The sequence below is a fragment of the Ovis canadensis genome, chromosome 18, assembly GCF_042477335.2.
Source record: "Ovis canadensis isolate MfBH-ARS-UI-01 breed Bighorn chromosome 18, ARS-UI_OviCan_v2, whole genome shotgun sequence".
In the NCBI taxonomy this organism is placed as follows: domain Eukaryota; kingdom Metazoa; phylum Chordata; class Mammalia; order Artiodactyla; family Bovidae; genus Ovis; species Ovis canadensis.
Window position 1 is genome coordinate 73727055 of NC_091262.1, and position 117708 is coordinate 73844762.

Here is a 117708-nt window from a genome sequence, read left to right on the forward strand (position 1 = left end):
ACCCTGATGCTGGGAAAGATTGAGGGGAGGAAGAGAAGGGGATGACAGAAAAAGCAATGGTTGGATGGCATCACTGATTCAATGGACATGAATCTGAGCAAACTTCGGGAGATGGTGAAGGACTGGAAGCCTGGCGTGCTGTCATCCAAGGGGTCACAAAGAGTTGGACACAAGGAGTGAGTGAATAGCAATAACAATGCCACGGGGCAGTTCCTGGGTGAGTGCCCAGGCCTGCAGGCTTTGCCCACTGCCTTGTTTGGTCACTGAGCCAAATACATGTGGTTCACACCCCAGGGCACCTTCCCCTGCTACACAGCCCCCTTCCCCTCAACCCACTCCCCCATGGCCTCACCTGGAGGCTCCTATGACCAATTGTCTTAGGAGGAAAGGATTTGGTCTTGGAATATATTGTTCTGTAGGATCATAACCCTGTGGAAAGCTGATGATGAAAGACAGTGGGGGAGGGAGATTCCCACGTACATCTTTGAGCTGAATTTTTTTGTGAAGTCACTGGGAGTACAAATCTACATGGATTAATGCAACAGCCAGCACCAGAAAGTGTGCTCTAGGAGGGCAGGAGGTTAGTGTTTTGTTCACCATTTTATTCATACCTGACCTTAGGTATTCTTTACTTAAATATTCTTTCCTTAATTTTTTTTATTTATTCATTTATTTAGCTGTGCCTGGTCTTAGTTGTGGCATGTGGGATCTTTAGTTGTGGCCCTGACCAGGGATGGAACTGGGCGCCCTGCTTTGGGAGCAGGAATCTTAGCCACTGGGCCACCTGGGAAGTCTGTGCATGCATGCTGAGTCATTTCAGTTGAGTCCAGCTCTTTTTGATTCTTTGCGGCAGCAGACTGTAGCCCGCCAGTCTCCTCCGTCCATCGGATTCTCCAGGCATGAATATTGGAGTAGGTTGCCATTTCCTTCTCCAGGGGATCTTCCTGACTCAGGAATCGAACCTGTGTCTTGTGGGTCTCCTTCATTGGCAGGCAAGTTCTTTACCACTAGCGCCACCTGGGAAGCCCACAAGGGAAGTCTTCTTAACTTACCGATGATCAAGGGCTTGAAAAGAGTTTAAGACTGAGGATTGATAACAAAGAGGAGGGAGGAAGAGACTTGTGGGTAGCCCTTTTGGAATCGATATTGAGTGTAAAGGTGTGGGTGGGGTCTACAAATGTTCACCAAAAGTCTGTCTATGCCAAAGAGGTTCCCGATAGCCAGGTGGACAAGGTGGTCCATCCCGTGGACATCACGCAGCCTCCTCCTGCAGCTACCCCAGTGCCCGCTCATGAACCGCTTGGGCATGGTGGCAGGAAGTGGGGTGGTTAACCTTCTAATTTAATTTTCAGCCTCCAGGACATCAAATCAAGATTATGAAAAATGATAGAGCATAGAAATTAACAACAACAAAAAAAGCTGACTAGTGACATGTTGCTAAGCATGCCCCTGTGCATAAAGAGGTAACTGCATTAGATGGAGTGTGATCTTATTATTTCTGCTATGGCTTCTGCTTGGAAGTTTGGATATGGAAATGGGAGCGTGCAGACATGAAGTCTCCAGAGGTGTGGACTGCGGGGCACCAAATGGATTTTGGATGCCCTTCATCACTCATTAGACTCCTTTGCAGGATGCCTTCCTGTAAGGCAGAGAGGAGAAAGCTAAAATGACATTTCCCAACTCCTTTGCTGCCAGGTTCTAGGTGTGACCTAGGTTTTTGTTCATTCAGATTCTCCTGCACAACTCTCAGTATGGAAGGGGAGCACGGAGGAGACCATCTGACGTCGGGTATCTGTTTTGCCACTAAGGATGGCATGGAAACCATGAGACTTCACTCAGTAGCTTCCTGGTTTGGCAGCTTCTTACCATCTTGAGCGCTTCTTTCTTCCTCGTGGAAAAGACAGAGAGGTTCCAGGGCCAAAACTATTCCTGGATTCTCAGACTACAGCCCACTACTTCAATTTTTTCCAACAATTTTGCAAACCACCTAATTTTGTTGTTATTCAGTCTCCAAGTCCTGTCTGACTCTTTGAGCCCCATCAGCCTAATATCTCATAATGAATGCTTTCTCATACTAATTAGAGTGGATTCTATTGTCTGCAACTGAATCCTGATTCCAGAGTCCCCCCAACATGTGTCTCTAGGACACTTGCAAGTGCACAGCGGACACCCCAAACCCCTAATAGTTGTTACAGGGAAGTACTTTGGAATCAGGCTAAGTATCCTAGAAACTCCAAGTTCAGATGGCTAAAACATGACACCTCTTCTGAACCTGCCTAGCATGACTGAGGAAGCCGCTAGGAAGGGAGTTGAATAAATAGCTCCCAATGTTAAGTGTTTATTCTGTGCCAAGCCCTGTACAAGCTCTTCAGTATAGCCTCATTCATCCCCACAACCACATCCCTTTGAATCACTCAAGAAGATTGAAGAACTTTCTCAAGTTCGATTGAGATTGTGATGCAGTTGCTAAGAGCCAAGCAGATCAGGTTGCCTCCAATCCTGCTCCGAGAACAGTCATCCCCATTCTAAGCATTCACATTAAGGGCAAAAAAGTATGCTCATATGTTTTCCCAAGGCCATAAAAATCTATATTTTAAAAACATTTATTTTGGAATAATTTTAGAAAAGTTGCAAAAAGAGCACAAAGTTCCCATATATCCTTCACCTGATCTCATCTAACGCTCACGTCTTATGTCACATGGGAAATTTTTCAAAACCAAGACACTAACACTGGGCAGTATTGTTAACAGGGCTACAGACTTCATTTGCATTTCATCAGGTGTTCGGCCAGTGTCCTCTGATTATTCCAGGATGCAATCCAGGCTACCACCTTCCATTTGGCTTCCTTTTTAAAATTCTGCTTTTCTTTTTGTCATCTCGTCAGCTTATTCCAAAGCAAAAGGGCCTCAATTATTTGCACATGCTCAAGGATGGGGAAAATGTACCCTCCACGTGAGAGAGGCCATGCGGCAGGACAATTTGGAACAATTACCCTTGATGTCCACTGGTATAGGAGCCCTCCTGTTAGAAATTGGCAGCAGAAGCCGCAATGAAGACCAAGTGGGAGCCGGGAGCAGGTACTAGGATGCACGAGAAAGGGCAACGGCCGTACCAGTGATGGAGGCTTCAAGCCAGTGGCCCATCTCAATGTGTAATTGGGGGAAGCAGAGTGGAGAAAGGTCATGGCAGGAGCTGTTGGAGCCAGGGTTGGCGAGACGGTGACGGAAGGGGCCAAGGCCAAGTAGTGAATAATGTCCTCACCAAGGGGTTTCTACGAAAGATGATGAATCTCTCCAATTAAACATGTCACGGCTGGGCTTGGAAGCCACAGATGAAAACAGAGGTAAGATAATTACTTCCATAGCATGCCTGGTTGTGGGAAAAAGAAAAAAAAGCACAGTCATAAAAATGAGTTAATCACCCAGCCAGGAGTAGGAGAGAGTTCTGTAAAGGTTTAGAAACCATGTGTGTGTTTAATGTAACTTTCACAGTGGGTTAGATTCCCCCAAAGGTGTGAAATTAAAACAAAAGAGACTGAATCTAGTTTTCCCACCGAATCAGTGTTTTAACGCTGAAGCTTCTGACCCAAGATGGGAAGCCGCTGTTGTAGAAATAAACATGTATAGCATGCTTAATTACCATATATGAGGCCCGGCATAATATTCCATTATGCAAATTAAAGCTTCTTAAAATCAGGAACACCATGACCAATTCTATATTCACCTAAGGGGCAAATATATATATATTCTTCTATATGCTTTATCTTTCTGAGAACTAATTAGGAGATTAGGAGAGCGAGGCTTCCATATCTCTGGCCCCATGACTGTAAGGGTTTGTTCAAGGGTATGTGGCCGGGGCTTCCCTGGTGGTTCAGTGGTAAAGAATCTGCCTGCCAGTGCAGGAGACATGAGTTCGATCCCTGGCCCAGGGAGATGCCTCAGGGTAACAAAGCCCGTGTGCCACAGCTACTGAGCCTGCATTCTAGAGGCCAGACGCTGCAACTACTGAAGCCAGGGCTCTGTGAGAAGCCCATGCACCGCAGCCAGAGAGTAGCCTGTGCAGCTGCGAACACTCGGCACAACCAAAAACAGGGAAAAGAGGTCAATGGCCTTACCCTGAGACTTTAGCCAGTGGGGCCTGAGATGCCTGGTGGATTCGCTTCTTCCAGTTCGAAGTTCCTTGTAGCAAACAAATCTTGTTCTTGTCAGAATCTGATGGTGAAAAGTCATCCTGTCTTTTGTCACTAGTCGCCATTCAACAAGGGTGACCTGTGGCCACCAAGGACCCCTTCCAAACAGGACAGAAAGTTCCATTCTTTGATCTTTGTCTGCAGAGCTGCTCTACCAAGTCAAAACCTCAGATGCAGAGTGCAGGGAACTAGACCCAATGTCTTGTAATAACCTATCATATGGGAAAGAGCCTAAGAAAGAATATATATATATATGTATGTATATAAAGAATCACTGCTGTACACTTGAAACTAACACAGCATTATAATGCAACTATATTTCAGTAAACATTTTTTAAAAACAAGAAAATAAATTTAAAGTATAGCATGTTAAGATCGGAGTGGGGGGAACCTCAGAGAGTGATTTCAACGAACTCTAGGGCATGTGCTATGGAACCCAGTCTTCAATTAGAAGGTTCCAGGTCTTTCTCATTCACTGTCTGGATGCTGCTTAGGTTAAGAAGAGTCTAGAACGTGGTTCTACCTTTTTCCAGCACTTTAGGAATGAGGGATTACAGACACATCACTTCTCTCTCTCCTCCCAAAAGGTGAGGGAGATTTCTTAAGATAACAAATTAGAAAAACTATTACATGCATTATTAAAACAATGGCAGATTTTTAAATGTGGGGAATAAATTATGCAAGGGGCAGAGACTTTCTGTTTTTTTCGGGGTGGTGGGGGGGTGTTGTCTTTCGGCTGTGCTGGGTCTTCATTGTGTGGACCTAGTTGCCCCGCAACACGCGGGGTCAGAACTTGTGTTCTCGGCATTGGAAGGCAGATTCTTCACCACTGGACCACCAGGGAAGCCCTAGCCTTTCTGTTTTAAATCTTTCTCCTGGAACGTGTTCTTGATTGAAGTACACACATCTCTGCCTTTGTCAGCAGATTCTGAACGTAACTTTCCCTTTTCTTGGCAAGCTGGGGCCCTAAATTAGGAGCCTTCATCAACTGGGTTTCCTTGCCGGTTTCTTAAGACTTTTCCTGGAAATGGGCTCGAGATTGCCCTTTTCCTGATTCTAAAAATGTGTCCTCTGCTTGCAGCTTCCAATGCACTGTGGGTTAGGAAACCAGATCCCGGAGCCTAAAAACTGTTTGTTAAACAAACCGTCACAATGGGGCTCTGATCCAGAGCATTGGGAGCAGTGTTAGAAGAAGCCGTCTGTTAGCTCCTTGTGCCTGGATCTGTGTGGGGCCACTTCTCTAGTCAGCGTGCATTTTGGAATTTCTAAAATTTGCTTGGCCTGTCCCCATCCCTGACCCTGTGACCCAGGAGGTCTGGGGAGATGCAGGCAGGGCTTTAGAAGATGCTTCCCAGCTGATGCGATGCTCACACTGGACTGAGATGCTATTGCCTTGACCCCGACCCCTGCATAAACCGGGCCCTCGTTCTGCCCAGAAATCAGGGTTCATCCCTCAGTCAGCCTTGACCGCACAGCATCTTTCTCCTTATAACCTCTTCAGACACACCCCTTAATCTCAGAAAAAGAAACCACATAAGGCTTCATAGGCCAAAATAGAGATTTTTATTTCCAAATATAAGGCAGATACATTGTAGGAAACATAAAGCAACTGCCAAAATGTCGAGCCATCTTTGAGAACACGGCCATTTCCAGCTTGAACAACAGGAAGGGGACGGAAGCTTCACGCAACTTTAAAACAGAACACAGAGGAGGAATTCCAAGGGCCCTGGAGTCCCTCTTGGTCCCCAGCAGGGAAGGCAGGGGAGGCTCTTGGCTGCTTTTGGACTTGATATGAACCGAGATAAGACACACATGTTCCAAGGCAGTCACTGGGCTCCCCCTCTGCTTGCCTTCCCAGAAAGCTTAATTTGTTACAAATGCGTGTTTCACCAGCACAAATAATATGACAGGAGTGAATATGGTCCCTGTGCCTACTGTTTACATAGTAGGACACTGTAAACAATGATAAAAAATTAGTTTGCTTTTGACAACAAAACCCACAGACGCAGCATCTACACACACACACACACACACACACATCTGGCCGTGCCCTCACCTGGCTCGCCCAGCCTAAACCAGACCAGTCCGGCCACATGAATAGCTGGTCGGCACTACGCTACTGTCACCGGATTTCAAAGGCAAGGATGGGCTGATTTTTGCCTCTGTGGATTTGACTGATGGTAGACAGACAGCAGGAAGGTGGCGATGCCTCCACATGGGGTTCTGGGGAAGTGTGGGACCCTCTGGTTACCGAGCCCTGACTTGGGAGAGGGGGACAAGAGAAACTAACAAATCTATCAGGCTCAAGTGTTTTGGGATGAGAGGGTTGGTCTTCTGGACTTGAAGTGGGTGGGTGGGGGATAGTGATACCTCCAAAGCTCATACTAAAAACTTGCCATCTTTCCTGCTTCTGTCATCTTAGGTGCTCAACATATTCTATGAACAGCCACTCGTTTCTTCCTTCCTTCCTTTGGATCCCAGATACATTTTTTTAAAAAAATTAGCCAGTCCATTTATTGGTTAAAAATAGATTGTATGCTCAATAAACAGGTTATTTCTAGCCCTACAATGACCATGTTAACCATGTATACACTCAAATCTTGCCTTAAACCTTTCCCGGAAGAAAACATGGAATGAATATACATAAACAAATGAAAAGAATCAAAGCTGATCCTTCCTCAGAGGAGCCCTGCAAAATCAAACATAACTGAAAAATGAACGCAGAGATAGTCACTCCTCATCTACATACACTGAGATCATAAATGCTTTAAGAAATAGTGGTTGGGAGCAGAAAAATGGACAGAAGCCAGCATTCATGAGCTCTTCGATGATTATCTCCTGTTGTTCTTTTTTAGCCTCTTTGAACATCACGGGTTTCTAATAGACACAGAGACCCACAGAGTAAGATAGAAATGGGCAAACTAGGACCCCGTGAATGGAGTCCTCCTCTCCCAGCAGGTTGTGTGCCAGCCCAGTAAAAAGAGGATGCGTGTTTCCAAACCAGCCTCAGGGAGCTTTTCAGAAGGCAGAGACCTCGGGGGTCAGCTGCCCTCCCCTTTGTGTGGAGACAGCCGATGGCTCCCCTCAATAGGCATAAAATGCTGGAATCAGGGGACAGGTCCTGGGTCCAGCGTGGTCGCCCTGAGGGTCCCGGAAACCACGGGCTGGTGGGTCCGTTGTCCACAAGCCCAGGGAAGGAAACAGGGGCTGCGCCTCTGTGCTTCTGGGTGGAGAGGAGTGTGCAGAACACACCCATTCCCGCCTCCCACACACACGTGTACGCACACACACCACGTTCACACAAAACTTCTCTGTCCATTTCTTCCTCACCCATGAAACTTCTAGAACATGCAAGACCACTGTTTCCGCAGAGAAAACGCCTCTTTCTTCCCTCCAGTAGAAGGAATCGGAACAGCCCTACAGGCAGCCGCAGCCCAAAGCCGACCCTGCCCTCCAGCTGCCCTGCAGAGGTGGTCTGTTTCTATTTTTCCAGGGGAGGGAAGCACCCTGCCTCCGTCTCCCGGCACGTCACCCTGGTGTTGCCAGCTCCCTGGGGGAGTGGGCATCGGAAAGAAGTCCTGCTCTGGGACATTGCCTTCAACTAGCCACCGTGAACACATGCTCAGTCGCATCCGACTCTTTGCGACCCCATGGACTGTAGCCCACCAAGCTCCTCCATCCACGGGAATTCCCAGGCAAGAATACTGAAGTGGGTTGCCATTGTCTTCTCAGGGGATCTTCCCAACCCAGGGATTGAACCTGCGTCTCCTGCATTGGCAGAGGGGTTCATTACCATTGAGCCACCTGGGAAGCCCTTCAACTAGCTAAGCAGCTGCCAAAGCAGCAGCAACCCAGGCCTGCCAAGGAAAGAAAGGCAGCTGAGACTGAAGAGGAGACGCCTGGAGCCCTTCATCCATGGTGCAAATCCCAACTCGACCACTCACCCACTAGCTGGTTGCTTCTGGGCAGGCTGCTAACCCTCTCTGTGCTCTGGTTTCATCATCTAAGACCAAGACCAGGACTTCATGCCATGGGCTTTTGGAAGAAGTCAGGGTTCACTTGCAGATCCTGTTTGTTTCTTCCCTCTCATTTCCATCAGAACAGGAAGAAGGGCTGCCTCCCTGAGCTCTGGCTGCCGAGCTTCGAAGTAAACTTTCCTGAAGGGAAGCCTAGGGCCTTTTGGGAAAACTTAGGTTCCTCTGGAGGATTCCTGGCCCCCGTCTGGACAAGGTGCTTGGGTACCGACCTGTAAGCAGCTGTCCTGTTACCATGACAACCAAAAAGGCAGGCACTGAAGGATGCTGAATAGGTTGACTATTCTCAAAGGCTCTGGGTGCTCTGCCTGAAGATGTGTTTTTAGATGGTGAGCTTTTGTCTTTTTAATTTCTTTTAAAAAAAAAATGTTTTCCACTTTTTCTCACTCTGACAAACAGGAGGCCTTTCTCTTATAATTGAAACTGAGAAGTGATGGTCTAAGTCTTTTGAATCTGCCCCTCCGCTGGAGGCGCCGTGGACTCCATCAGGTGGAAGTTGGGAGCCACCTACGCTATGCGTCCTCCCAAGTTCTCTTTTGGGGGCTTAGCTGGAAAATGGGTGGGGGGAAGCCTGGAAAAGCTCAGAAAGCTTCTCTTTCCAGGATCTGTGTCCAGGGGTAACTCATGTACCAGGAGAAATTAAAGCAACTATAAATTTCCTGGGCTGAATTCAAACACAAAAGTGTTAAAAAGCTTATCCCTGGGTCTATACAGACCCAGGGATTGGGGGTAGGGGGATTGCCTTTGCACACACTCTGGTCAAGAAGGGCACTTTATTTATTTGCAAGAAAGTGGGTCTAGAAGTGTCCTGAGTATGGAGGGAAAAGCTATGATGCCTTGCAAAGGGGGAGGGACTCGAAGGACTCAGGGTCCCCCGTCACCTGGGGAGGCAGGTGGGGGGCAGTGTTGGTAAGGTCATTCTCACCCCTCAATGATGAATGCCTCTGAGTTCTGCTGACAGAGGATGAAACCAAGACATAGAGGGTCAAGATGACTAGGGCAGAAACACCTAAGTGATACCCCAATCCACTCAACCCCTCGTTCTTGCTAAGAGATGCCCATTTTGTTGGAGGGATATATTTCCAGACTCCTTGCAGATGTTAAGGAACCATGTCACATGGTTCTGACCTCTGAGATATAACAGTAGTGTCTGGATGGGGCTTCTGGGAAAGCTCCTGAAAATTTTCTAGCCAGCTCATTCCCCTTCTTCCAACTGGGATCCAGATGAAAAATCTGGAGATAGAGCAAGCATCTTGGGCCATGAGGTAATCATAAGGGAAAGAAAAGAGAGCCACAGAACCTTGTTTCTGACATCCCTGAAGTGAGGAAATGATGCCAACAGCTGCCCACCTCTTGACTTATCAGGACGAAGGATGAGCAATATCCCCTGATTTAAGTCCAAGTTGGTAGAAGAGGAGGTTTTGACATTTGTGGCTGACTCTAGAGATTCTGCCTCAAGACCGAAGCCCACCATCATCTTCCCAGAATATCTAACATTTCAAGTAGGGATGGGATGTTCCAGGGTTAATTTCCCTTTTTACCAGGGGCTGCTGGGAGGTGGCAGGTGACTCACTGAAGGTCACAAGCTCTTAACACCAGAGCTCTAGCTCCACCTTGCTCAGCACTGGGAAGGGTCACTCTGTCACCCAGTGGGTGCAGAGATCTACCCCCACCTCCTGAACGAATTCTCTGAATTCACTGGGTGAGGAGGAGCTGTCAGGACCTCAGTTTTCTCATTTGTAAAATGGGCAAAAAGTTGGACCAAGACAGTCTATACAAACACTGGCAATTTAGCATTTCCTACTCCATCTCCTTTTCTGAAAAGTCCTGTGTGATAATTCAGCCCATTACCTGCCTTCTGGGGTTAGTTTGTCTCCCCTAGGGGCTAGACTAAAGGGAAGTGATTGGAGACACCCTAGTTTTAAAATTAAAAAGGAGGCCCGAATTGAGAGTTTTCTGAGGGGACTAGGATCGGGTACAAGGATGTCAAATGGGTTTTTCTCACATGACAAATGTGAGTGAGTGGCAGCAGCAGCCTGGACTGGTTTTGAGAAGGACTGTGAAGTCCTTTGAGGTCTCTAGGGAGAGGAAGGGCTTGGTGGTTGATTATTGATGTCTGCCGTGGATGCAGCCATGGGGGTATATGCCCACGTATTTCATGCTGATCCTGCGCCCACCGCCCAAAACCTCATCCCCTCTCCTCTGTTGCGGACCCAGACGGGTGACAATCCTATTGGAGTGAGAGGAACAGGCGGAGCCCTGACTCCAGTAGCTGAGTTCCCACGAGAGAAGGAATTAGGCCGCAGTCCTGACTGGGCCAGGGATGCGAGAGGCTTGCTGGAGGTCACTGCGCTGCCCCTAGTGGGACACGCAGATAATAGACCCTCAGGGAAGCCACAGATTCATAGAGCAAGCAGGGACCCCTCCCCACCCCACCCGCACCACCCAAATAAGGCCACCCTGGGGGCAGGGAGCCCCGCATCAGGGGGTAGAGAGACAGCTAAGGAGGGTAGCAGCTTTGATCAGGCTCCGCTGTGTTTCTGTCTTCCTTCCCCTCCCCTTCCCTCCCCACTTCTTCTTCATCTTCCTTGTCTCTCTCTCCCCCTCTCTATCTCTCGCCATCATTTTGTCTCTCTCTCCCTCTTTCTCTCTTTCTCCCTTCTCTCCGTCTCTTGTCTTACACACATTGGACGCGTGCACACACACACACACACACACAGACACACACCGCTGGGCTGGGCAGTGAACTTGACACGTCTTACCACCTCTCACCCTCCAGGGAACAGACAAAAATAAATGCACGAAGGTCCCACCGCGACACCCTTCTCAAAAGGCACGTGAAAGCTCTTCGAGGTTGGTCCTCAGGAAGCTAGAACGTCATAAAATTCATAATTATCTGCACCTACTTTTAAGCAAAAGAGATGACACTTGAGAAGCACCAGTACACAATGGTTATGTGATATCACAACTGTCTTTATATGAAAGTAATGAAAATATCAATTCTCTTTTTTTAAAAAAAAAGTTATGCAAACAAGCTCTATGGTATCAAAGTTTAAAAAATATACGTTCATTTCCTCCCGCCAGCCCACACATTACAGATTCTCCCTCCCTGACACGTAGGACACGTGACCCAACTGAATTCATGTCACTCAAGCCTGTTTGAAGTTACAGATTTGGTGGGGCGCGACAGCGGGTTGGGTACCACCCAGAGGCAGCAGCGACCGGGATCAGCTCTGGCCTTAGCCACCGCCGCTGTGTGACTCTGGGTAAGTTACTTCCCCTCTCTGGGCCTCCGCCTGCCTGGAGATGTTCAAAGGTCCCGCCACAGCGCTGACCTTCTCAGGCTCGACCAACTCAACCCAGTGAGCATCTGGGCTCAGCCGCCTGGGCCTGAGGTCTTGGTTCATGCAGCCCCAGATTTTCCAGGAAAGCTGCCACCTGTGGAGAATGGCCTTGTGGCTTGGTCTCTGAATATCTAGAGGAAAGCTCGCTTTCTACGTTGGCCTGGAGGTCTCCTCTCTGCAACCCTACTTTCCTGCCCCGTGAGTGTCCAGCTCTTCCCAGTTATACAGAGCCTGAGTCACTGGGCCGAGAGCCCTGAGCAGGCTGGGCCTGCGAGGCCCAGAGGGCAGTGTGGGGGAGGGGAGCACAGTGATGGGGGCCTGGACCCTTGGGGTCTTCAGCTTCCCCTCTGTTTAAAGGCCTTTCTGGGTCTGTGACACTGATTTCAAAGGCCTGAGGACCCTCTTGGTCTCTGATGCATAGCTGAACAGACAAAATCAATCAGTGAAGAGTAGGCACTAAGCATTTTTTAAAAAAGGAAACTTTAGTGTTGATTTGGGGAAAATAGGATCCAGTGATGAAACACTTAGGAACCGTTCCAGAACTCCCTGGGGGAGGAAGGGATGTACTGGGTTGGCCCAAAAGTTCATTCGGGTTTTTCCATTAGCTGGTACAGACAACCCGAATGAACTTTTTGGCCAATTCAATATTTCCAGCCTCAAGGCCCAGGTGGCTCATGGGCCCAACTGCCAAGCTCTTGCAGAGAGGGCCTGGTTTGGGGCACCTGGACCCTGGGTCCCTTGTGGGGACCTGTGCGGGACATTCGTGGCCCAGAGGACCCAGCTTTCTCCAAAGTCCCTTCTGGGAGAAGGAGAGAGCCCTCCAGGCTGGCTGAGCTCTGCAGATGACCCCTCCTCTCTGTCTTGGACCCCCGAGCTCTGGTCCCTGGTGGGTCAGATGCTTCCCTCTGTCCCTTCAGCCGGAGCCATAGATGATGCAAAACTCAGCCTCGGTGCAACAGAGGTAACACATCTTTCTGGCACTGTCAGGCACCTGGGCCCTACAGACAGTGTGCTTATCCTTCCACATGGGAATCTTAACAACAGGCTCCTTCTCCTTCATTTTATTCCCAAGCAGAGCAGAGAACATGGGCAGCGTGACCTAACCACTCCCTGAAGACTCAGACCATGGACCTTCCTCACTGTCTGGGCTATTCACGCTCCCCAAGGTCCCCCTGCTGTGCTTTTCTTGGCTCTGGGTGCGCTCCTTGGAGTTCTTCTTTCCTCCATTAATTTCACTCTGTCACTTGCCATTTTTCACTGCTGCGTCTGGGCCAGCCCAGAATCAGCCCTTTTCCTGCTTCTCACCCACAGCATCTAGTCTGCGGTCACTCTGAAGTCCAGATGAGCACGGCTGTTCTGACTGTGCCTAGACCGAGAGTCCCTGGGCTCTGAGCGAGCGCCAGCGCTGTTCTGTGTCGACGGCTCAGAGTCCTCTTCACGAACATCTGGACGTGGGGCTTGGTTTCTGGATAGGAGATGGCCATACAAGCGACACGTTCTTGTCCCTGCTTTCCAGGGCTGACTGCAGACCAAGGCCAAAATGCTACAAGGTCCCACTGGACAAAAACACTGTTGGGAATTTTCCCAATGACAGAGGTCATATGTGAAATGATAGATACTGAGTATTTACATACAGAGTATATTAAAAAAATGGCTATGCATTATCCCCTAAGTCACACGTAGTACACATTTAGTATAAATAGACTGAGACAATGCTGTATAAAAAAGTAATTTTGTTCTAAGAATATCGATATAGTATTTACATGGATGCAGCCCAGCGGGCTCTGGCCTGCCTCTGTTTCCAGGTCCCCCAGCATCCTCCAGAGGAGGCTGGGGCGGCTGGAAGTTTGGAGAAGAGCATCCCCCGAATGCCCCCAGTGGGGAAAGGGGGCTAGGTGGGCGGAGGGCCGTCGTAGCGGAGCATGAGCGTGAGGGAGCGGGCGAAGTTGTTGGCCAGGAAGCAGCTGCGGTTCTCTTCCCCGACCGGGAGCAGGAAGAGCAGCAGCAGGAAGAGCAGGAGCAGCAGCTGTAGGGGGAGCGCCACACGGCACACCTTCCAGCAGAGAGAGCCGAGCCCTTGCCACCGCGCGGCCTGCAAAACCAGAGTGGAAGACGTGAGTGGGCTCGGGGCTGGGGGCTTGGGGCTTGGCACGGGGGGCGAAGGGAGGGGAAGGCCCCCAGGCGACATGAGGAGCCTCACTGGCTCCAGACTGACTCTCCAACTGCACCCAGCCTCAGTGTTCCCATCTGTGAAGTGGGGCTAACGTCCGTTCTCCCAGAAACAAAGCTCTCTAGTTTTCTCAAACCACTCAAGGCAAGAGAGGAAGAGGATAAAAGAGTTACAGGCTTTCTCCGTTGTCACATTAGTCTTTGCCTGGTTTATAAGAATCCTGGGTGTGAATCTGAAGAAGGTCATTCAACTTCACTAAACTTCAGATTTCTCCTCTATAAATAATGGTACCTACCTGACAGAGTTGTGGTGAGGATTCAATGAAACCGAGCCTGGCACATAGTAGGGACTCCAAGCTGCTGCCATTATTATTATGCATCATTACTATAGTCACCATCTTTGCTGTATGTGTTTGGCCAATGAGGTGAAGCTACCATCTGTGGGGTTACGACTAAAGACCTCTACATCAGAATCCCTCCCAGGCAAGACCATACAGCAGCCCTGCAGGGCCCCCGTTGGCCTCGGATAGCCAGTGTCCCTCTGAGCTCACCATGTGCCCCGTGCAGAGCCCCTCTCTTCCCAGGAAAAAGGGGTTGCTGGTGAAAGGAGGCTGTCTCCTCATCTGTTACACAAGACACATTCAAGGGGGCAAAAGTCAGCTCTTAACACAAAAGTTCGAAAAAATAACAATAAAAAAACACAAAAATTATTGCCACTATCTAAGTCACGGACCACCAGCACCGCCAGGCTCATCATTACGATCAGCACCATCACCCCGACCACCACCAGCACCGCCAGGGTCATCATTACGATCAGCACCATCACCCCGACCACCACCAGCACTGCCAGGCTCACCATTACGGTCAGCACCATCACCCCGACCACCACCAGCACCGCCAGGCTCACCATTACGATCAGCACCATCATCCCGACCACCACCAGCACCGCCAGGCTCACCATTACGATCAGCACCATCACCCCGACCACCACCAGCACCGCCAGGCTCACCATTACGATCAGCACCATCACCCCGACCACCATCAGCACCGCCAGGCTCACCATTACAATCAGCACCATCACCCCGACCACCATCAGCACCGCCAGGCTCACCATTACGATCAGCACCATCACCCTGACCACCACCAGCACCGTCGTCGCCACCAGGCTCATCATCGGGTTCTCCATCACCACTTTCTTCATCTTGTCTTCCTCTCCCTCTTTCGTCTTCTTTTCCTCCCTCTCCTTGCTCCTCATCGCCATCCTCCTCATCAACACCCGCACTTGTCCAAACACCTAACGGGCTTCTTTGCACAAATATCCATGAAAGCAGCCACAGGATATTACCCAAATTCTCGAGGGGCTGGCTGAGTTGCAGCTTCATGGGCATGCAGGGCCAACAGCTGACCACTCAATAAAGTGGAGGCCCCACCGTCAAGGAACAGCATGGTGCAGGGCAGGGGCCCAGCTCTCAGGACCTCGGCCATCTAGGCTCCAGTGCAGACTGTCCCACAATAGCTATGTGTCTTTGGGCAAATCAGGAATGTCTCTGAGCCTCAGCTTCCTTCTCTGCAAAATGGGGACTAAACACGTACCTCTATTTTCTAGGTTTTGGCGAGGACGCAAAGTATAATTATACACCAATTAAAAAGTATATTTGATCTTATGACTAGTACAATTATTATAGAATATATCTACTAGCTCCAAGAGGAACCAAAGAGTCATTTTCCAGGGTACCGAGTCTAGTGATGATAATGGTGCTGATGATGGTCATGAGGAGGATGAGGGTGAGGATGTTGGTAGCGGTGAGGAGGGGACGACAGTGACGATGAGGGTGATGATGCTGACGGGAACGATGCTGATGGTAGTGATGGGGATTCTGGTGAGGATGATGGCAGTGATGATGGTGGTGGTGGTGGTGGGCATGATGGTAATAGAATACGCAGGTGTTCCTGGGATGTTCTGACCTGAGCACTTCTGTCTCTCTCCCTCATGCCTGAATGATCTCACCCACTCTCCTGTCCCAGCTATCTCGTCCAGGTTGATCACACTTGACCCTATGCCTCCAGCTTCGGGTGTTCTCACTCACCAAAGATCCCAGGCACTGATTTTGTAAAAAACAGACTTCCTATAACCCACACAATGGAGAAGCACTCCTGGCTGGGTTTATCTCAGCAGTGAATTCAGGAGTGTGTGTGTATGTGTGTGTGTAATAAGTCATTTAAATAGCTGAATGATGTCCACAGAGGGGACAGACTTTCCCATAGCTGCCAGGCGGGGTCAGATCTGGCTGCCAAGTGCACTTGACCTTCCCCCCGACAGTGCTCACCTACTGATGCCTGAGTCTACGAGTGCTCTAACTTGACGGCTTGACACTTCATGCTGACTTTTCCCGACTCCAAATCTCTGACCCACCCAGGAGAGCGAAAGAGGGTGAGACGCAGGTACACCCTAAACTAGGTTCACACTACAATTGAAAACCTGTAATTAATGGTCTCCCCAGTAGAGGTGGACTTCCCAGGTGGTGCTAGTGGTAAAGAACCCACCTGCCAACGCAGGAGATGTAAGAGACATGGGTTTAATCCCTGGGATGGAAAGATTCCCTGGAAAAGGAAATGGCAACCCAATCCAGTATTCTTGCCTGGAGAATCCCATGGACAGAGAGGAGCCTGGCGGGCTACAGCCCACGGGGTCACAAAGAGTCGGACATGACTGAAGTGACTTAGCAGTCAGTGGAGATCTGTGTCTAAGGGTCCTATTTCTGTTCGCCTCGCCATGCTCAGAGCTGCTACTCTGCTCATGTAAGTGAGGAGTTGCACCTTGGCCACAATCCTCTGGGGCAAATCTCTCTGAAGGCCCAAAGTTCTCTTGCATTCACAAGTGCTGACACGGAGTCGTCTTTTTCAAGGACTCCTGCTGCCCGCCAACTGTCTATTCACTTAGACCTCACATCTTCACTTTGAGGGACCTGGATTCTAAAAACCCCTCTAAAATAGAAGGCACATTTTAATAGCATTATTACATGCTTAGAAAACACATATCTGTGTGCACACACACATAAATAGGCATGAACTACTGTCTAAGAAGCCAACAAAGAAATCGACAATCTCAGCTCTTCTCAGATCTGGGAGATTCTCTGTGCCTGAGTTTCCCCATAGAAAGTACTATGTGTATTCTGTGCAGTTACAACTATCCACAGAGAGAAGGGGCTGAAACTTCCCTGGAGATCCAGTGGTTAGAATCTACCTTCTAACACAGCGGGATGTGGTTCAATCGCTGGTCAGGGAACTAGGATCTCACATACAACCAAGCCCATGTGCCGGAACGGCTGAGCCCGTGTGCTCTGGAGCCCGCGGGCCACAACTAGAGAGAAGCCCACGTGCTCCAACAAAGGATCCTGAAGGCTGCAACTAAGACCCGACGCAGCCAAAGATAAATAAAGGAAATCAGCCCTGAATATTCACTGGAAAGACTGATGCTGAGGCTGCAATACTTTGGCCACCTGATGCGACGAGCCAACTCATTGGAAAAGACCCTGGTGCTGGGAAAGATTGAAGGCGGGAGGAGAAAGATTGAAGACAGAGCATGAGATGGTTGGATTGGAGATGGTGAAGGACAGGGAAGCCTGACATGCTGCAATCCAGGGGGTCACAAAAAGACGGACACGACCGAGCAGCTGAACCACAACAAAACAAAGAGAGAAGGGGCTTCCTCAGGACGTTCCCCACCGCTTAGGGGCGGAGGTAGAGGGTCGACAGCACGTGGTGGTGGGGAGGGAACAGGTCATATTACAGAGGTTGATTAAATGCTTGAGTCCTTTAATACATCCCATGAACCTGGGGCTCTAGAGTTTTGAGGAATCCTGGCAGGAAGAATTTATCACAGTAAGGGTGATTGAATCTTCTGCCATCGATGAAAAAGGATGTGGGGGAAAGAAATGATTTGGCCCTGGCCCTGTCACTTCCTAGCTGTGCGACCTAGGACAAGTCACTCAGCCTCTCTGAGCTTCAGAGCCTTCTACTGAGGCAAAGGGAGCCTGACACCTGCCTACCAGAATCACAAGGATAAATGAGGGAGCACAGGCTACTCTCACACGCATAGCTGGTGCTCGGCAAATACTCATACCTTTCCTCCTCCAACTGATGGGACCCAGGGCAGACGGGTGGCTTCTACAAGCCCCCTGAGCTTCCCCTGCACCCAGGTTCCAAGGACCAGATACCGTCAGCCTCCTCGGCCCCATCAGAGAGAAAAACACGCTCTCCCTAAACACCTGCTCTCGGTCCCTTAAAGGCCCTCACATCCTCTGACCACAGGGCCTTTGCAAAGCTTATACTTTCCACTGGAAGACCCATTTCCTTTCTTTCAGCAATGCATCTAGTTCACTCTTACTGTTTATTCTAATCTCAATTTGTGAGTCGCTTCCTCAGGGGGAACTTCCCTGCCTCTAAACCAAAAAAAGCCCCTTACTTATCCTCATGGATCAACACCTTTCCTTTGGGTTACTGATTTCAAAGTCTGTGTTCCCCTTCACTCCTTGGAGCAGGGTCTACACTAGTTTGATTCACTGCTGTGTCCGCAGTAATGTTCGGTAAACATCTGCTCAATTAATGAAATAAAAGGCTCTTTCCCTTCCTGGGCGTCTGATTGTCTGCTCCTCCCTTGGTGCCATGATGTGACCAGGCACACACTCTCTGACCTGTCTGTGAACTGTCCGCACCATCCCGATGGCTCCCCCAGAACATGTGGACTCCACACGTTAATGAACAACACCAAGCATGCTCCGGCCCCACATTCAGCTCACCTCCATGCTTGCGGGTTTCCTGAGCTGCTGCCCAGGTCTGGAGGTACCCTGTGCCCATTTCTCAGAGGAAGAAACTGAGGCCATGGGAAATAAGCAGCCCAAGGTCACAGGGACAGGCTCAAATCATCAGCATGTCTCCTTCTACCACCCTACATGGCACTTCTCATAAGAAACAGCAGCAAGGACTTCCCTGGTGGTCCAGCGGTTAGGCGCCTACCTGCCAATGCAGGGAACACAGGTTTGATCCCTAATCCGGGAAGAGCCAATGTGCTGTGGGGCAGCTAAGCTCATGCACCACAACTACTGAGCCCACGCTCTAGAGCCTGTGCTCCGCAACAAGAGAAGCCCCTGCGGTGAGAAGGCCATGCCCCACAATGAACAGTAGCCCCCGACCAGTAGCCCCCGCCTGCCGCAACTAGAGAAAACCCACGCAAAGCAACACAGATCCAGCAAAGACAGAAATGCATGAATGAATGAATTCTTAAAACAGCAGCAATTATGACCAAAGTCCCCCTGGGCCGCCTTTGAAGCTGGTTTCACCCTGACCTGGGGCCCCGAGTGTGAAAGTCACGTGGCATCACTACTTGGGCTTTCGGGGTCTTTCCCGGGAGCTGGTTGGGCCTCATTCTCCAGCTCAAAGATGCCTCCAGACCAGTGCCAAGAGCTCAAGGTGGCAGGCAGGGGCCAGCTTTTCTCTGGCAATTCAAGATGGGCCCCACCAGTGGCCATCACTAACTCTCACTTAGCAATGAGCTCAGTCCCTCAAGGTCCCTCTCACTGATGCAGAGCCACAAGCTGGCTGGCTTCCCCTCTCTGGGTTTCTTCTAGAACCCAGAAGGGGCATCTCCCTGATGCTCCAGGGAGTCTGAGGGCATCACACATCCCAGGCTGGGCTCCGCCCGCACACTTTGAACATCTTCTTCACTACGTTTTTGGTGCCGAAGCACTGAGTTAGAGCCCACACTCACTTTCCAGGAGTGCTCAGAGGCTGAGGAGAGCTCCCACCCAGGGACAGAATGGTAGTGGCTGGGTGGGGCTGAGTTAACATTGTTTCCTCCCCGGGGCAGCTCTGCATGTGATGTTCAGGCCACAGAACTGTGTTATTCCAGCCCCCTGGCTTGGTTTTGGGGAGTCCCAGGAAGTGCAGTGACATAGAATCTGCTTGCCAAGGGGCAGGAGATGCAGAAGATTTGGGTGCAGGGTGATCGTCAGGACGATCCCCTGGAGGTGGAAACAGCAACCCACTCTAGTATTCCTGCCTAGGAAAATCCCATGGACATTGACAAAGGAGCTTGGCAGGCTATAGTCCATGGGGTTGCAAAGGGTCGGACGTGACTGAGCAACTGAGTTTGCACGCATGAATTGGTTTTTGACCAGATGGCAGTGACACCATCTGAGCTGGCCTTTTGGAGGCAGTTTGGTTAATCAATGAGAAGAACCTCTGGGAGAAACAATTGGAGTGAGGGGTGCTCTTGTCATTACTCAAGTGAAAATGGAGCCCCAGTCAGCAGGAGATATATGGACACAAGCTCCCTTCCCTGCCTTTCCTTCCCCTCATCTTTCCTCATCTGACATCCATGCACCATCCAGGTTCTTCTGTGTCTAGGACAGAACTAAGGTCAGTGACGGTCCAGGGTGATCCAGAGGCATCCAGCTTGGAAGACTGTGTGGTCAGGATGCTTTGCTTATATGGAGCCCGGGGTTTGGCTGGACGCAGGGAACACAGTGAGGTCAGCTTCAGACAAGCTGAGTCTGAGCAGTCTCTCAAGTTGATGCCCTTCGGCTTTGGGCCTTGGGACTGAAGCTGGAAGGAGGGACCTGGACAAGAAATGGATCAGAGTGTGAGAGGTCTAGAGTCGGGGACCAAAGCTGGCAGGAAGGAACCATCAGGGAAAGAGTGAGTCATGGGAGGGAAAGAGGCCCTGGGGAAGCTGGAAGATGCGACTGTGTAAGAAAGAGGTGTTGTATTTCCAGGGTCGCTGAGCAGTTAGGACTCATTAATTACAAAAGAAATGAGAGCAGCTTCACAGGTGAGAAATGCCTGCAGCTACCACCTTAGTCACGTGATCCAAGTCAGCATCTGCAGTCCTGAGGTGGGTGTATCGAAATTGCACTCTCCCAATAAGATGCACTAAGAACACAGCATCACTTCTAGAACATTCTTTCCAGAAGCTCACAACATGGAAACACCCTAGAAACCCCAAACCTGAGGGACATTCTATAAAGTATCTGGCCTGTACTCAAGAAGGTCAAAGTCAAGAAAAACCAAGAACTGGTCCCAGGAGAGGAAACTAAAGAAGTGTGATGACTGAATGTAATGTGTGATCCCAGACTGGATCCTGGACTGAGGGGAAAAGGCTATTAAAGACTGAATGGTACATCCCCACAGAGGGATGTTATTCCGTGGTAAAAGGAAATGAAATATTAGCCGCAAAAAGACACGGAGGAAACTCAAGTGCATATTGCTGAATGAAAGAAGTAACAAGATCAGTGGTTGCTAGGGACTCTGGGGGAGGGCAGAGGGGTAAGGAGGAAGCGCTGGGGAGGAGGCTAAGGCAGTGACACTCGTCTGCAATGTCACTACACACTTGTCAAAACCCATAGGATACGCAACCCAAAAAGTGCACCCTAACGTCAACTAGGAACTCCAGTTAATAACGATGATTCTTTCCTTTAATTTTTTAATTTATTTGGCTGCACCAGATCTTAGTTGCACCATGGGGAACCTAGTTCCCTGACCAGGGACCAAACCTCTGCACTGGGAGTGCAGAGTCTTAGCCGCTGGACCACAAGGGAAGTCCCAATAATGCTGATTTTTAAAACATCATAATAGGGACTTCCCTAGTGGTCCTGTGGTTAAGAATCCACCTTCCAATGCAGGGGATTTGGGTTCAATCCCTGGTCAGGAAACTAAGATCCCACATGCCATGGGGCAACTAATAAGCCTGGGCACCCCAACTACTGAGCTTGAGCACCTCAACTGTATACAGACACCCAAAAGAGACATAAATAAATTGTTGTTGTTCAGTCACTATGTTGTGTCCAACTCTTTGTGACCCCAGGGACTGCAGCACACCAGGCTTCCCTGCCCTTCACTATCTCCCGGAGCTTGCTCAAACTCATATCCATTGAGTCGGTGATGCCATCCAGCCATCTCATCCTCTGTCATCCCCTTCTCCTGCCCACCTTCAATCTTTCCCAGCATCAGGGTCTTTTCTAATGAGTCAGCTCTTTGCATGAGGTGGCCAAAGTATTGGAGCTTCAGCTTCAGCATCAGTCCTTCCAATGAATATTCAGGGTTGATTTCCTTTAGGATTGACTGGTTTGATCTCCTTGCTGTCCAAGGGCTCTCAAGAGTTTTCTCCAGCATAAATAAATATATTTTTTAAAAAACAACACTGCAGCTATTGTGAGAGAAAGTTATTGCCTAACAAGGAAAGCCCTGGTGCTTGCTTTCCTAGATGTGGTATTACAATAGTCCATCTGTTCTACCAGGCTCATTGTGAGGAGCACTATTATTTTATATACCACTATTATTTTATATACCACTAAGTCAAGGCTATGGTTTTTGCAGTAGTTATGTATGGATGTGAGAGTTGGACTGTAAAGAAAGCTGAGCACCAAAGAATTGATGCTTTTGAACTATGGTGTTGGGAAAAGACTCTGGAGAGTCCCTTGGACTGCAAGGAGATCCAACAAGTCCATCCTAAAGGAGATCAGTTCTGGGTGTTCTTTGGAAGGAATGACGCTAAAGCTGAAACTCTAGTACTTTGGCCACCTCATGCGAAGAGTTGACTCATTGGAAAAGACCCTGATGCTGGGAGGGATTGGGGGCGGGAGGAGAAGGGGACGACAGAGGATGAGATGGCTGGATGGCATCACCGACTCGATGGACGTGAGTTTGAGTGAACTTCTGGAGTTGGTGATGGACAGGGAGGCCTGTTGTGCTGCAATTCATGGGGTCGCAAAGAGTCAGACATGACTGAGCGACTGAACTGACTGAACTGAACTGAAGGAAGAAAAAACCCAACAGTGAAGATGGAACATCTGATTGGAGACCCCACATAAGGTGGGGGCACCGCAGGGCTGCACCTTCAGGGCCAGGGAAACCGAGGGCTAATCTCCCCCACACTGAAATGGGAAACAAGGAAATCCTAGGTCTTATCCTGGCACCCGGAGAGGGTGAGAAACAAAACTTTGCCCTGAGAACTTGAACCGGAGGCCAGAGCTCCCAGAGCTGGGTCGTCTAAATTGGTACAGTCGGTGTGGTCCAAAGGAAAGCAAAACAAAACACAACCAAGGGACGTCCCTGGTGGTCCAGTGGTTAAGACTCCCCGCTGCCATTGCAGGGGTGGGGGTTCCATCTCTGGTTGGGGAACTGAGATTCCACATGCTGCACGGCGCAGCCAAAAAACCCTCTAAAATCCAACCCTCAAAAAGAGATTTTAATTTAAAGGAACCTTAGGTGGAAAGTGTTCTGGGTGGCAGAGGAAAGCAAATTCCAGTCCTTACTGGACCATAATAGGAAAGGCTTCCCTGGTGGCTCAGATGGTAAAGAACCCAAATGCAATGCAGAAGACCCAGTTTGATCCCTAGGTCAGGAAGGTCTCCTGACCCACTCCAGTACTCTCGCCTGGAGAATCCCATGGACAGAGGAGCCTGGCAGGCTATAGTCCACGGGGTCGCAAAGAGTCGGACACGACTGAGCGACTAACAACGGCAACTCCAAAGACGTGAAAACGTGAAAACCTGTAAGTCTTAAAATCTGTGAAGTATGGGCCAGTGAATAAAACATCGCTCTGTGGTCTCTCCCCACCTGGACCCGCGTCCCAGGGTCCACAGCATGGCATGCATACTGGCATCCGCTCTCCACGCCTGCGCACGGGCCTGTGACCCTGCCTAGTTCACCCCGATAACGCAAACACTGGTGAATCCACTCCTCAGCTCGAAGGCTGACTCAGGTAGGACCGCTCCCCTGCACCAAGGCAAGAATTCAGTTGACTCACAGCCCAATCACAACTCAAAAAGCAATTGACCTTTCATGTGTCTGAAAGCTGCAGGCAGACATATCCGGTGGCATGAAGCTGGCAAGTGTGTAGGCAGCTGCAAGTTTAATAAATCTTAATTATTCTGTTTATATAAACAAGCGGGCTGAAGCCACTGACATAGCTGGAGCTTTCAGTGGCTTGAGGCGTAGAGAGGAAAAAAAAAGCGTGGAGGGCCGACGGCTCATAAATAATTAGCTTTGGAGTAGGGTTTTTTTTTTCCCCTTCCCTTTGGACTAAAAATAATACACGAAATGTTTTTAAGTTGGCAAGATTACAAGCCCAGAAGACAGTGTCTAGTTTCTACCTGTCAGACCTGCGTGCGTCTGTGCACACCTGCACATGTGTACATGCCTTCACACACGCGTGTGCACACCCCACCCGGCAAACAACATGAGAACCGCACCAAGGGGAGGATGCCGCCCCCATCCCCATGTATCTCCACTCCCAGAAGTGGCGTTAGCCGGCTTCCGTCTGAAAGAGAAGCAGGACATTGTCTGCCAGCATCCAGGTCCTCATTTACGAAGCAATTCAGAAACTTCTGGTTTATAGGAACTCTTAGTTCTGAGGACCCGCATTTCACTCATTGGAAGACCATGGTTAAGAGCCTTGCAAAGGGGAACACACACTAATGGTGGATCCTGGATGCAAATCGAGGGCATAAAGCAATGGTTCTCCAAGTCTGGTCCCCAGGGGAGCAGCAGCAGCATCACCCAGGACCTTGCTGGAAACGCAGATCCTCGGGGCACCCCAGACCTAACGCACCAGAAACTCTGGGGGTGGAACCCAGAAATCTGTGCTTAAACAAGCTGTGATATAAAGGGGCCCCAGATGGCCTCTGAATATTGGCTTCTGGGGTTGCTTGCTTCTTCACAGGGAGCTGAGACCCAAGAGCTCAAAAGCCAGCCAGCACCAAACTCAAAACTTTCACACATCCATTTGATTTTAAATGTAGCCGAATAAGCAGATTTAGGGGCCATTTAGAGCCTGCCTGCTTTGCATATCCCACGAAAAGGAGTCTAACACCTGCCAGCTATAGATAAGATCAACCCTGCGTCTGCGGCTTCCCAGGTGGTCCAGGGATAAAAGAATCCGCCTGCCAGCGCAGGATACCCAGGTTCGATTCCTGATCGGGGAAGACCCCATGTGCCGCTGGGCAACTAAGCCCATGCACCCTGACTACTGAGCCTGCGCTCTGGAGCCCATGAGCCAGAGCTGCTGAAGCCCGTGTGCCCTAGTGCTTGTACTCTGCAGCAGGGAAAGCCCTGCCATGAGAAGCCTGTGTGCAGCAACTAACTAGAGAGTGGTCTGCACATAATGAAGACCTGCTGCTGCTGCTGCTGCTGCTACTAAGTCGCTTCAGTTGTGTCCAACTCTGTGCGACCCCATGGACGGCAGCCCACCAGGCTCCCCCGTCCCTGGGATTCTCCAGGCAAGAGCACTGGAGTGGGTTGCCATTTCCTTCTCCAATGCATGAAAGTGAAAAGTGAAAGTGAAGTCGCTCAGTCATGTCCGACTAGTAGCGACCCCATGGACTGCAGCCCACCAGGCTCCTCTGTCCATGGGATTTTCCAGGCAAGAGTGCTGGAGTGGGGTGCCATTGCCTTCTCCAATGAAGACCTAGCACAGCCAAAAATAAATAAATAAAATTATTTTAAAAAAACAAACACACCTGTAGCTGTCAAGACCGCAAGCCACTGCTATACTTGGACATTCCCTGGCCAGAAACGTGCTATTGTGCTGGGCAACGCCAGCTGCAGGGAGAGCCTTTCTCCCATTCCCCTCTCCACCCCGCCCATCCCGCTAGCATGCAAAGCCTACCCTGCCAGGCCTTTGCTCTGGTAATCTATCTCAGGTACTTGCATCAGTGCTTGGTACAAAGTCAGAGCTCAGTAAACATCTGTGAAGTGAATCAGTGACTGAGGAGTCACTGACTGAGGAGACAGCCAATGAACATGGAGCTGTGTCCATACGAACCTGGTGACAGGCTGCCAGGGACAGGAGCCTGCCCTGAAGGGCTGGTGTCAGCCAGCCAAGCAAGCCCCCACTCACAAACACCAGGGGACCCAGAAATGACTCCCCCTGAACTCTGGCCTGGGAGCCACTTAGACGAGGGCTCCCAACCAGAGTGGGGCTTAAAGGGCAGGAGCTGGAGGCAGCCTGGACATCTGGCCCTGGGCTCTCAGGTGCCACCAGGAGTCACAGGCTGGGCTGTGTGGTGACCCAGCCTTCCTGATGCACTCCCCTACTTCACGAGAAGCCCTTTGTTCTTCTAAATTAGGGGAAACGAATTTAGGGCTTCAGGCTCTCCTCTCAAGAAAGAACAACAGTTCACATGATCTTCAAAATTCGTTCATGACGTCAATAAAGCCAGCGTTGATAGTTCCATTTTACAGATGGGGAAAGAAAGTCTCCAGAGTCAAAGCAACTTGCCCAAGGCCACAAAACTCGGGGACGCCAGGCCCAGAGCACAGCACTGGTCTGGTGACTGCCCCGTCCAGTCCTGGGGACACACACTATACTGCAGGATGGAGACATGAACACCAGCTGGAGACCAAGACACCTGGGTGGGCAGAGCCCCTGGAACACAGACTCCACAGCCAGAGAGACCTCGAGGCCCCGGGGCTCTCGGGAGCAAAGCATGCCGGAGGCTTATGTCATCACGAGCCAGTGCTCGGCAGGACAACAAGCTCACTCTCAGAGGCCTTCCCTGGTAGTCCAGGGGATAAGAATCGGCCTGCCAATGCAGGGGACATGGGTCCCATTCCTCGTCCGGGAAGATCCCATGTGCTGCAGAGCAACTAAGCCCGTGCACCCCAACTACGGAGCCTACGCGCTGTGACTCCTGAAGCCCAGGCGCCTAGAGTCCATCCAGGATAAGAGACGCCACTGCAGTGAGAAGCCCACGACCGCAACTTGAGAGCAGCCCCCGCCTGCTGCAACTAGAGAAAGCCTGCACACAGCAACCGAGACCCCGCGTGTCCAAAAGCATTCAAATACAATTCCAAACCAGAGCTCCTCCAAAGCAAGCCTGCTCTCAGAAACGGTGGCACCAGGGACGCCAGTGTACACTGGACCGTTCCACAGGTGGGGAGGGCCGCCAGGCCCAGGGATGCCTTCTCCAAGGCACCGTGAGGAAGGGCAAGGGTGGGCTTAGAGTCTGAGGCAGAGACCGCTCAGGAGCCGTGTGACTCCAGCGAACACGTCACTGCAGTCCTGTCATTGCTCGCTTCATTCATGCCTAGCATGGTGGTAATGATGCCTGTCGGATGTCTGGGGGACGGTGACGTGAAACGCCCTAGGCATGATCTGGTACAGTTCCTGGCACAGAGTGGATGATCAACACATAGCCTTTATAGTAACAATCATTATTCCTCATTATTCCTGTAAGTATGGCTCTTTTTACTAACATGGCTCTGGCCAGCAAGCCCTCAGGGAGAGGCTCTGAGCACTTCTCAGAGGCTGGCAGTTGAGACACCGGCTGGTCGAGCATGACTGGCACAGCCCCCTTCCTCTTTCAGCCCCCATGGACCCCAGATGCTCGTCCACTACTCAGGTGGCCGTAAGGTCCAATGTCCTGGAGTGGCCCAGGTCTCCGTGGACCGGCCCGATTTATGCCTGTTGTCACAGCATAATCACTAACCGTGTCCTTGCTCATACCCCTGCGTCCCGTCTCAGCTGAGTACACGCTGTGCGTCCTGCAGAACAAGGACCCCCGGGGCCACCGCAGGGCAGCCCAGAACTGAGTCCCCAGGAGCATTTCTCATGGAACCTTCCAGAAAGCCCAGGGGTCCTGCCCCAGCATCCCAGGCCCACCAACCCTCCAGACGCCCTGCCCTCTACCCATGTGGAGCAGAAGGCAGACACCGTACCTTTCGGAATCCAGTCGGCTCCCCTGGAGGACTCTGCGTCTGTTATTTTAGGGACGGAGAGGAAAAGGGGAAAGGAAAAAAAAAAAAGAAGTTAAGTGAGTGAAACTTAAATCCCAGCAGAGCCTGTAATGGAATATTCATTTTGTCAGGGGAGTGTTTCTTTAAGACTTCTGGTCCTCTGGACAGGCTGAACCAGCAGGTGATTCAATTTAATGAGCTTTTTAACGCACTTGGGGCCCAGGTGGGATCCTGTCTGGGAAGGCCTGGGCCGAGGCCACGGGCGCATGGACCTGGCTGGGGCTGGGCTGACACCTAGTGGCCGACGACTCGGCTGCTTTCAGCGCCGGCAGAGCTGAAGCCCCAAAGCTTGGAGTCTGGGGTCTGCGGGCCTAAAGGGCGCTCTGTGGCCATCCCAACCACCCTTTCCTCAGACTAACCTCCATGCCTCAGTTTCCCTATGAGTTCTCAGGGGGTAATAACAGTACCTCCTCTATAGGGCTGTAATGAGGATATAGCATTTAATAAAGGCTATTACTGGAGAAGGAAATGGCAACCCACTCCAGCGTTCCAGAATCCCAGGGACGGGGCAGCCTGGTGGGCTACTGTCTGTGGGGTTGCACAGAGTCAGACACAACTGAAGCGACTTAGCAGCAGCAGCAACAGCAGCAAAGGCTATTACTAGTTTAGCTGTTATTGTTTTGTGTGAGACGGTGGGCCCCTAGGGCGCTTCCCAGGTGGCACTAGTGGTAAAGAACCCACCTGCCAATGCAGGAGACATAAGAGACGTGGGTTCAATCCCTGGGTGGGAAAGCCCCTCTGGAGGCGGGCACGGCAACCCACTCCAGTATTCTTGCCTGGAGAATCCCGTGGACAGAGAAGCCTGGTGGGCTATAGTCCATTGGGTCGCAAAGAGCTGGACACGAGTGAAGTGACAGCATGCACGGGTCCCCCAGGGGGAGATGCTTCCTCAATGCCACAAGCAGGTTAGTGGAGGAGGCGGCCTAGATCCCAGGGGTCCTAGCCCCCACGCCAGTGTTCCCTGGGTTGTGCTTCCATCAAGGTGTGTTTGCTGCTGGCTCTGTCCCTGGCTATCCGGGTGAACTCAGGTGAGTTTTTAACTCCTCATATTCTCATCCCTCTTCTGGAAATTGGAGATGCAGTGACTCTGGCGGACAGCTGCTGTGAGCACTGAGCTGGGATGATGCACACAGAGGTTTCAGGTTGGGAGAGCAAAGCTGTCGTTCTTGGAACTCAGCCGTGCTGGGTGGCAGAATGGCCAAATGACAAACTGCACATCAAGGGCCTAGGACCCATGAGTCTCCATCGCCTCTCCCTGAGTGATCCTCTCAGTCTGGTCTGTTGAGGGATGGGGTGGAGTGGACACAGACTGAGCTATGTCTCCCCGGGGCCTGGGACCTGAGCAACCTTAGCACCTACCAGCAGGTGGCTGGAGTCCTTGAGCTTGGACTTGTAGAGCATCCACCGGTAGCGTAGATCCTCTAGCTCGTCCGAGGACCTGCTGGCTGGCCTGAGACGAAGGAGGTTTTTGAAGAGATGCTGACCTTCTGGTATTCGAGCCTCCAGCTCCTAGAGGGAAAAGACAGGGTCACGTGCACCTTCCAAATGGCTGAGGAGGCCCCACCTGGTTGGTAAGGAGGAGCCAATCAAATTCCATTTGCTGGGCAACTGGAACACATAAAGAGAGAATCTCATTGGGCAAATAAACGGCAGCCAAGGCCAGGAGCTGCTCTCCGCAACGTTGCAGAATGGACTGCTGCCTGAAAGAGGAGCTGCCGTGCTCACCTCCACGGTCACTTCTAGCTCTGGCATTCTATCATAAATAAGACACAGATTTACACTACGTATTACTAGGGAAACTGAAAGTCCCTTCCGACTCTGTGACTCCATGGACTGTAGCCCGCCTGGCTCCTCTGTCCATGGAATTCTCCAGGCCAGAACACTGAAGTGGGTAGTTGTTCCCTTCTCCAGGGGATCTTCCCAACCCAGGAATTGAACCTAATCTGCCACATTGCAGGCAGATTCTTTACCCACTGAGCCACCAGGGAAGCCTTCTGGCATTCCAGAGCCAAGTTCTCCAGAGGGCTTGACATAAGAGTTATCGTCATTATAAAAGCTACCATTGTTCATCGACAGAGGACTGGATAGACAAGACGTGGTTCATACACACCATGTGATATGACTCAGTCATTAAAAATTATGAAGTAACGTCATTCGTAGCAACATGGATGGACACAGAGGTTGACATACTGAGTGAAGTCGGTCAGACAGAGAAGGAGAAATATCATACGACTTCCCTTATGTGTGGAATCTAAAAAAAGAAATGGATCAAAAGAACTTACAGAACAGAGGGAGACTCACAGACTTGAAGAACAAACTTGTTGCTAGGGGGAAGGATGAGGGGAAGGGATAATTAGGGAATTCAGGATGGACATACACGCACTGCTATATTTAAAATGGATAATCAACAAGGACCTACTGTAGAGCGCATGGAACTCGGCTCAGTGTTATGAGGCAGACTGAATGGGAGGGGGGTTTCGGGGAGAATGGATATGAGTGTATGTATGGCTGAGTCTCTTCCTGTTCACCTGAAACGATCACAACATTGTTAATCAGCTATACCCCAATATAAAATTAAATTTTTTTTTTAATAAAAAGCTACCATTGTTGAATATGTCTTTCTACTGGCATTTTTACTCCTGGCAGAGTGAGGTTGGGACTGGGCAGATTTTTCTATCAGAATACAGTACTGTGTTCCCCCAGGATGGCATCTTTTATCCTCAGGACTCCTGGGTGGGAGTGCCATGTGAGGATACGATCTGGGTCTGAAGTCAAAGAGCCTGAGTTTAAATTCTGGCTTGGCATCCAGAATCTGTCCCATCCCACCAGCTGCATGATACAGGCACACAGCTTAGCTTCTCAGAGCCCTCGAGAGTGGGGACTCTACAAAGAAGCGTAACCCGGGGAACTGCAAGTCACCTCTGATACGCCTGGGGCTGGGTGGTGGTGGCGGGGATGAGAGGAGTGGCTGAGGTAGGAGGTAGACAGGGAGGGCTAGGTAGCTGGGACCAAAGCTCCCACTGAGGACAAAACATTACAAACATTCTTAAGGCATCAGTCGACAGGGAGGCCTGGCGTGCAGCAGTCCATGGGGTCGCAAAGAGTCGGACATGACTGAGCAACTGAACTGAACTGAATGGAACTGAAGGCATCAGAGAGTCAACAACAACAACAAAAAGAGTCAGGCAAGACATGTGAAAGGTTAAGATGCAGAGAAGTAAGCCCAGTGTTCAGACCTCCTCTTGCACTTAGGATATTTGCTAATCTGGAAAAAATAGTTGTGAAACAGATCTATGCTTCTGGCAGATTTGCAGGATTCAGGAGACAGAGGTCAAAGTCTGCACCCTACAGAAGTGGAGACTGAAAAACTGCTGTCTTCAGCAGAGGCCCCTAAAGGTGAATAGGAAGCAAATCCACACCTTATTTGGATTTGCAGGCCAGTGCCAAGTCATCTCAGGAGTCCAGGGACCTTCAAGTTTTGAAATTAGATTCAGCGGTTCTAGATTGATAAAAGCCCACACTGGCCTGGCTGTTGCAAACAAAATCCTCTTTGAAGGAAAGATTATTCTTAATCTCAAATTATCCTCGCACCTATTTGTCAAACCCAATATCCAGCACACAATCTAAGCAGTCACACACAGATATAAGACTCCAAGAAGAGGCGGAAACTGGGACTTCCCTGGAGGTCCAGTGGTTAAGAATGTGCCTACCAATGCAGGGAAAGTGGGTTCTGTCTCTGGTCCAGGAAGATCTCACATGCCTTGGACCAACTAAGCCATATGACACAACTACTGAGCCCAAGCTCTAGGGCCCATGTGATTCACCTACTGAACACACACGCTGCACCTGCTGAGGCCCACATGCTTAGAGCCTTGTTCTGCAACAAGAGAAACCACCCCAGTGAGAAGCCCTCACACCACAGCAAAGAGTAGCCTCTATTCACCGTATCTAGAGAGAGCCCATGCACAGCAACAAAGACCCAGTGCAGCCAAATATAAATAAAATTAATGAATTAATGAGGAAGAGGCAGACACAATACACATCAGAAACAGTCTTGACTTGAGATACTGAGATTATTAGACACACTCGCTAAACCAACTATGTTTACTGTGTTGAAAGAATTAAAAGGCAAACTGAAAATTTTCAGCAAGGACCCAAAAGCTGTGAAAAGTGGCAAAGCAGATTTTAAAAAGCACCAAGGAGAATTTCTAGGAATGATAAATGAAATATTAAAATCTAAGAACTTAATAAACATGTGAAATAGCAAATGAGATACAACTAAAGAGAGAATTAGTACAGTGGAAGATGAGTTAGAAAAAAGTATTCAGAAAGTAATATAAAAAAGCAAAAGGATGAAAAAGTACACAAGAGACAGTGAAACACACAGTGAGAAGAAAGAGCATATGTTTAAAAGGCATCTCAGAAGGTGAGGAAACAGGGAACAAGGCAGAGGCCACAGTTTGAGAGAGAAGGTTGGAGAATTTTCCAGAAAGATCCTAGGCCACAGATTCAAGAATCCAGATGACTCTCAAGCAAGAAAAATAAAAATAAAACCAAACTCTAAGGTATTAGGGTAAATTTCAGAAAATATTACGAAAAAGAGAGATAGTTTGGGGCCTGATTGAGAAAAGCTGTGAGTGATAAACTCTGGAAATTGAACTCTATCTTGAAAAGTGTTCACTACTGGGACAAGGTTATCTTTAGGATTCTGAAGGGTCACTCTGGCTTCAGAATGAGTCATGACTGAGATGGGAACCCAGGAAGAAGGAGGGAGGCCAGCTTGGAGGCTATTGTCAAGGTCAAGGTCAAAAATGATAAATGTCTAGATGAAGACAGTGGTAATGAGGGGAAACAGAAACAATGAATACCCAAGAGGTGGAATCAAGAAGGACTTGGTGAATAAGTTGATGTGCGAGTAGAGGAGAGAGATTTGTGGTAGGACTGTCTTTCCACCCCCTTGCCATATTCATGCCCTTTGCAATACGGTCTTGCAATACTTCCCATCAAGAAGTGAAACCTGTTTTCTCTCTCCTTGAATCTGAGCTGGCATTGTGACTTTCTTTGTCCAACAGAATGCTGGAGAAGTGATGCGCCAGTTCCTAGCCTTTGCCCGAAAAGGCCTGCATGTTCCCACTCGCTTTCTCAGACCTGCCCCTGCTCTGGGAAGTCCAGGCTATCCCATAGGAGGATAAGAGATGTGTGGTCCATCCCATGCTCATCTAGAATAGCCCCACCAACCTCCAGAAGTACAGCCACCCTGCTGGTCTATAAATCAGGGAGCCCAGCCAAGATCAGAAGCATTGCCCAGCAGACCTCAGAGTAAACTGCCAATCTTCAGAATCATGAGTTAACCAAACAGCTGTTCTTTTAAGCAACTGTCGGAATGGCTTGTTACATAGCAAGAGTTAACTGATTAGACGAGTCGTGATTAGTGGTGATATTTTCCAAGTTGGGCAATACAGCAGGAGGCGTGAATGAATGGATGGATGGTTTTCCCATAATACTGGAAGCAAAAAAAAAAAAAGTTTCAAACTATTATTTAGGACTTCCCTGGTGGTAGAGTGGATAAGAAGCCACCTGCCAATGCAGGGGACACAGGTTCGATCCCTGGTCTGGGAAGATTCCACACGTTGCGGAGTAACTAAGCCCGTGAGCCACAACTACTGAGCTCGAGTGCGGCAACTATTGAAGCCCGCACACCCAGAGCCCACGCTCCACAAGAGAAACCACCGCAATGAGAAGCCTGTGCGCGGCAACTAGAGAGCAGCCCTTACTCGCTGCAAATGGAGAAGGCCCAAGCACGGCCATAAATAAATAAATACATCTTTTAAAAAATTTATACATAAGCCATAACAGGTATGTGCTCTTTTTTTTTTTTTTTTTTTGAGAACTCTGGCAGCAAACACATCTTTGGGGGCCAAATCCTCTGAAATAAAGAGGCTGTTCCTTGGGCACAAACCTGCAGCTTTGTTGCTCTGATCCTCAAGTCCTCGGTGGTGGGAGTTTTCATGGCGATGATCCTAACCAGCTTGGAATTTTCCTTCTGCAACCAGTCCTCAAAGTTCCTCAGGGACTGGGGATAATCCTCCTGGCTGCCTCCTTCCTCCCTGAGCAGACCTGCCTGCAGGAAGGCACAGCATGGTCAAAGCCTCAGAGTTTCTGCAAACAGCCCACTGGCCATGTGTCCTGGGAATTCCATCCAAGCAGAGGGTGGGGGATGAGGATGCCCAGAGGGAGATAAGAGGCACCTGGAGGGGCGAAGGGATGAGGAAAGCATCTCTACTCAATGTAGACATGATTAGGGACCAAGAACATTGCCCACTGCCACCTCTTTGGTCTCCTGAAGGCTACCAGCATCATCCCTTATCAGGATGTCTACAATGTGATCACCTTCTGCCACTTCTGTCCCTCTTCAAGTTAGGTGGCCAGAGTGATCTGTCCAAGATGCAAGTTCCCTGGTGGTCCAGTGGTTAAGAATCCACCTGTCGATACAGGGGACCCAGGTTTGATCGCTAGTCTGGGAACTCAGATCCCACATGCCGCGGGGCAACTGAGCCGTGAGCCACACCTACCAGAACCTCTGCTCTAGAGCCCACAAGCTACAACTAATGAACCCACACGCTACAACTACAGAAGCCCATATGCTACAGCTATGGAAGCCCACATGCCCTGGAGCCTGTGCTGTGCAACAAGAGAAGCTGCCTCAGTGTGAAACCCGAGCCCTGCAGCGAAGAATTGCCCTGGCTTGCCACAACTAGGGAAAGCCCGTGCATGGCAATGAAGAGCCCATGCACTGCAACAAAGACTCAGTGAAGCCAATGATTAAAAAATAAACAAAAATAAAAATAATAAATAAATAAAATGCATGTCCACTCAGCCACGCCATCACTTACACAGCTGAGTAGCTTCTCACACGTGATGCGGCCGGAGAGCCTCAGATTCTGGCCCTGCCTGGCTCTGCGGCTCATGAGACCTGCCCCATCGTCTGAGCCAGGGCCCACAGACATCTAGCACCCGGCGCTGGTGCTGTCTCCCTCGGGTCCTTGCAGGCACAGTCTCGTCTGCATGGAACACACTCCGTTCCGCCTCTCCTTGACTCCCACTCAGCTGTGAGGCGCCCTGAACATCTCATTTTCATCTCTCCAGGAAGGGCTTCCCTACCCCCAAGTCCTTCACTCTGCAGCAGGCTGCCGTGGCCTCTGGGTCTTCTGGCTCCATGAACCACGTGTTCTGTAAATCCTTATTCTATTGCTTTGCGGTTCCTGCTTCCCTGCTTCTCAAAATGTGCTCCAAGGCCTAGCAGGCTTAGCATTACCTGGGAGCTTGTAGAAAAGCAGGGTGAGGGGTCCCAGTCCACATCTTCTGAATCAGAATCTGCATTTTGGTACGATCTGGATGCACACGACAATCTGAAAAACTCTGTGCTGGATGCTACATTCTCTGAGGGTTGAAAGTATCTCTGTTTTATTTACAGCTGTGTCCCAGCTCCAAGCACAGTTCTCAGAACACAGAAAGACTCGGTAAGAGCTTTCTGGATGGGGAAATGAGAGAAGGAATGGACGTGTGAATGAATTAGTGTGCTGTCTTTGAAGAACAGGAATTAATTTCTTCTCATTGTGGTTCTTTTTTTTTAAAGCCTGTCAAGGAGAGGGATGGATGATATGATATAGTGAGGTTAGTTCTTTTTACAAAATGTAGTTTCTGTGTGTTATGTGTTAGTCGTTCAGTCGTGTCCAGTTCTTTGCGACCGCATGGACTGGAGCCCGCCAGGCTCCTCTAGTCCATGGGATTCTCCAAGCAAGAATATTAGAGCGGGTTACCATTCCCTTCTCTAGGGAGTCTTTCCAACCTAGGGATCAAACTCGGGTCTTCTGCATTGCAGGCAGATTGTTTACCATCTGAGCCACCAGGGCACCAAAAATACCTATCGTGTGTACTTCTAGTTTGCAGTCTGGTGCTGCTAGCAAGCTTCACACTCTGACACTCTCTTCCCTGCAAGGGAAGCAGTCGGATTTTCTGAGAGTGAGGGCCTGCCTGCCCTAGAGATGCCCAGGACCTTCCTCAGTGCAGACCCTGGGTCTGGGATCCCAGAGTCCCTCTGCCCAGTGGCCCAGGGCACTCTTGTGTCACCACTGGGCAGGCTCACCAGATACAGGACAGGCCCCAGTCCTGAGCTGAGCATGTGGCCCCAGGCGGGGAGGGGGTTTACTGGTGACACCTTCCCACCATCACCTGACTCAGATCTGGGCCCTCCCCAGAAGCCCATGAGATGGACTTACCTGACGGCGATGCCGGGAAGTAAGATCCGTGGGGAGGATGAGAAACCCAGTCTTTGGGATGTTGTTGGTGAAAATCATTTTCTTCCCTGAATCCACTTCTGTCGTCCTCTGCAGCTGCCGGTTTCTGATGAGGCTGAGAAGTCAAATCAGCCCGGTCAACGTGATGATGAGATGGGGACTTCCCAGATCATGGGAGAAGTAACAGAACCGGGGAGGGAGGTGACTTCTGGTCCTCACAAGCCCATGCCTGTCCTTCGGGTCAGAAGCTGAAGCTCCCCAGGGCACCTGTGTTTCCAGTTCCCTGCCCGAGACTCACATTACCATCATCAAGGGGCATATATCTACCGATGCAGGTGAGGCCCCAGCCAGCAGGGGCTGGAGGCTAAACTGGGACGCTTCCCTGCTCTTACTGCCTCTACTTAGAATTGCCTGGGGATGCCCCAGAGGCGCCTGGCACCACGCCTGGCACACAGCAGAACCCCAGCCATCTGTTCTAGGAACACGGCTGAGCTCTCCCTGCTGGGAAGGAGGGTTGTCTGAGACCAGGCTCCAACCCAGGAGGCCCTCTCACCTCAGCAGGCTCTCCTCCAGCTGCCTCAAGGCCCTCCATGACTTGGTCAGCTCCTCCAGCTCCCCTTGGACCACAGCAGCTCCCTCCAGAGAAGACGCCTCCATCACTAGCCGGCCGAGCGCTTCCATCACGGGCAGCTGGGCTTCCTTCTCCGGGAATTCAGCCAGCAGCCTCTAAAGGACATACAATCACACACGTACACACACACACACGTACACACACACACACACACACACACACACACAGTTAAGTCCTGGGGTGGTGGGGTGTCTGCTCCCTGGTATGAGAGCACCATTCACCACCCTCCGCCCCCGAACCTGCCTTTGGGATGCAGGGGAGAGAATAAGCATCTCTGTGAGGAGATTCATCTTACCTCAACCTCAGCCTCCCGGGACTGGGCATCCCATGGGCCCGTGTCCCCACGGTAAGCCTCCAGCTTCTGTGTGATCACAGAGATCCACTGCCGCAGCTTCAGCAGATCGTGGTTGAAGGTGCAATGTTCCCGCAGGCTCTGCTGGCGTCCTTCCAGGAGGTCCTGTGGAACAGCCCCAGGGGAACCAGGCTGAAACCCCTGGCTACCCCATCCTGCAGGACCCTCAGCCCTGCCAGAGCCCTGGGGTGAGATGGCCCCCAGGGCTCCCCACCTAGGGAGGAACACGAGAGGTTGATCTTCTCTTCTGCACAATGCAAGGAACTGACTCCGGAAAGACCAAGTCTGGTTTAAAGTGCCTCTAAGCCTGTTCTGCTTTTATGGGAAGTACCAAGTCTGGGTGAGGGTATGGGCGATGGGTGCTCTCTTCCACCACCAGTGTGGGGTATAAACTGGTACAACCACTTGGGAAGACTATCAGTCGGTGCCTACTAAAGCTGAACAGGCATCTGTGTGGCACAACCATTTCACCCCTGCATGTAACACAACAGGTGTGAACTTCACTTTGCAGCCGAATAGAGTGGGTATATTCTGATCGCCATCTAGAAGCACTTACTTTATTGAAAAGCATTATTTTTATTTTTTCATTGACATATAGTTGAATAGAAAATCAACCCTGACTATTCACTAGGAGGACTGATGCTGAAGCTGAAGCTCCAGTACTTTGGCCACCTGATGTGAGGAGCTGACTCATTGGAAAAGACTCTGATGCTGGGAAAGATTGAGGGCAGGAGGAAAAGGGCGCAACAGAAGATGAGATGGTTGGATGGCAGTGTTGACTTAATAGACATGAGTTTGAGCAAACTCCGGGAGATAGTGGAGGATAGGGTAGCCCGGCATGCTGCAGTCCATGGGGTCGCAAAGAGTCAAATACAACTGAGTAACTGAACAACAGCAATAATTGATTTACAATGTTTCAGGTGTATAGCAATGTGATTTCATTAAATTTCTATCAATATAAATATGTATACATCTATATAGATATCTGTATATATACATTTTCTTTTTCAGAGTCTTTTTCCATTATAGGTTATTATTAACATATTATTTTCTTATCATTTGTTTGCTTTTATTTCTCTTTTTGATGATAGAAAAGGCATTATATTAAATTTGTAAATCGTGTGGGTAACTTGTACTATCTATGAATTTCAGGGTTGCAAAGACGATGCCAGAAATTCTTTATTAAAATAGAGCACACAGGGTCTGGAAGGGTGAGAAATCCTGCCTTAAACTAAACACTTTCCTGAGCTGCGGATGCCTGAGAGCTGGCTTTGCACACCTGGGACTCTTGTTACAGATGCAGACCCAGGACTTCACTTGAATCAGTGTCGTCAGGGTAGGGCTGGGACAGACATTTCAGCTTGTCCCACTAGCCACACCACCCTGCTGCTGCTAAGTCACTTCAGTCATGTCCGACTGTGTGCGACCCCCATAGACGGCAACCCACCAGGCTCCCCCATCCCTGGGATTCTCTAGGCAAGAATACTGGAGTGGGTTGCCATTTCCTTCTCCAATGCATGAAAGTGAAAAGTCAAAGTGAAATCGTTCAGTCGTGTCCGACCCTTCGCAACCCCATGGACTGCAGCCTACTGGGCTCCTCTGTCCATGGGATTTTCCAGGCAAGAGTACTGGAGTTGGGTGCCATTGCCTCCTCCACACTGCGGTCAGTCCACGACACAAGAAGGATCCAGGTGGCCACCAGAGGGCGCCGCAGACAGAGCTCACAGCCACCGGGACCCAACTTGCAACCTGGCATGAATGCAGCAAACACGACCGGGGGCTCCTGTGTGGGTGCGGCCTGCTCTGTGCTTTGGTCTCCTGGCACGTGCGGAATTGTATGTTTCACTTGTGGATGCGTATGTTTGACATGTGGAATCGTTTGTTTAACTTGTTGCTGACTTGTCCATCTACCCATCGGCACTTAAGCCCCAGGAAGGCAGGGGGCTCGCTGTCCTGATCACAGTGTCTCCATCCTCAGGACCCAGCATCCTGCCTGGCATACAGGAGACGCTCAATCATGAACAAATGAGGAAGGGAAGAAAGAAAGAAAGGGAGAAAGAAAAAGAAGGGTTGGAAGGAACGACGGAGGAAAAGAGGGAGAAAGTCCTCAGGAGGGGTGGACAGATTCCAGGAAGCTGGCCTCTGTTGACACAGACCCTCTGCTGGCCCCTTACCTCCAGAGACCTCTGCAGGGCCTGGTGGGCGGCGGAAAGCTGGTCCATTTTGTGCTGGTGGTTAGGGTTCCCCTGGAAGAGGGGCCTCATGGCCTCCACCTGAGACCCCAGGTCCATCCCCTCCTCCTGCAGCCCCTGCAGGAGAGGAAGGAATGAGTGGAACATCCTTTCTCCTTCTCGTGGACGCTGATCAGGGTGGGGACCCTGAATGCAAAGACCAGGAGGGTTCAGGGATGGCGGGACTCCCCAACTCCATTGGCCACACCCCACGGCTGTCTGATGGGCCACTCTTAGGAATGGTGAGAATTTTTAAAATGAGATGAAAATATTCTGCGACACCATGAAAATAAACTGCTAAAGACCAGAAGGTGTCGCTGGGGGACAGACTCATGTCTGGACTCCTCCTTGACGACCACCTCTTCTTATGGAGAATCGCATCTTAGCTTTAGTTTTAAATCCCCCAAATGCATCATTCTTAATACCTTCCAAAGAACACTCCCAGTTATGTATGAGCTGTGCCTGGATTTTAAAAAGGTAACTGTTGTTTCATGGGCATTTTAAAAACCAGCAAGCTCCTCACCCAGCCAACAATGATTCATGATCAGCCTACCTATAGTCCATGTGTTTTAAAATATTTATTCTTAATCCTCAAATCACTTATTTAACTGAAGGCCTCTGGCCTCATTAGGAACACTTAGCAAAGCAACTTTAGAAGCGAATATTCATGTTAGACTTTAGGACCACAGAGTAAGCAAAAAAAACTTATTTTGTTGGGCTCAAGTATCAGCCATTTGGAGGTGCTAAAGGCCAGGAACCATCAGGCATACCAGCCGAAACTCAGCTGAGAGGAAACGTCAGATCTCAGGGGCCAGGGAGGGATCACAATCTCTGGCTTGGGCTGACTGCCACTTGGCTGGCCACTATTACTGCAAGGGGGCCTCTTCCGGCACAGGTGAACATCTGAGTGGAGGTGATTTGGGCCAGACAGACCTCTTACCTGCAACCTCAGAAGCTGGGCCTGTTTCTCAGGAAGGTCCCGCCGAAGCCCATTCTCGGCTTGGACCCGGATTTGGAGGTCTGAGAGCTTTTTCTGCAGAGGTTCGAAAGTCGCCCCAAAATCTTTGTGCTGAGCAAGTAAGCTCTGCGGAGACACAACAGGCAGCACACAACTCAGCCTTCCGCTCAGTCTCCCTGTGGCACAAGCTGACACTCACAGATGGGCTAGTTTTTCTCCAGTCTTCTCCTGTCCAGCTCCTACTCACTCAGGAACCACCCCCTCCAGGAAGCCTTCCTGGAGTTCTTGAGGGGATCTGATGCCCCTCTCTGAGGATCATTGTGTCCTCACCTAACAATTGTTCTGCTTCTAGAATAGGTGCTGGCAAATTGCATCTCCTACCACATACCCCAAGTCCCACCAGAGGCCAGTGCTTGTAAATAACGTTGTATTGACATGCAGTCATGCCCATTCATTTACAGTTGATTTCTTGCTACACCAGCAGAGTTCAGAAGCTGCAACAGAGATCAAAGGCCTTGCAGACCCTAAAATGTATGCTAAATGTCTGCTCCATTGAATAACTCAGACCATGGGTGTGGGGCTTTTCGCAGGTGCCTGGCCTCTGGTCAGTGTCCTAGAGATATCGCTTTGCCACTATCATCATTCTCAGATGCTTAGCAAATAATTGTTACGTAAAAGGAGGAACTGTCCAATACTTTGGCCACCTGATGCAAAGAGCCGACTCACTGGAAAAGCCCCTGATGCTGGGAAAGATTGAGGGCAGGAGGAGAAGGGGGTGACAGAGGATGAGATGGTTGGATGGCATCACTGACTCAATGGACGTCAGTTTGAGTAAGCTCTAGGTGTTGGTGAAGGACAGGGAAGCCTGGTATGCTGCAGTCCATGGGGTTGCAAAGAGTCAGACACGACTGAGCAACTGAACAGCAATAAGAACAAAAATAGCTTCTGGCTCTCGCTGCTTTAAAGTTTACAAGTATTTTTCTCTGCATCTTCCCATCTAACTGCCTCCCAGCTCTCTGCAGAAGACTGATTTGATGAGTATAGAATGGGATTTGAGGGCAGAGGCAGGAGGCAGACAAATGAGAAGGATCCCACCATAATCCTACCCAGATGATATAGATGAGGGCTCTGAGGTTGTGTGGAACAAAGGACATGTCCAGGGCCACGTGGTGGCGAGTGGCAGGGCTGGGGTCAGGATACAGAGCTGTGGCTGCAGGGAGGCTGAGCTGAGGGCCTAGACGGGGCTCACCTGCAGTTTGCTCTTCCTCTGCAGAAGGCGGTTGTGCAGCAAGTCTCGGTCCCTCACAGAAGTCGCCACCTGCTCCAGCAGGGCCGTGGCTCTCTCCTGGCCGAAGATGCTGCCCAGCAGGTCTTTCTTCAGCTGCAGCATCGTCAGCTGCTCCTTCAGGCGGGAGCTTTCCATCAGGGCCGCCTGGGGGAGACAAGGCTTCCGTGAACAGGAAAGCAGCATGAAGCTGGGGCAGGAACACACCTGGTCTGGCTGCACCTGCCTGGGAGGCTGGGCTTCTGTGCTGGTGGCCGAGGGAGAGGTGAATGCAAGGAGAAACAGGCAGGTGGGAAGGTGGCGGGAGGCCCTGAATGTCAGGGTCAGTCTGATTCCCTTCTCACCCCCAACATCCATCTTGTTACCAAATCCCGAGCAAGAAGGCTGCCTCCTATGAGTGTCAGAAATCTGTCTCCGCTCCATTGGCTCGCACTGACCGTGGTGCACTCTCAGCCTTGCTCACTTGGACCCCTGCAGCTCCTGACCATCTGCTGCCTCTCAGTTGCCCCTCCGATCGACTCTGCACATTGTAGCCAAACCCAAACTGAACCAGTCTGATCCTCTACTCAATGATTCTCCATCACCGACAGCAGAGGGCCATCCCCAAGCTGGCGTGTGGGACATTTTGAATACCAGACCACCTCACCTGTCTCTAGAGAAACCTGAATGTGGGTCAAGAAGCAACAGTCAGAACCTTACACAGAACAAACGACTGGTTCAAAACTGGGAAAGGAGTATGTCAAAGCTGTACATCGTCACTCTATTTATTTAACTTATATGCAGAGTATATCATGCGAAATCCTGGGCTGGATGAATCACAAGCTAGAATCAAGATTTTCAGGAGAAATGTCAACCACCTCAGATATGCAGATGATACCGTTCTAATGGCAGAAAGTGAGGACAAACTAAAGCGCTTCTTGATGAGAGTGAAAACAGTGACTTAAAACTCAATGTTCAAAACACTAAAATGGCATCTGGCCCCATCACTTCATGGCAAATAGAAGGGGAAAAAGCGGAAGCAGCGATAGATTTTCTCTTGGGCTCCAAAATCACTGTGGATGGTGACTGCAACCATGAACTTAAAAGACATTTCCTCCTTGGAAGAAAAGCTATTACAAACCCGGACAGCATATTAAAAAGCAGGGACATCACTTTGCCGACAGAAGTCCATATAATCAAAACTATGGTTTTTCCAGGAGTCATGTATGGATGTGAGAGCTGGACCAAAAGAAGGCTGAGCGCCAAAGAATTGCTGCTGTCAAACTGTGGTGTTAGAGAAGACTCTTGAGAGTCCCTCAGACAGCAAGGAGGTCAAACCAGTCAGTCCTAAAGGAAATCAACCCTGATTATTCATTGGAAGAACTGACGCTGAAGTTGAAGCCCCAATACTTTAGCCACCTGATGTGAAGAGCTGACTCATTGGAAAAAACCCTGATGCTGAGAAAGATTGAAGGCAGGAGCAGAAGAGAGTGACAGAGGATGAGAAGGTTGGATGGCATCACTGAGACAATAGACATGAGTTTGAGCAAACTCCGGGAGATAGTGAAGGACAGGGAAGCCTGGCGTGCTGCAGTCCATGGGGTTGCAAAGAGTCTGACACAATTTAGCAACTGAACAACCACAAAAGGGCCTAGGGGAGCATGATCAGAGGGAATTCAGGAAGGCCTCCCAGAGGAGGTGGCATCTCAGTGGGGTCGTGATGCACAGGAGCTCATGGGGCAGAGAGAGGACCAACAGGGAACTCTGCAGCCGCAGCCAGCTCCCATGCAGATAGCCTGAACTCTGCACAGCCCAGGCCCCACTTCCTCCAAGAAGCCTGCCCTGGTCACATTCCCACCTGACACTCACTCTTCCTGCCCCAAAGCCCTTTGCCCGACTTCATGGTCCTATTGATCAACCAGTTATTAGAGGTAAATATGTCTTGCTTCTCTCACCAAGGGCTCAGGAGTCTGGAGGTCAGGGGTTTTGTTTTCAGCTGGCCAGAGTCCTTCCACTTGATATCTGATGATGTTACAGAGACAATGAGCTGGGCATGGGGTGGAGAGGAAGTAAGACTGCAGCCCAGGTAGGTGACCTGCTGATGACATGTATAGTTGGTGATTAGCCACACAGAGGCCAAGCCTCTTGAGGCAGGGGGCCACCTTCATTCCCTTTTTGCCAGACTCAAGACGCAGTATCACAAGGGTGAAGAAATCAGGCTGGGGAGTTGCAATCATGAGTTTGGATGGCTCACTGACTGGGCGTAGAGAAGGAAATGGCCACCCACTCCAGTATTCTGGCCTAGGAAATCCCATGGACAGAGAAGCCTGGTGGGCTACAGTCCTTGGGATCCCAAGAGTGGGACATGACTTAGTGACTAAACCGCCACCACCACCACTGACTGGGAGAACCTGGGTAATTCCAAGCCTCAGTTTCCTCATCGGTAAATGACCAATAGGCATATCGCAGCTCGTGGGGCTGTCACGAGGCTTAAATGCCTAAAAAGCATTTAACACAGTGCAGGACCCTCACAAGAAAAGATAGATCTTCTCAGCCATTATTATTTGACCAGCTGTTCTGGGTTGAATTGTGACCTTCAAAAGAGAAATGGTTGGGGGAAGAAAGGTTTGGTCAAGTCTCAACTCCACTACCTTAGAATGCAACCTTCTTTGGAGAGAGGGGCTTTACAGAGGCAATCAGGTTAAAATGAGGTCATTGATTGGTGCCTTTACAGAAAGGGAAGATTTAGACCCAGATGCATGCACAGACTGAGAAGGCAATGGCACCCCACTCCAGTACTCTTGCCTGGAAAATCCCACGGACGGAGGAGCCTGGAAGGCTGCAGTCCATGGGGTCGCTGAGGGTCAGGCCCAACTGAGCGACTTCGCTTTCACTTCGCTTTCATGCATTGGAGAAGGAAATGGCAACCCACTCCAGTGTTCTTGCCTGGAGAATCCCAGGGACGGGGGAGCCTGGTGGGCTGCCGTCAATGGGGTCGCACAGAGTCGGACACGACTGAAGTGACTTAGCCGCAGCAGCATGCACAGAGGGAAGAGGTGGCGGAGATCTTTAGGGGGAGGATGGTCCATGATGACAGGCGGAGATCAGAGTGGTGGACCTACAAAGCAGTGAATGCCAGCAACCGGCAGGGAACATCAGAAGCTAGAAGAGGCAAGGGAGGAGTCTCCCCTAGAACCACTGGAGACAGCAAGATCCTCTTGAGACATCAACTTCGGACTTCCAGCTTTCAGAACTTTAAGAGAATGAAGTTCTGTTGTTTTCTTTTTTATATAAAAGCACCACTTTTTGGTATTTTGTTACAGCAACCCTAGAGAACTAACACACCAGCCACGCCCAGGTTTTGGCTGGAGCTTTGCGGACCCACAGGGCTTCCCTGGTGGCTCAGACAGAAAAGAACATGCCTGCAAGGCAGGAGACCTGGGTTCCATCCCTGAATCAGGAAGATCCCCTAGAGAAGGGAATGGCTACCCACTCCAGTATTCTTGCCTGGAGAATTCCATGGACAGAGGAGTTGGGAGGGCTACAGTCCATGGGGTCACAAAGAGTCAGACACGGTGGAGCAACTAACACTTTCACTTTCAATCCACAAGCCGCTCTGAGGCTAGATGCAGAAGCTGAGTTGAGAAAAGAGAGGGCTGGGACTTCCCCAGCAGTACAGCGGTTGAGACTCTGCACTCTCAATGCCAGGGGTATGGGCTCAATTCCTGGCTGGGGAACTAGGATCCCACATGCCGCATGGTGTGGCCAAAAAAGAGAGGGCTGGCAGCTTGAGCCCTGACCTGTGAAATCCCTTCTGCCCAGGCGGGCCAGTGGGAGTGATGCAAGACACACTCCCAACCAGCAAACAGACTCCAAAGGTGAGTAAGCCAAAGTCCTGGCCCCACGTGTTCCAACCCACTGCTCAGTGAAAGTCCTGCTGTGGGAGTCCTGGGTCCCACTCTAGAGCGACAGGACCTCCCTCCTGCCTCAAGAAGGTCCCCGTTTGCTTTCTGCCCCAGTGGGAAGGACAGGAGGCAATATCCTGACACAGCAGGGAAAGTTGGACAGGCCTGGGTCAAAGCCAGCCCTGTCACTCAACGGTTGTGTTAACCTCAAGCAAGTGGCTCCCCAACAGTCAAATGATAAGAATCATTCTGCTTGTTCCGCAGAGCTGTTTCCAGAAGCCAAAGTGAAAACAGGGCTGAGAATGTTAGCCAAGACTCTATAACCCACAGTTCTGGCCCCAGCTCTGCCTCTCTTGAGCAGCCAGACCTTGAACATGCTCTCTCACTTCTCCCTGGCCCGGATCCCTCATCAGTAAAAGGAGGAGAATGCTAGCAATGGAAATAAAACTCAGTGTCCATACATATTCAATGCACATTCATTATGACAACGAAAATTGCAAACAACCTCAACAATCGAATTGTGGCTACTTAAAAAAATAAATAAAAGGGCACGCCCCCAAATGGAATAGTCTGCATCCATTTAAAGTGATTTATTGAACCATGCTATTGAACCATTTTAAAGGGTGCTGAGAAAAAGCTCAGATGTGTCAACTGAAAATACGAGGACACACAGCCATATATCATGAGCCCAGTACACCAGTCAGGATGCACACGGGCAGTGCCAGCAGCCACCCCGGGACCTGAAGGCAGATGCAGTTTAGAGCTGCAAAGAGCCTAGGTTCTGGAAGATACCACTGAGCTATCAAGCCAGCTCTGGAACCACCAGAAAGTCAGTTTTCTGCCACTTGTCACATGCATCCCAATGGGTACACATTAAAGGTAATGGCCTGACATCCTCAGACTTCCAGCAGAGGACTGTCTGTAGCAGGGTCGGGAAGAGAACCAGTGTGGGCGGATCATGGCAGAGTCCTGGGGCCACACCAAGCACCAGGCTTCGCCTTCTCTCCAAGAACTGAGGGTGACTTTTGTTCCTGATAATTACAAGTGTGCACTTGGGACCCGCCAGGCTGCTAGTGAGCTCTACCCAGATACCTGGAGGACCGAGAGATACGTCTTTCCCTGCAGGGACGGCCGAAATGCCGCATTTGGCTGGTGGTCTCCCCCAGGGGCACCCACCATCCCTCCCGACAGAACCAGGCTTACCTCGATCTGCGGCAGGAAGGTGTGGATGGAGGGCGGGTCTGGCAGGCTGGCGGTGACATCCAGGAGTCTCTGGGCCAGCTCCCTCCATAGGTGCAGGTCCTGGGGGTGCCGCTGGAAACGCTGCCACAGCTCTGTGGCTGCGGCGTTGCGCAGCCTGCTGCTCTTGGCCTTCATTCTGTGAGCACAGGAGAGGGGGCACCGAGAGAGGAGAGAGTGGGTCAGTCCAGGGGCCAGGCCTCCCCCCGGACCCCCAGAGCACCTCGCGTGTGCTGCCCCTGGGGCAAGCTCTTCCCTATTCCATAGGCTGCCGGGCTGTCCAAGGGACCCTGAGGCCTAGGCTTTCCGGATACAAGTGCTCTGGAGGTAAGCCAGTCCTCCAACAGACGTGCAGCCCAGCTTCCAGACCAGGGAAAGAAACAAGCCTCGAAGAGGAATTGTGGAGACCTCAGACTCAGGCGGCCTGCCCCCAGCCACTCACAAAAGCAACAAAATCCCTTCTTGAGTAAGATGCCATTACACTAGGCCCAAACAACTCCTACAAAAAATTTTTCAAATATAATGCCCATGTAGTACAGGGAACTATATTCAATAACTTATAATAGTCTACAAGGAAAAGAATCTGAGAAAGAATAGATATATATTATATGTATAACTAAATCACTTTGCTGTACACCTGAAACTAACAAAATACTATAAATCAGTTACACGTGACACGCCACGCTAAGCCGCTTCAGTCGTGTCTGACTCTGCAACCATATGGACTATACCGTGCCAGGCTCCTCTGTCCATGGGAGTCTCCAGGCAAGAAAACAGAAGTGGGTTGCAGTACCCTCCTCCAGGGGATCTTTCTGATCCAGAGGTCGAACCTGTATCTCCTGCATTGCAGCTGGATTCTTTCCCACTAGCATCACCTGGAAAGCCCATATGTATATGCATATGTATATATATAATGTATATAGGCCGTCTAGCACTCAGTCATAGATAACCAGCACCCGCCACCTCAACAAGAGCAGCGAAGGAGACCTCAGCCACCCTGTCCCACTGCCCACTAGCACCCTGGGGGAACCAGGTCGCTGCTCTGAATATACAGAAGGGTGGCCTGCTAACACTGTGGGGTGAGAGACACCCAGCAAGGGGGGAGCTCCCTGAGTTCCTCCTTGGGGAACCTCCTGTATCAGACAAGGGAATGAGAGATGCTACAGGGGTGCTTCTTAGGTGACTCAGTGGTGGGGAAAAAAAAACAAAACAAAACACCCCACCTGCCAAGGCAGGAGATGCGAGTTCGATCCCTGAGTGCGGGATGATCCCCTGGAGAAGGAAGTGGCAACCTACCTCAGTATTCCTGTCTGGGAAATCCCATGGACAGAGGAGCCTGGCAGGCTATAGTCCATGGGGTCACAAAGAATTGGACACGACTGACCGACTAAAACAACAGCAACAGAGATGGGAACGGTTGGGCTGTGTTCCAAACCCCTCTGAGCCTCACATAGTAAAAACAGGCACCGATTCCAAATTTAAACTGTGCCCAGTTCCACACGGGGTGGATATTTGATCCGCTGGTCTTTGCTGAGCTAAGAGCCTTGAGCTCCAACTGTGCCCAAGCCCATGGGCTGACGGGAGGGAGAAGCTGGCCCAGGTGCTTCCATCAGTACCGCCAGCAGGTGGGGGCATGATGCTGGCCCAGCGGAAAGCCCTCCCCTTGGACCATTACATAGGAGACCCGTCTCTGGTGCAAAGTTGCATCAGGAGACTGAATGGAAATGAGTGAAAAGGCCACTTGGCACAGGAAAAAGCAAAGTTCAGGTCTCCTTCTGGAAGCAGAATGCAAAATATTATGGAAAGGGGTCAGTGCCTGAGCCCAGGGAGACCCTATAACAGCCAGTCATTGAGAGGAGCAAGAATTATTAGTTATCAGGTAGCGAGAGGGCACAAGCGGGCTGTAGCTGGTGCCAGATGGGCAGAGGCCCCTGAGCGTGGGGTCCAGGCCCTCCCTCGGCCCGCCCAGTACCTCTGGTACTCCTGGATGGCAGCAACCACGCTGTCTGAGAGTGGCTGCGGGTCCTGGGGGGAGACGATGAGCTCCTTCAGCTGGGCCTGCAGCCGGTCCACCCGCGGCTCCTCCGCGCCCAGCGCCGCCCGGGTCGCCTGCAGCAACAGATGACACCGAGGGGGCGGGTGAGGTTCTGAGACAGCAGGCGGCTGAACATGGGCCATAGGGGCAGGCCAGCCTGGGGGAACACGGTCGCCCAGGGCAGTGACGGGGGCCCCGAGAGCTCAGCCCCTGCACCCCCTGCTCCCGCTCTGTGACCCCCAAATAACGTTGACTCCTGATGAGCTGGTTTTTCTCTTTCTCATCACCTACCTCACCGCGTGGCCATGGACTGACACCGAATTACACAGATTAACTAACACCCAGGGAACCAGGACAATGTGCTCAGTGCCCTGGGGTCCCCTTCACTAAGTCTCGCCATGATCCTGGAGGGTAGTCCTCTGCATCTCCTCTTTACACACAAGGAAACTCTGGCTAAGAGTTTTCTCACAGTTGCAGAGCTGGGAAACGGTGGACCTGATGTCAGAGCTGGCCCCCCTGACACTTCCCACCCGCACTGAGGGAAACAATGATGCTTTGCGGGACTTCCCTGGTGGTCCAGTGGCTAAGATTCCATACTCCCAAAGCAAGGGGGCCTGGGTGCAATCCTGGTCAGGGAGCTAGATCCCACATGCTGAAATTAAGATAGAAAAAGGTTCTGCAGGCTGCAATGAAGACTCAAGATCCTGCCTGCCACAACTACAAATAATTTTTAAAAAAACCCAGGTGATTTGCAGATGCAGTTATTGTTGTCAGCAAGTCAACAGGATATTTCCACCTGGCAACCCCGAACCACACCACTCAACCGTTTGAGGGCATGCAGGCTAAGTTGCTTCAGTCATGTACAGCTCTTTGTGACCCCATGGACTGTAGCCCGCCAGGCTCCCCTGTCCGTGAGATTCTCCAGGCAAGAACACTGGAGTGGGTTGTCATTTCCTCCTTCAGGGGATCTTCCTGACCCAGGGATTGAACCCACATCTCTCTGTCTCTCCAGCACTGGCAGACAGGTTCTTTACCACTTAGCGCCACCTGGGAGGCCCCAATCACATTGAGATACAGCCTTTTCCTGCAGTCCCAGGAAGTGATGAGTTTCACCTTGACCCTTGCAGGGTCCACACTCAGCAGGAGGCAGGGTGGGGAAGTAGAAAGCGAATGGGCTCTGGCAGGACCCCGGCTGGCCTGAGAACCCACTTCCCAGCTGCCACGGTAACAGGGAGCCACCCCATTTGTCAGGCACCGAGCACGGAGCAGGAGTGCTTCTTAACAACATAAGCACTAGCTTAAGAAGAAAAGTCCTCTACTAAGTCCTGAACTCCCTCTCACTGATTTCCAGTTAGTCATATCTTGGTCAGAACTGACACCTGAATAGGGAGGGACAGACAGCGCCTGCAGGAGTGTGTTCAGCCTCCTGCTTCGGGAAAGGCCTCCTGAGTCGTAGCTGGGCACGGGGCTTCCCTGGTGGCTCAGCTGGTAAAGAATCCCCCTGCAATGTGGAAGACCTTCGATCCCTGGGTTGGGAAGATCCTCTGGAGGAGGGAACGGCTACCCACTCCAATATTCTGGCCCGGGGAATTCCATGGACAGAGGAGCCTGGCAGGCTATAGTCCATGAGGTCACAGTCAGACACGACTGAGCGACTTGCACAGGTAGGTGACTGTAAGGACAGGCGAGTGTTTCCGGGGCTTTCCAGAACTTACTCTCCCCCCAACCTGCCGAGTTTGCACCCTTTGACCTTGTCCCTCACTTAGAGCTCTTAGTAAAAGCCGTACACTCCCTGAGTGCTGATTCTCTGCTGTTCTGAGCACTTTTGGTCTTCACACATTCATGAGGAATGTGGGAGGCAGATCCTGTTATCATCACGTCCACATCACGTTTAACTGAGACTAAAGCAATTTTCCCAAACTCAGCGTGTTGGCAAGGAGAGGAGCCAAGATTTGCACCCGGGCAGTCTGACCCACAAGTCCCCGCCCTTCACCGCTGCACAACCCCACCCCTGCCCTGTGCCGAGGAGGACAATCCCACAGAGGCAATTCCCACCATGGCACCAAGTTGACCCTTGAGGTGAATCTGGTCTCCTGCAAGGCTGACTGATGCTACAGTGTGTGTGTACTTTGTTTCTATCTACACACAAATATTTCTGCATATGAGCAACATTAGACGGGAGAGAAAAAAACAGAGCAGTGAGGAGAGGAGGTAAGGCCCAAGGGCCTTTCTTTTAGGTATTTCTCCTAATGGAACTGACGAGCTAGGCTGCTGGTGTAATAAGGAATGAAAGGAGTGGTGGCAATCCTTATTTGAAAAATTTCTCTGTCCTCAAGCCAGACCTCTCGCGAGTGTGCACGAGGGTGGGTGTGCACAGAGGGAGGGTGCTCCAATGGGATGCCGTGTCTGGGTTGGAACCCACTCCACCCTCCCCAGGACAGGCATCATCTGCTTGGCCTCTTCAGAGTTCCTGCTGTGTGCACACCTCATCTTCCCTACACTGAGAACCTTCCCTTGATGTCACAGTCCCTGCTCTGTGCTCAGAAAGTGTCCCCCATATCCTACTATCAGGCACGGAAATGGCAAACTTGGAGCCAATACACCTCTTATTTACCCACCAATTTACCATGTCATCTTGGGAGTGTTGAGAGGGAAAAAAAAAAAAACTCTCTAGGTCTCAGTTTCCTCATCTGGAAAATGGGTACAAGCACTCAATTTGCCTATTATACTCAGAACTTAGATGATCCAAAATCAAGAAAACCAGATCAAGTTTGCTTGAGACTTAGCAGGATCTTTCCACTACATGGAGGAGCTTCAAGTGGGGATGCCTTGAGGCACACACAGCACCTGGATTGTCCTGTGGCGTCGCCAAACTCTGCTTACCGAGTAGAGTCTCCAGTGGGCCACCAGCTCATCCTCGGTCGCTGCCTTGGCTGTGGTCCCCAGGCCCTCCTCTGCCAGCCTTTGAAGGTCCTTCCTGAATTCTGCCAGCTCAGCCTCCAGCTGCCCCCTCTGCTGCTCACAGGCTCCCTTAGACTTGACTAGGTCCCGCAACCTTCCCTCCTCCTCCTCCCAGAGCCCACGCAGCTTCTCCAGAACGTCCCGCATCTCCTCCAGGTCTCTGGTGATCTTCTCTGCACCCAGAGGAGAGGTGTTCTGGGTGACCCCCACGGCCTGCTCCTCCAGCCTCTTCAAGGACTCCTCACCCTTAGGAAAATCATCGGCAATGCCCTAGAGCGGAGAGAGGATGGGGAAAAAAAAATATGAGAGGAAAAGGAAACATTTGCTGCGTTTCCCAAGGCCCCTGGGAACATCATGCCAAGTGCTAATTCCTATCGCTGGGCTGGAGCCTGGGCACCTTTCCAAGGGGTGGACTGTCTGCCTTTATAACATTAAGAATGTAATTCCCTTCCCATGTCATTTACAAGTTATTTGATTAAGTCAAAGGGAAAGTTTCTGTTGGGTACTTCTCTGTTTTCAACACTGACATTTGTTAATCTTCCTATTTTATTTTAAATTTTTACGTATTTATTTTTGACTGCACCATGCAGCATGCAGGATCTTCATTCACCGACCAGGGATGGAACCCATGCCTCCTGCATCGGAAGTGTGGAGTCTTTAACGAACAGACCTGCAGTGAAGACCCTAATGTTCATTTTTAACAAAGACAGAGGCAGCCTCAGGCTTGGAGCCTTCAGCTGGCAAAAGTACAGACCTGAATAGAACCTAACGACCCCATCTGGCGTCATTACACATATTTGTATAGTTATCTACTAATTATGAATGAGAAGTGGTATTTCATTCATAACAATGATATAACCTTTCATTTAAAATAAATGTTCACCAACTTTTAACTTTAAAAATATAAACGCTTTTATAAAACCTCCTAAATAAACACTTTTAAGTCTGGTTTTCTTGAAAATACCTTCAAAATCTTTTTTTCACCTTTTATTGAAGTGTAATTTACATGGAGTAAAGTACAGGCAGTCTCTGACTTAAAATGGTTCACGATTTAAAAACTTAACGATTTTTTGACTTTACGATGGCATGAGAGTAATATGCATTCAGCAGAAATCTCACTTTGAATTTAGATCCTTTCCCGTGCTAGTGATAAGTAGCACGATGCTCTCTCCTGATGCTGGGCAGTGGCAATGAGTGTAAACCAATCTATTTTTCACTTTCACTATAGTATTCAATAAATTACTTGAGATATTCAACACGGTCATAAAACAGGCTTTGTGTTAGAAGGTTTTGGGCAAATGGAAATGTTCTAAGCACACTTAAGGTAGGCTGGGCTAAGCTAGGATGCTTTGTAGGTTAGGTATATTAAATGTATTTTCAGCTTACAGTATTTTCAACCAATGATGGGCTCATCCAAAAGCAGACACACTGTAAATTGAGGAAATCTATTCAGCAGAGAAGGCAGTGGCACCCCACTCCAGTACTCTCGCCTGGAAATTCCCATGGACTGAGGAGCCTAGAAGGCTGCAGTCTGTGGGGTCGCTGAGGGTCGGACACGACTGAGCGACTTCACTTTCACTTTTCACTTTCATGCATTGGAGAAGGAAAAGGCAACCCACTCCAGTGCTCTTGCCTGGAGAATCCCAGGGACGGGGGAGCCTGGTGGGCTGCCGTCTTTGGGGTCGCACAGAGTCGGACACGACTGAAGTGACTTAGCAGCAGCAGCAGCAGCAGCATGCAGCTCCTGAGTGTTACTGTTCAAAGAGTTTTGAGAAATATACATGCCCATGAAGTTCATATTGTTATCAAAATACAGAGCATGTCTAACATGCCAGAATATTCTAGAATTTCATCTATTTGAAATCATAGAATAAGCTAATTTTTGAAACTGGCTTCTTTCACTCAGTATAACGTTTTTAGATTCTTCTATGTTGTCATGTATACCAGCACTTTATTCCTTTTTAGTGACAAATACGCCTCGTACGTGCTTCCCAGGTGGCAGAGCGGTAAAGAGCCTGCCTGCCATTGCAGGAGACATGTGAGACGTGGGTTTGATGACTAGGCTGGGAAGATCCCCTGGAGTAGGAGATGGCAACCCACTCCAGTGTTCTTGCCTGGAGAATCCCAGGGATGGGGGAGCCTGGTGGGCTGCTGTCTATAGGGTCGCACAGAGTCGGACACGACTGAAGCGACTTAGCAGCAGCAGCAGCAGAGCACGTTTGAGATCATGGAAGTCAGGTAGGCCAGAGTGGACCCAGCTTCTCCCTGCTGAATTTCCATGCCTACCCCAGGGCTCCTTACGTTCACATTCTGAAATGTGAGGCCAGATAACGCTTTGCTGTAGGGGCTGTCCGGTGCATTGTGGGATGTTTAGCAGCATCTCTGGCCTCCGTCCACCAGATGCCAGGGGCACTCCTGCCCCCAGCTGTGACAGCCAAAGACACCTCCATGGCCAGATGTCCCCATGTGAGACCATGCTGCCGTGGTCTTGGTGTCCAAACGTCCTGCTGACTCAGAGACTTCCATAAAGCAGCTGAGGCCCCAGACACGTTCTACACCAGATCCCATGCTTATCCTCATTCGGGGCCCGTATGTGGGGATGGTTGTACCTCCTGGGCTCCCTGCCCTCCCGGCCCCATCCTAGTAAATAAACCCTAACAGAGACCCACCAGCCCTGAGCACCCCTCCCTCCTCCAGCAGAGACTCGCCGGAGTCACCTGCAGTGCCGAGAGACGGTCCTGGGTGCTCAGCCGGCACTTCCGCCCCATGCAGCCATGCACCCGCTCCACCACCGCCTTCAGCCACAGCTGGAACTCGTCCACGCTCTCCTGGAAACGCTCATGCTCGCGGGTCACCTGCTCCAGCAGGTCCACTCTGTCCTGTGGGAGAGGAGGAGAGGGTCACGAGGGTCCCCAGCCCAGCCTGTCCCTGGCCTCCCAGGCCTGACTCTGTGTGTGTGTGTGTGTAGAGCATGTGATGCAACCGACTCTCAACCCCTTCACTGGACACAAAGATCTCAGACACTCTTCTCTGCCTTATTAGCTACCAGCCAAGACACTCTTGGCTTTACAGACCACAGCATGTCAACGTTGGGTCTGTCAATCACACAGCTGGCTCTTTTCCTGTCACGTCCCCGGAAAGTGGCCGTGGCAACAACTACATGCAAAGAGCCGACTCATCGGAAAAGACCCTGATGCTAGGAATGATTGACAGCAAGACGAGAAGGCGGGTAACAGAAGATGAGATGGTTGGATGGCATCACCGACTCAAGGGGCATGAATCTGAGCAAACTCTGGGAGACAGTGAAGGACAGGGAAGCCTGGAGTGCTGCAGTCCATGGGGTCGCAAAGAGTTGGATACGACTGAGCAACTGAACAGCAACAACTACATATCACCACCATCCGAGCGCTTACCGAGGCGCCAGTGCTGCCCTAAGACCTCCGTGTACATGATCACCATGGCAAGTCTCAGACTCCAAAATCACTGCGCAGGCCCAGACGGCGGCAGACCCTTTCTTTCTGGCAGATGGTAGATACTCCGGGGTTGCCTGCCGCACGGTTTCTGTTGCAACTTCTCAACCATTTATGCGCTTGTTACTTTGTAGGACACAAGTAGCCACAGGCAAATCCATAAGGAAGGGTTGTATTCCAGTCAAATGACTCATGAACACTAACGTTTGAACTTCCTACCATTTTCATAATGTCATGAAATGTTCTGTCTCACTTCTCCCCCAATCATTGAAAAATATAAAAACTCTTTTTGGTTCACAGGTCATAAAAATATCAGGCATTAGCCTGGCTTGAGCCCACGTGCCACAGTTTGCTGACCTCAGCTCTCAGCCATGGGGCCAGGCCGAGTTCAGGAAGGTCCTGACCTTCTACAATGCTAAGTCAACAATTCTTAACTGGGAAGGGTAGATAGACACGTGGATTTGAATAACCTCCCTGGCTATCTGTATGTGCCTTCGCCTCCCATGGAGAAGGCTCCTCATCAAATCTAGAAATACTGATTCATTTAAACCTTTTTTAAAAATATGTTTTATTAAGATAGTCTCTAGCTATTTAAGCATGGCTGTGTGTATGCTCAGTCATACACGACTCTTTGCAGCCCCACGGACTGTAGCCCATCAGGCTCCTCTGCCCATGGAATTTTTCCAGGCAAGAACGCTGGAGTGGGTAGCCATTTCCTACTCCAGGGGATCTTCCTGATTCAGGGATGGAGCCTGTCTTGCATCTCCAGCATTGGCAGGCGAGTTCCTTACCACTAGCACCACCTGGGAAGCCCCATTTAAACCTTTGCAACTACCATAGCAAGTGAGAAATAATATCCCCATTTCAGGGATGGGGAAATCAAGGTACAAGACCAAGTCTTTCAGTAAAGAGCTGAAAATTCTCCTATGGGAGTGAGGCTCAGAACTTCACCATTAGCGCCTGGCGGATGGGAAACATGGGGCTGCTTGAATTCTGAAAGTGAACCGAGGCACAGTGGCAGGCTCCTTCATGTCTCCCTTGCTGGCTCCTCCTCCTCCCGGGGTTATTTGCATCCACCAGCATCCTTCCCAGCTTCCTCCCTCCAAGGGAAGATTAACTCATAAAACAAAGTGGGTCAAGAATACTACGCAGAGAATTAAAGGCTGGGCCCCTGGTTTGACGCTGATGGTGATAAATGTTGTACCGAAGCCAACTGTCCAAGAAAAGTGCCGGCTGGTGGCTCTGCGTGTGTGAAGGACGAGGTGCTGGTGCTCGGGGAAATCCAGAGTAAACAAAAGCCTCTGTGATGGTGAGCAGGCACTCAGAGAGGAACGTGGCCGAGTAGGGCAGGCATCCAGCCACGTTCCGTGCCAGGCAGAACAAGATCACAGAACACAATTCAGCTGCGGCCCGGCGGGCCACGTCGGAGGAATGTGCCTGACAAATGAGAGAGCGCTCCACCTCCTCTCATTAGACCCAACAATTAACCCATCTGTGTGGGCAGAGTTGTCAGGAATGTCAAAACCCAACCAATTAACAGGGGCAGCGGAATCATGCCTCTGCAAAGAGCTGCAGGAAGGGCCCTGATTCCTGGCCGAGATGCCAAACAAACACGGCCCCTGCCCCGGGAGGCAGGGAGGAGGCGGATGCTACTATTTGCCTGGCCCTCCGAAAACAGAATCACTGGATTGAAAACCACTAGCAAAGTAAACAAGCAGGCCCCGCCTCCTGGCAACCAGCCTGCTCTGTCCTTTCCTGACTTTCAGTTGCTTTCGGCTGACTGTGCCATTGCTCATCCCCAGGCTCAGCCCTTTGTCCTGGTCAACAATCCGCCCCACGCCACAGGGTGGTCTCAAAGGCCCCAGTCCAGAGTGGGCCCTACCATGCTTCTGTGGTCCTGTCCCTACCAACACCAGAGGCCTTGCTAATTAACATATCAGAAGTCAAAACCGGATTTTTAGAGGCAAAGATAGTGGCCTGTTAACTAGCAGAATAAATGAGGGAAAGAACTCTCCTTGGTGAAAGTTGAGATGTTAATAGGACTTCCCTGGTGGTCGATATTCTAGGAATCAGTGAACTAAAATGGACTGGAATGGGTGAATTTAACTCAGATGACCATTATATCTACTACTGTGGGCAGGAATCCCTCAGAAGAAATGGAGTAGCCATCATGGTCAACAAAAGAGTCCAAAATGCAGTATTTGGATGCAATCTCAAAAATGACAGAATGATCTCTGTTCATCTCCAAGGCAAACCATTCAATATCCCGGTAATCCAAGTCTACGCCTCTTGAGAAATCTGTATACAGGTCAGGAAGCAACAGTTAGAACTGGACATGGAACAACAAACAGACTGGTTCCAAATAGGAAAAGGAGTATGTCAAGGCTGTATATTGTCACCCTGCTTATTTAACTTCTATGCAGAGTACATCATGAGAAACGCTGGGCTGGATGAAGCACAAGCTGGAATCAAGATTGCCGGGAGAAATATCAATAACCTCAGATATGCAGATGACACCACCCTTATGGCAGAAAGTGAAGAGGAACTCAAAAGCCTCTTGATGAAAGTGAAACAGGAGAGTGAAAAAGTTGGCTTAAAACTCAACATTCAAAAAATGAAGATCATGGCATCTGGTCCCATCACTTCATGGGAAATAGGAAAACAGTGGAAACAGTGTCAGACTTTATTTTTTGGGGCTCCAAAATCACTGCAGATGGTGACTGCAGCCATGAAATTAAAAGACGCTTGCTCCTTAGAAGAAAAGTTATGATCAACCTAGATAGCATATTCAAAAGCAGAGACATTACTTTGCCGATTAAGGTCCATCTGGTCAAGGCTATGGTTTTTCCAGTAGTCATGTATGGATGTGAGAGTTGGACTGTGAAGAAGGCAGAGCGCCGAAGAACTGATGCTTTTGAATTGTGGTGTTGGAGAAGACTCTTGAGAGTCCCTTGGACTGCAAGGAGATCCAACCAGTCCATTCTCAAGGAGATCAGCCCTGAGATTTCTTTGGAAGGAATGATGCTAAGGCTGAAATTCCAGTACTTTGGCCACCTCATGCAAAGAATTGACTTATTGGAAAAGACTCTGGTGCTGGGAGGGATTGGGGGCAGGAGGAGAAGGGGACGACAAAGGATGAGGTGGCTGGATGGCATCACTGACTCGATGGACGCGAGTCTGAGTGAACTCCGGGAGTTGGTAATGGACAGGGAGGCCTGGCGTGCTGTGATTCATGGGGTCACAAAGAGTCAGACACGATTGAGCGACTGAACTGAACTGAACTGAACTGGTGGTCCAGTGGTTAAGAAACTGTCTGCCAATGCAGGGGACACGGGTTTGATCACTGGTCTGGGAAGATTCCAGACATGCAGCGGGGCAACTAAGCCCATGTACCACAACTGCTGAAGCCTGTGTGCCCCAGAGCCCATGCCTGGCAACGGGAGAAGCCCACGTACCTGGAGAAAGCCCATGAGCAGCAGTGAAGACCCGGGGCAGCCAGAAGTAAATAAATAAATGAAAGTAATACATACAGTATTTCCAGTGGACTGAGATGCAGCTTCCCCAAATTCACCTGTTGAAGCCCTAGCTCTCAAAGTGATGATATCTGGAGGGGGGGCCTTTGGGAAGTAATCAGGATCAGAGGAAGTCATGAGGGTGGGGTCCTCACGATGGGATCAGTGCCTCTATAAGAATAGATATCAGAGGGCTTGCAGACGCCTCCCTCCCCACTGTGTGAGGACACAGAGGGAAGGCAGATGTCTGCAAGTCAGGAAGAGACTCCCCAGTTCAGTTCAGTTCATTCGCTCAGTCGTGTCCGACTCTTTGCGACCCCATGAATCGCAGCACGCCAGGCCTCCCTGTTCATCACCAACTCCCGGAGTTCACTCAAACTCACGTCCATTGAGTCGGTGATGCCATCCAGCCATCTCATCCTTGGTCGTCCCCTTCTCCTCCTGCCCCCAATCCCTCCCAGCATCAGAGTCTTTTCCAATGAGTCAGCTCTTCGCATGAGGTGGCCAAAGTACTGGAGTTTCAGCTTCAGCATCGTTCCTTCCTCAGTGGGAACCAAATCTGCTGACACCTTGAGTTCCACCCTCCCAGTCTCCAGAACTGTGAGAAAGAAATTCCTGCTTTTAAAGCTGCCCTGCCTATGGTGTTCTTTTCTGTCTGGCCCAAGCAGGCTAAGACAATATCCCAGGGACCGTGCCTGCCCTGAGAATAGGCCTGGCCCTCTAGGGATCCCTGCACAGCTCTCGTCACCGGGGTAGGAGGATTTCAGTTGCCTCCTCAGAGTGGCTTTCTCATCTGCCTTGAACACAAGGCGAGGCTTTCATCAAATGTACAGAGAGCAGGTGACTAGGAGGCATCCGGGTCACCAAGAACCTCAGGGCTACTGGACATGCAACGTCCCCCACCCCGCATAGGATGGGGCCAGAGTGTTCTCCTTTTTTCTGGGGCTGGAAGGCCTGGTATGGAGTATGCCTAGGAGGCTGATGTCAGGGAATGTGGGAAGGCTACTCCCTATTTTACTAATGAAGAACCTTGTAAAGGTGTTGCAAAAATTTGCCCCTCTCTGTCTTCTGAAGTTCACGGCACCATCTAGAATCCAATGGAGACTATGGCTGTTCTCTCCAGCAAAGGGCACATTCACACGACAGCTTGACTATAACCTCAGAGGCTCTGCAGGGGCCGGCCCTGGCCCCTCCCCATCCAGCACCTTTCAACCTTCTACAGCCTGCTCTGGGACAGACAAGAAACAGCTCCACGTCTGCCATCCCCATCCCAACCCCCTTCCAAGAGCTACCTGGGCTTCCATGAGTCACAACAGAGCTCCCAAACTTCTGACATCCAGAAAGAGAAAATCAAGCATCTGTGAGTTTCAGCCAACAGCCCAAAAGTCCAAACCAAACTGCTTTCTTTCATGGGGTCCAATCATCCTGCCACGTGCCCCCCAACCCCCAGTTTCCACATCAAGGTCAGAATTCATCAGCTCATCTGGCAACTCCAAGGGCTTCAGCCAGGGCGGCAGCTCTCCCTGCGCCACCCCAACCTCATCCTTAAAAGGCAGAGCCCCCACACTCCTAGCCCAGGAGGCTTCCAGCTGGGCTCTGCCTTGGGAAAACCCTTAGGAAAAAACCTGCTCCCTCATCCAGGAGCTCGAAACCTCCCGCGTAACCACTGCTTCCGCTTTCTGAGCCTGACCCACAAGAGTTCCAGCTGCCCCCCTCCACTCTCCTCTCATGGGCACAGGTGCAGCGGCTCATCCAGGACCCGGGGCTCCACCAACGGAGGAGCCCACGTAGGAAGTCGCCAGGACTTCTAGTTCTTTCTAAGGCCCAGTGGTATCCAACCCTTAAATTGTTTAAAAATATATATATTTTTATTAAAGTATAGTTGATTTACAATTTTTTGTTCATCTCTGCTCTACAGCAAAGTGATTCAGTTATACAGGCACATACCTTCTCTTTCACGTTCTTTTCCATTACGGTTTATCACAGGATATTGAATATAGTTCCCTGTGTTATACAATAGGACCTTGCTGTTTATCTGTGGATTATTTTTTAAGTTAAAAAAAGGGGTCCCAGTCACACACACTTTCTCTATTTGCGACATAAGGAGACAGGGAGGATAAAGTGAGGTCAAAGACATGAAGGGACTTAGAAAAGGAAGTGGTCGCCAATAAGAGCTGTGATTTCTATGATTTGATTTGATTTTTTGGATCCGATGGAGGGAGAATCCCCTGGAGGGACGATGAGAACCTCTGAGGTGATCATTTTTCAGAATTGGTGCTCATGGGTGCCCCAAGTATGTCCCTTACACACACACGTGCACACACACATACACAAAGCCACTTTCCGCTTCCTGCATGAGTAGCTCTCTGTTGATTGACACAAGAACCTGTTTCCTGTAAAGTCACAGCAAGGAGGCCATGCGCAGGCATCTCCCCTTGCTTGGGCCCACGGGGCAGTCCTGAAGAGAGAATTGCTGTTAAGCGGGCTCCAGTCACTTGGATGTGGAGAGGGAGGGCCAGCTGGTAACATTTCCTAGAGACAAGCTCCACCCACCTGCCTGTCCTCCAAGCCTCCAAGCTGCAGGGGCGGGGGTTCTCATTCATTGAGTGAATGGCTCCCAGCACCTGCTGTATGGCAGACACCATTGTTGTGGCTATTTTTTTTATCATAGCTACTGAGAGCAGATGTCATCCTTTATCCTGGGAAAATGATCTCCAGTCTTTAAAGAGCTCAGATGCACACTCATTCAGGGTGAGCGGCCCTGGGGCCACACAGCTGGGAAGCAGCAGAGGCTGCCTGGAACCCAGGTCCCTCCCCAAACATTCAGAGGCTAGCATCCTATTCCTGCTTGTGGATTCCCAGATCTGGGCTTATTATAGAACCGTCTCCCATAACTTGAAGGACCCAGGAGACTTCCAGCTCCAGCAACACAGGAGACTAGAACCCTGAATACCCTTCTACCACAGCCAGCCAGAAATGCTGGATAAAATGTAGCAGGCATGTTTCAAATGCAGAACCACATACACATACACACCACACACGCCAAGGTAAGCAGTTTCCTATGGACCAGATGCAAAGGTGCTACAGAAAACAGGTTACTAAACTCACAAGTGTGCTTGACATCTCCTTGGTTGCTCAGGTTGTGGGAAGAGGTTAGACTCTGGCTCCCAGAGGGTGGAGACCACTGCACAAAGGCAGAACCCTCAAGGGGCTCCCCCTCTGTCAAAGGGTGAACTAGAGAAAGAAACCTTCCCACCAGCACAATCCAGGAAAGAAGCACATGTCTTTCAGCCTGGGCTCTGTCTAAGAAAACAAATGAAGAAACATTCACCTTTCAGAGTATGTAGCCAGGAGCCTCTGCACCATTTTGGCTGGGGCTTCGAGTGCAGAGAACCCACTTGATTTAGGAACCCCCAAGACAACTTAATGACATGAAAACAGAAATCCTGAAGGTAAATTCCCACAGCACCCTGGCTGGAACAAACACAAGTTCTCTGAGTGCCAGGCCCAGCCACAGGGTTCTGCAGATAGGGTTCAAATAGGACGAGCTCACGGCTCAGAATTACGAAGCCCCCACAGAAACAATCCACCATGTTAGGAGACCAGACAGACAGAAGCATCGGGCCTGGAACTTCAGCCACCGGAGCAGCCTGATGACTGTAAAATATGCATGCTTAGAATGCCTAGGGATAGCATCCTTATCTGGGTGAAGTGCAAAGTTTAAAGGAAAAAGGACAATGGAACAAAGAACAGACATAATACAAAACCAAACAGAATTTCTCGAAACAAAATTGAACATAATAACTCAATGGACGGTTTAAACCAAGGCAAGAATGAGGTGAGACCAGTCCAAGTTCGATGCATGAAACAGGGCACTTGAAGCCGGTTCGCTGGGACAACCCTGAGGGATGGGATGGGGAGGGAGGGGGATGCGAGGTTCAGAATGGGGGACACATGTACATCCATGGCTGATTCATCCCAATGTATGGCAAAAACCACTACAATATTGTAAAGTAATTAGCCTCCAATTAAAATTAAAACTAATTTTTTTAAAAAAAGAATGAGATGAGAGATAGGGACACAGAGTGAACAGAGGGGTTGTGGGAAGGGCAAGAGAGAGCAAAGAGGAAGGACTAAAGTACAAGAGGAGAGAGGGAGGAAGAGGAGAGGAGAGTCAGGCAGAAGTGAAGCTCACGGTCCATCAGCCAGTCAGTCAACACCCACATACTAAGTACCCACATGTGTATTGCTGCTGCTGCTGATGTGTATTAAGCATGAGCAACACTGGCCATCTGGATGGTAGATAATGTGTCAGTGGGCGGATGGATGGTAGAGGGCTGGGTGGATGGGTAGGTGGAAGACTGATGGGTAGGTAGCTACAAAATGCTTGAGTGGGTGGGTGAAGAGACAGCTGACAAGTAGACAGAAGGGAGGTGAGTGAAGGGTGGACAGTGGGCGGTGGAGAAATGGATGAGTACATGAGTGCGTAAAGAGGACAAGGGTGGGTTGATGAGCAGGTGAATGAATAGACGCGTGAGTGATTAAGTGGATGTACAGAGAGAATAGGAGATCTGGTTAGGTTGATGGGGAGGCAGACGGACGAGTTTGTAAACTGATGGGCGAAAAGAAGGGTGGGTAGATGGAAGGTTGGGTAGGTAAGTAGATGCAGTGGTGAGTGGGTAAACAGTGAATGGGAGCTTTGGGAGTTTAGTGGGGAGATAGGTGGTGAGTAGATAATCATGGATAGGAGGGTAGGGAGATGGATGGATGGGAGGTGGTGGGTTGATGGTAGACGGTGGATAGACAGATGGATAGATGTTTAGAGAGCAAATGAGTGGCTGGACGAGTAGATGGGATAAAGGCATGGATGGGTGAAGACAGCCCGTCACCCACCTGGGCTTTCGCCTTCACGGCGTCATACTCAGCCTTCATCTGCTGCTGGGCATCTTCGTCCACGCTGGGGTCCCCGATCCTATTGAACAGGGAGGCCGCCTCCTCCAGCAGCCGGTCCAGGAGCACTGCCTGGTGGTCCGCGTTGTTCAGCAGCACCTGGGCGTGGCTCAGCTGCCACTGCTTCTCCTTCAGGCTGGGCTGCAGCTCCACGGGGGGCGCGAGCGCCACCGTCATCTTCTGGAACCAGCGGTAGAATTCATCCCGGGCCAGCAGGTACTCGCTCCAGTGCAGCCACACCCACTCGATGCGGCTGCGGGTGGAAGCCACGGGCACGGTGAGCACCCCCCACCTGGCTCAGGGCGGAGAGCCCGTACCACTGCCCCCTCCCCGGTACAGTGGGTGGCGGGCACAAGGACACCCTCTCAGGCCTCACCCCAGTCCTACTAGACAAGACCCTCCTGTCTGAGAAGTAAGCCCCATGGGGCTGGCCATCGGGGTAGTTCGGATTCCAGACCTGCTCTGAGAACCCCGGCCTGCTGATGCCCTTGGCCACCAGAACCCCAAATCCTAGCCCGAAACTCCCATTAGAGAGGCACAGTGTCCTCCAGTCACTCTCTCTGGTGTTTGGACTTCGCACATAGCCACCCTGTCTCTTACTACATGGGTGCCCACTAGCTGTCCCAAGAAGGCTGCCATGGGGAGTGTGTATATATCATCATTTGCAGAGGAAACAGAATCTATGGGCTCATCACTGCTCAGTGTGGGACAGAGGGCTGGGGGCCTATGTGTGGCTCCCAGGCATGTCACGAACTCTGCCTCACCCGGCCTCTGCACCCGCCTCAGTTTCCCATCTGTAACATGGAGATGGTGCAGCCAACATCCAGCCACTTTGTCTGGAATTCCAATGAAAGAGCTTGAAAAGCAGAAAGCACGATGCAAGTCCTGCCAGTCCACTCATTCTGATTTTATTAAGATGGAGAGGAGGCTGGTAGCTTCTGCCCATCAAAGACTTCCTGTATGCCGAGGGCTGCATCTGACTCTTGACATTTGTATCTCCTGCCATCCTCCTAATAACTTTCTTTAAGAAACACTTAATGACCATCTCCTTCTCCAGGGGATCTTCTTGACCCGGGGATCAAACCCGGGTTTTCCACATTGCGGGCAGACGCTTTACCATCTGAGCCACCAGGGAATTCCTCAATGATATCCATTGTCCAGATGAGACACTCAAGGCTCAGAGAGGTCAAGTAGCTTTCCTGAGGCCACACAGCAAGTAACCAGCGGAGCAAAAAGCAATCTCAGGGCAGAGCCCACCACCACCAGGCTCCCTGGTACAAAGAGAAAATCTAGACTAAAGTGCTAACAAGGCGACAGGGCTTCTTCCCCCTGGGGCCATTCAGCCCCTTCTGCTGGAGGGTGCACACAAGGCAAGCCTCCTAGGAACTAATTGTGGGCAAAACGCGATGGGCTCCCGCTGCCTATTATTATCCTTAAGCTCGATTATTAGAAAGAGGCAGGTAGGCTGGCTGACATCCCAAGAGAGCATCCTGTTCCCAGCCATCCCTGGACTGAGAGCTGTCGCTTGGGCAGGGAGCCCCAGGCCAGCACAGTGGTGGGCATGGCGGGCCGGCAGCAGGCCTGCAGATGAAGACCTGGCAGGGTCCCCGGCCGCCCTACCTGTGACAGTGGGTCATGTAGGTGACCGTCTCCTCCCACTGGGCCTTGATGTCTCTCAGCCGAGCCAGGATCTCGGGCTTCTGGTCCTCGTGGCAGCATGCCAGAAGGGCTTCGGCGGCCTGCAGCACCACATCCACCTTCACGCGGCCCTCTGGCTCCAGCTGGCATATTTTCTGTCGTGGACACGAAACCAGTAGTTGGACAACACGACAACAGCCAGAGCCTTGAGAAGATGGTGACATGATGCAGAAAGAGGCAGGACATGGAGACCAGAGGAGCTGGGGTTCGAATCACAGCCCCTGCCTCTTCTCCCTTGACCTCGGGCATTCTGCCGAGGGGCCTCACAGCCCCTGCCCCTTCTCCCGTGACCTCGGGCATTCTGCCGAGGGGCCTGGGGTGGAAGCGAGCCTTGATGGAGATAAATTAGCACAGAACCGGCCAAAGCATTCCAATGATAGGAGTCCTCTCCCTTCCAAGGCTGGCCTGTTTCCAGCTGTGTAAATCCAGATAAGTGTCACTGTCTCCCTGAACTTGCTTTTCTTGTCTGTAAAGTGGGAGTATAGTCGTACTCAGCTCTCAGAATTTTTTTTTTTTTTCAGACTTCACTGAGAAAATGCACCCGAAGTGCATGTCCCAGGATGCACGGCCGTGAGAATCTGCCTCTCGGGTCTACTGCCCAGAGCAGGCTTGGCCAGGGCCCCTTGCTGAGACTCCAGAATTATCTCTGACTTTAGAGCTGGCACCAAGGCCTCAATCCCTCAGCTGCTGCCACGAGTGGCCACAAATAGGAACGTGAGGGCAGCTCTGTCCCTAGGGGACCCTGGGCTCCTCGGATGGGTTCAGGATGCCCCACGGCCTTACCAAACTCCCTTAGACTCGCAGGGCAGCCTAAGAAGCTCCTGTCCTCCTGGACTCGGGGTCAGATCTGCACTGGACTGACCTGGTCCCTCCCAGCCTCCCGGGTTCCTGCCTCATTTTCTCTCACAGATGATTCCCTCTTAAACTTCTTGCACATTTAATGTCATCTCGGCCTTGGCTTTTTTGGAGGACTAAGGCTGACACACAACGTCTAGCAAATAGTACAACTCTGATCAGCATCAGCTACTGTCATTACTCATTGTTATTATTCCAGCTCTTTGGCAAATAAAGCTTGGCCTCTGTAGTCAAAATACAACTGGATTCCAATTCTACGGCTACCTGTGTGACCTTTGGTACGTAAATTCTCCAGGGTTGTGAAATGCGGGAAGACAGTGGTTACGCCACCCAGGGTTATGGTAACCTGTGTGATCGGAGAGCCATTAGCACATGGCCTGACCCACACGGGATACTCCATCACTCCACAGTTGTTCACTGTTATTACTGCCTTTTACCTGCCTTTTGATTGTATGTACTGACAGCACAGCATTTGCCTAAAGCTCCAGCTGTTCCCAGCCTGTCTCCCTGAGGCTCGTAACTGGATTTCTCAGTCTGATGGCCCAGTGGGCTGGCCCATCTGAGCCCTCTGTGTGGGTGGGGTTGGGGAGGGCCTCCTGCCCTGTGCCATGCTGCCCCACTGATAGCCGTGAGGCCCCAGGCAGGTCACTCAATCACTCCGAGACGGTGATAACAACACCATGCTTTGTCCACTTCATAGGCCTATAAAATTACTTTTTAAAAATACTATTAATTAGATCATTGACATGTGAGTATACTTTATGAACCGTTGAACAATTATGAGAAGACTCTTGAGAGTCCCTTGGACAGCAAAGAGATCAAACCAGTCAATCCTAAAGGAAATCAATCCTGAATGTTCACTGGAAGGACTGATGCTGAAGCTGAACCTCCAGTCCTTTGGCCAAAGAGCCTGATGCTGGGAAAAATTGAAGACGGAAGGAGAAGGGGACCACAGAGGATGAGATGGTTGGATGGCATCACTGACTCGATGGACATGTGTTTGAGCAAGCTTCAGGAGATGGTGGAGGACAGGGAGGCCTGGTGTACTGCAGTCCATGGGATCGCAAAGAGTCAGACACGACTGAGTGACTGAATTGAATTATGCAGACCCTCCCCCAACATGTGCAAATGGGCAATGATTCCAATCCTTTTTTGTTACTTCATATGAGACTTCCCTGATAAACTCAGTTGGTAAAGAATCCGCCTGCGATGCAGGAGACCCCGGTTCGATCCCTGGGTTGGGAAGATCCGCTGCAGAAGGGAAAGGCTACCCACTCCAGTATTCTGGCCTAGAGAATTCCATGGACTGTATAGTCCATGGGGTCACCAAGAGTCGGACACGACTGAGCGACTTTCACATGAGAATGGTTAACGACGATGATGATGACAATGATGAGAGTATAGAGGGCCTCCCCGCCTACATGTATTAGCAAAGAATGAGATTAAACAAGCTCCTTCCAAGGGCTGTGTCTGTGTGCTCTGAGTGGGGTGGGGTTGGGATCTGCAGGGTGAAGAATGGGGAGATTCCTCAAGAGAAGGAAAGAGCTTATGTTTGGGGTTTAGGAGCCAGGCTGAGCAGCAGGATTTGCAGGACTCCAGAAGGTAATGGGGGCAGCAAAGACCCAACAGGGACTCCCAAGTCCCGCTTAGTAGAGAACAGCAAAGGGGAAGACAAAGACACCACAGTGACTGGTGGCTACTGAGGATACAGGGCCACCATGGAATGTTCTGGACTAAGTAAGATCATCACCCAACCCCTGCACAGAACATTTCACACCACTCGGGAGCAGGGGTCCCACAGGATGGCGGAGGATGAGTATCTTGTCAACCAGGGAGATCTATTTCGACTAGAAATAATAATAATAATAATTAAGAATTTGATATTTCTGTGCTGAGGGGCAACTGAGCCCATGGGCCGCAACTACCAAGTCCTGCACACTCTAGACCGGAATTTTGCGACAAGAGAATCCACCACAGTGAGAAGACCAAGCACTGCAGTGAAGTGCTCACCGCATCTAGAGAAAGACCACGTGCAGCAATGAAGGCCCAGCACAGCCAAAAATAAATTAGAAAAAAAGGGAATCTGATGTTTCTGACACCCAGGGCTGTGGAGACCGCACGTCCACTCCCAAGCTGGCAAGATGGGCACCACAGTGATTCCAGCTTTAAGCAGGGATACTGGGGACCTGCAGACACTTCGGCTTCGCAGAACCATCTCTGCAGCACCTTGTGAGGCCCCCTCTAGAGCTGCTGCCCAATTTAAGCTCAGTCAGAACCCAGCTCTGTGAATGAAGAGAGCCAGCAGCTTGGGGAAGAAGCGAAGTTCAATCTCTGCCACACCAGAAGGAACGAGCCAAGCCTGGAAAGGCCCCGTGAGGTCAAGGGCCCCTCCCCCAAAGTCCAGTGCCCCGAAGGTGTGATCTGCCCCAGGCCTCTGGACCTTTGCCCTCTGATTCCTGGCCAGGGAGGTACAGGCTGGATCAGGTGGACGTGGGAGACCTCAAGATTCACTGCCCTTTGCAGGGGGGTTTGCCTGTTGCCTCCTGCCAAAGAGAGTGGAGCTGGTCACAAAGGCCGGCAGCTCACAAGCCCCACCTGGCCTGACACAGAAACCTCTGCTTCCAAATTGGAATATCAGCCAGAGGCAGGTCTGCTGAGGGCCTGGGGCCAGGGGACCAGAGGCTGGGGCTGAGCTGACAAACAACTTTTGAGAAGCAGATTCCACCTCCTTCTCTGCCCAGTGATTCTGCTCTTGGGCTGTTGTGGGGTTCTTCTACAGCCTGTCCCCAGCAAGGACGAAGTCCAGAAGAGCTTGGCAAGAGACTCAAGCCAGCTGGGAAGGCGTCACAAAACTGCAACCACAAAGTAATTCTGATTCAAAGGAGCCAGGTGAGGGCAACAGTTAGGTGGGGTTGGGTGGAGGGAAAAGCTCAGTGAGAGGAGAAGCAGGTCAGGAAAGCTGGGGGAATGTAGTGAGGGCTTTTCCTCTATGCAGTCAAGGCCAGATGGGCACTCCTCTGGGTACTAATGCTGAGTACTGTGCTGGGTGCTATGCTGAGTACTATGATGGGCACTCTCCTGAGTACTGTGCTGAGTACTATGGTGGGTACTATGCTAAGTTCTATGTTGAGTACTATGATGGGTACTATACTGAGTACTGTGCTGGGTTCTAGAATCTGGGATGAAAATAAACACGGCCCAATGCTTGCGGGCTGTGTTGGGGTCCATAGACAAGAGCACAGATGACTATAAAAGAGCCATAAGAGGCCACAAAATCGGAGCTCCAAGGAGGGGTGTGGGCAATCCAAGAAGCCCTCAAGAGGAGGCAGCACTGTCACCGAGCCTCAGTGCTGTACAGACATGTGAGATGGGGGCTCCAGCAAAGCTGGAAACACACGGCACGTTCAGGGCATCAGACTTTTGGAAGCCAAGTCCTAAGAGATGTGGCAGCTCTCTGACCATTAAGGGGCCTGGAAACCAGTTAGGAAGCAGCCTGGCTGAGGCCCCAAGTGCAGGGCCAAGGAGGCTGGGAACCAGAGGGTGAAGAGACAAGACGCAGTGGCCTAGGAGACCAGCCCCGGAGGTACGGGGCGAGGCCTGGGAGAGTCCATAGACAGTGTCCCTGCACTGAAGCCGTGAGGGACACTTCCTGCCCTGGGCCGGCTCTGCCAGCATGCCCTGCCCTTCGCCAAGTGTGCCAGTAAGCTATTGGCCTTGGTCCTTCCTCTCTGCTGCAAGGCGATAACTAGCACTCTCCCAGGAGCTAAGCTGAAGCCCAGGGGGCAACGGAAACTCTCCACGGGTGCTGTGGCCACAGCGGGAATTCAATGCCAGACCTGCCCGCCCCAGACCCCAAGCTCTCCCCCTTCCCCAGACTCCTCCATTCCCTCCCCCTGCATCCCCCAACCTGGCTCACTGCTCCTCATTCAAGCCTCAGCAGTGCTGTCACTTATCCCCCGAGGCCCCTGACCTGCTAGCCTGGGGGACACCAGCTTGTCCCAGGAGCAGCCAGTCTCTTCCACAGAAGATGCCCACCTCCGTGAGGGACTGGCAGGCTTCCGCAGCCCCTCTGCACAGAGGAGGGCACCCCACAGCCCTCAGCACACAGGAGGGCATGGGACCTACTCCTGGCCACACAGCTACTAAGCTTCAGAGCTGGACTGAAACTCGCATCTGGTCACTCTCCAGACAGGCACCGGGGACGCGCATGGCTGAGCGGGTGGAGGGAAGGCACCCAGGCCCCAGGCCGAGGGCCCACGGACTGCAGGCGGGGAAGGTACTGCTGCTCCCTTTCCCCAGAAGGCAGGAGTGAAATGTTTTCTTTCTGCAAAATCGATGTTGAAACATCGAAGCATACAGAAAACCAGCGGGTCTGAGCCCCGTGGGCGAGCACAGGGTGGGGCGCCCAGGATGCAGCTCCCTCCTCCTAGGCTCCTGGCCCAACGCTCAGGGTTTCATCCGATGGAAATGCTCCTGAGGCTTCCAGGGCCCGTTCTCTTGCCCTTGCCAACAGCCCTTCCTTAAGGATCGCCTTGCCTTCACCTAACTAAGCCTGACCCACCACCACGGGGTACTGAGCTGCCCCCAGACCATGCAAGGTGCGAAGGGATAGTGTGCTAAGACAGCAAGCGCCGTGCAGGGCTGTTCGCAGACAGGGAGCACCAGGAGCTGGAACTGGGGCTGGGGGAGGGGACCAGAAAAGACTCGTGGGCAAAGTGGCAGGCGTTTCTTTCCACATTGCACACTCAGACCCAAATGAAGGGCATTCCAAGTAGCGGCAACAGCATGCACAAAGGCTTGGTGACAGGGAATCTCGGTTTCCTGCCAATAGGAGAGGATGTGTGCCCGGCAGGTGGGCCGGCAGGGGAAGCCGAGGCTAGAGAATAGGGTCGTGTAGATAGATGGTGGAGGACTTTTGACGTCAGGTGAAGCTGGCTTTTCTCTGGTGGGCAATGGGGAGCCACGGAATGTTGTAGAGGAGAATAGTGTCATGAACCCATGTTAGGGATGTACCTCTTCCATACTTGTGAGGCTGCCAGATTACATGTATACCTGTCCCTGTTAGGCCATAAACCCAAGCACAGCATGTGCTGCACCCCTTCCACTGGTCCAAGCTCCTACATGGAGATGGCCAGTGATGCTCTGAACTCAGCCCTGGGTCCAAGCCCCGACAAGATCGACTCCTTTCATTCTGGCCCATCGCTGTGTCTAGGGACCCATTTCATTATTGAAAAGTGGGGACACTACATCACCATCTCAGGGCTTCTGGGAAACTGAAGATGAAAGCAGACAGCACAGGCTCGAGCACTTAATAGCAGCTGAATGAACGTCACTGCCCTTCTCCCACTGACCTGGCAGAGGCACCCATTTGATAAGCGACGATTGGTGACAATGATAACGATGACAAAGGCCAAGACTGACAAGGGAAGGGATTTTGGCTGCCAACTCCTCTCCCGACCAGGCTTGGCCCCTCCCTTCAACCCTGGCCTTCCCAGTCTCTGCCTTGTGCCAGGTGGTGGGTAGAGCCGGACTCCAGCCAGAGAAGAGCCAAGGCAGGGACCTCAGGCACAGGGAAGCAAAGGTAGGGTGGAAAGCAGGCCTGGCACCAGCTAGGGGCAGAGACCACCTGGCTGCATGGGGCCTCCTGGCAGGACAGGCGAGCCAGAGAGTGGCCTCTGGAGCCTTACAATGAAAGCGTGATCCTAGGACCCACGGCAGGAGCATGTCAGAAATGTCACGTCCACCTCCTGGCTGAGAACCTACAATTACACCCCAGAGACTCCAAGACAGCAGAGCTTGAGAAACACTGGTCTGTCCACTTCTGCCATGCAACAGCTGGGGAGTAACTTGAGGCCTGAGACGGACGGACAAGGCCAAGGCCGCAGGGTTATCGAGGCCGCAGGGTTATCCAGGCCACGGCCTCCGCATACCTCGGTCTCCCGCAGCCTGGCCTCCAGCGCCGTGCGGGGCCCCTGGGTGTTGTCATTGATCTGCAGCCGCTCCTGCACAGCCCTCATCCACTGGCGGGCGTCCTCCACGCTCCTGTCGAAGCCCTCCTGGGGCTGCTGAGTCATGGCACCTGCAGGGGCTGAAAGACAGGACCATGTGAGATCGGACAGACAGGTGAGAATGCCTGGGGGCAGGGTGGGGGGGACAGGGAGGCAGGGGAGAAGGGGGTGCTGTGGAGGGCCCCCCGGCTAGCTTATGGGCGGTGGGCGAGGATAAGGGAGGCTGACCCTGGGGGTGGGCCCAGACCCCCAACCCCCAACCCCCAACCCCTTCCTGATGCTCTGATGCTTGACTTGACACAGCCAGAGGCAATTGTGTTTGTCAAAGAGCCACAGGACTGGAAACGGCCTGAGAAGGAAAAACAGGTCTGGCCTCTCGGGGTGAGGGGCGGGGAGGGGCGCTGGGCAGGGAGAGCGGGCTCAGGGTGTTGGGTTGGCAAAGACTCTTTGTCCTAACTTCCCTGCGCCCCTCTGATGCTACCGTGGGACTCGGGAGCCACTCTCTTCTCTTTGGTTGGAAATCCCTTCAAAAGCCGGTCCTAAAACACGCACAGGCTGAGATGTCTGTGATAGATACTGAATCTTGATAGGAATGGAACAAAACCTTCAAACTGAAAAAACACAATTTTTTGGCATCGGCCAGGCTGATGCCAGCCCCTAAACCTCAGCTGGAATGAACATCTCAGGCTGGGGAACCCCTGCAAGCCTGGTGTCTTGTGACTTCTACTGTTTCACCAACCTGGGTCCCAGGCAGATACTGGCTAAGCGCTTCCACTGACCTACATACCACCTGGGATTTCCCCAGGGGCTCAGTGGTAAAGAATCTGCCTGCCAGTGCCAGAGACACAGGAGATGAAGGTTCAATCGCTGGGTCGGGAAGATCCCCTGGAGGCGGGCACAGCAACCCACTCCAGTATGCTTCCCTGGAAAATCCCATGGACAGAGGAGCCTGACGGGCTACAGTCCGTGGGATCACAGAAAGTCAGGCACGATTCAGGCTCACTTGACCACAAAACAGCATACACGACCTACACCTGGCAGCCACTGAGAACCCACTGACTTTGCCTTTGAGCTGAAACCCAGTGCCTTCGGGGACACCCACCCCTAGGCAGAGGTCTTCCCTGCTAAACCAATCCCTTTGCCATCCTGCCCCCTCCTCTCTTACCTTCGAACTATGGATACAAAGTTTCAGATTTTTCTTCTGTAATTTTCTTAAAATCCCATTAAGCCCAGGAAAAACTCTTCTGTGTTTCAGTTCTAGTTGTCTGCTTATGGCAACTATAACCCACTTCGGATTAGTTATTTATATCTGCATCTTAGGTGAAAGGATTGTGTCTAGCTTATCCTCCACTCTCCCACAATGCCTTGCACAGAGTAAAGCCTCCATCAATATTGAAATAGCCCTGCCTTGGTATAAACTGTCATGCGCCCCACACCAACCACAGTATTTGTTAAAATGGCCAGACAAAACTAGGAACAACCCAGATGCCCAGCAATAGGAATAATTAAGGGAAGCAAGACATACTTGTACTTCAGAATATTATGCAGCCAACAAAAAGTAAGCTTGAAATGAGTTTGTGATGGAGAGTGCTTAGGCTCTAATAATAATACAAAAAAATGCAACAAAATTTATCTTTAACAACCTTGGCTCAAAGGGCTTCCCAGGTGGCACTAGTGGTAAGGAACTTGCCTCCCAATGCAGGAGACACAGGAGATGTGGGTTCAGGCCCTGGGTCGGGAAGATCCCCTGGAGGAGGAAATGGCAACCCACTCCAGTATCCTCGCCTGGGTTATCCCATGGACAGAGGTGCCTTTCGGGCGATCGTCCATGGGGTTGCAAAGAGTCAGGCATGACTGAGCCCTGGCTCTACAGCTAATAAAAACGAAGGGACTTCCCTGGTGGTCCTTGCTTCCACTGCAGGGAGCATGCGTTTGATCCCTGGTTTCAGAACTAAAATCCCACATGCTGCATGGTGTGGCTAACAAAGTAAACAATAACAATAAACAAAAAGACCAAAACCACAAAAAAGTATGCCTAGAAAAGGTTGGTAAGTCTCATCATTACACAGCCCATTCCCTGGTGGTCCAGTGGTTAGGACACCACACTTCCACCACAGTGGGTGGGGATCAATCCCTGGTCAGGGAACTAAGATCCCCAAAGCCTCACAGTGCAGCTCAAACAAACAGACAAAAAACAGTGTCCACATGATGAACTGGAGAGAGGGGTGTGGGCAAGTGGCAGAAGCCACATCCCACGTGACTTCAGGCCTCTTTGCTCCCGGCATGCTGTCCGTGGAGGCCATGTGGTTAAGGACCATTGTCTGGTTGGTGGAATCACAGCTGGACATTTTTCTGTTTCCTTATTTTTCTTCTCAGGCACTTTGTGAATTTTCCAGAAAGGGCAATCATTAAAATGAAAAAAAGAAATTCCTTAACATTGGCTGAATTGTTTGTTGTTTCTCAATCATCAGTCGGTTGTTCAACAGAGGTTAACTGGGAATCTGGGCATCCTGCCCCACCCTGGCCCTGCACGGGGAGCTCTGCCATCAGACGGCGAGATGCACACTGGACAAGGGGAAGGCAGTGGGGGACCCAGGGTGGGCTTCCCTCTGAGCTCCCCAGAGTTCAGTCTCTCAACCTGTTGTTTCTCCTTCAGAGCTGTTTTGATGTTTTTCTAATAGCTTAATATGTTCCCTGCAGCCACCCCCTGCCTCTGAAAGCTTCCTTTGAAAAGCACATTAGAATGTGCAGGCGTTTAAATTGGTTCATTGTGGCTTTAATCTCTCGTCTGATGTGTGACTTGACTGGCTTCCAAAAGCTCAGCTTTTATGTGTTTATAAAGCGATGAATGGGAGGAGCAGAAGCAAGCTCCCAGAGTTTCAGATGACAAGGCACGGGGAAGCTCTAAGCACCAAAAGGCATCGTGGTTTTGGAGACTCCTTCCAGCTGGAAATGCCTACGGCCTGGGAGGCGTGGTGGTTTGGAGACCCGGAAACATGTCGCATAGGACACTAGGGATCCAGCAGGGTGGGGCGGGGAGCAGAGGGGCCCCAGACCCACGAATCAGTCTCAGAGGCGGGCTTCTAACCTCGGATGGGGGACCACTAATGGTAAGCTTGGTGAAGTTGCAGGCAGAGTTCAAGAGACCAGGGTCTGTTGGCCGGTTTTGCCAAACCACTTCATTCCAGGTCAATGAAACACAGGAATTAAGCACATGCTCCTAGCTAGGCTTGATGCTACAACTTCGGGAGCAAATAAGTGGGCACCATCCCTGCCCCAGGAAGTTTCCAGAAGAAAAGCTACATTTGAACATGTGTAAGGGCTGCAGCCAGGTTGAGGATTTGAGGGGAGAGGGATGGACTGTTACTGTACACCCCTTCTCATAATAAAGGCTTTAAATGCTGAGACTAAAAGCTAGGATTACAAGGAAACCAATCATATTAAAACATAGTCAACAAACTACTAAAAATCAGGAATTTCCTGGCAGTCCAGTGGTTAGGACTCCACGCGTTCACTGTTGAGGGCCTGGGTTCAGTCCCTGGTTGGGGAACTAAGATCCCTCAAGCTGAGCAGTGCAGCCAAAATAATAAATAAATTAAATAGATAAACAGAATTCACAACGCAAAAATAATTATTATAAAATATTAAAAATAAAAAAATACTAAAAGTCAAATTCATCACACACACACAATCTTATCAACACACTAAATCACAAGATCTAATAACAATGGGCCTAATAACTGCCAGGCTTTTGAAATAGTGATGGGCATAAACTACATTTTGAGATGTCTACTATGACCACAATGCAACATAAAAACATATGTGACAAAGTTATAGCCGGGCTATTAGCAGAGTGGGCTTGGTTTGGGCTTGGCCTCCTGTGCATTGAAGAAACTGCCTCAGTCAGAGGTCAGCAGCAATTCAATCTGTTGCCTTCTATCAGTCCATGGACTTGGGTAAGAATCCTGCTGTAAACCTCACGGCCGACAGAAAGGACAGCCTGTTTCCTTATGGAAATTAAAAAGTTTAAGGCTGGACTTCCCTGGTGGCACAGCGGCTACGAATATGCCTGTCAATGCAGGAGACACGGGTTCAAACCCTGGTCTGGTTAGATTCCACATGCCTAGGTGCAACTAAGCCCGTGAACCACAGCTACTGAAACCCACGTGCCTAGAGCCTGCGAGCTGCAACAAGAGAAGCCGCCGCCAAGAGAAGCCCTCGCATCGCCACAGGGAGTAGCCCCTCTCGGAGCAACTAGAGAAAGCCCTAGCAAAGCAACGAAGACCCAGAGTGGCCAAAAACACTTAATTACTTAAAATTATTATTTTTCTATTAATCATTTATTTGGTTCTGCTGGGTCTTGGTTGCAGCATGTAGGATCTAGTTCCCTAACCAGGGAACGAACCTGGGCCCCCTGCTTTGGGAGCATGGAGTCTTAGCTACTGGAACACCAGGGAAGCCCCAAAATCATTTTCTAAAAAGTAAACTAAAAATAAAATTTTAAACTTGAAAAGTAAATGTGCAGCTCCAGAAAAACCCACTCACAACTGGTTCATGGACCAAGAAGACCTCCCTCACTAGGAAGGTCATGGCCCTCCCTCTGTGACCTCAATGGACTCCAATAAGCTTCTGCCCAGCCCCCATCCCTCCTGGTGGGAACCAGAGGGGGCTTCCTGAACACCACGCCAGCTGGCCCGTGCCCTGTTTACGAGATACAGCGCGACGTGGTCTTCCGACCGACCCCCAAGCCCTGAGCCTGATCCTGTTTCCAGCCTTGCTTCCTACTGTATCTCCTCACAGCAACCCCAGGAAACCTGCGGTTCTTCACTCTGACACAGCCAAGACCAAGACCGTGACCTCTGCTCCCTCTGCTAGAAGCAAGCCCCGTCACCAAAGCCTTGCCTTCTGGCGCGGGGCCCCAGAGCATTCGTGGTCGCCAGCTACACTTTCTGGGCAGGCTGCCTCCCCTCTTGCTGCCTCTCCACCTCCGCGCCCCAGTGCTAGTGAACCGAGTTACCAGCCCTTCACTAACGTCGACTGAAGGAGCGAAGAAGCCAAGGAAACAACCCACAGGCCTGGGCTGAGCAGGGCGAGAAGGCTTCCGAAATGCGGCAGGGAAGGTAGGAGACAGCCCTGGGCTTGCAATCTGCACACTGACCCTGAGCACGTACGTCTGATTCTGGGCCTCGGTGTCCCCATCTGCACACCGTGAGTACTGAACAAAGGGTCTCTGAGGCTGTGGGTTGGAAGGGTCCATGTTACTAAGGTCTCCATGAGCCATGCCAAGTCCAGCTCTGAGCTGGGTCTAGGGACCAGCTTCCACTCTCAGACTGTCAGCCTGGCCTGCGCTCTGGCTCCCCTCTCCAACCACAGAACTCCTCAGCCAGCACCCCTTCCAGCATTTGGCCCCTCTAAGGCAAGCAGAGATAAACTGCAAGGCCTGCCTTAAACTCCCAGGGCTACATGTAAACTCCGAAGGAGATGGTCCTGGGGAACTTTTATATTGGGCTTCCCTGGTGGTTCAGCAGTAAAGAATCCGCCTGCAATGCAGGAGACACGGGTTCGGTCCCCAGGTCAGGAAGATGCCCTGGAGGAAGGCATGGCAACCCACCCCAGTATTCTTGCCTAAAGAATCCCATAGTCAGAGGAGCCTGGCGGGCTACAGTCCAAGAGTCGCAGAGTTGGATTCGATATGAGGGGTGGGGGGCGGAGGGGCATGCTTCTTTTGTAAAGGATCAGGTAGTAAATATCTTTAGACGCTGCAGTCTACATACAGTCTCTGCTACATATTCTTTGATTTTATAGCCCCTAAAAAATGTAAGACTCTTGGGACCTCCCTGGTGGTCCAGTGGTTAAGAAGCCACCTTCCAATGCAGGGGATGTGGGTTCGATCCCTGGTTGGGGAACTAAGATCCCACGTGTCGTGGGGCAACTAAGCCCACACACTGCAACTACTGAAGCCCACGTGCCACAGTGAAGACCCAGCGCAGCCCCCCAAAAAGCAGCCCATTTCACATTCACCACACCAAAACAGACCATCAGCCAAATGTGGCCCATGGGCTAGTTTGCCAACCACAGTTCTGGATGCTCCAAGGCTACAACCAGCAGCCACAGCAGCTACAGCAGCCAGCAGGCAGTTAGCTGGTTAAGCCACCCACAGGCACGTGTCCTGGGATTGGACAGATGTTTGAGGCCAGAAGGACCTATCACTGGTCCTGGTGGTCTTGGCCCCACCCTTCGGGAGCTGTTACCTCTGGCCAGTCACTTAACTTCTCTGAGTCCCCACCTCCTCACTCGGAAACGGAGTGTCTGAGTCTGTTTGGGCTGCTATAATAAAATATCACAGACTGATGGCTTATAAACAGCAGAAATGCACGTTTCACAGTTCTGGAGGCGAGAAGCCAGAGATCAGGGCTCCAGCTTGGTCGGGAGGGTCCTCTTTCTGGTCGAAGACTTACCGTATCTTCACGTGGAGGAAGGTCAGGGAGCCCTGTGGGGACTCTTTAAACGGGCACTAGCCCCATCCACGAGGGCTCCACCCTCACGTTCTAATCATCTCCCAGATGCCCTAACTCCTAACACCATCACATTGAGGGTTAGGATTCCAGGGAGGGGTTGGGAGGGACATAAATATTCAGACCATAGCATGGGAACACCACCTAGATTTGATAAATGAAAAAACCTCCCACCTAGCATCAGGAACACACTCCATCCTTGGAAGCAGTTCTTTTTAACCCCCAATTCCTCTGAGTCAGGTGGAGGGTGTTCCTTCCTTAGGAAGCTGCATCCAGAGAGCAGTTCTCACACCATCCCAAGGCTGGATGTAGGGTAGGATGCAGGTGAGTAGGCATAGATGAATGCATCTGTACATCTCTACAGCTGCTGGGTCCCCAAGATTTGGATGAACCAGGTGGGGCTCTAGCCCAGAGGGTTCTGTGTCCAGTGAGGGGACCACAGTGAGCTTTGAGAGGAGGGGAGTGCAGGCTGAGTGCGAGGCACTGCAGTCTGAGGACACTGGGAAGACTCTGGACACACTGTGGGATGGGGAGGCCGGAGCATGAGAATCAGGGGGAGGGAAGGGGATGGGGGGCAAGAGCCAGATCAGAGCCACATCCAGGCTGGCCCCTGGGGGCGATCGGGAGCCAGCACACACCAGGTTGGGGGGGACGAGACTGATTCTGAGGTTCAGGTGAGTCACCTTTGCCAGGGTAGGTGCAGAAAGAAAGCCCTTGCCAATGCGGTCAGTGGAGGCACACTCGGGGGGGGGGGGGGGGGCGGATGGGGTCAGGCAGAGTCAAGGTGCAGAGTCAAGCAGCTGCAGGAGGCCGAGGACGACGCGGGAAGGCCTCTGGGAGCAAGGGGAGAATTCTCATCTCCCGTGAGTTTGCCCTTCTTGGATTGGCCGAATGGACACAGCATTTAAAAAAAAGGAACTATGCATTTTTCAAACATTTTGGCAAAAACAAAAAAAAAAATGTACTCAGGCATTCTTTAAAAAGCTGTTTCAATTTCCAAGTCCCTTATGGGATGCAGTCCAGCCCTGGGATGTGGCTGCAGGCAGCAAGGGGGTAGGGCTCCGGGTGTGCCTCTGGGCTGTCCCTGGGCAATGAGAGACAGGATGTAGGCCCCTTCTGATTCAGACTGGTGCTGGTCTGCCAAAGAAGACGCTTGGAAAGGAAGCAGCCTTGGTTTTCAGCATCCCGTGTGGTTATCACAAACGACAGCCAGAAGAGAAATGATCTTTCTTCCTTGATGACAGACAAGGCAGGGCGGGGCAGACAATGGAGCAGAGGAGAGGACACAAGGCACGGCATGTGCCTAAATGGATCCCGGGTCAAAGGCACCAGCCTGTGAGATCAGCGCATCCACAGGAGATGGACAACACCCCCACGTGTGGCTAAGGACACAGCTCTCCCAGGAATGGACTGTAAGGCTGTCCTTCAAAGGAGGCCAAGACGATGCCAGAATCTGAGCTCCAGACCTGGGCCATCATGTCAAAAGGGAGAGCTTAGTTAGAGTCTCAGGAAAGGCTCAGGGTGAATGAGGAGGCAAAAATGCTAAAGAAGTGTGTGGCGGATAGAGGGTGCTGGAAAACGTGATGCGGACTTGAAAATTAAAAAGCCAACCTGGGAAGAGAAGGGTGCTGCCATTTCTGTAATGAAGAAAGGCCTACGTTGTGCTGAGCACTTGTCTACAAGTCATCCGTTCGGTCCTCCTGGGGAGGTCACGCAGGAGGCAGCAGAGGTTGAGCAGCAGGGCCTCCTCTGGGACCGAGAGCTTCGGCTGATTAGCGGGGGAGCCTAGGAAGAGCTATATAGTCAAAGCTATGGTTTTTCCAGTAGTCATGTGCAGATATGAGAGCTGGACCATAAAGAAGACTGAGCACCAAAGAGTTGATGCTTTCGAACTGTGGCGCTGGAGAAGACTTGAGAGTCGCTTGACAGTGAGGAGATCAAACCAGTCCATCCTACAGGAAATCAATACTGAATATTCATTGGAAGGACTGATGCTAAAGCTGAAACTCCAATACTCTGGCCATCTGATGCAAAGAGTCAACTCATTGCAAAAGACCCTGATGCTGGGAAAGATTGAAGGCAAGAGGAGAAGGGGACGACAGAGGATGAGGTGGTTGGATGGCAACACCAACTCAATGGCCATGACTTTGAGCAAACTCTGGAGACAGTGAACAACAAGCAATCCTGGCATGCTGCAATCCAGGGGGTCACAAGGAGTCAGACACGACAGCAACTGAACACTGGGAAGAGCTCCTTCCCCGCCTCCCTGTCCACAGTACCTTTCTCTTAGCATCTGAGGGTAGTTGTCGGGCACCTCCTCAGGACCAGGCACTCAGTGGGCACAACCCTAGATAAGAACACTGAGGCTGGAGTGACCAGGCAGGGGCCCAGGCCCATCGGGGCAGCATTGAGATTTGAACCTTGTTCTGTTGGATTCTAAAGCCCATGCTCATCTCATCTCACTAAACCATCCTGCTTCTAAAACCAAGTCCAACTCTACTGCATGTCAGGGCAGCTGGCAGAACTGTCCCGGGAAGGATGACGACTCTGGTTGAGCAAGGTCCAACTAGGCAAGGTGAATCCATTCTGAGTCCAGTTGCAAACCAGAGGGACCTGGCGACATGCAGGTAAAGGAGCTGAGAAGTTACCAGGAGACAAAGGGGAGCTCGCGTGCCATTCAGTGATCCAGACACTCTAAGAATCCTGCCTAAGACCTAGTCAAATCCCTGTAGCGCATGACACCAGACCCCTCCCAGGGAAGAGAGGGGCAAAGTCAGGTTCCCAGAGTGAACTATTGGTTGACTATTATTTGGCTGACTTTATGGTCGACTATTATTTGGCTGACATTATTAGTACCATTTTATAAAGCTAGAAACTGAGACTCAGTAAAGCAAACAGCCTGCCAGAAAGTGGTGGACCCTAGATTAACAATAATAATTGTAACAGCCCACATGTGTCTTGCATTCTGTACGTGCCTGCATCTGTGATAAAGGGCTGACACTTATTCATTCATTTATCCTACAAAGACCAGTGAGACACTTATCCCAACTTTATAAGGAAAGTGTTACTTGCTCAGTCGTGGCTGACTCTTTGTGACCTCATGGACTGTAGCCCACGAGGCTCCTCTGTCCATGGTGTTAATATTTTCCAGGTAAGAATACTGGAATAGGTTGCCACTTCCTTCTCTAACACAGGGATCAAACCCGGGTCACCTGCATTGCAGGCAGATTCTTGACCATCTGAGTCTGAGGATCAGTGAGGATAAGTGTTACTAAGAACAATGCCCAAAGCCAAATGGGTGTTAAATATTGAGGGCAGGACTGGAACCCAGAATGGCTGCGTCCAGAGCCTATGTTCTTAAACACCATGGTGCCATCTAGCTTCTATGCCCCTGCCTGTGCCCCCCAGAACCTCTGAGGTCATCTTCTACAAGCATCTGAGCTCCAGGAAGCAGACTGCAGTGTGGAAATCTGGGCCTCTCAGCTTGAGAATTGAGACCTGGAAATCACAGACTGAGGCCTGAACTGCCGGGCAGCCCCAGTCCCATGGTGCCCAGTCACTCTGGCCCTCTGCCAATCCAGCTGCCCCCTGGCATTCAGCTCTAGAATGCAGAAACTTTAGGATACAGACCCGAGTAAACCCCAGCTCCCACGGCAGGACCTAGAAGCAGTTAGAGCCTGTCATGCCTCCTCCACCAACCTGGCCAGGGGGCCCCCCCGACAAGCTGACCCGGAGCCCTGGCACGGGGCTCACTCCCCTTCCCGTGCCACGCTCGCCTTTCCCGTGACTCACTCCTGCCCTGCAACACAGTTTCCGCCCTGTGCGCTCCCACTCCTCTCACATTCACAGATGGAATTTCAGGAAACCAGCAGGCAGCCGGTTTTAATCCCCGAGCCTCTTCCAAGTGGATTCTGGGACCTCTTTTTTGTTTACTTATTGTCAGACAATGTTGCAGAGAGGCCAGAGCTCAGAGCATGGTTCAGAGCACCAGGGAGGTCCTCGGCCCTTCTCTCTCACCTGGCATTCGTGGAAAGGTGATTCTGAGAGCAAGTGTGTAAAAAGCAGGAGCTGGAGGGACTTCCCTGGTGGCCCAATGGTTAGGAATCTGCCTGCCAATGCAGGGGTCACGGGTTCAATCCCTGGTGGGGGAAGATTCCACATGTCTGAGGGCAACTAACCCCGTGAACCACACCTACTGGATCTGCGCACCTAGAGCCTGTGCTCTCAAATAAGAGAAGCCACCACAATAAGAAGTCCGCACGCCACAACCAAAGAAAAGTCCACGCGGCAACCAAGACCCAGGGCAGCCGTAAATAAATAAATATCAGGGGCCAGAACTCTCCACAGCAGCTCAGTGGGTCACTGGACCAGGAATTCGCACATCATCTTATTGAAACTTACAACCAGCCTCCATGGTAGCTGAATCTAGAGTTGGGAACAATTGCTGGGCTTTATCCCATCAGAGGTAACCACCAGCTCGGGGAGATTGGGGACTGGATGGATCAAAGCCACACAGACTGCAGGGCTCCACAACCCATCCACGTCCAGGGCGTTGTAAATGTTAATACAAGAAACGTCATTTAGGAATAGGGTTGTGGGGTCCACTTTACAATTCTAGCCGCAAAGGGGACAGGCCGAGTTCCCACAAAGGGGACTGCTTTCAAGACAAGTGCTCTGGCATCACTGATAAATGGTGATTGGTACCACCGTTCTCTGGCCCACCTCCTTTCCCAGGCAGCTGACTATAAAACAGTATGTCCTATCACTGAAATTAACAAAGCCCAAGCATTCCATCAAAAGGCACAGTGTGGAGGACCGAGGGTTTCCACTCAAGAAATGCTGGCCTGCTGACCTGCCAACGCATGGTCAAATACGCACCTCTGGGAGGGAAGAGAATGCGCAGGGAAAGCATGAGAGAATGAGGGACAGAAGGCTGGACTACCCAGAGAGGAAAAGCGTCCCTGGGCAAACCAGCGGCTCCGAGGGGTGGAGCTTCGTATCCTCAGGCCAGGTGTGATTGGCTCAAACTGCCGGGAGGGCAGCCAATCAGGGGGTGCGAACCGGAGGGCTCCCTGCGGGGATCCTAGAGAGCATCCCACCTGCTGCAGCGTGGCGACCAGAGGACGGGGAGGCAGAGACTGGCCATCAGCTGCGGGTCACAGAGCGGCGGTGAGCAGGGCGTCAGGGGACTTAGTCTGGGCCTGGCAAGGACCCTGAGTGTCGCAGACCGCAGGCATGAGGGTGGGCAGGCCAATCAACGCTGCCCATTTGGACTCTGATTTGGAAACAGGAACTTTGGGTCAGTTTTGGTGAGCTGGTTTTGGCCACACTGTGGGTCGTGGCCCAACCCCAGGCCTCGGCAGTGAAAACGGCCTCAGCAGTGAAAACCCTACCTTCCCGAGTACCCTGTAGATGGGCTCTCCAAGGGCCTAGAGAGAGGGCTCCATCTGGCCCGTGGCCAGGCGCATCCCAGGTACCGCCCCAGCCTCCAAGGCCCCCTGCCTGGAGAAGACCCGGCCAAGCGAGTGGAGAGCTTCCAGGATGCGATGTTGGCCCCTTGTCCCTGCGCCTCCCCTCGCCCTCCTTCCCCACTGGCCCAGGGCAGTGTTCTCCGTGGCAGCGTGGCAGTGACAGACGCTTAAGACCCCCACCCCGACCCCGCCGCCACCCCCAGGCCTCTCTCCTATTGGCCCTGGGAATCGAGAGCCCATGCCAAGCCCCCAGCGCCTCATGCCTTCTCCTCACCTCAGGTAGGAACCTTCCCCCAGGAGGGGCGATTCCAACAGTCACCCCTGAACGCCCCAGACTTGCCCTACCTTCCTGAGCAGCCAAGGGAGCGGGTTCAACCACAATGACCATACACACTTCCTGTGGCCCTCAAACCTGGATAACACGTCAACAGACCTAAATGTCCTTTGACAGATAAATGGACGTGGATAGAGAAGACGTGGGGTATACATATCATACCTAAATCTACATATGCCATAGGGCATTACTCAGTCATAAAAGAGAACGAAATCATGCCATCTGCAGCAACGTGGACCTAGAGATGATCATATTAAGGGAAGTAAGTCAAAGAAAGACAAATATCATACGATATCTGTTATATGTGGAATCTAAAAAATGACATGAACGGACCTATCTACACAAAAACAGACTCACAGACACACTTGCAGTTGCCAAGGAAGGAGGGGGGGGCGGCTGGGGAGGGAGTCTGGAGTCAGCAGATGCAAACTATTATGTATAGAATGGATGAACAGCAAGGCCTCACTGTGTAGCACAGGAAGCTAGAGTCTACATTCTGAGATAAACCCTAATGAAAAAGAATATTCAAAATGTATAGAAGCAAAACCTGAACCCTTATGGCAGAAAGTGAAGAAGAACTAAAGAGCTTCTTGATGAAAGTGAAAGAGGAGAGTGAAAAAGTTGGCTTAAAGCTCAACATTCAGAAAACTAAGATTATGGCATCTGGTCCCATCACTTCATGGCAAATAGATGGGGAAACAGTGGAAACAGTGGCAGACTTTATTTTTCTGGGCTCCAAAATCACTACAGATGGTGACTGCAGCCATGAAATTAAAAGACACTTACTCCTTGGAAGGAAAGTTATGACCAACCTAGACAGCATATTAAAAAGCAGAGATATTACTTTGTCAACAAAGGTCCATCTAGTCAAGGCTATGGTTTTTCCAGTGGTCATGTATGGATGTGAGAGTTGGACTGTGAAGAAAGCTGAGTGCCGAAGAATTGATGCTTTTGAACTGTGGTATTGGAGAAGACTCTTGAGAGTCCCTTGGACTGCAAGGAGATCCAACCAGTCCATCCTAAAGGAGATCAGTCCTGAATATTCATTGGAAGGATTGATGCTGAAACTGAGGCTCTAATACTCTGGCCATCTGATCTAAAGAACTGACTCACTGGAAAAGACCCAGATGCTGGGAAAGACTGAAGGCAGGAAGAGAAGGGGACAACAGAGGATGAGATGATTGGATGGCATCACCAATGAGTTTGGATGACATGAGTTTGAGCAAGCTCCAGGAGATGGTGATGGGCAGGGAAGCCTGGGGTGCTGCGATCCATGAGGGTCACAAAGAGTTGGACACAGATGAGCAACTCAACAATAACAACAAACACACTTCAACTGTATAATTTGATAGTTTTAACATCAGTTCAGTCGCTCAGAGTCCAACCATCTCATCCTTTGTTGTCCCCTTCTCCTCCTGCCTTCAATTTTTCTCAGCATCAGGGTCTCTTCAAATAAGTCAGTTCTTCACATCTGGCTAAAGTATTAGAGTTTCAGCTTCAACATCAGTCCTTCCAATGAATATTCAGGACTGATTTCCTTTAGGATTGACTGGTTTGATCTCCTTGCAGTCCAAGGGACTCCCAAGAGTCTTCTCCAGCACCACAGTTCAAAAGCATCAGTTCTTCAGTGCTCAGCTTTCTTTATGGTCCAACTCTCACATCCATACATGACCACTGGAAAAACCATAGTAGTAGTTAGTAGTTTGTTGCTCAGTTGTGTCCGACTCTTTGCGACCCCATGGACTGTAGCCTACCAGGCTCCTCCCTCCATGGGATTCTCCAGGCAAGAGTACTGGAGTGGGTTGCCATTTCCTTCTCCAGGATAAACCATAGCTTTGACTAAATGGACCTTTGTCGGCAAAGTAATGTCTCTGCTTTTTAATATGCTGTCTAGGTAGGTCATAGCTTTTCTTCCAAGGAGCAAGCATCTTTTCATTTCATGGCTGCAGTCACCATCTGCAGGGACTTTGGAGCCCAAGAAAATAAAGTCAGTCACTGCTTCCATTGTTTTCCCACCTATTTGCCATGAAGTGATGGGACCAGATACTATGATCTTAGTTTTTTGAATGTTCAGTTTTAAGCCAACTATTTAACATATATACCTTTTAGTTTTAACATATATACCTTTAAAACCACCACCCCAATCAAAGATAGCAAACACCTATCACCACAAAAATTTCCTGATCCCATCTAATTACCCCTCCCTCCTGCCCATACCTTGCTCCAGTCAACCACTGACATGCTTACGGTCACTAGATGTTAGCTCAAATTGTTTGGAGATCTTTACATAAACGAACGTAGTGAGTGGGACAGGGGGTGTGGTTTTGGCTTCTTCAACTCAGCACAATTACTTTGAGATTCATCCATGCTGTTGCCTTGTATCAATGGTCCACTCTTTTCCATTGCTAAGTAATATTCCATAGCATCCAGAGACGTGTTGATCGACTGTTTTTGCTCTTACAAATAAAGCTGCTCTGGACACATCTGTATAGACATACTCTTTCATTTCTGTTGCAAAAATACCTAGGAGTGGAGTGACTGGATCTGATGGCAGGTACACGTGTACGTTTTTAAGGAACTGTCACACTATTTGCCAAGGCGGCCACACCACTCTTCACTCCCGCCAGCAGTGTGTGAGAGTTCTCATTCCCACAGAGCCCTCAATGGTCAGTCTTTTTCATCTTAGCCCTTTTTAACCAGCCGTGATATCTCACTGTGCTTTTAATTTGCAGTCCCAAACGGCGAACCATCTGATTGCCTTTTATGTTTGTTCTTTAGGACAGCGGTTCCCAACCTTCTTAGCACCAGGAACTGTCTTGTGAGACAGTTTTTCCACGGGCCTGCGTCTGGGGATGGTTTGGGGATAATTCTTACAAAGAGCTCGCTACCTAGATTCCTCGCACTCGCAGTTCACGGTAGGGTTTGAGCTCCTGTGAGAACCTAATGCCTCTGATATGACAGGAGGCGGAGCTCAGGCAGTAGAGTGGTTGGGGAGCAACCTTAAACAGAGGTGAAGCTTGCCGCCACCTGCCACTCGCTTCTTGCTGGGCTCCTAACAGGCCGTGGGGCAGTAAGGTCCGTGGCCTAGGGGTTGAGGATCCCTGCTTCAGGACAACTTCCTAAGCTCCAGACTGTGCTCAGCACTTCCCAGGCACCTCCTCCTTTAAGACTACTGGTGTGCCCAGCGCTGGGCCTGCTGGATGGAGGCTGAAGGAGTAAGGAGCTGAGTGATGGGGAGACACAAGCCAACAAAAACCTGCTCCAGTTTCAAGGGCGCTGCCAGGAGTGTGGAGAAACAGATAAACAGAGTCCTTCACGTGTGCATGCGGCTCTCAGAGCATCCCTGAAGTGCTTCCATGCGCCCCTAATTCCATGCTTCTGTGGGTCCCTGGTTCGAAAGGAACCCGGGTGTCTGCTCAACAACTCATGTGGCTGCCATGGGGTCTCCAGCCGCCATGGGGGCTCTTAGCATCAGCGATGGAAATCAACAACTTCCACGGAACTCTCAGGCTGCTGTTCTCATTTGAATGTGAACTGTTTCTGGGACCGGCCCCTGATCATCTTGATCACTGCTGTCTTGATCAGGGTACTTGAGATGGACACTCACACAGAGTCAGTGCTCACAAGTATACATGAGCAGATACGTAAATCTGGAAAATATCAAGACTAATATTTACCACCTTTGGCTCTTCGTAGGAAATTGGTAATTGCTAGTTCTGTTCTTTTTTATTAGAAAGAAGTGTGGAGCCAGAAGGAGCATCTCTCTAGCCTTATTTGGTTCTTGATACACTCATGCTTCAGATTCAGGGAGACTGGAGAAAGGCAGGGATCGGGGGAGGGTGGACATCAGCACAGACTGCTAACCCCCTATCAGAGCCTTCCTTCAGGCCACAGCTGGAGACAGAGTGGGCCCCAGGATGGGATTAGGGAGCCCTGGGTCCAATGCAGGCTCTACCACCCACCAACTCCCAAACTCCAGCCTCCCTGTTGGTCAGTCAAGAGCAAGAACTGACTTGCATGCCATCAGAGATGTGGGAGCTTGAAACTGAAAAGTTGTTTTGAATACATCCAATTCACCTCCAGACTTTTTTTTTTTTCTTTTTAACAGAATAGCAGTTAGGAAGGAGAAATATATGCTTCCAAGAAGCCCTGCTGTATTCAAATACACAGAACTATAATAATGATCCTCAGGCAACCTGCAGGCTAATTGTACCAAGTTATCATGTTACAGCGTATAATAACCAGGGGCTATAATATGAAGTAGGCTTAGCATATTGGAGTCAGTGCTACACTGTTCCAAGCTCCAAGCTACAGTTCCAACCTGTAATAACCAGAGACCTTAATAAGAACCGCCTCTTTGTGCCAGGCCATGTTCTAAGATATGTAATGTTTTAGAAAGAAATAGCCTACCAGGAAGGTACTATTATAGGCCCCATAGTGTAGATAAGCTCCAATACTTTGAAATTTTCAGTACTTTGGCCACCTGATGTGAAGAACTGACTCATTGGGAAAGACCTTGATGCTGGGAAAGACTGAAGGCAGGAGAAGAAGGGGAAAACAGAGGATGAGATGGTGGGATGGCATCATCAACTTGATGGACATGAGTCTGAGTGAACTCCAGGAGTTGGTGATGGACAGGGAAGCCTGGTGTGCTGCAGTCCATGGGTCGCTAAGAGTAGGACACAACTGAGTGACTGAACTGAACTGATTGTAGATAAGGGCTTCCCTGATAGCTCAGTTGGTAAAGAATCTGCCTGCAAAGCAGGAGACCCCAGTTTGATTCCTGGGTCAGGAAGATGCTCTGGAGAAGGGATAGGCTACCCACTCCAGTATTCTCAGGCTTCCCTTGTGACTCAGTAAAGAATTCGCTTGCAAGCAGAGAGATGTTAAATGCTTTCCCCAAAGCATCCAGAGTGGGATTGAAACTTGAGCAGCTTGGCTTCAGAGCCTCCCCGCAACACCTTTCTTAAAAAAAGTTTCATTTTATACTGGAATATAGTTGATTAACAATGTTGTGTTGGTTTCAGGTGTACAGCAAAGGGATTCAGTTATACACACACACGTATCTCTTCTTTTTCAAATTCTGTTCCCAGTTAGATTGTTAGAGAATATTGAGCAGAGTCCTCTGTGCTAAATAGTAGGCCCTTGTTGGTTTTCTGTTTGTTTGGTTTTTTTTAAAGCAGCGTATACATGTTCATCCCAAACTCTCAGTTTACTCATCCCCGCCCAGAGCCTTCCCTTTAACCATAGTGCCTTGCCTGGAGACAAGTGGTCAGCAGCCGCCTGGTCAGGGCCTTAGGGCTCCTTAGATGATGGTAAGAAACAGCTGCTGCTGGGTGGATGAAAGGGCTGTGACATATACTCTACAGCTCATCCTACTGTTCCCAGATACCGCCTAGAGCAAACGTTCACATCTGGGCCGGGCCTGTGGCCCAATCCGCTAAACCGAGTTTTGCCATCCGCCCCTGCCCCTCCTTGCAGCTGCAGCCCTTGATAAACAGCGCCAACCAGCTGGCCCAGCTCAGCTCCATGCCTGTTGTTGATGTTTGTCTTTGCATTAGACTGCTGCTCTCAAGGGCGGAGGCCATGTCCCACCCGCTCTGTATACCCAGGGCTGAAGGATAACAATGATGCTTACTCAGTGAGCCTGAAACTAACTTTCTTGGAAAAAACAAGGTTGGCTCCCATGAGGTCAGACCAGGATAGGGAGTTCCTGAAACTGTCCCAAGAGGCTTAGCGATAGACACCTCCAGGAGCCGGTGAAAAGTACTGCGGAAACCTCCCTGCATTTCACCATGTAATAACTGGACCACTTCTTGGGAATCTTCTTATCTAGCTGTGCCATTTTACAGATGGGGAGACTGAGGCTTAGAGAAGGAGAGAGACTCACCCAAGATCTTGCCGTAGCTCAGTGGCAGAGTTATGGCCAAGACGCATCTTGGTATAAAAACATCCTGGGATCCTGGGCCTCTGAAGGAAACATTACATTTCTTCAAAATAACCCACAGCTAAGTAACAATCAGCTCTCATATTTACAGACAATTCATTTGCAACAAGTGTGCCTAGACAATTCAGTGGGGAAAGACTAGTCTTTTTAATGAATGGTGCTGGGACAAATGGATATCCACATGCAAAAGAATGAACCCGGATCACTACCTCACACTATATACAAAAATTAACTCAAAATAGATCAAAGGCCACATTGTAACAGCCCCAACTATAAAACTCACAGAAGGAAACATAGGCATAAATGTTCATGACCTTGGATTAGGCAATGATTTCATAGAAGTGACACCAAAAGTACAAATAACCAAAAAAAAAAAAAAAAAACAGACAACCTGGACTTTATCAAAATCAAAAACTTTTGTGTTTCAAAGGACACCATCCAGAAAGTGAAATGACAACCCACGGAATGGAAGAAAATTTTTGCAAATCATATGCTAGAAAGACAAAAACCCAATTATCAAATAGGCAAAAAATCTGAATAGACATTTCTTCAAAGAAGATGTACATATGGATAGTCAATAAGCACATCAAAAGATGCTCAATATCATTAGCCATCAGGGAAATGCAAATTCAAACCAAAAGGAGATACCATTCACTCCAGTAACACTAGCTATAATCAAAAAGACAGACAATAACAAAGTATCGGTGAAGATGCCGAAAGTGAAACACAACTGCTGGTGAGACTATAAAAAGTACAGCCACTCTGGAGAACAGTCTGGAAGCTCCTCAGATGATTAAACATGGAGTTAGCACATGACCCAGCAATTCCTCTCCTAGGCATACTCCCGAGAAATGAAAATATATGTCCCCCAAAGACTTGTACACAAATGTTCATCAGAACCAAAAAAGTAGAAACATCTCATATGTCCATCAACTTACAAATGGATTAATGTGTTATATTCATACCAAGGAATATTACTCAGCAATAAAAACGGAATACTGTAGTGATGGGGCTACAGCATACAGGAACTTTGAAAATATGATGCTAAACCAGAGAAGCCGATCACAATTCAGTGGACCACGTATTGTATTCTTTCACTTATATGAAATGTGTAGAACAGGTCTGCAGAGACAGAAAGAAAATGAGTCCAGCCTAGGGCTGGAGTTGGGTGGGTGGAGGCATGGGCAAACTGGGGGTTGTATAGGTTTTTGGGGGGAGGTAATAAAAATATTCTAAAGATGATTGTGGTGATGTTTGTACAGATTTGTGAATATACAAAGAGGCATCAAATTGTGCACTTCAAATGTACCCATTTAAATTGTATTTTGAAATATATATCAATAAAATTATTTCTTTTCTTAAAGAAACAATCATGACTTCCCTTGTGGTCAAGAGGTTAAGAATCTGCCTGCTACAGAAAACAACAAAATTCTGTAAAGCAATTATCCTTCAATAAAAAAAAAATAAATTTTTAAAAATGGTGAAATCCATCAAAATAAAAAAGAATCCACCTGCCAATGCAGGAGACACAGGTTCGATCCCTGATCCCGGAAGATTCCACGTGTTGAGGAGTAGCTAAACCCATATACCACAGCTAGAAAAAGACCATGCAGCAACGAAGACCCAGTTCAGTTCAGTTCAGTCACTCAGTCGTGTCTGACTCTTTGCGACCCCATGAATTGCAGCACGCCAGGCCTCCCTGTCCATCACCAACTCCCAGAGACCCAACCCAGCCAAAAATAACGAAGTAAATTTAAAATAAAGCCAACCTTAAAAAAAAAAGACAGAAATGTAATGTTTAAAAAAGGACACCATGTCAGAGAGGCAGGTGGGGGGAGCCTGAATAGCTCAGGATTCAAAGGGGTGCACCAACTTCACTGTGGGCGCTAGGGAGCTGGTGAGGGTCTGTGAGCAAGGGAGGGGCAGGCTCTGGTCAGTGACAGACTCACAAGCAACAGAGGGCAGCCTTTGACCAACTATCTGGACACAATATTGCTCTGAAAAGGCTCCTAACAACCTGGCACCTTCATTCACCTGCTAGGAAATAACCCTGTGAAGTGCCGTAAACCTGTGAAGTGCCGTTTACTCCCAGGCATTGTTTTTATTGGAAACCTGCTCCTCGACAAAGAAACCAGAGTTCAGATCCAAGGATCTTTTCCTACTAGCAGCTGACTCCAACTGTAGCATCTGATGAGCGGTGGGGGGCAGCTGTCCCTCCCCAGGGTGTCTGTCCCCGACGCCGGTCCCCACGGGCCCCTCCCAGCAAAGCCCCCAGTTGCTTACCACACCCAGTGCTGTTTGGTGGGTAACCAGGATTCCGCCTGCTCCCCCTCATCCCCACCCCAGGTCATCCGTGACCCTATGATTGCGCTTGGGTAAATGTCAAGGTCCTCATGAGTCTTGACCTTTGGATGACAAAGGAAGCCCCTGTGTGTTGGGGAAGATGTCACCCAGAGTTCCCATGTATAAGGTACCTGCTGAGTGCTAGGCACTGGGCAGATGTGGTGCGTCAATTACCCACCAACCTCCAAGGAAGGGGCGACCGTGTAACCTCACAGATGGGGAAATTGAGGCTCAGAGGGGCCAGCTCTCGGGCTCAGGCCAGACATCTACTGAGGCGGGAGCGAGTCCAGGCCTGTGGGGCCCCGGCAGCTGTGCCATACTGCAAAGTGACTCGCAAAAGGAGGAAGTGAGTCAGGAAGGCGAAAGAAGTGGGGGTTCCTCTTTGAGTCAGAGCAGGATGGCCCATCCCACACTCGAGTGGTGCGGAGGTGGGCGTGGGGGTGAACCCCAGTGGATCAGACCGACGAGGCACCGAGCCCAGGCTGGGCCCGCTGAGCACACCTGAGATGGAGCACAAGCCAAGAGCTATGCCTGGCTTGCAGGGGCTTCGATGGGCCTGGTGATGCCAGGCCTCTCAGTGTAGGCTCGAAACAAATCAGATCAGCAGGGACACCAGCCAGGCTGCGGGGGCCTGGCCTAGGCTTCCAGGAACTGGCCGAGAAAAACTCAGCTCTCTCTGGCTTACCCCTCTTTATGTCTCTCACTCCATCCACCCGTGGGTGATGTTGACAGTTGTGCCCTCAAAGGACCCGAGTGAGCAAGCAGAGGGAGGCCACCATCTCATCTCACCCAGAACCACGCCCGGCCGATTGCTCTCTGCTCCAGAGCTCGCGAGACGCTCAATTCATTTAATGACAAATCTGGTTTCAATGCCTGCTCTACACCAGATCCTGTGGTTGGTGCTGAAAATCAGAGCAGTGAACAGAACCAACCAGATCCTGTACCCTTGGGTGACCTGATAGCTCAGGTTGGAAGGTAGGCACAGCGTTCAGAGTGTTCTCAACACACGAAGTCTCCCTCCTGCCCCCACCTCCCCTCCAATCTCTGCAGCACAGCATTTCTCAGCCTGCGACCCTCTGAAATCCACCAGCTCACTTCCCAAACATCCCGTGAGTAGCACTCACTAAATTCACTTTTCAAAATGTCTCTGTGGACCAGAGGTTTTAACCTGCCTCTCCCAACAACCCCGGGTTTCCCCAGAGGCTCAGTGGCAAAGATTCCACCTGCAACGCAGGAGATGTGGGAGACATGGGTTTGATTCCCAGGTGGGGAAGATCCCCTGGAGGAGGAAGCGGCAACCCACTCCAGAATTCTTGTTGGGAAAATCCTATGGACAGAGGAGCCTACCAGGCTACAGTCCATGGAGTTGCAAAGGGTTGGACACAACTGAGCGACTAAGCATGCACCCCCCAAAACAGGTGGAACCCCTGAGTTGGGCTATGTAGGCTCCGTGGGCCCCTAAAATTTCACACAGCATTTTGCATTTATGTTTGTTCTCCTGGCAAGATCTACAGGTCCCATCAGCTTCCCACAGTTCCCTGACTAGGGCTACACCCAGCCCCTGGTGTTAATTATTAACATTTCTCCTTGTAAATGACCCAGAATATTCCCTGGAGAGGATGTCACAAACTTTCCTTAACCATTGCCATTTTGCTGGATGGTTACGTCCCATTCTGGTTGTTCCTCTCAGTTCACCTAGAACACTTGGCCAATTTATCACCGATTTAACGTTTGCGCAAGATCAGTACTCTTTTGGCCACAAAGGAGAGCCTCATCTATTCTTGTATTATCCCTCCCAAGTGGCATTTTTCTGACCAGAAATCATCTTTTCCTTCAGGGTCAGTAGCTGGGCTTCTTTTGGGGGCTGTTTTCCACTAAGAAACAAAGTTTGTGGTCACGTGGCCGTAGCTGCCTGGCCTGTAATAAGGAAGACCAGGGGCTAAGCAAATCTGAGTGATGTGGGGTGGGCCGGCTGGGCTGGGCCGGGCAGGGTGGGGCTCGCTCCTGGTGAGTCACTGGGCTGGACATCCCCCTCCACCCCCACACAGCCACAGTCACAAAGGCCTGCCTCACCCAGGACTCTTCCTAACAGCTGCTAGGAGCATAGCCTCAGAATCAACTGGCCAAGCAGATTCAGACCCAACTCTCCTGCTGAAAAATAAGGCAGATTTGATTCTTCTGACTTCACTTTCCCATCTGTGAAATGGGAGTAATAATTGTATGAACTTCTTATCATTGGTCTGATTGAGTATTATTGATAAACAGTGCTGGTAAGCAGTAGGCATTATTTAAAGTGTTTTAGATAAGTACAAATCTGCAAATTGAGGGGGGAAAAGATGTCATTTAACTGTCCCAGCAAAAGGAAAATGGTTAAGGGAATTTGGTGACATCCATCCCATGGAATTTTCTGGGCCATTTACACTGAGAAACATGATATGAATGCTACTGCTGTGTCTGAAGAGGAAAAAGATCACACTGTACTATTTCAGTGGCCGAGACATGGAAGAAACCTAGATGTCCATCAACAGATGAATGGATAAAGATGTAGCATACATATGCGCACAGACACACACCCAGACACAATGGAATACCACTCAGCCATAAAAAACAATGGAATAATTGTTGGCTCAACATGGATGGACCTAGAGATGATCCCACTGAGGCAGACAACAACAAATTCCAGGTGAGATCACTTATACATGGATTCTAAAATACAACACAAATGAACTTACTTACAGAACAGAAATAGACTCACAGATCTAAAAAAAGAAACAAACTTACGGTAACCAAAAGGGAAAGGGAGGTAAGGAATAAATTAGGAGTCTGGCATTAACAGATACAAACTACTATATATAAGATAAATAAGTAACAAGGTCCTACTGTATGGCACAGGGAACTATATTCAGAATCTTATAATAAACTATTGATACAATGGCAAAGAATATGAAAACACATATATATATTTTTATATATACATAGGTATATACACTGGAGAAAGAAATGGCAACCCACTCCAGTATTTGTGCCTAGGAAATCCCATGGACAAAGTCTGAGCCTGGTGGGCGACAGTCCATGGAGTCAGAGAGTCAGACACGACTTAGCAACTGAGCACCTGTATCTGTGTGCGTAACTGAATCAATCACCTTGCTAACTAACACAGAACTGTAAATCAACTATACTCCAATTAAAACTCTTTGCCCTCTGGACCAGGGGTTGCAAACTTTTTCTGTAGTGGGTGAGATGGTAAATATTTTAGGCTTTGCAAAGCCAGATGGTCTCTGTCACAATTATTCAAATTTGCAGCTGTCGTGTGAAAACAGCCAGACAGTATGTAAATGATGAGTGTGGCAGTGTTCCAATAAAACCTTGTTGACAAAATCATGCAGCATGTGGACAGTGGGCTGCTGTTTGCCAACACTTGCTGTGCGAATTATACAAAAACTGTGTCAAAAAAAGATAAGGATTGAAAGGAAAGCAGAAAAAAAGGAAGAAGTTCTCTCAGAGCACTGGAACCACAGGTACATTTTTTACATGTCAATTTCTTTAAGGCTGTAGTAGCCATTTTTAAGAAAATTAAAAAAAACTTTAGAGCTGGGTACAAGCTATCAATAGCAAGAAATTAAGAGATTTCACAGTTCCATTAGACTTTTAAAAATAAGTTTAAATGGGGAAGCCCAGCTTTCATATTAAGCTGCACAGAAAAGGTGGTCTATGAAGTACGGCCAGTATGGAACTGAATCTAGCTTCTCCATCTTACTAGCTGTGTGACCCCAGGCAAGCTTATCATCCTCTCTGTTCCTCTGTTTCCTTGTTTATAAAGTGAGGGTATCAATGGCACCAACAAGCATGCAAAGGCCTAGCACTGAGCCTGGGGCCCAGTAGACCCTCCATATAAAGCATCAGCTCTCACATCCACAGGACTCACACAGGCCAGATTGCGCTGACCGTGGTCTTTATCATCCCCAGGAACGAGGTATGCTTTACTTCCCAACTAAGGAAAACCCCTCCTATGGTTTTCAGGTTTGGTTTACAAAAGGATACAGAGCAACTTGAACTCCACTTTCATTTAATAAATCGTACCCCACAGGACTTCCCCTGGCAGTTCAGCAGTTAAGACTGCCTTCCAAGGCAGAGGGTGTGGGTTTAATCCTTGGTCAGGGAGCTGAGATCCCAGATGCCTTGTGGCCAAAAAACCAAAACCAAAACATAAAACAGAGGCAATTGTTGTAACAAACTTAACAGAGACTTTAAAAATGGTCCACTTCAAAAAAACAAAAAAACTTAAAAAACAATTTTTTTAAAGTAAATAGCACCCCAGTTGTGAGAAGAACAGTCTAAGGAAGGCAGCTGGTAATAGTTAATTAGTGTTAGTTGCTCAGTCATGTCCAGCTCTGCGACCCCATGGACTGTAGCCCTCCAGGCTCCTTTGCCATGGAATTCTCCAGGCAAGAATACTAGAGTGGGTTGCCATGCCCTCCTCCAGGGGATCTTCCCAAACCCAGGATCGAACCCAGGTCTTCTGCATTGCAGGCAGATTCTTTTACCGTCTGAGCCATCAGGAAACTGGGTTTGTTCCAAATGGGAGTTTTCAGAGTAAGTGAGTTCTTGGAGCAGCACTGGCTGAACCCAGGGGAGACCCACGGCCCTGTAGGGGCTCAGGCACCAGCATGCCTCTTCCTGGCCAGCCTTGAGGAGGCAGAAGGACCACAGCCCTCTCTTTTTGGCATCTAAGGCTCAGAGTCAAAGGCCTTTTTAAGTTAATCCCTCCAGGGCTCCGCAGCCCACACCTGAGAAAGTCCGCAGCGTGTCCTGGGAAAGTTGTGGTCCTTCTCCATCCATCTCTGCAGCCTCACCTCCCACTGCCTCCCACCTCCTCTTTCGGAGCCAAAGCTCCCCGGGGCTCCTTGTACACACCATGTGGCCTCTCCCCTCAGTGCTCTTCTTTGCCTGCTGGCATTCACTCATCAGCTCCACATCACTACCTCCAGGAAGCCCTCCAGGATTTTTTCAGAGAGTAACAGGCTGAGAACTAACACTGTTGAGCATCTTCCAGGTGTAAGTCCCTGTGCCAGGCGTTCGCACACAGCTCATGGAGGTCTCCCAACTCCTCTTAAGTAAGAATGACGGTCTTCTTTACATAAAGAAATCAAGGTCCTTACATGACCTGCCCAAGGTCACACAGAAGGCAATAGGGCTGCCTCATTCTCCCCAACAGTCCTTCAGCAGAGCCCGGGAGTTTAGAACTGTCTCCCTTCTGCCGGAGCTGCAAGGTGGTGTCCGCTGAAGAGTCCAGAAGAGCCATCCTCTGCACCACGAACCCCTGCCTCGTGTGCAGATGCCTTAGAGCACCCTGAGACCTTCCTCCAGGAGCCTTCGCCTCCCTGGAGTCTAAGGTCAATCGTTAGCAGGCTGTGCAGATTATAATTAGCACAGGCCGGGTCCTGCCAGAGCTTCAGACGCCAGGTTCACAACGTGTCTCTGTGAAGCCAAGGGCATCAGCCTTGGGGACTCACTTGTTCCTCACTCTCTGGGGGAAAGGGCACCATGAGGGGGTCACCTGCGGGGGTTAGCCAGGTCCATTGTAGAGGCAGAGGTGCCCCCTTGGACGTCAGCACCAGGAACTACCAGCACCCCGGGAGAAGCCACGGGGGGCTCTGGAGCAGCGTTTCTCCCGGGAAAGGGGTGCTTGGCACTCCTGGACTCCACTCCTCCCGCCCAACGAGCCTGTGTCTGGGGCTGAGCTCCCCATCAGTCCCAGCAGACAACACCCTACTGTGGTGTGCAGTGCCAGACTTCTCTCCCTCCTTATGCCCCTGATGCAGGGGGCTTAATCCCTCTCCCCAGAAGAAACTGGGCTCTCTGACAATCCCTTAGCAGAGCCCCTGGTCCTCCTCCTGCTGCCAGGCAAGGTCCCACACCCAGCGGGGGGGAGGGGTGGTCAGCATGTGAGCCTGGCTCTTTGCACTCCCACTGCAAGGGCCCAGGGCAGACATACGGGGCTTCCCCCACCAGGCACAAAAACACCACGTGGCCTTCTAAACTGCGTTTCCTTCCTCTTGCACAATGCTAGCTTTGGTAGATTTTTTTTTCCCTTTTTTCCTTTTGGACGTTTACTTATTTCTTCGGTTGCATCGGGTCTTAGGGCGGCAGTCAGGATCTTCGTTTCATCATGTGGGATTTTTCTGTTGCAGTGCATGGACTCTCTAGCTGTGGCTCTCGGGCTTAGCTGCTCCACAGCAAGTGGTACCTTGGTTCCCCGATCAGGAATCAAACCCACATCCCCTGCGCTGCTAGGTGGATTCTTAACCATTGGACCAACAGGGAAGTCCCCTTTAGTGGATTTTCTTGCACGGACTGATAGCCTACCAGGTTTGCATGAAAGGCAAATGCTACCCTCCTGAGTAGACCACGCTCAACAGTAGGGCTGCCACCACCCAGGGGAAGGTGCATCCTTTCTGCGTCCATGGGAGGCAAGCCACACATGCTGGGCCTGAACCACTTCCCCTCCACGGACCTGCGGCCTCCAGCCCACCAGCAGCTGCCCAGGGCTGGGTGATGCCGCTTCTCCTTTGCATTTTGTTCACAGCAGGTGACCTCCTGATAGGGTCTGTTTACTTACTGCTTGCTGGTTGAAGGTTGATGATTCTAGAACCTACTAGAATGTAAGTTCCATCAGAGCAAAATATCCAGTTGTGTCCATTCTTCCATCCCTCTGTCTAGCATAGCATCTGGTGTGCAGTAGGCGCTCAGCAAGGAGGTGGTGAGTGAATGAATGAATCTCTGCTCTGTGTATTCAGCGCCCTTCGTTTGTCCAAGAAACCTTTATAGGTGCCAAGTGGTGCAGCAGAGAAAACACGAAACTAGGATTTTCCCCTGGGGAGCTCACCACGTGTGTGTGGGGGGAGATGAACGAACAGAGAAATTAGGGGGTTAACCTTCTGCTCAGAGGGTACACAGCATGGTAAGACTGCCGAGGGTGGGAAGGGCATGCAAGACAGGGAACAGCATGTGCAAAGTAGCAAAGCATGAACTGGCTTCCAAGTAATGTCTTTTCTTGGCTGTGCTAAGTCTTCGTTACTAAGAGCAGGCCCTTTCTAGCTTTGGCAAGCAGGGGCTGCACTCTCGCGGAGCACGGCTTTCTCACTGTGGTGGCCTCTCTTGCTGCGGCTTTAGGGCACACAGGCTTCAGTAGCTGTGGCACGTGGGCTCAGCAGCGGCGGCTCCCAGGCTCTAGAGCACAGGCTCAGTGGTTGTGGCCCACAGTCTTAGTGACCCCTCAGCATGTAGGGTCGAACCTGCATCCCTGCCTTGGCGAGCAGATTCTTAACCACTGGACCACTGGGGATGTCTGCAGCTGAGTGCTTTGTCCCCAGCATGGAGGAAGTGAAGGCAGAGACCCTCAGCTCTCAGTCCTTCATCCCTATAGCATTTACTAACCGCTCTGTGCACAGGGACAGACAGGGACCACCGGAGGACGGGGTGGTTCCTGCCTTCCTGTGCTCACAGACTTGGGGACAGCAGAGTCCTTCATCTTTTGTGCACAGGGGCTCACTGTCCATCATGACCCAGGCTGCCCAGAGCTGCAGTCAGGATGGCAGAACTCTGACTAACTAGGGGGACCCACCCATCCTGGTTTGCATAGGGCTTCCCTGAAACTCCAGGACTTTGGCCACTTCGTGCGAAGAGTTGACTCATTGGAAAAGACTCTGATGCTGGGAGGGATTGGGGGCAGGAGGAGAAGGGGACGACAGAGGATGAGATGGCTGGATGGCATCACTGACTCGATGGACGTGAGTCTGAGTGAACTCTGGGAGTTGGTGATAGACAGGGAGGCCTGGCGTGCTGCGACTCATAGGGTCGAAAAGAGTCGGACACAACTGAACTGAACTGAACTCCCTGGCTTTAGCCCCTAAAGTCCTGGGTCCCCGGAGACCCCTCAGTCCTGGGCAAACTGGGAGCAGCTGGTCACACTTCCACCTTTATGTCCCCTCCCAACACCGCTCCCCCTACATTCCCGATACCCTTCCCCCTCTCAGCCACTGACAGGTGGCGGCTGGGTTTCCAGCAGCCTGTGTCAAGGGCAGCTTTTCTCCAGGTAACAGAGAGGGAACAGAGGGCACAGTGATGGGTGAGTCCAGGTCCTCCCTTCTCTGATCAGCCCACCTCCCCCAGGGGCTGCAGGCTCTCGGATCCCTTCACTGTTTCCCTTGTCTGAGCTTTATCTCCAGAAGCCTCCCGATCCAAGGTCAGGCTTCCTCCCTAGCCTTCCTCTGTGAGCTCAGAGACCCACACCCACGGTAAGCGCCCGATGCACGTGCTAAGTTCAAGCAACAGGCAGCTAATGTTGCCTTTTCTATCATCATTTTACAGAAGTGAAAACTAAGGCATAAAACTGGTCAGGAACCCACCTCTGGTATTTACTTCCCAAGATCCTGATGATTTCATTTTTCATCCAGCCTTCCAGAACCTTCCCCACTAGCTCTGTAGAGCCACACACCACAGATGCTCTCTCCCAAGGGGACTCAGAAAAATGTAAAAAGTCTTGCACGGATGCCTATTTCCAGGCTGGGGCTTCTAAACCAGAGCTCCATGCAGAGCAACAACATTCCCCCTAAGATATTCACAGAGCCCCTCAGCCTGGTCCCTCCCCAAGCTGCTGGAGGGCTGTGAGGTCCCCCAAATGAGGCTGGTCTCCCCAAGAATCTGAGGCACAGTGTGGAGAAGTTACAAGAGTCCAACTCTAAAGGAAAAGATGATTAAATTAACCACATCCAACAAGACCCTCAAGAAACTAGATTTATTCTCTGCTCTGGTCCCCTGCAAGGGCATCGAATAGAAAAAGCTAGATCTTTCAAGACACCATCTTCTAGCTCTACCATTTATTATTAGCTCGCACCCTTGGACGAGCTCTGTAACTTCTCTGGGCTAAGCCACCTGCCCAAGTTTCCACAGCCAGCCCAGGAGTTCCCCCATCAGTTTCCTCCCCTCTTCATGCTAGACCTGATATTGCTGACAAACGAACTAAGTAACTAACGCTCGGGCTCCTCCTCCATAAAGTGCCAAATAAAATCTACTGTGCAGGGTTGCTGATAAAGGAATAAAGTGTCCCCGGCCACCTGTACTCTTGAACTCCACGGAAGTGAGAGGAAACAGCTAAGGCTAACCTTTCTGAAGGGTGTGCTCTGTGCCAGGAGTGAGCTAAGTCTTGTAACACTTATTTCCTTAATGTGATTGTTCTCACTACTATCGTCTCTCTACAGATGAGACTACTGCGGCTCAGAGAGGCCAAAGCTTTTGAGTGTTTTTTAAAAGGCTTTAGCCTTGAGATACTGAAACACCCACCGGGTGGAAGAAGTTAATTCCACGATGACCAGACTGTATCCATGACAGAAGCTGATCTATCTTCCACAATTCCCAGTACCAACCTCAAGAAAATGTGAACAAACTGGGAATTCCCTAGTGGCCCAGTGGTTAGGACTCCACGCTTTCACTGCCAATGATGTGGGTTCCATCCTAGTTGGGGAACTAAATTTCCACAAGCCGTGCAGCATGCCAAAAAAAAAAAAAGAAGAAGAAAGAGAAGAAAGAAAAGGAGAACTGACCTTGGACCTGAAAATTAACTGTACTTTAATCAGTCAAGATAATGCTGATCAGACCATCCCATGACCACTTTCAAGATGACTGTCAGAGCTGACTGTACTATTCTGCATGTAGCTCCTGACCTCATGTGCACCTCTGAAACTCCCCTTTAGAAGTTTCCACCCCTGGTTGACTAGGGGAAGTCAGTTCTTTGGGACATGAGTCCACCTTCTCCCCAGGATTGCTGGTTTCCTCTAAAAAGTATCTTTCCTTTTATACAATATCTGTCTCTCATTACTGGATTCTTCATCGATGAGCAGCTGAACATGAGTTTGGCAACAAGATCATGGTAAGTTTGCACTTACCAGGTTTGTGTAGCAATGTCTCCAGGAAAACAGCCTTGGTGGAGTGCTAGGCCTGGGTTCAATTCTTGGGTTGGGAAGTTCCCCTGGAGAAGGAAAGAGCAACCCACTCCAGTGTTCTTGCCTGGAGAATCCCATGGACAGAGGAGCCTGGCAGGCTACAGTTCATGGGATCGCAAGAGTCAGACACGACTGAGCACTATCTTCATTGGAGTGCTGGACAGGGAGTTCCCCAGCTTTCCTCTAGGACTGAGGGAGGTAGTGATGGACACGTGCATTGGAACAGAGCACTGTCTGGGGGTGCCACGGAGTAAAGGAAGACGGGGGACCCTTTCACTATGCATTGTCACCCTCCAGTCCACTCCCCCGTATGAAACTTCCAGGCCATCTGTCCATCTTTTTAGGCAGCTATGGTGAGTGTCCCTTGGACCCATCAGAGTGTCAGGCCTTGACGGGCCCTTGGAAGTCATTTAGTTCCATGTTTTCACACATTTTGGCCATTTGTACATCACATCCATGCTTTGGGCTACATCTGGGGATGCTTGCACTATTATTTTTTCCATTCATTTGTAAAACACTTAACCCACTGAAACTTAAAATTACTTTAAGAGGGGACCTTTCATTTTTACTTTAAAAGGAAAGCCAGGGTGACAGTCAATTGGCATGTATAGAACATCAAAAGGAATAAATGCAATGAATATAAACACTTTATATAATTCTATCTGGTAGTCAGGGCATGGAGAGAGATGGACACGTGTCAGAGAGGTGTCAGGCCAGACCAGCTCCACACCGAGATGGTCTCCGTACAAAATCCAGTGCTTCCCAACCATTCCAGTGCAACAGTACCACATGGGGAGCTTTTACTAAATACAGATAAGCAACCCCAAGTCCACAGAGTCACCCATTAGCCTCGGGTGGCATCCAGGTGATTATAAGAACATCGGATAATCAGAAAGATGAAAAGTCAAAAGGAAGATGGAAAAGGGAATTGAATCACCTGCGCTCTGAACTTGCGCCACCACAGGCATCCTGTCAATTACAGGTAGCCCCTGCCTCCCGCATCCAGACTCAGAGCTCTGGCCTAGTTTGAGCCCCTGTGCTGTACCGAGAAGGACCCCGAGGTCGGGCTGGGAATAGAACAAACAGAACTGGAGTGGTGACATTGAATTTTTTCCCATAGTTAATTCTATGAAAGAACAAGATTGCATTGGCTGTTAGGAATGGCTGGGGCCTTGGGAGGGAAAATCAAAGACTGAGGAATGCGGTCTGCACCCTGCACACCCCAAGAGTCCTCTGAGTGGACAGCCTCGCTGGGCCCACTCCAGCTGCTCACACACCCATGGATGGGCTTCGGCCAAGAACACCTGAGCCTGGGTTGACTCACCAGCAGCTGCACTAGATCCAACGAGCCCCAGTGCCAGGGTCAAGGCAGGTGGAAGCACCGAGCTCACTTCCAAGTGACCTACACTGTCACCAAAGTCACCTCCCAGCGAGGGAGCACCTCGGGGGAACAGGGAGTGCTCAGAGAGGCTGGAGAAGGAAATGACTGGAACCGGACTAAACACCAGCATGGCGCTGGGACTGCCTCGTCCAGCTGTGATCACGTTGGGCCCTCACAGCAGCTCTGCAGGGAGGGTATGACCAGCCCCCTTGGACCATCGAGTTAGCCAAGACCACACGGCAGGTGGCAGGATCAGGATCCCAGCCCAGGTCTGTCTCATCCCACCATTCCAGGCTGCTGGCCCCACACCTCAGGGCAAGGAGCAGAAGAAAAATCAGGCAAAGTAGAACTCTCCATTGCATAGGAAGGCAGGTGACACTGTGCTCTGTGGGCGAAACCATTGATTAAGGATCCCTTTGCAGCTCATGACACAGGCTCACACATCCCAAGTGCAATTAGGAGTGTAGCACGCGTGCCCCCACTTTACAGACAAGGCAGTGTTAGGCGCCCAGTCATGTCTTGACTCTTGGCAACCCCATGGATGGTAGCCCACCAGGCTCCTCTGTCCATGGGACTCTCCAGACAAGAATACTGGAGTGGGTAGCCATTCCCTTCTCCAGGGGACCTTCTCAACCCAAGGATGGAACCCATGTCTCCTGAATTGGCAGGCGGATTCTTTACCATCTGAGCCAGGGAAGCCCAACCAAGAAGGGAACTGAGGCCCAAAAGGACAAAATTAAAAGGTTTACTATGGGCCCCCTCCCAGCTCCCCGAGCTTTGCGCTCTCTGAGCCGTGGCCCCAGGAATGGGGCAATCTAAGGTGCTCACCTCCCCAGCCAGACTCCTCCCGCCCAGGCCAAGGACGTGTTCAGCTCACTCAGGCAAAATGAAGGGATGCAGCTGCCCAAGGAGAGCGCCTTCCAGGCAGAAGGGCCAAGACCTCAGCGCAAACACGTGCCTTTATGGCTCCTGAAACAAAGTCGGCTCCAGCCAGGAGCTGCTTGCAACAGCAGACAAGTAGAGGAACTCCCGGGGACCGCCACCCTCCCCTCCTCAAGGGAGCATGTCGCCAAGCAAAGACATGGCCTTCAGGTGGTTTTATCCAGAAGGGAGTGGAGATGAGACACCACAAAATGGACTTCTTCAAAAATCCATGTCCTAAAATTACTTCTGAGCAAAGTTCAGTTTGAAATCAACAAACAGATAAAAAGGCAAGTTATGCAAACCAGGGTCAATGGCTGCCTGGTTCTGAGGAAAGGAATTTAACCCGGCAACCCCAAACTGGCTCACGTCCAACCTACAACAACCGCCGACTTGTGGTCACCAAGTTCTCGACAGCTCTCAGGTCCAGGCTGGAAAAGGGTGTGGGCAGGGCAGGGTGCTCCATGGCGTGCCCCACCTCTGGGGAACCCACGGCATTCCTGGACCCTTATGATGCTGCCCACTCAGGTTGGGTTTCCTTTGAGGAATGCCCTGGCAATGTGAAAGCCTTTGGGAATTGCAGAGAAAGAACTAGAAGCCTGGTAAGGAGGCCTGAGCTCTGGGTCTGACTCACCACGTCCTGCCCAGTGCACACTCCCAGACTGGAAAGGCCAATGAAGGCTGATGCCTGAACCCTGGGATCAGATAATCTGAGTTCAGTTCCTAACTCCGCTGTTAGCTAGCTGAGGACAGGTGAGTCAATCTCATTGTAAGTGGTACTATCAGAGCACACGTCACGAAATTGTTGAGAAAACAGAGAAAATGCAGAGTCCAGGAAGGGCTGCGTGTGTGGTGAGTCAACTTCAGTCCTGTCTGACTCTTTCCAACCCTGTGGACTGTAGCCCTCCATGCTCCTCTGTCCATGGGAGTTTCCAGGCAAGAATACTGGAGTGGGTTGCCATGCCTTTCTCCAGCAGATCTTCCTGTCCCAGGAAGTGAACCTGCATCTCTTATGTCTCCTGCATTGGCAGGTGGGTTCTTTACCACTAATGCCACCTGGCAAGCCCTTGGTAAGAGCTAACCAGATGCTAACTGACAGAAAACCAGGCGAGGCAGCTTACAGGGTACCCTGTCCACTCCATCGGCTTGGACCTTCATTCATTCTTTGATCCATTCACTCTTTCATTCCGTAAGGTGTGTTGAGCTGCTACTAGGACCAGACTGCTCTCAGGACAGAAAAAAACTCACCCTCCAGGCGTTTTCAGTTAGATGAGATAGAAGACAAGCTCCACAGTAAATAACTTAGATAACCTCAGGTAGTGATAAGTGCTAGAGAGACAATGGAACAGGGAGACAGGGCAGAGTGGTGTGGGGGCTGGGGACTGGGTAGGCTTACTGGGTGGGCAGGACAGTCTCCTGGAGGGTGTGGCTGTGAGGTGAGATTTCCATGAAAAGAAGGAGCAGCCTCTCTGAAAGGTCTGGGGAGGCACTCTTTAGGCAGAGGGAGGAGCAGGAAGGAAGACCCAGTGGGCAATGCTGGGCTTGCTGAGCAGAGACAATGAACAGCAGGTCTGTGTCCCAGAGAAGCCAAGGGATATGCCCAGAGTTCCAAGGCCAGTCCCCAGAGAGGCCAGGCAAGTGGACTGTTCTCCAAGGAGATGGCAGGAAGAGAAGAAGGGGACAACAGAGGATGAGATGGTAGGATGGCATCACCAACTCAAGGGACATGAGTTTGAGCAAGCTCCGGGAGTTGGTGATGGGCAGGGAAGCCTGGCATGCTGCAGTCCATGGGGTCACCAAGAGTTGGACACGACTTGGCAACTGAACAACAATCAAGGAGACAGTGCCTTGAGGAGGGCCGCAAAGGGAGCTGGTGGGGGACACCTTCTCTCCCCAGCCTCAGGTCATGTCTTGAGAACCCACCTTTCTCTTCTGTGTCCTAGGAATTACTCTGATGTGCCCTGCCCACTTCATTCAGGGGTGCTGTGAGCATCAGCTCCCCTTGAGTTTGTCAGATCTTATTTTGTGGTGTAAAGACTTTTCATTAAATAATAATATGCTCTCCCTCTCTGGCTGGGATGTGAGCATAAATAATTCTGTGACCCTGCCTTCAAGGAGGTCCTAAGCTAGTTGGGAATCAGACATGAAAACAGAAAATTATCTATCACATGCAAAGTGTAATGAGACCCTGAAAACAGAATCTGTCTGAATAGTCGAGGATGGCTTTTTGGAGGAGGTGAGGCCTAGCCAGCTGTTCGCTGGGGAGGTAACAGCTGGGCACAGGTAACCACTGCAGCATCGGTCTGGAGGTGGGGAAGATGAGGATAGGTATGGGACCTCCTGGGACCTGGAGGTAGCCCAGTGGTAGAAAGCGTGAAGTGTCAGCCCATAGGCTGGAGGCCTGGGACTTAATCTTTAGGTCAAGGGGCTCATCGGAAGCAGATAAGCAGGGAATCACCTGATTAAGTGACCTGGCCTCTCCTGGTGGGAGAAAGTGGGCAGATTGTAGCCACCAGGCTGAAGATCCCCAAACACCTACTGTGAGGCTGTGGTTCCTGGATGAGAGGAAACATCCAAATTTTAAGACACCAGTCGTGTATGACTCTTTGTGACCCCAGACTGCAGGCCGCCAGGCTTCTCTGTCCATGGGATTTTCCAGGCAAGAATACTGGGGTCGGTTGCCACTTCCCACTCCAGGGTCAAGGCATCTTAAAGTGAAAGTGAAGCCGCTCAGTTGTGTCCGACTCTTTGTGACCCCATGGACTGTAGTCTACCAGGCTCCTCCATCCATGGATTCTCCAGGCAAGAATACTGGAGTGGGTTGCCACTTCCTTCTCCAGGGGATCTTCCCAACCCAGGGATTGAACCCAGATCTCCCGCATTGCAGGCAGACGCTTTAATCTCTGAGCCACGAGGGAAGCCCACTCCAGGGTCAGGGCATCTTAGAGATCTTCTAACTCCAACCTCCCATTTTAAAGGTTAAAGAGCAGGAGACAGAGACTGGCCCAGGTGAAGGCCAAGTGGGTCTGTGAATGGCATGCTCTTTGCATCATCACAGACAGGCCAACGCTTTGTAATAACAAGGAAAGAGGCTCCCCCCCACCGCCACCCCCCGCAGTGAGTCAGTCCTGTTGCATTATTTCAGCAAATGTCACTAGGGAGGTGCGCAGACCTTTCCAGGTCTCACATTAAACTCCTGACTTCAGAGTTCAACCAGAGGCAGGGCCCCCTCACCCCCCACCCCCACCCACCAATTCCAGGTGGACCTAACCCAGATCACCCTCCCCATCTTCACCATGCAACCATCCTGAACTGTGTTCAACAAACAGACGTTTAGGGAAGGTGGTTGGTTGTAGGGGAAAGGGTATGGGTCCAGGGGCCAGAAGACACCGTCTCAGGTCCTACATGGGCCCTGAGGAATGTAGGACACTTGGGCAAGTCATTTCTGGAGATGCAGTGGCAACTCAGTTTCCCCAGAGGTAAAACGATGGGCTCCTATGAGATTCTCTCTCAGGTTCTGGCATTTTTTTATTCTCCAGTGCAGCTGTTGCTGCTAAATATTTCTTGAACATTGCACACTCAGGCTCTCCAGGCTCATACAGGAAGGGTTTGTTTCCTAGTCTCTAGGCTACCTTCCTGTGTCAAGTTCTTCCATTGGGTCCTCACAAAAGCCCTGCCCTCCAGGGAGGTATCACCAGCCCCACTGGCCAGCTCCAGCTGACCCGGGTCACAGAGCAGGGCTGGGATCTGGCCCCAGGTCCCCGCTGCCCAGGTGAACATATGTGTCCAGGCACAAGGGCTCCCTCCAGGAAAAGCCAACCCCTAAAGCCTCAGTCCTGGGATACCCACCCTTTGACTCCCGTTGGTCAGGACAGACACCTCTGCACACAGAAGAACATCTTTGATTTGGGCAGACAGAAGGTGACCAGGAATCACTAGGTCCCAAGATGGGATGGTTTCCCCCATTCTCAGCGCACCCTGTCACAAAGAGAGCAAGTTTGGCTGAAAAGCAGGGAGCCTGATGGTTAGCTCCTTCAGCATTCAGAGCCTCCCTGGATCTGGGTCCACCAGGCTGGGCCATGGGGGCTCTGGCTTCTGAGGAGTGAAAGACGTGCTCATACACAGCACACTTTTTAAAAGTCTCTTGGTAGTCATGTTAGTTCTCCCTTGGAGTGAAACTCCTGCCCCATCACATACCCGCTATGTGATCTGAGGCAAGACAGTTAGCATCTCTGAACATGTCCCCATCTGAAAAATGGGAATCAACACATCCATGGCACTGAATTGCTTTGGTAACTTACAAATATACCAAGCACACCCTGCAAAGAGCAAGAGGAGTAAGGGGAGCCCTAAGAGGGCTTCCAGGAAGAAAGGCACTGCTTGCAAATTTCCTTTGATGATGTTCCTGTCCACCTAAGCCCTGGAAGTGCTGTGGTCATCGCATGTTGTAGCTCTCCTCCGACTTTTTGAAATTAAAACAATCGCATCAATTTAGCCTCAGATATAACCTCCTGGTTACATTATATTAAGCTCCTGGTTTCCCTGCCTGGAGGAGGCCGTGGCCCTTGCCGTAGCGGCACAGGTGTGGTGGGTGGTGTCCTCATAAGAGTCACACAGGTGTGGCAGCAAAGTGTCTGCTCCAACTATGTGCCTCGCATTCCCTCGGCCATGAGACCAGCAGATGGGCCCAGGGCACCTGAGGTTCTGCCAGGCTAAACAGGTCAGAATTTTCTGACTCAGAAGCACAATTCGTGAAGCCAGGGCTGTAAAAATTCCTGTTGATCATCTGAGATGTAGATCATTAAGGTCACTTTCTTGTTATGACTTCAGAAGAGGGAGGTTACTCCTCAATGAGAAATCAGGTGTCTGCTATACAACAGGATTTGTGTCGGTTTTATTTATTTTTTTAAAATCCAGCCAGAATAACATGTGAATCTGGGAAGAGTGATCTTCTAAGACAGCTTTTGTGAAAATGCTCCATATTATCTTCTAATTTTATTTGTATGTATGATTTGATATATGAAAGTGAAAGTCGCTCAGTCATGTCTGACTCTTTGCGACCCCATTGACGATATAGTCCATGGAATTCTCCAGGCCAGAATACTGGAGTGGATAGCCATTCCCTTCTCCAGGAGATCTTCCCAACCCAGGGATCGAACCGAAGTCTCCTGCATTGCAGGCAGATTCTTTACCAGCTGAGTAACCAGAGAATCCCTTGTATATGTATCTAATGTATATTAGATACATATATGTTATACACATTGTATATGTATATAATGTTTTTCTTATTTTGTAAGTGATGAAGCATAAATTTAAAAAATTTATTTATGGCTACACAGCATGCAGGATCTGTGTCCCTAACCAGGGATCAAACCCAAATCCCCTGCAGTGGAAGCGTGGAGCCTTACCTACTGGACCTCCAGGGAAGCCCCAAAAAATATCTTTTAAAAAAGGCCCACAAGCCCACAGAAACAGGGAATCCCACTGAGAAGGGAGAAAACTGATCCTGTACCCTCTCCTCCTACCAAAGATTGTTTGCATTATCATTTCCCTGCCTTTTTTTTAACCTCCTTAAATTTGTGAAACATTGTCTATACAGAGAGGTGTGCATGAAATATACCTATACTCCGAAGCAATTACAAAGTGAATTCCCTAGTAACCACCCCCTCCCACCATGACCCTCTCAATCCCAATCTCCTCTCCCGCAGCCCAAGGTGATACTTGACTTTTATTCAAGGTTATCACTTTCTTGCTTCTTTGCCATCATTTCACATCTCATGTATATATATTACTAAACAACTCGTGTTAGGATGCTTGTGTTTTGACCTTCCTAATTTCCTGAGCGGCTCTCTGCCTTTCCCCCGAGTCTTTCAAAGTATTTTAGGGACGCTAGGATTTCCTTTGCCAAATCTGCAGCCCAGAAATACACGTGAGAGGTGCAGGCCACACTACATTGTTACAATGACATTAGGAGGATTAGCATTAATAAAAACCAGGATAATGCCTCTTTCTGGCGTGTTCCCACCATCCTGGGCATTCTGCTGAGCGTTTTCCCCAAATGTCTCACTCACCCTCCCAGCAATCCCACAGGGAGGTGTTGGGACCTCTTAACTCTGTTGTAGAGATGACAAAACCAAGGTTTCCACTGCCAGGACTGTCCGCCCGTGTACTTCCTAGCTGCTCATTGCAAGGGAATTCATCCCGAAGTCTTGAAGCAAAGATTCCTTGGGGGATGGGCAGAGGTGGGGAGGGCGGCTACATACTTCCCTAACTGCCAGTGGCTCCCCTCAGGTTCTTCTCTCAGTGGTCCAGCTGGGCTCCTTTTAGATGTTATAGGGGGGGAAAAAAGGTTTGGAATCCACTTCTTTTAGCAAATGCCAAAGTCTTAATGGCAACTGGATCCTGCCTCATCAGTACTGTTCTCCCGATAATTAACGTATAAGATTGTCCTGAGACAGGCGGTGTGGTTGGAGTGAAGAGCATCCAGCCCTGAGTTCAAGACTTGTGGTGGCCAAAGGGAGGGGTCTGGGAAGGGATGGAGTGGAAGTCTCTGGAGCAGAGTCGGACACAATTGAGCAACTAACATTTCCACTTCACTTTCATGATAAACCATAATGGAAAAGAATATATATGCATAACTGAATCACTTTGCTGTGCAGCAGAAATTAACACAACATTGTAAACCAAGTACACTTCAATTAAAAAAAGAAAGAAAAAGAAAAGAAAAGAGGCTGCCCTGAGTTCAAATCCTGGCTCTACCACTCCTGGCCTCGGAGGAATCTCTCCCCTCATCTGTACCTGGGCCAGGAGTGGCAGCCTGGCCCGCAGTCAGAATCCTAGGAGATGAGAGACAGGAAATGCTTCCTGAGCCGGGAGTCCCCTGGAGTCCCTTGCTGGCCCCTCTGTAATCTCTCCGCTGGGTCAAGGACCAGCTTTCATGGCTGGAAGAGCTCAGAGGGAGGTGATCCAAGGCCACCCGCCATTTGACAGACATGGGGACATCAAAGCAAAGGGGAAGAGGGCAGAATTGAGGAGGGGAGGATGCTCAGGTGTCCCAACCAGACCCCCGCCATCACCCCGAACTGTGACACCTGCTCCCAGGGGCTGAGTCTGACACCCCACAGAACGCTTCTGAAGGCGAGTCCCATTTAATTCTCTCAGCAGGTGCTACGGTCATCCCATCTCTCGACGAAAGAAACTGAAGCTCTGAAAGGTGAAGTGACGTTTCTACGGTCACACAGCTGGGGAAAGGTTAACACAGGGCTGGGCCAGCCAGTCTGACACGTGAGCCGCACAGGAGGCCCCTCTGCCCACGGGGATCCCAGGGGCTCCAGGCCGCTTTGGAGGTGACTCTGGGCCTGCCCGGTCTGGCCTCACCAGAATGGAGGTTATCCCGCAGCCAAGCCATAATTCCCCAAAGCCCCCACCCCAGGTTTCTGTATCTGGAGGCCACCCAGACAAGGACAGGTCCCCAGCTGTGGCAGAACATGCAAAGCACCCGGGCTAGAGGTTTGTTCCCATGGAGATGGAAGGAACTCAAACTTCCCCTCAAGGGTGCCTGCAGGGGCTAGAGGCCAGCCTGTACCCCCAGGCAGAAACCTGAGCCCAGATTCTCACCACTCCCCCTCTGAGCCACCGGCAAATCCGCAGGGCCTCTCCTCAGGACCCCCAGCAAGAGAGGGATGAGTTCCAGAAATAAGCCTTCCTGGCCCACACCCGCTCCAGCTGCCCTCCAAGGGGCCTCTTTGGCTGCAAACAAGGCCCCGGGGCCAGCAGCCTTGGCGCAGCTGTGGCCGTCTGCCTGAGAGCGGGCCTGCCTGAGGAATGCACAGAGCTACACGTGTCAGAGAGACCCACGGGGGGCACAGTTCCAGGAAACAGAGCAAAACCGCCTGTTTATGCCGCGCACCTCCCTGCTCTGCCTCTCAGCTCCTGACCACTGATAGCCAGCCGTTGGCTGTGCCCCCAGCTGTGCAGGAGGTGAGGCTGGACCCTTGCAGAGTTAACTTCTGTTCTTGGCTGTGTGGCTCTGGGCAAATCACTCGCTCTCTCTGGACCTGTTTCCTCTCCTCTTAAGGTGTGAAGGAGGCTGTGCCGCCAGGCTCAGAAAAGCATCGATTTTGTGACTGTCCTCCTCCTTTTCTAGGAGGACATTCCGAGAAATGTGGCATGCCCCTGTGGGCATGTCAGGCTCCCCAACTGGCAGCCCTTGGCTGTAAAACGCCCATCAGTAGTGCCAGGAGGAACCTGGGAGAGGGTCCCAGGGCAGTCCTGGGCCAGCGCTTCAGGACCAAAGTAGTAAAACAATGACATTCATGATCACCCCAGCCGGGTTGTAATCCCCGCCATAGAATTTTGGAGCGGAGGTCAGTGGGCTGTGCGGGGCACTCAGTACTAATGGATTGGCCAAAGGGCCATATACACCAGGTCCGCTGTTCGGAATCAAAATCTGAAGATTCTTAAGAGGAATCGGCAACCATCTGGGGCTCCTTCAGGCCCTACAGGAGATTTCTGGTCTCACTCTCCCCGCCTTTAGAGATACTGGGATGAGGCTCAGAGAGGCGGAGAAGCTTGCCCAAGGCTGCACAGCTCCGGGGATTCTGAATGAAACCAGTCCTGCCTGCGAGTGCGACTTCCCCTTCCCACCGCGGGTGCGGGGATCTCTCAGGCAGGCACTACGGAGCGAGCTCGCGGTGGCCGGGAGCGGGTATTCCTGCCGGCGTTCACCGCCCGGGTCGGGGACAAGCGGCGCAGTGACAGGTCCGCTTGCCCCAGGCGGAGGCAGAATGAAGACTGGAGGCGGCGCCCGACCCCGCGGGGACGTGCTGCCCGGGGCTTACGGGCTGCTCCTTCGGGGAGGGTCGGGGAGCGAAAACGTTCGGGGATTTCGCAGGCGGCAGGGAACGGTTGGGTTTAAACTAAAAATACGCGCCCGCCCGCAGCTGTCACAGCACGGCCCCCGCCCCCGCGCCCCGACGCGCCTCTCCAGGTCCCCTTGACGTTCGGCGATCACGATTCCTGGCGTGGGGTTGGTGAGGGGGGTCACCAGGGCTGGGCCGGGGTGGGTGTTGAGGATCCGACCCTCCGGTCCCTGTTCTGGTCCCCCGGCCCCACGCCACTTACCCGGACTGGAGCTTGCAGGAGCGCGGCGCCGCGGGCAGTCCGGGCGGAGCCACCCTCCTCCTCCCTGCGTCCCGGGCGGCTCCGGAGCGGGGCGGGGCCGGGGCGGGGCCCGGACACGCCCCCGCCCCGCCCAGTCCCCTCCGGACCCGCCACGCGAGCCGCCCCCAGGGCCCTGCCGAGGCGGCTGGGCAGGCAAGAAAGAGGCGCGCGGCGATCCGCGCGCTCGGCGGAGGGCCCGGGGGCCCGGGCTCAGCTCGGCGGGAGCCTTCGCAGACCCCCTCCCCGGGCGTGCAGGGGAAGAGAGCACTGTCATGGGGACTCCCGACTCTCACCCCTGGTCACGCGCCCAGGGCTGCCCTCTCCCTCTCGGGAGCCGCCCTGAGTCCTGGCCACCTTCCTGCCTCCGCCTGGGTCTCATCCTTAGAGACGGTGCGGAGCTGCCGAATTCCTCTGTGCGCCTAGCCTTAGGGAGGGGGTTGGGGGCCTGGTGGGTCTTGCCCTCTCTGAGCCGAGGTGGGGGCAAAGGCTGGGACAACCCCCTCCCGGAGGCGCGAAATCCAAGGAGGAAGTGACACCTATCAACCAGCCTGACGGTGGGGGCGCCCCATCCGGCCCCTCCCACTCCACCGTCCCGGGAGCCTCCAAGCCAGGGATGTTCCCGCCCCAGGCTCCGGTGGGAGGACCCCAGGATACCGAGGGGAGGCGATGGGGGCTGAGTCACCAGGAATGTGAATCCCGCCCGTGATCGACCTCCCACAGACCCCCAGGTCCACGAATGTGCTCTCCTCGGCCTCCCCGTGCGCCCCGCCCCTCCAGCGGACACTTCCTCCGACGCTTCTGCGAATCCCAGATCCAGGGACTCCCAGCTCTTTAACCTCTTAAATCTTATCCGCCTTTGCCTTTGTGCTCCCAGCACTTGCAGGCCTTTGGACCGTCCTCCCCGCCAGCGCTGATCTTTGTCAAAGTAGTAATTAGAGGCTTGCGCGAGAGGTTCCGTTTCCTTTGAATGGAGATGAAAGCGACTCACGTGAAGGATACAACTTGCAGAACCCTTGTACCACGTGAACTCCAGTCTTCACAATTTAGGTGTGGCTGCGCCCATTCTGCAGATGAAGAGTTAGGTGGTTGTTCTTCAGTCCCTCAGTCTATTCCGGCTCTTTGCGACTCCATGGACTGCAGCAGGCCAGGCTCCCCTGTCCTTCGCTATCTCTGGGAGCTTGCTCAAACTCATGTCCACTGAGTTGGTGATGCCATCCAACCATCTCATCCTCTGTCATCCCATTCTCCTCCGGCCTTCAATGTTTCCCAGCATCAAGGTCTTTTCCAACAAGTCAGCTCTTCGAATCAGATGACCACAGTATTGGCGCTTCAGCTTCAGCATCAGTCCTTCCAATAAATATTCAGGCTTGATTTCCTTTAGGATTAGGGCTTCCCCGGTGGCTCAGAGTCTGCCTGCAATGTGGGAGACCCCGGTTCGAGCCCTGGGTCAGGAAGATCCCCTGGAGAAGGAAATGGCAACCCACCCCAGTACTCTTGCTTGGAAAATCCCATGGATGGAGGAGCCTGGCAGGCTACAGTCCACAGGGTTGCAAAGAGTAGGACACAACTGAGCGACTTCACTCACTCTTCCTTTAGGATTGACTGGTTGGATCTCCTTGCTGTCCAAGGAACTCTCAAGAGTCTCCTCCAGCACCACAGTTCAAAGGCATCAGTTCTTTGGCGCTCAGCCTTTTTTCTTGTCCAGCTCTCACATCCGTACATGACTACTGGAAAAACCATAGCTTTGACTAGACGGACCTTTATACGGACCTTTGTAGTCAAAGTAATGTCTCTGCTTTTTAATATGCTGTCTAGGTTGGTCATAGCTTTTCTTCCAAGGAGTAAGCATCTTTTAATTTCATGGCTGCAGTCACCATCTGCAGTGATTTTGGGGCCCAAGAAAATAAAGTCTGTCACTGTTTTACTGTTTCCATTGTTTCCCCATCTATTTGCCATGAAGTGACGGTAACTGTCCCAAATCTAAGGCTTCCCCGAGGGTGTTTTCCTCTTTTGGTTCCTTAGTGAGGCTGATAGGCTCTCTATCAATGTTTGTTGAATAAATCAGTGTAGAAATCAGTGTCCTAAGATTAAATTGTAAAGCAAGACCAGTGTGTGTGTGTGTATGTGTGTGTGTTTTCCAAATGGAGGGCAAGGCAAATTGTTTTCCAAATGCCAAAGCTCAAGAGTTAAGGCTGGGTTAACTAGCCTGAGTTAAATGCCTGAGTGTCAGCCACACCTCCTACTCAGAACCCATTTACTAAGTTGTAATTATTCACAGGGTCAGAGGAGATACACACAAAGGGCCTCTTTCATCCTTGCCCTTCGATTATTCTAGATGTCCAATTGTGTTTCCTATTATCACCCTGACTCCTGTGGGGTGCTACCACAGGCTTTGGGATTACAGCAGTCTAGCTGAAGGTACAGACGGCGTTCAACAATTATTACAATCCTGGGCATCTGGAAAATGTGCTTTGCTTTCCCAATGCTTCCACATGTATCTCCTCGTTAAATCTCTGCGAGGATCCTTGCCGTAAGTTACGAAAAGTTTAATGAGTTCTCTTCTGATGGAAAGAGGTCAGGTGATTTGCGCCAGGAGGATGAAGACAGCTCTGACAACACTCCTGAAAGGTTGAAGCTGAGAGACGGTTTGGTTTGTTGCACTGGGGAGCCGAAAGCTCAGGCTCTGGTGCCAAACTGCCCAAGTTTGCAACTTTCAGCTCATTACTCAACCTTGGTTTCCTTTTCTGTTAAGTGGGTCTAATAATAGCCAGCTCTCTTGAATGGTTTTGCGCTTGGTATTGTGAGCACCCAGCTCACATGAACTGTTCTGGGGGCCGTAAGCTCAGGATGGTTCCTGGCAGACAGCTATTCAGTCTTTTTGTTTGTTTGTTTGTATTCTGAGCCACAGGGCTTGTGGGATCTTAGTTCCTGAAAGGGGTTGAACCCAGGCCCTCAGCCATGGAAGTGCAGAATCTTTACCACTGGACTGCCAGGGAATTCCCTATTCAGTGTTTCATCAGACATTTCCTGAGCACTACTACGGGTTAGCCCATAGGAATATGGAGAAGGATGAGTCAAGGACGGTCACCTGGAAGGAGGTCACAGGGCAGGGATTCTATGTCCAAGGGGCTGTCGCCTGAACAGGGTAGCGTGGTATAGAGACAGACTGTCCCTCTCACTACAGAGCATCAGCCAAAGCTGAGAGACCCAAATCCCAGGCCCAGTTCTGCTGCTTGACTGAGGGAACCTTAGCAAGTAACATTGTAGGACCTTATTTTCCCATCTGTTAAATGGGGATAGCAATAATATTTCATAGGCAAGAACATATGAGATTAAAATATTTTATAAACTGCAAAATACCATGCAGATATTACTAGTTTTATTATTATTATTAGCTTTAGCTTTACAGGGCTTAGTGCTTTTCGGGATAGTTTACTGTTGCTTTCTTTAAGCCTGACAAAAATGAGACCCTCCTTTTTGTTCATTCTCTGGCAAACTTAGGCCACTTCAAACAGTGCCTATGGAAGGGGAAAAAGTTGAGTAAGCAATATAGAAGAACAGGGGAGTTTGCAAGTAGGAAGGCTATAAAAACTTCAACTCATTTGTCTTTTCAGCATTACCCACTGCTACAGAAAAGATTGAAGCTTATCTGGAAAGAAAATTCTGGCAAAGACGACGGGAGAGCCCCTGTGCGGTCTCTGGAGTAGAGTACAGGAAGCCCCACCCAGGCCTGCCTT

At 50.8% G+C, this 117708-nt stretch overlaps 1 protein-coding gene and 2 long non-coding RNA genes across 6 annotated transcripts; 2 read left to right on the plus strand and 1 right to left on the minus strand.

Moving 5' to 3' along the window:
- Positions 1–11175: 11175 nt before the first annotated feature.
- Positions 11176–114003, minus strand: SYNE3 (spectrin repeat containing nuclear envelope family member 3). 4 transcript variants are annotated; one of them, XR_011250274.1, is made up of 18 exons: positions 113933–114003; positions 71819–71976; positions 64956–65128; positions 63279–63588; positions 54121–54282; positions 51326–51673; positions 48380–48516; positions 46372–46546; positions 41249–41431; positions 39982–40125; positions 38985–39119; positions 36754–36915; positions 36381–36553; positions 35810–35942; positions 33490–33778; positions 28890–29039; positions 27453–27491; positions 11176–13659 (listed from the first exon to the last, which is right to left on the minus strand). XR_011250274.1 is itself a non-coding variant. In XM_069559396.1 (18 exons), the coding sequence occupies exons 2-18, from the start codon at positions 71960–71962 to the stop codon at positions 13459–13461; spliced, it is 2931 nt and encodes a 976-aa protein (XP_069415497.1). In that variant the 5' UTR covers positions 71963–71976; positions 113933–114000; the 3' UTR covers positions 11176–13458. The 4 variants fall into 4 exon arrangements, 3 of the variants coding, with proteins under 3 accessions (XP_069415497.1, XP_069415495.1, XP_069415496.1); XM_069559396.1 differs by having other exon boundaries at positions 33490–33651; positions 113933–114000; XM_069559394.1 differs by lacking the exon at positions 33490–33778.
- Positions 95887–102366, plus strand: LOC138423472 (uncharacterized). The gene is made up of 2 exons (XR_011250275.1): positions 95887–96024; positions 101767–102366. It is a non-coding gene; the product is annotated as an uncharacterized lncRNA (long non-coding RNA).
- Positions 114004–114080: 77 nt separating the features above from the next.
- LOC138423473 (uncharacterized) lies at positions 114081–116076 on the plus strand. The gene is made up of 2 exons (XR_011250276.1): positions 114081–114361; positions 114846–116076. It is a non-coding gene; the product is annotated as an uncharacterized lncRNA (long non-coding RNA).
- Positions 116077–117708: the final 1632 nt, after the last annotated feature.

Coding starts and splice junctions, on each gene's coding strand:
- SYNE3 (XM_069559396.1), bottom strand. CDS start 71,962: ATGACTCAGCAGCCCCAGGAGGGCTTCGACAGGAGCGTGGAGGACGCC. Junction 40,126..41,248: donor AGAGGAAGAGCAAACTGCAG/GTGAGCCCCGTC, acceptor GTGTCTCCGCAG/AGCTTACTTGCTCAGCACAA. Junction 35,943..36,380: donor CTGGAGGAGAGCCTGCTGAG/GTGAGAGGGCCT, acceptor TTGACTTCTCAG/CCTCATCAGAAACCGGCAGC.